This window comes from Canis lupus, chromosome 2, assembly GCF_011100685.1.
Source record: "Canis lupus familiaris isolate Mischka breed German Shepherd chromosome 2, alternate assembly UU_Cfam_GSD_1.0, whole genome shotgun sequence".
In the NCBI taxonomy this organism is placed as follows: Eukaryota; Metazoa; Chordata; class Mammalia; order Carnivora; family Canidae; genus Canis; species Canis lupus.
The window spans coordinates 80,001,953-80,123,878 of NC_049223.1; the positions used below are offsets into that span (position 1 = coordinate 80,001,953).

General features: G+C 53.8%; 1 protein-coding gene and 2 long non-coding RNA genes across 6 annotated transcripts; 1 reads left to right on the forward strand and 2 right to left on the reverse strand.

Moving 5' to 3' along the window:
• Positions 1 to 26,720: 26,720 nt before the first annotated feature.
• On the reverse strand, positions 26,721 to 31,233 carry LOC111094715. Its single transcript, XR_005355109.1, has 3 exons — positions 31,153 to 31,233; positions 27,278 to 27,647; positions 26,721 to 27,183 (listed from the first exon to the last, which is right to left on the reverse strand). It is a non-coding gene; the product is annotated as an uncharacterized LOC111094715 (long non-coding RNA).
• Positions 31,234 to 42,767: 11,534 nt separating this feature from the next.
• On the reverse strand, positions 42,768 to 107,192 carry ACTL8 (actin like 8). Of its 4 annotated transcripts, none has more exons than XM_038529652.1 (3): positions 107,017 to 107,192; positions 46,144 to 46,528; positions 42,768 to 44,056 (listed from the first exon to the last, which is right to left on the reverse strand). In XM_038529652.1, the coding sequence occupies exons 2-3, from the start codon at positions 46,489 to 46,491 to the stop codon at positions 43,304 to 43,306; spliced, it is 1,101 nt and encodes a 366-aa protein (XP_038385580.1). In that variant the 5' UTR covers positions 46,492 to 46,528; positions 107,017 to 107,192; the 3' UTR covers positions 42,768 to 43,303. The 4 variants fall into 4 exon arrangements, with proteins under 4 accessions (XP_038385580.1, XP_038385579.1, XP_038385582.1 ...); XM_038529651.1 differs by lacking the exon at positions 107,017 to 107,192 and adding an exon at positions 103,563 to 103,738; XM_038529654.1 differs by lacking the exon at positions 107,017 to 107,192 and adding an exon at positions 71,216 to 71,317.
• A 6,051-nt stretch (positions 107,193 to 113,243) lies between these two features.
• On the forward strand, positions 113,244 to 115,695 carry LOC119870062. The gene is made up of 3 exons (XR_005355110.1): positions 113,244 to 113,941; positions 114,613 to 114,804; positions 115,598 to 115,695. It is a non-coding gene; the product is annotated as an uncharacterized LOC119870062 (long non-coding RNA).
• The last annotated feature ends 6,231 nt before the right edge of the window (positions 115,696 to 121,926 follow it).

The window sequence follows — 121,926 nt, forward strand, 5'->3', positions numbered from 1 at the left end:
AATCTTGCTTTTGAGTCTCAACCCCGTCACTTCCTGACTGTGTGCTCAATGGCAGGTCATAGCTCACCTCTCTGAAACTCAGTTTCTCCATCTGTAAGATGGGTACTTATGCCCACCTGCTTCCCTCAAAGTAGGTAAGGGATACAGAAACACTTTAAGGACTGCCTGGCTGCGTGATGGGAGTGCTTTTGCTGGAACCGACGGGGGCCGGTGTGTGCGTACCTGAGTGTACCCACGTGGAATTACACTTTTGAAATGCAAGATAAACTCCCAGTGGTCAGTAAACAGAACTCAGTTAATGCCATGTGCACCTGTCTGCGCTTGGAAATACCTCACACTCAATTCAAAAGACAAAGACAAAAGACGTGGTGATGGAGGACACCAGGCAGTGCGGTTCTGCACTGGATCTGCTGCTCCCTCTGGGAGCAGAGTCATCCTCAAAGGGCATCTTGACTTGCAAACAGCCTGAGCCACAAAGGGAAGAGAAGGCCCGGGGGAAGAAGGCACATTTGGATGAGTCCCCAGGCCCCGCCACTGCCAGCTGGCCAATTTCGGTTCCTCCTGCCTCAGCTGCCATCATCAGCCATGCCAGACACAGTGCAGTAATCCCGAGATTTGTCAGAGGTGGTGCGGGATGCCTGCCAGTCAAGAAGAGGGGGAGAGAGACCCAAAAGATCAAACAAGACTCCTCTGAAACCCGCTCTGTGCGGGGAAAGCCATGGAGTGGGGGCGTCAGAGTGAGAGCTTGCAGGCTGGCTCCAGGTGGGAGGGTGGGGAGAGTGCGGGGTGCTGCAGGGGCTGGGGGTTCAGCCTGCAGAGAGGGCTTGGCAGAGGCTGGCACCACTAATCCAGGACTCAGCAGAGCATCATGCTTCGAAGCCTCTGGACCACACTGGGCAGGCCGGGCTCCGGGGCTTGGAGCAGCTGGCGGAGGCCGTGCTGCTGGCTCTGCTTAGAACCTTGTCAGGGCCTCCCTCATGGGAGCGTGACTTCACTCCTGAATCACAGTCCAAGGGAAAGACGGGCATGGTTGCTCAGACCCACAGGGGATCAGGAAAACGTCGCCCCCAGCAGGCCCAGCAGAAATCACTGGGGTGATTCAGTCTGATTCAACCACTATTTATTAAATAAACAGACAGTTGAGCGTAATGGCTAAGAGCAGGGACTCTGGAGCCAGGCAGACTGGGTTCGAATTCTAGTTCTATTGCTTGACCTGTCGCTCTGCCTCTCTGAGCTCATTTTCTCATCTGCAAAATAGGGATAACAGTAGCGCTTCCTTCATAGGGGCCATATGAGGCCGAAATGCACAAGTACTTGTCAAGCACTTTGAATCATTTAGGGCATACCGTAAGCGCCAAATAAGAGCTGCATCGAGGGACTGGTAAATGAAGCCGCGTGGAGCAGTGGGATACGCAGAGGCCCTAGACATCCCGCAGTGTCCCCACACAGATGCCTGGGACAGGAGAGAAGCAGTGCTCCGTCTACAGTGGCACAGCTCAGCTGTCGAGGCAGGATCTGAACTCAGAGCCTGAGCACAGAGACCCCACCCTAAACACTAAGTAACAGAGAACCCGGGTCCACTCGTACTGCCCCCCTCCCCACCTCTCTGCCAGCGGGATCACGGAAGACACAGACTCTGAAGGAATCACAGCGCCACGCGTGTGAATTGTCATCCTTTCTCTTCCTCTGCATGTGACCTTGGGCATGTGACACTGTCTGTCTTAAGCGTCAGTTGCTTCGTGCGTGAAAACGTGTGTCCGAAGATCCAATCCACAGAGCTGCTGGTGAGAAGCACACGCCAGCCCCGATGCAAACGCGCCCCGCGGGGTGTCGGACGGTTAGTCCATGTTAAATAAATGTCATCTTGATTCTGTTTCATGTCCTTGACTCTGCGCTCAGTTCCGCCCAAGGACCCGTGGGGAACACAAGAAAAGAGAAAATATATTCTGGTCCTGAAGGACTTTACACAAGATGGAAAAGTAAGAAACCGTTCATTTAAAGGACAGACTACAATTAGGTGCCAAAGTAGAAATCACCTGGGAGTTCAGAGAGCTCTGCATGGACAGGGGCAGTCTGGAGGGCCTCTGGGAGGCGGTGTTTGAAAGAGCCATCCACCTCATTATCTGCCACGCGAAGGGCCTCATGGACCGCGTTCCCATTAGGCGAGGCTAGACCAGCGATGCAGGCAAGGACATGAAAACGCTGCCTCTCAGGGGGAGAGACCGGCTCTGATGAATTCCTTCCCATCAAAGGGTCCAGGATGGCAGTGGAACCAACCAGAGTGCTGGCAGCGGGCGAGACGGAGCGAGTGATGTTCAAAACCACACGCTTTAGGCCTAAACATTGATGTCCTTCCAGAAAGTGCCCTGCATGGATGTGAGGAAGAACAAAAGGAGGGAGGAGATAGAACATGCTCAGCTGGGAGAGTCAACCCAGGGCCCAAAGAAGCCAATTGCACGATGGGAGGAACTTGAGCATCACCAAGTCACAGATTTCAAGGCTGAGCCGCTCTCCAGGCCTTTTCATCCCAAGGACTCCTCTACAGGACCCCCATGTCCAGCATGAACTGGAAGGACATCGAAGCCCAGGTTAGCGGTGATGGGCAATCGCTAGATTGTTGGGCGCGGCACCCAATCTCCATCCCTAAGGTCAGCCCCCACGCAATTGACTCCAGGGATGGACACGCACTGAGCTGATGACCAGTCCAAGCCCTGAAACCCCCTGAACACAGTAATTCATTCCAGGAGAATCTCACAGAGTTGAGCAATGAGATACAAGGTCTGAGACTTTGTTCATACCAATAGGAGGGCAGTACACAGCCTTTTATGGGAAGGGGAGCTCTCGAGTTGCTGGCAGCCATATTGCCATCCCATGGGGCCAACAGAGAGGAAGGCAGAGAAGGGAGCTGGAGAGAGGAGGCCCTGGTGGCATCTCCCATGGTTAGGGTAATACTAGCTGCTGTAACAAATAAACCCCCAAATCTCAGTAGCTCGGGCCAATAAAAATGTATTTCTTGCTCACATAACAGCATGACCTGGGTCTTTCAGATCATCTGGGATCCAGGAATCCTTCTACCTTGTGTCCCACCCTCCCCTAGTGCCTTGGGGTTCTCTGCATTCAGCCCTTGGGGGGAGATGGGGTGGAGGAAGCATATCTGTTTCCTAAGCTCCTTGGTCTAGAAGCCACACCTACCACTTCTACCCTCTTCCATTGGTGGTAATCGGTCACATGTCCATGCCTGCGTGCAAGTGGTGTTGGGTTCGTGGCTGGCCTGCTCCTCAGCCACAATTCTGCACTAAGGAAGAAGGAGCTTAAATCTTTAATGACTAGGGAGCCACCTCCATCTCCATATCACTGAGCGCTCAACTCAAGCAGCTCCAAAAGTTTGATCTGCCCTTGATCTTATTCACTTAAACAAGCTATTCGATTTCCTATTTCTGCTAGAGCCAGTTTGGGCTGGAATCTCTGCCATTAGTGCCCAGAGTCATGACCGTTTGATAGAGTCCTGCAGCCCATTTGTGCAGATCAGAATAAACCCAGTCTTCCTTTCCCCAGTCCAGTGCCTGTCCCATGATACCCCAGAACCTCCCCTCCCCAAAGCTCCATGGTCTAGTCCACATCCCATGGAATCAGTTAATAAAACAGTAATGCCCAAGGAAGAAGGGAGCAGGTCCACCTGGAGAGCAGAGGCCAGAGGCTGTCCATCATGCTTTCCACTACATTCCCACATGGGAGATACACATAAGAGAAGAACCAATGGACTTTTTTTTTAAGTGAACTGTTTAGGTAACTGTTCAGTTACCCAAAGAGAAATGTTAGACGTGGTCAGCTTAAGGACAAAACTCCAGAAAGAACATCAGGAACTTTCTACCCCTCTGTGTGCTATCAGCTTCCAGGCCAGGTCTGAATGTAGTGGTACTAAGATATGTCCACAAATTATTTAACATCCCTTCCTTCTAACATCCTGAGTGTGGGCCATCCTTAGCAACGTGCTTCTAATGTACAGAATATGGAAGAAATGACAGACTGTAGCCTGCAAGGAAGATTATAAAAGGCATCATGATTTCCCTCTTTTTTTCCCTTGGATCACTTGCTCTGGGGGAAGCCAGATTCCATGTTGTGAGCAAACCCAAGCAGCCCTATGAAGAGACCAATGTGAGGGGGCACTAGGTCCCCCTGCTGATAGGCACTTGAATGAACCTTCTTAGAAGCAGACCCCCAGCCCCAGTCAAGCCATCAGATGACTACAGCACTGTCCAACATCTTGACTGCAACTTCATGACAGGCTCTGAGCCAGGACCGCCCCGCTACACTGCTCCTGAATTCCAGACCAACAGAAACTGAAATAATGAATGTGTGTTGTTTTAAGTCACTAAGTTTCAGGGCCATTCGCTATAGAGCAACAGATGCAGAGTGCAGATGAGTAAGGGGATAGTTGAAAGAAGACTTCCTGTCTTGATGAGCCTTAGGAGCCCACAGACACATTGACTGAGCCTAGGTAACTGCCATGACATAGGGACTTATGGAAACGCAAGCCAAACTGACATATCCATGCCCTTCATCAAAACAGAGGCCAAGGGGTTGGTAAATCATCAGTAACAAGGTCAAACTAAAACACAATAGATGGGTTTGCTGTCATTAGATAAAGGGTAAATTATATAAACTGAACCATCTGAAACAGCCGAGAGACAGCCATTTTTTTGATGTACAAAATATTGATTCCATGTAGTGAACACGAGCCTTCACTCTCTGAGCTCAGTTTCCCTTTTTATGAAATAAGAGTAACGACATTCATGGTGATGATTGAGCTGATAACCAAATGGGCCATCCCGGAGCACACAGGATAGCCTATGAGCATTGTGTGACTTGACAACGCCACAGAAATAAAGCTGATGGGACCTAGAGAACAAAAGTGAGTAGTTGCCGGTGGACAGAAATTTGAGATCTGCCCTTGGGTCTCCTAAAGTGAGAGAGAATTGGGACCTGAATGGAAGATCCCGCCTCTGTCTTCGCTTCTGTGTAATGGAGAAGTTGCATGGTGGCCTCCTGAGCCAGACTTGCCCCTTTGGCCCATCTCTGGTCTTTGGGAGGAGGAAGCCAGAAAAGGCAGAAGGCTGTGTCCGGGCAGCCTGCCCTCCATCCCAGCCAGGGGGAGGGGGTGAGGGTCCTCATTGCTAAGGCAGGCCTCATCCCAGAGGCTGGATTTAGCCGGATTGTTCCAGCAAATGGCTCAATTCCCTCTGGTTTTTGTAGTACAAACAATCCCAGACAAGCCTTAGAGGGTGGGAAAAAAAGAGTAATTGTGTGGCATAAAACGTGAAGCATTGAGCATGGCCTTGCAAGGCATTTGCATTTCTAAACAAGAAACACTGTCGCTGAGTGTGGCTTTCTTCCTTATCTTGTTAACTCCCTCCTGACCCAGGCAGGCAAAACAGTAGGCTCCCAGCCCCCTGAGAGCCCAGGATTTAGAAGAAGAGGCAGATGAATGCCCTGAAGACCAGAGCTCAAGTCCAGCATTGCCACAAAGCCTGGAGGTGTCCTTGTGTGGTCTCCTCTTTGGCCCTCAGTTACCCTTCATTCTATAATACAAGGATGTTGGACCAGGTGAACTCTAATGGCCTTTAGAAATGACAGACCCTGGTTACAAAATCTGGGAGTCAGGAAACCTGAATTCGAATTGCGACTCTGGCACTAACTGACCAAGTGACCCTGAGCTCTGTGCTGGAAGGAATTTCTGGTGTGAACTGGTTCAGCCCTCAGCTCCTTTCAACACCTTCCCAGCATCCCTGAGAGACGACTGTCTAACTTCTGTGCCAATACCTCCAAAGGCAAGGCCCTCACTTGCCCTAATGGAGAGGAGGACACCCATTCTCTTGCTAGACAGCTCCAAAAGTTACAAAGTCCATGCTTAGACTAGTATTTAGATCAACTTTCATGAAACCTCTGCCCAAAGGGAGTCTCTGGAAAGTCGGGTGAGCAGTTGCACATGTTTACAAGTGGGTAACTCTCTGTTCTAACCCCAGCCAGGTGATCTGAAGTGACTTCAACCATCTGTGTCTTGGTTTCCTCTTCTATAAAATGGAGATAATAATTCAGCCCACCTCCTCGGGTCATTGGGAGGATTAATCAAGCTTGGCACTTAGCACAGCATTGGCCAAGTTGCTCGATGAAGCTGTCTAGAGCAGTGACAAGCATATGTCTGTGCTTCTCCACCCTTTTCCCCCTGCTGGCATGCAGAGCACATGATGTTCACAAGTGCAAAAGCACTGTTCAGACCTTCCACTTAGAAAAGATAACATGAAGCTACAGGTAACTCCCAAGAGTCCATGTGATATAAATTGGCCCTCTCTGTCCTCCTCGGAAAGCCCATCGGTACAGCTGACTGCTGAGCATGACCATCCAGGAACAACCTGGCATCCACTCTAACCCTCTTTTTTTTAAAAGACAAATCATTCACATACTTTGGTACGCGTGGTATATTGGACATTATTCACAATCCTTCTTGCCCTCCCCCTGTTAAAATTGCACATCCACACCCTTTCTCATGTGCTCCTACAGAACCACCCACCAGACAGAGCAGAGCGCATTTCCTCCCCCTTGGACGTGTGACCCCATTGGCTGATGGGTTGTGGACAGGAGCAATAGTGGAACAATTGTGGGATCAAGCTTCAATCATGTCCCATGTTTCTACTCACTCCCTGGCACTCCAATAAGCCAACTGGAAAGCTGAGCCCCAGTGGAAACACATGGGGCAGACTTGAGCCCAGCCTGGAGTGCAGCCTGGAGCCCAGCCCACTCAACCTCCAGGTGGAAACAGAGCCATCCGACCAAGCCATCCTGGATCAGCAGAACCGTGGTTCTGTGAGCTTGAGAGGAAATTCTTGCAGTTGTAACCCAGATGAGTTCTCAGATGATTTGTTATGTAGTCCTATTGGGGCAATAGCTGGTACCTTATTATTTACCAGTAGCAAGTTACTTATGAGACCCCCAGCTGAGTAAGACACCCAGTGAGTCCAACCACCACTGGTAAAACCAAGGCTTCACCTGACAGCTCTTCAGAGTCAGTCATAAGAAGGCCCCAGTATGATGGGAGAGGACAAAGTCCCCTTGACTTGAACTTAGATGACAGCCTGGCTTACTGTCATCTCCCAGTTCTGGTGCACCCCCACCCTGTCTCTGGACCCCAACTTCCCCATTTATATCACCAGAAAGATGAGAGAAGAACCTGAGGGAGTTGATGGACACCTTGGAGGGTCAGTGGTAAAGGCCCTCACTAGGCCCCATGAGCATCCGTGTCCATTGGGTTGTAGTCAGGCTCCAGGATGGCCCCTGTGATCTCCCCTCCTGGGACTCATGCCCTTGCATGGACTCCTTCCATACTGTGCCTGGGCTGGTCTGTGTGACCAAAAGAATATGGAACAATTGATGATGAGACACTTTCAAGAATAGGTCTGAAAGACATGAACATCTCCCCTAGATCCCAACAGGCCTTTTTGTTGAAATTGGTAAACCAGTTCCAAAGTCTATATGGAAATGCAATGCAAGTGGAAGAGCCAAAACAATTCTGAAAAAGAAGCACAGAGATGATGGACTTAACACCAGTCAATCTCAAAAATTACTGTGAAGTAAGACACGGTAAACAAGACAGTGTGGTCTCGTCACAAGGATCGACATATAGAGCAACAGAACAGAATTAAGAGTGCAGGAATGAATCCTTAAATTTCCAGTCAACTGATGTTCAATGAAGGATCTAAGACACCAATGGAGAAAAAAATGATCTTTTCACCAATTTGTGCTAGGACAGTTGGATGGCCACATGGGGAAAAAAAAAATCAGCTTAAACTTTGGGTTATATCATACATAAAAATTATCAACAAATGGGATCACAGATCTAAACATAAGAATTGAAACAATAAAACTCTCAGAAGAAATTATAAGAGAAAATCTTCAAGACTTCGAGTTGGACAAAGAGTTCTTATGTATCACACCAACGGCATGATTGATAACCTGGACTTTATTATAGTTCAAAACATTCACACTTTAGAAGCCACAACCAAGAGAATAAAAAGACAAACCACAGACCGGGAAGAAATATTTGCAAACCACGGATCTGATAATGGACTCGTAATCAGAATATATAAAGAACTTTTATAACTTAACAATAAGACAGAAAGCCCAATGGGCAAAAGATTGGAATAGACATTTCATCAAAGAAGATGTATGAATGGCTAACAAGCCCAAGAGAAGACGCTCAACACAATTAGTCATTAGGGAAATGCAAATGAAGACCATGACGAGAGAGCACTCCACATCCATCAGAATGGCTTTCATCAAAAAGACAGATAATACCAAGCTTTGACAAGGATGCCAAACAACTGGAACCCTGACACTTAACTGGTGGGAATTTAAAATGGCAGCGCCACCTTGGAAAACAATTTGGCAGCTTCTTGTAATAATAGATAAACGTAAATGTATCGTGACTCAGCAACTCTGCTCCTAGGAATCTACTCCAGAGAAAGGAAAACATTCATCCGGCACGAAGACATGAGCCTCAATGCTCGCGGCTGCGCAATGATTCACCCCAGGCAAAAACTGGAAACCATCCAGATGTCCATCAGCTGACGGATGGATAAACAAAAATGTGGTATATCCATACAGTGGAACGCTCCCCGGCAAAAAGGAAGAAGTGAACTCTTGGACCACGCGACCACGTGGATGAACCTTAACCACATTTTGCCAGGAGAGAGGATCCAGGTGGAAAGCACCACGTATTCTAGGAGTCCATCTCTATGAAATGACTGGCAAGGGCAAACGTATCGAAGCTAGAAAGCAGACTACTGGTTGCCTGCGACTGAGAAGAGGAGCTGGGGTGAACTGTGAATGGGCACAGGGTGACTTCTGGGGTTGATGGAAATGTTCTAGACTGGATTGTGGTGATGATCGTGGAGCTCTGTGAATTTACTGGAACCGCTGGTGGCGGGGAGACAGTGGGGCTTCCATGTGGGTGGGCCTCTTGGTCATTTGCCACACCCCTTATCTCACGGTGCCCCTCCCAGCCAAGTTTGGGGGGAGTTGCCTGCATCCCCATTACGGAGGTCCAGGGACTGAGGCTCGAGAGTCTGGCCCCAGAGTATGCAGCTATCAAGAGGGAGAGATGGCGCTTAAACCGGGCTGGCCTGACTCCAGGCCTGCGTCTTAGCATCCTGGACCAGGGACCATGGGAGACACCATGGAAGGAGGAAAAGCCAGACCCCCTGCTCTGCAGGACCTCTCGGTCTCAGGGGGGAGGCAGGGGAGCCGAGCACAAGGCCCTCTTGACCGTGTTCAGTGGCTGCCCCCACCCGCGGCTCCTCGCGGCCCACGGTTCAGCACCACAGCTGCCAAATCCATGCCGTGCAGGTCTGAAGAGAGCTCGGGGCACCCTGAGTGGGGGCTCCTGCCTCCCCCTGGAAGCAGAGAGCAGCAAAATTGGACAGTAATGTGCTGTCGTTCAAACATTTCAACTGGAGCCGGGGTGAATTATGATGCCATCCTGCTTTATTCAGTGCAGCATCTTTCATAAGAGTCTCAGAAACACTTTGGAGAAGGAAATAATAAATAATTGCCCAAAGGGACAAAACAGGAGATGAAAAGCTCCAGGCTGGTGAGGAGGGAGAGGGGGAATTCAGTCTTGAGGAGCTGGTGTGTCCAGGGAGCTCGGGCTGGGCAGCTGGGCCTTGGCGAGCAGAACTTCGGGCTTGAGTGCCAGGTTCCAGATGTTTCTGGGAGAGGAGGCTACGGGACGCTGCACATGTGCACTGCATCTCTCCACTGGAGACCACGGGTAAGGAGTCCCAGTCCTCCTTCCATGTGACACGGGGCCCTGGATGGGTGACTCTGCCTCTCCTGCATCCACGATCCCTCCACTCAGAGCCCCCCTCATGCCCCCAGGGCCACTCAGAGTCGGGCCCAGGTCCTTCTCTCACCCCGAGCCCTAATCAACCTTGCCCTCGGGGTTTCTCTTGCTCACTGCACTCCAGCCCAGCTGGTCTCCTCGCTCTGCTTTCAACACGCCAAGCACATGCCGGCCTCAGGGCCTTTGCACCGACTGTTCCCTCAGTCCAGAACGCTCTTCTCCCCAAACACCTATGCAGCCAATTCCCTCACCTCCTGCAAGTCTTTGTTAAAATGCTGCCTCCTTGGTGAGGCCCACCCTGACCTCACCATTCAAAACTATTCTTCCCTTTTCCTCACTCCCCATCTCCTCCTCGGCTCTGTGCTCCCTCAGCCTTAGACCCGTCACCTTGCATACGTTCCGTAGGGTGTGTACTATTAAAATTATAATTGTTCCCCTGCTGCTAGATCATAAGAAGCACGGCGGCAATGCCTCTGTCCCCTCGTGGTGCCCAACCACCGCGGTGCTCAGCAAACATCTGCTTCATGAGTGCAAGCATGCTCGCGCGGAGCCTGGAGCCCCCGTGTACAGGTGCACACTTCCATCCTCCTACCCGGGGACCCCTCCCCCCCGCAGTCTTGCACACACATGTGCCCTCAGTAAAGCACCTGTGTGTGCAAGAAGCCACCACGAGTTCCTCCTCTGGGAAGAATGGTCTCTGACCCGGGAGACCGTGACACACTATAGGTCAGAGCCTGGGCTCTGGGCCCCAGAATATCTGGGTTTTAATCCCAGCTCTACCACCTGCCACCACATCACCTCGGATGAGGCACATCGCCTCGTCTGCATAGAGGATTAATTGTGATTCCTGCCACTCTGCTAGGTAGGAACTATTTGTGACGTCCATTGTGTGTCCAGGGAAACTGAGGCATAGAGAGGCCAAGCGAGGATGCAATAACATACTCAGTAACAGAATAACCACCGCGGCCCGGGTGTTTGCCGAGCCTAGAAACTGAAGCTGAGAGGAGGCGAGAGGCAGAAGTCTGTAGCGGAAACCTCCAAACACAGACAGTAAGGCTGACCTGGAACCATTTTGCCCCAATCGCTTTACAATGGAAAATGAATTCGCCTGAGCAAAGCAAAGCAAGAGCCAATCCAGTCATCCCGAGTAAAAATAACCCTCAGCCATCAGAGCAGGAAGGTTCTTAGAGACAATCAACCCACATTCCCACTTTCCTGGTGAGGAAGTGGGGTTCGGAGAGGGGAGCGTCACTTACTGACAATCGCATAGCAGATAGAAGTGTGCAATCGGGATCTGAACCTGCTCTGGCTGACACCAAGGCCCCGTTCTTCTCATTGCTCAATTTCTCGTTCATTCATTCAACAGCAGCCGGCTCTGGCCCGACTCCCCGGTCAGCCAGGCACCCGGGGCCCCGCTGGGGAGCCCCCAGAAGCCGTGAGGATTCCAGGTCCTGGGTCTGCACTGAAGGTGCCAGAGGCCACGGAGCCAGGAGACGGGGTCCCTGGGGTACGGGGCAGGGGATCTGCATGCTCAGGTGTGTCTGACTCACAGCTGCAGCAGCCGGAGAGGGGGGAGAGGCCAGCGGGACCCCAGGAACATCTGGCTTGAGGCTTCTCAGAGACATTTTTTTTTCTCACTCATTCAGAAGCACAGCTTTCTAGTTGGGGGGCAAGGGACATTTCTCAGCACGGCCTGAATTTAAAATAATTAAAGATAATAAGACGTTCCTCGGGGCCTAATAGGCAGTGTGGGACTAGGTCCTAGAGTGAGCTTCTCATGCCATGGGGCAGGGGGAATGAAGCAGCCTCTGTTCTTTCATTCAGGCTCCATTCAACTGAATGGTCCCGTCCCCCACAGCAGGCAGGGTACGGGGACACCAGGCCAGGCCCTGGGGGCCCAGGGATGAACCAGATGTGGCCCGAGCTCTCACGGAGCCTGCAGTCTGTTTAGTAATAGGATGCCTTCATGTGTTGGTGTCTGATTCCAGGCAGCTGTAGGTCCCTCCAACTCCACGCTTCTCAGCTGGGGTGATTTTACCCCCCCTCCCCCACCCAGGGGACATTTGGCAACACCTGGAGACATTTTTGGCAGGGGGTGGCACGCTTACTGACATCCAGTGAGGCTAAGGATGCAGCTAACTGTCCCATGATACATTGGACAGACTACAAAAAGAATGATCCAACCCAAAACGTTGGTAGTGCCTATACTGCAAAGCTCTGCTTTTAACAAAGAGTCTTTAACCAGGAGTTCTGGGACCCCTAGAAGGCCCGTGGATGTCCTTGCAAAATTCAGGCAACTCCCTGAGATCATAAGCAAAATTTGGGACCTCTGTGTACATGGTAATTGTTCTAGCACGATCTTCCAAAATCCCATCCAGATTGAGGCCAGGTATGATGCTGAATTGTTGGACTGTTTCGTGTTCGGGACACAGCGTGGGGCACAACACATGGTAAGTGCTTGGTACATACTGTTGAGACGAATGGCAGGGGGTCCTTAATAGACCCAGAAATAGTTCTCCTCTTCTCCACCCAAGTTCTGAACACATTGGGAAATAAGACAAAAGAGTAGCAGAAGGAGGCCAACATGTCACCTTTGGTATGGATGAAGGCTAATTTGGAGAACAGAACACAGCTCTCTGTGAAAGCCAAATGGGTGTGCTCAGTGAACCCCAGAATTAAGCAGACCAACCCACCTTGTCACAGACATCTTGGGGTGAAGGCAGGCCACCCACCTCCCAGCCCTCATCACAGGAGCAAAGCCTATGTCTGGACTAGCAGCCTCCAACAGAAATAGAATACAAGCCACAAAAGTAATTTTAAATTTATTAACAGACATATTTATTTTTTTACTTTTTTGTTTTTTAGATTTTATTTATTTATTCGTGAGAGACACAGAGAGAGAGAGGCGGAGACATAGGCAGAGGGAGAAGCAGTCTCCATGCAGGGAGCCCAATGCGGGACTCGATCCCAGGACCCCGGGATCATGACCTGAGCTGAAGGCAAACACTAAACCACTGAGCCCTCTGGGCGTCCCCATCAGCCATATTTTAAAAAATAAAGAGAAGCAGGTGAAAGTACTTGTAATAACTTATTTTATCTAACCTGATATTCCCAACATACGATCATTTTAACATATTATCAGTATAAAAAATTATTAATGAGGCATTTTACATCTTTTTTTTTTCCTACTATGTCGTCAAGTTGCCAAGTGTATTTTATAGCAACAGCGCATCTCAATTCGGACTAGCCACGTTTCAAATGCTAATAGCCATATGTGGTGAGTGGCTGACATGTTGGATGAGGAAGGTCTTAGAGGATCAGGGAATGATGCTTGTCCCCTCTGGACGAGCTCCAAGTGGGGAGAAGAGGGGAAGGACCAGGCTCTATGAGCAAATCACTAAGCAGATACATCACTCTACTTCTCCTGGGACAGAGTGGGGAGAGGACACGAATTACACTAATTGAGCTACTTTCACATAGAAGGAAATATTTGAATTGGAGGTGCATTCCTCCTGGATGGATGGATGGATGGATGATCAAGGATCATCATCATGTGAAATCCAGGTAAGACATACAGCACCAGGGCAGGAAGTCAACTTCTATTTTTAAAAAGCTACAAATGTCAAGCCCATGAAAGAAAATGCTGCGGTTTTGGAAGCAATTTATCCTTGTTTTGAAAATCCAGAATCCCATCCACTGTCACCCCATCCAACCTCTGTGAGTGGAAGAAACAATAACATCTGAGTATTAAGTCTTAATAATATCAATAATAACAATAATAGGGGATCCCTGGGTGGCGCAGCGGTTTAGCGCCTGCCTTTGGCCCAGGGCGCGATCCTGGAGACCCGGGATCGAATCCCACGTCGGGCTCCCGGTGCATGGAGCCTGCTTCTCCCTCTGCCTGTGTCTCTACCTCTCTCTCTTTCTTTGTGACTATAATAAATAAAACATTTAAAAAAAACAATAATATCTAAAGAATAGTCACCATACCTACTATATGGCAGGTAATTAAATATTCTGGCAAGAACAGAAGCTATATGCAAAGGGGGGTTTTTGTCTAATTGTTTACTGCTCTATTTCTAGTATGTAGCCTACAGTAGGTACGCAATAAATAGTTGTCAAATTAACAAATTATTTGATTTATTTAAGAGGCTCAAAGAGGTTGAGTACCTTACCTGAAGTCGCACTACCATCCAATGGTAAAATTCTACCGCCCGCCCTTCTGAATGATACAGAAAATCACATTTCCCCATCTGTTCTTCATGAACATGACACCTGGTCAGCCCTGCACATTATTCACCCCAAGCACCCCAGCAAAATTTCAAAGCCAAGGTGGTTTTCTCTACTTCTCCAACTCAAACATCCATATTATACTCTTCCGGTGTCCCCAAACCTGATAGTGTTAGGGAATGTCAAATTCATTTGAACTAAAACTAGGTGGAGCTGGTTCACAATGGCCCAAGAGAGTCGAATGCTACATTTTCAAAAACGTTGTGAGCCAGTTGTTAAACACACCCATCACTAAAGAAGTAAAGTATATAAACTTAGAGTTAAATAAACTAGATAGTAAACACCCAAATTCATCACTTCCTAATTATTTTACTTTATTTGATTGCTATCTATGCTCTTTTTGCTCAGTTTTTTAAAAATTTTTATTTATTTATGATAGTCACACAGAGAGAGAGAGAGGCAGAGGCACAGGCAGAGGGAGAAGCAGGCTCCATGCACCGGGAGCCCGACGCGGGATTCGATCCCGGGTCTCCAGGATCGCGTCCTGGGCCAAAGGCAGGCGCTAAACTGCTGCGCCACCCAGGGATCCCATTGCTATCTATGCTCTTAAGGTCATTCATGTCTATCGTATCTATACGGTGGAAATGCTCCTACAATGGTGTCTGATTGAGCATCTCTTCCCAGCCCCACAGTCAATGGCACCTAACCTGAAACCAGCCACAGTGGGAGCATTTACACCACGGAAACTGGCAAATGCTGCAAACCAGGTCCATTTTTTTATTAATGCCCCAGAGAGATTGCTACTCTACGTTTACTAGCGTTCTATGGCTGGTTTACAACCTAGGATGTGATCACAAATCAAAGAACGTGGTTTCAAGATTCTCCACTACACCACTAGATAGCTACGAGAAAGCCATCTTCACTCAAAAAGGACATCTTACTTCAGAAAAGAGCACCAGCTATAGACTTTCTGAGTCTCCCTGTGGGAGGTGGGAAATTCAGTACACATTCCCTCTGGGGTCCAGCTCATCTCAGCAGGGAGCCTCCGGGACCACGGGGTTCAGTTGAGGGGCCTTCTCGCAGACACCCAGCTCCCTTTGGAAATAGCAAAGCTCAGCCCCCTGGAGTCATTACTATGCATGGCAAGCAGGTCTCTTGTCTCTAATGAGCAGTTGGCATGATGCCCATGGTTTGGTCCTGGGCCCCCTCCCGAGATAAAGTTGATTTAACCATATCCTGCTGTCCATACCACCCACCCTCTGTCTCTGCTTTTAATACCTCTGGTGGGTATATCAATGGTTGGAGTGGGAACCATGGGAAGCAGAGAACAAAAGCCTCCGGAAGCGTGTCTGCACAGCCAGGCATCTTAGCTCTACACTCGAGAGTCTAGGAGGTCTTTAATTAGTTTTACATTTCTTCCTCGGAGGAGTGAACATTGTTGAGCATCTCTTGGGTGCCACGTATGTCACTGGGCACCTTCTAGATAATCTTATTTAAAGCTTTAACCACTTTCCAAGTAGGTAACACTAACCCCTTTTACATATGAAGAAAATGAGACCTGGGGAGGTTGAGCCCCCTTCCCAAGGTCAAGCAGCTAGTGAATGGCTAAGCCAGAATTACAACAGCCATCTCTCTGGCTGCAGATTCACATGTTCGCTACTAGGCTTCGTTCGCCTGAAATAGATACCCTAGAATAAACCTTGACAAGTGGGTACAGTTTCAAAACTTGGGGCTGAGGAGGAGGACACTAATGGCTGGTGGGGAGTGTACACAAACTAATGGAAGCCCGAGATGCAGGGGTTCATCGGAGAACGCTGGGTGGGCTAACGGTCTCCATAGAAGAAGATGCAATCCATGTGGCTGGAAGGATACGTGGACAGAGGTGGTAAGAAGGAAGGGCGGATGGGTAGAAGAATAGGTGAGTGGATAGTTGTGAGAGCAAACGCGAAGAATGGAGAGATGAGGGATGCAAGGGTGGACAGTGAACAGTAGATGGGTGGGTAGTGAATGGTGGATGGTGGACAGTGAACAGGTGGTGGCAGGTATGAGAAGGAATGGATGTGCAGAGGGTGGAAGAAGGAAGAGGAGGGAAGGAGGAGGGGAAGTGGAGGGACAGACAGGAAGGGAAGGGTGGGAAGAGACACGGGTGAAGGGAGAACTGGTAGGCAGGTGGCTAGGCGGGAGGGTGCACAGTGCAGGGCGGGTGTGCGGATGGGCAGACCGAGAGACTGTGAAAACGCAGACGGGTGGAGGTGGATACACGGTGGGTGCTAGCGTGGGCAGGTGGAAGGGTCACGGATGGACGTGCGGATAGTAGAAGACTAAGGTGGGCAGCCAGGTGATGGAGGAGGGACCGTGGATGGGAGGGAGAATGGGGAAGCAGGCAATCGAGTGGGTAGGCGTGTGAGGGAGTGGACAGTGTTGGGCGGGTGGATGGATGGACGGGAAGATTGGATGGATGACAGGTTTGGGCAAGTAGGGAGCATGATGGAGATGATGAGAGAAGAAGGAAGGGACAGAGGGGGAGGGAGAGAGAAGAAAGGAGGGAAAGAAAGGAGGGAACGGCTCATCCCAGCCCATGAGCGCCACAGAGGTGACCCCTGGGGAAGGGGAGTCACCCTCACACGGAGTCCAAGAACCAACCAGAGTCGGGGCTGCCAGGGCAGCACAAGCACCTGACAGCTATGCTTCTCCCCCCCACCCTCCCACCCCCACCCCCCCGGGCAGCCCCTGGGGAGGCTCTGTACCTCTCCTTTCTCCGCCCCTTCCCGCCCCCCCACTCCCCGCCTCCCCACCCCTCCTCCCGCTCTCCTTCCTCACCCTGCAGCCTTGTCTTGGCAAGAGGCTCGCTGGAGCCCAGCAGTGGGACCAGATGCTTTGACCTTCTCTGTTCTTGGACATAATTACTGTTATCCCACATAATCGCTTTGAAATAACTCTGTGTCATTACGCACCTTCGTGCTATTTCACCCATTTATCTGCGAGCAGCCCGGTGCTGGGGAGCAGGAACATGGACAGAACAGCCTGCTGGGTTGTTTCTCCTCCTCCTCCTCTCAGGCCCCGTGCTTGACTTAACCCTCAACGTGGGGCTCAAACAATGGCACCGACAGGCCCTCCAGGCCAGCGTCCAGGCACCTCTGGAGGCATGAGGAGCCAGTGGGTCAGGCATGGCCTCGGGCACCATGGTGGGCAGGTTACGTGCTCTGAGAGGCCAGGCGTGGGTAGAGGTAGGAGGGCGAGTCTAACGCCAAAAGCAAGAGCTTTGTGTGCGTGTGTTATCTAAAGGGAAAAGCCACCATCTGGCCAAGGAGAGAACCAGGAGGCAAGTCCAAGATGAGGACCCCGGTGGGGCCTGACCCAGCGAGGCCTGGATGGTGGTTGACATGATGCACGTGCTCACAGGTTCCCGATACGAGCAGGGGGCTGGCTGTGTCGGGAGCACTGCAGGGCACGCGTCAGGGAGAGTGGACTTGAAGGAGCCCGACCAGGAAGGGACCCGTCCCGGGGGCCCAATCAGCCGGGCCTTTGAGCCAGACAAGCCCCACCTCTGGGTCTGTGGACAGGATGAAGGTGCAGGTGCAGGTAAAGCCTGCCCAGGAAGAGGACTCCAGCTTCCTGTGTCTTGGCTCCGGCTCCTGCACATCATCAATGTTCCCGGGAGGGTTTGACCCCAGCCTGCCCGCGGACTTTCCTTCCAGGTCCGGCCGGCTGGATACCCTGCCTTTGGAATTCTCCAGGCTCATACCTGGATCCCGGCTCCATCGCAGAGTGGCTGTGCGACCTGGGGAAAGGGACTGAACGTCTCTGTGCCTCAGTTTCCTCACCTGTCAAAGAGGGATGACAATGATACCTGCTCGTAGGGTGGTTGGGAGGTTTCCGTGTGATCCTGAACCGAATTGGCATGGTACCCAGAGCATAGCACTTGCTGGATAAATGAAAAAAAAAAAAAAAAAAGGAGGAAAGTACCCATGGGTGCCTCCCCAGTTCCCAGCCCCTGTTTCCGCCGAGTCTTCTCTCCTACCATACTGGATGGTGGGTCTCTGGCCCTCCCCCCCAACTTCCCATTGGAGCTCCACCAGCCCCAATAGCAACAATGCCCATCACCTCCACCTTGGGGACCCAACCCCTCAAGGACTAGGGAGTTTAAATAGACCATAGGGGATGGTGGGTCACCCAGGCCAAGGCCCAAGAAGCCAGCCAAGGAAGCCGGTCAGGCAGCGTCCAGCCGTGCAGCCTGCTGACCCAGCCACAGAGAGGGAGCTCCCAGGAGCTTTGCACCCAGTCCGGGAGCCTCCCAGCCTCCGCGGCCACCCCAGCTCAGGGTCTCAGCACTCGTCCACGGTGTGTGTGAACGCTCCCGCCTCTGTCGCTGGTGGCGACTCCCACGCCCTCTGTGTCCTCACTGGACTTTGTCACAGCAGGTGAACACGGGTTACCGATGTGGCCTTCGTGGGACGGATTCATAGGCAGGGGCAAGGGGGGCATTTGACTCAGTGGCTTTTCCAGTGTCAGCGGGCCCCTCTGGTGGGCACCTTCCAGCTCCTTTAATTACCTTCATTGCACTTTTCCTTTGCTACCCCTAAACACGTCCTCTTGCCTTGAATGCATCATCAGTCCTGAGCTGCCTGGCTTAGCTGCCTCAAAGGGGGCAAGGAGAGGCAAAGAGGCCTGGAAAGCCTGGGCGGTCCGGCAGCTGAGATCCTCCTGGGGAACTTGGAAGGGAGCCTGAGTCCTCCAATTCCAGCCTCAGAGCTCTCCTCCTGCAGGAAGCCCTCTAAGATTTAAACTTGCCCAAACAGGGCGCCTGGGTGGCTTAGTCAGTTAAGCATCAGACTCTTGATTTTGGCTCAGAGTCCTGAAATCCAGCCCCTAGTCGGCTCTGTGCTCAGCGGGGAGTCTGCTTGTCCCTCTCCCTCCCTCTCTGCCCCTCCTTCTGCTCTCTCTCTCTCTAATAAACAAATAAAATCTTTTTTAAAAAAATGAAAAATAGGGCACCTGGGTGGCTCAGTGGTTGAGCGTCTGCCTTCCACCCAGGCCATGAGCCCAGGGTCCTGAAATCGAGCCCCGCCTCGGGCTCCCCTCAGGGAGCCTGCTTCTCCCTCCACCTGTGTCTCTGCCTCTCTCTCTGTGTCTCTCATGAATAAATGGGTAGAAAATCTTTTTTAAAAAATTGAAAAATAAAAAATAAATAAAATAAAATAAGCTTGTCCAAATAAAATGAATCAGAGTAGCTACTATAATCTGAGGGCTCACGCCAAGCACAGTGCTTGGGGCTAAATGAGTATTAAGTCACTTAAATAATATCCCTGTATTTAGTGAGAACACAGGCTCAGAGAGGAACAGTAACACAATCAGGGTCGCACAGCTCGTCACTGGGTGGGCGGGGATTCCAACCAAGTCCGTGTGACCCCCACCGAGCCACGCTGTCCATCACGTCACCCCTCGATGCAGGTGCCACTCTTCATGTTTTAAAGCCGGGTTCTCGGCAACTGAAAACTGTATTAAGGTTTTCTAATATTTTTCTCTTGTCTTCTCCATACGACTGGGAGGTGTCCAGGGGCCAGTTACCCCCTCACTAGACTGGGAGCCCTTGAGGGTAGAAGTTGTGTCTCTCCTATCAGACTGGGAGCTCCAGCTCTCTCTCCCCCCAACCCCACCCGCAGGCCCCTGCCTTCCCCTGCCCTCCATCTGGCAGGCAGCTCTCCACCCTCCTTTCCCGGCGTGTGGCCCTGGCGCTGTCTCCTCCCTGGGTCCCCCTCCCCTGGCTCCTTCTCTTCAAGGCCTAAAGCACATCCATCATCTCAAAGAGAGTCCTCCCTGCCCCACGAGTACTCCTCAACAGCCCTGCGTTGAAGTCCTCCCCTCTCATCTAATTTATCAGCTGCGTGGCCTCTGGTGATTCCCCTCTTGGCCTCAGCCCTGCCTCCCCTCTCGGCCTCAGCCCTGCCCCTCCTCTCCTCGTCTGCAAGCTTACCCCTCCGTGAAATGGGAATGATGACCTCCGGCCCCTCCCTCACAGGCTGAGAACAGGCCAGGCTGAGCTTCCTGAGGCTCCGGGATGGGCCAGGTTGTGACCACGGCCCATGGGCAGCGGCTCCTGCCAGGTTAGGATGACTGCCGCCCTGCACCCCAGGCAGGATGCTCCAGGAGGGCATCCAGGGGTCATGCCGCCACCTGCTTTCCTGGGTGCTCCCTGTGCTTTGGAGTCCGGGACATATTTGAATTCAAATCCTGCCTCTGGTATCTGTGCAGTCATAAAATGTTATGACCCTTGACCCACGGTCGCACTTCTAGAATCGATCCTTAGACCTATAAACGCCGTCACCCACGGAAGTCCGTTCCAGGTCGGCTACCACGGTAGTGGAGCAGAAGCCTTGAACCGGCGAGGATGCAGATAAAGGGGGGACCGGTTAGATGCACTCTGCGGTCCGGGCCACCAGCTGCTGCAAAACTACAGACTCAGTATCTTGCACCTGCCACATTGACCCGAGACATGGCACCTGCCACATTGACCCGAGACATGGCACCTGCCACATTGACCCGAGACATGGCACCTGCCACATTGACCCGAGACGTGCAGAGCACAGCGTCAAGCATGCAATATACTGCTAAGGAAAAAGGACATTAAAGAAAACAGAGTTATGGGAGTGGCACAGGCCACAGGATGAGCACCCCTCAACCTCCCCAGCACCCCTGGGCCCCTGCCTACAGGTCAGCGCACATTCATACGTGCGGGAGGGGGATCGGTTACCTCGGGCGGGAAGCAATGGGAGGGAGGGAGACTGAAAGGAGGTTGGGAAAATCTGATCCTATTTCGGGGACTTTACTGTTGTTTACACCGTTTTGATGAGCCTGTAGTAAAAACAAAAATAAGGCAACAGGAATGTTTAAAACTCCCCTTTCTCGGTCACTGATTGACAGGGGGACTCGGGCATATCACGTCAGTGAGCCTCGGTTGTTTTGTCTGTAAAATGGAAACAACAATGTGTGTCTCACGGACCCACTGTGTGCAGGAGGCGGATCGGGGCGCCCGGTAGGTTCTCTTCCCTCACGGGGCAGGTGAGTGGAGGTGGGGAGCCTGCGCCCCAGCAGCCAGCAGCCCAGCTCTTGAGGGGCAACTGCTTTGACTCAGGTGGGGGGGTTCCTGCCTTGACCCCCAGCCCCAGGGGTGCCCCACGCTCCCCGCCTTCCAGCGGTTGTGAAAGCCAAGCAGCCTCTGTCCCTCCTGCCGAGTCACGCACCGAGGTCCGTCGTCTCTGAGCGCCCGCGGCCCCACTTGGGAAATGGCAGGTGTGTCCCCCCGAAGTCCCGGCCCAGATCCCGGGTTTTGGGGGGGCGTGACCTCCGACGTGGGCAGGCTCCTCTACGCAGCAGCTCCGAGCTCTCCCAGGGCGAGGCTCACCTGAGACGTAGCAGTGAAGAATCCCAAAGTGCTCTGCAAACACAGGCCCAGCCGGCAGCTGCCCCCTGGGAATCGGGTTCAAGTCTGGGCTTCTGCTCCGAGGAGCCCCGCGCCCTGCCGGCGTCCTCCCCTCTTCTCCCCCTCAGGAGCCCCAGCTGAGCCACAGTTCCCGGACTCCCGGAGATCGGGGAGGGGCGTGGACACCGGGGCGGTGGGGGGCAGGCCGGACACCATCCCCCCGGGCGGAGACCCCTGGGGAGGGACCCCGAGGTCGGGGCGCGGCGGGGGCCTGCCGATTCCGATTCCACGAAGGCCTGGAACTTAGCGCCCGGGGAGCAGGCGGGGAGGGCAGTCCCCAGCCCCCCAAGCGGGAGCCTGGGACAGAAATCCCTTCCCGAGAGAGAAACATGAAGTCACGCTCCCTGGCACAGCACAGTACCTGGCTTGACCACTCACCTTGCCATGCACGGGGCCCCTAGATTTGAAAATAATGAAAAGCGTCGCTGGAGCAGCCCCGGACCCACCCCCACCCCGACTCAGCCTCCCTCTAGTCCCCCAAGGAGGCTCCTGAAAGCACAGTTTGAAAACTTGGAACCAGACCAAAGAGGGGGTGGCCGCGTGCAACCCATCCCTGCCCTCCGTGCCTCCCTCTCCCCAGTGTGACTTGTCATCCCCAATCGGAGCAGCCTGGGGGGCCCGGGACCTGTCCTGGGAGCGGACTACGGGAGCACACATCCATCTGGAACCCCGGGGCCCCCCCCAGGACTGGCAGAGAAGCACTGCCCACCCCCCACCCCCCTGCAAGCTACCTGGGTGCCCCTCGGGACCTGGCTTTGGCCTCCTACCTGCCCCACCTCTGGTTCTGGAGCCACCTTCGACCCTGGGAGATGGGAACCGGGGCAGGAACCCATGGGTGTCTCCTTGTCCTTCTCCTCTGGTCCTCCCAACTCCATTTCTCAAACGTCTCCCGGATCCGGGGCTCCCTGCCAGCCCTGCACAAGTACATGCGGCCCCAATGTCGGCGGGCCTCCCGGCCTCCAGGGAGGCCAGGGGGTAGTAGGCACAAGACTATGGTAGGTTCCAAACCTAGCTTCGCTGTGACTATCAGCTGTAGGATTCTGAGCAAGTTTTCCAACCGTGTCCAAATCTTCTTATCTTTAAAATTAGCACGATGGGGTCCCTGGGTGGCTCAGTTGGGTAAGCGTCTGCCTTCGGCTCATGTCTTGATTCCGGGGTCCTCGGTTTGAGCCCCGGGTCGGGCTCCCTGCTCAGCGGGGAGCCTGCTTCTCCCTCTCCCTCTGCTGCTCCCCCTACTTGTGCACGCTTGCTCTCTCTCAAATAACTAAATTCTTTAAAAAAAAATAAAATAAAAACAAAATTAGCATGATAATAGCACCTACCTTATAGCGTTGTTCAGAGGATTAAATGAGTGAATAGTCGGAAGCACTGGAACATAATAAATGAGCCCCAAGTACCAGCTCGTATCATTCCCCCTCCATGCTCCCTGCTGCGGCTGGGCGGTCTTCCTAACCTGCACATGTGACTTCACCTCCCATTACAGGCCCCCCACTAGACCCTTCACAACTGGGGCTCTGCTAAATGACTCTTTCTTTTTTTTTTTTAAGATTTTATTTATTCATGAGAGACACAGAGAGGGAGTCAGAGACACAGGCAGAGGGAGAAGCAGGCTCCCCCGCTGAGCAGGGGAGCTCAGGGAGCCTGATGCAGGACTCGAACCCAGGACCCCGGGATCACAGCCTGAGCCGAAGGCAGAGGCTCCACCGCTGCGTCACCCAGGTGTCCCTAAATGACTCTTATTATCATTCACTATGTAATAAATTATCCCAACATGTAGTGGCTTAAAAAACAAAAGCTGTTGACCATCTACCTTAGGGTCTGCAGGTTGAGGTCGAGGGTGGCCACCCATGCAGTTGCAGTCCATGTGTCCCCTGGGCTGCAGCCACCCACTGGTTTGGCTGAGGCTGGTGGATCCCTAAGACGGCCCATTTCTGTGGCCATCGTCAGGAGGCCTCAGTTGTCCCCACCTGGGCCTCTCCACAGGACGACAGGAAGTGGCAGCTGGCCTCCCCCAAAGCAACTGAGCCAGAAGCAAGACAGAAGCCATCGACCCTGCCCGAGAGTGACATCGCATCACCCCTGCCGTGTTCCATCAGTCACACAGATCAACCCCAGGACGGCGTGGGAGGGGATACGCTAGAGCATGACCGCTTTGGAGGCTGCCTTCCACACCCCTCCAGGCCGCGTCTTTCCCCAGTCCACAACGTAGGCAACAGTCCTGGAGCACGCTGGCACTGCCCACACAGCACCTCTGTGCCTTTGCATGTGCTGTTTCCGCTTCCCTCACATCTCCACCTACTTATGTTTAAAGACTTATCTAAGTCTTTAATTTCCAGTTTTTAAGAATATTTTTAGAAATTTATTTAAGACAGAGAGAGAAAGAGAGAGAGCACAAGCAGGGGGAGGGACAGAGGGAGAGGGAGGAGCAGGTTCCCCACTGAGCAGGGAGCCCGACGTGGGGCTCGATCCCAGGACCCCAAGATCATGACCTGAGCTGAAGGCAGATGTTTAACCTCCTGAGCCACCCAGGTGCCCCGGATTTAATTTCCAGAAATGCTTTTCTGTCCTTGCTAGGCCAGGAAAGTCTTTTTCCTGTGACCGTCACAGCAATTGGCCGGCCAGTAGGGATGACCATACTACCACTTGTGGAGCACTTGCTATGTTCCAAGCACGGTACTAAACACTCCACGTGTCATCACTCGCTGGGTCCCCGACAGCTCCGGGGGCGGTGCTCCTCCACAGAGGAGGGAACTCAGGCGCAGAGAAAACAGGAAACTGTGCCCAAAGTCGCGCTGCGCGTGGGAGGTGGCGTCCAAAGTCAGGCCCGGCTGTCTGGCTCTTGCGTTATGAACACAGTGTTACGTCTCGCTCCTTGATGGACGGAATCCGGACTGACTGACCCTGTGCTTCCAGTGCCCGGCCCACCAGAGAGGAGGAAGGGTTTGAGAAGGAGGAGGGAGGGAAAGGAAGGTTAGAAGAGCAGACAGGTCTGGATCCCGGCCTGTGGGGTGGAGGTCGAGGCAGGCTCCTGAGCAGGAGGGCTTTGGCCATCCAAGTCAGTGACTCGGACGGAAGGAAGAAAAGGAAGAAAGAAAAAACGAAGAGAAGCCGAGAGAGGAGCAACAGGCCAAGCACCCCCTCAGACCGCGGCGGAGGCCGACTAAGACTCCACTCCTCTTATTTCCAACAAACCTACTCTCCTCTTTCTCCACCACCCGCCTTCACCTTCCTCATTCCTCCTTCTGCCTTACCCTCGCACCGTTTCCTCCCCCCCTTCCTCCCTCCTTTTCCTCCTCCTACTCCTCCTCCTCCTCTTCCTCCTCTGAACTGTGAGATTCCCAAGGCCCAGCCCGTTCGTCGAGCCCCTCCCCCTGGCGGGAGAGGGAAGTGCACCCTGCCTCATCCCACCTGGATCCTGCAGACTTTTGTTTCGCAGGTTCTTAATTTTTATGTGTGCTTAGCCCCTTGTCCTATTAAAGGAGTGATTTAATTAACTCCGAGAAATGTAATTAATTTTAATTGTTCACGATAATTCATTGTTTAATACTCTATTAATAATTATAAAAAATCCTAATGCCCAGTTACTGTCCTATAATAAGATAATTAAACACTTGTATGGGAGACACTTCATTTTCAAGTGCTCCCACATCACTCCAGTCTCTGGAGCAAAGCTTCCTTGATTCAACCAGCAGCATGGTCACGTGGAGTCTCCCGAAGGTGGTGACTTTACATGGACTTTGGAGAAGGACAGGGTGGCCCAGAAGTTGGTAAAGAGCTTTACAGCAGGCGGAAGAGACCGAGCACTGCTGCGTCAGAGGAGGGAAGTCCCAGGAGCGGTGTCCTGTGCACTCGCCAAAGCCAAGGCTGGCCCACCCTGACCCGGCCACACCACGTCTTTGTGATGAGCAGGTTAATGAGGCACCAGTTAACACGTGTTATGGAGCAGTTACCATGCCCACTGCCTGCCTGCCATCATTCTTGATGATGGGGCCATGCTAGTGATCAAGACAGACAAAACGATGCTCTAGTGAAGCTCAAATTCCAGAAGGGAGAGTTAGACCATAGATGGATGGATGGATGGATGGATGAAGGGATAAATAAATGAATAAGTAAATTCAAAGAATACCAGTGTTGTGAAGAAAGTAAAACAAGATACAGTCAAGCAAGACTTGGTGTGTGGGTATGTGGGATGGGGAGTGCTCTTCAGCTAGACTAGTCAGAAAAAGGTTTGCAAGGAGAGGACATTGGCCCCAACATCTGCATTATGACAGGAAGTCAGTCTTACTTAGATCTCGGGGAAGAGTATTCCAGGCAGAGGCAAAGGCCTGGGGTTGGGCTGAGCCTAGAGGATCTGAGCGGCATGAAGGACAGCGTGGGCTGGCAGAGACATTAGGAAGAGAATGGTGAGTCATGAGCGGGGCGAGGACTGGACCATGCAAGACCTTGCAGGTCAGGGGTCAGCAAACCATAGCCGGGGGGGCCAAGTTCAGTCCACCACCTGTTCTTATAAGTAAAGCTTTATTGGAACATAGCCATGCCCGTTCAATTGCGAATCACGGCCACTTTTGCGCCATAAAGGCAGTGTTGAGTAGTTGCGACAGAGACCATATGGCCCACGGAGCCGAAAATATTTACTATCTGGTCCTTTGCAGAAAAGGTTGCCAACTCCTGTTGCAGAGCATTGGATTTTATTTTAACCGTAATGGGAGCCCCTGGAGGGTTTTAAGCAGGCGAATGTCATGATCTAATTTATATTTTTAAACTATCATTCTGGCAGCTGGGTGGAGAGAAGACCGGAGGGGTGGCAGGGAGGGAGTGCAGCCAGAAGAGGCTTTCCAGCCGAGGCTCGGGCTGATGGAGGTTCACTGCTGTGCGGAAGTCAGGGTAGAGGAGGTGGAAGGGTAGGCCTCGGAGGAGGCCCAGCAGCCTCCCAGCGTGAGGTGATGGGAGCTTGGACAAGGATCAAGGTTGCCAGGAGGGAGAGAAGTCTGAACTGAGAGGTCTTCAGAAGGCCTGGTTGATGGGTCTCATTGAGGGACTGAGATGTCAGGAGTCCAGCACCCCTGCTGCCTCCCCTGTGCCCCCCCTGCGGTGCTCCCCTTCACGGGGCCTCAATCTCCCCTTTGTGGAAAATCCAGAGGTGGGACCTTCCAATTGGGCCCTCTTGGTTCGCTCAGCCTAGCCTGAAAGCTGAGTCTGGAGCAGTCACTTTACCCCGCAACCCAATGGTGTCTCCTATGGCCATGCACCTGCTACAGCTGCAGAGGAGGACAGACAGGGGGCAGTCGGGGTGGGGTGGGTGGTTGGGGCTGGCTGCGGTGGGGACTTGCTGGGGCAGCTGGGCCAGAGCCGACCTCAGAGGACCCGCCAGACTTGGCTAGGCAGAGGAGGAAGAGGAGGGGGGCACCCCAGGCCAACCAGAAGATGGGCTGTAGACTCAGGCTAGGGGTTCAGTCCAGTTTCTTGGAGTAAAAGAAGGAGGAAGTAGCAGAAATCCACCTGGACCTCTCAACTCCGAAAACATCTCAGGAGCAGTCATCCATTCATTCCAGAAATATCTGTTGAGAACCTAGAGAACCTAATGTGGATATAGCAGTTAGTAAAACAGACGAGGATCCCCCCCCTCCTCTTTGTGGGAACTTATATTGCACAAAAACCTAGCAAGCACCTACTGTGTGCCAGGAGCTGGGTGCTGGTGAATGAGACACACTCCGTGCTCATGGGGAAGCCATTGCCCTCGATCGTAAGTACCCACTTAACGCCTGAGAAGTAGAATTCGGTGAGTCCAGGAGGACGTGAGATCCCAGAGCAGGTGCCATGTCACCTGGAGACCAGGTGGGCCGATGGCTGATTTCACGTCATAACTTGGCTTGGCTATGGTGTCCAGCTGTTTGGCCAAACACCAGTCTGGGTGCTGCCGTGAAGGTATTTTTTAGATGAGATGAACGTGTAAGTCCGTAGCTTCCGAGTAAAGCAGATCGGCCTCCGTAAGTGGGTGGGTCTCATCTCATCACCTGAAGGCCTGAAGAGAAGCTGAGGTTTCTGGAGAAAGAAGCAATTCTGCCTTTAAAATGCAACACGAAAGCTCACCCGAGTTTCCAACCTGCCGGCCTGGGCCGTGGATCGCAGACTCCGCAAACCTTACCTGTACGTCTCACCTGCCCTACGAATTTCAGAGCCGTGTGTGTGTGTGTGTGTGTGTGTGTGTGTCCCCTATCAGTTCGATTTCCCCAGAGATTCCTGATTAATACAGGGTCCTGTGGTCCACCTTCACCTGAGCTGATGACCCCTAGAAGACATCTGGGCCAACGCCCCGGGATACAGGTTGAGAAACTGAGGCCCAGACCCAGTAAGGGACTTTATCAGCATCACCAGGGCAGACCGGACTTGAGCACGGGCCTCTTGGTGCCATCAATGCCCCCACACCTCCTCAGTCTGGAACAGCTCGCATTTCATCTGAGAGTCCGGGATGCCCTGGTAAGAGGGAGATCCGAGAGCCCGGAACATTCCATAAGGAGGCAGAGTCACACTTGCCCCAAGCCTGCCTGCCCCGCCTGCAACCCAGCCTGCCCAGGGTGATGGCTGCAGGGCAGGCCCTAGATTGGGGACCAGGAAAGGGCAGAGGGAGGGATTCGGTGAGGGGACAATAGGGTGACGTGAGTCACTCCCATAGGGGCTGGTGTGGCTGCAGCTGGGAGGAAGGAGGGCACAAGGGGGCTGGGCTGAGGGCTTGTTTCTGAGGCAGCCAAGTGCCCTCTGTGTGCACACCCCCTCCGGATATGGGTGCAGGGGGCATAGAGGCAGAGAGGGACGAAGGTCTCTAGACACCCAGAGGGAGACACAGAGTCAGAGAGCCCCAGAGAAGGACGTCGTGAACACGCACACATGCACGCACACGTGGGGGCCTAACAGCAGCCAACTAGCTTCCCGGAAACTATCCTCCCACGTATCTATCCCAGGCCCTGGAAAGTATGACGTACTTGCACCCTTGAAAGGGACAAGGATGGGGAGGTCTCCGGAGCCCTAGCCCCCATCCCTGCCCTCGGAACAAACCAAGACCCTACCCTTTTCAAAGCAGGCAACAGGTTGGAAAGGTGGGGCCAGGGCCACCCCAGGCAGTTGGGCCCCAGCCTCCCCGTCCCCAGGTGGAGTCAGACCTGGGGCCGGAGCTGGGGTATAGGGTGCAGGGAAGGACCTACGGTCCCCATGGCCCCCTGGGTCCAGAGTCGCCCACTCCCCACCCTGCCCCAGAGGCCACCTGGGAGACTCAGGGCTGAGAGCATCGAGGGGGCACAGGACCTACCTCCCCCTGAACCCCTACCTGTGCCAGGGGCCGGCCAGCAGTCTTACATGACCCACCTCTGTGGATCGCCTTAAAATCCCCTGAGCCAGCCTGACCTACTCCGCCTTCTCTCCATGTCCAGTCAATGTGTACTTAGTGAGCACCTGCTGTATACCTCATGAGCAAGCCAGGTGGGCCCCTGCCCTCTTGGAGTTCCACAAAGCTTGGGGATGCTGCTGTCCCCTGCAGACCCTGGGGTGGTGGGGGAGGCCGGAGCCCAGAGGAGCCCTGGGGAGACTGTCCCTTCCGGGGTCGGGGGTGGTGGAGCACAGGCCCTTGAACCCTCCACTCCTGACCCCGTCTTTGGGGTCAGACACTGCCACCTTGGGGGAGAGCCCGGGGGACCCCGTCCTGCCTCGGAAGTCAATATGGGGGAGGCCACATGCCCCTGCCCGCCCCCAGCAGAGGCTGAGCACCCCTCCCTGCCCCCGGCAGGCGCTCCAGATACAAGAGCCCAGCATCTTCCTCGGTTCCACATGGAAGCCAGTAAGTGGCTGCATCCCCACCCTAAGCACTTAAATATACAATTTGCTTGAAGGAATTATACACTGCCGGCTGCTTTTAAAATCGAGAAAAGACCCCCCACAGAACTGTTTCCTTTCCTCAAGTGGCATCATCTTCGGCAGAGAAGCTGCCCGATTCTCTAATTGCGCCATCTGTGCTGGGGAGGGCGGGGGCTGGGCTCGGAGTCTGTTCCCTCCAATTCCGTCCTCAATTCCACATCCCCACCTGCTGGGCTCTTGCTGGGTGGCCCTGGGGCTCTGACCCCCAGCTGCCGGCCGCCCCCCAGGGGCTGGACACTTCACCCCCCCAACGCTTCTCACTTTGAGATCGAGGGGGGTTAACCCCTCAGCCCCTGCGCGGAGGGATCCCCCCCGCCCAGATTGGGCTCGGTGGTGTCTCTCCTAAATTCTGCTGCTTACAGAATCTTCTGGAAGCCCAGCTGGGCATGACCCGCAGGGACCTTCTGCTGCCCTGTAACAAGACCCCAGAGTAAGGCTTTGACTCCAGAGAGCCGGCTTCTCTTTCCTCGCCCCATGTTACCTGCCTGGGACTCAGGGACCAACAGAGACCTGGGTTCAGAGCCCGGCTCTTCCCCTTCCCAGCGGGGTGACATGGGGGAAGCCGCTGGACTTCTCTGAACTGGTGTTTCTCCATGAAAACACACACACACACACAGAGACACACACACACACGCACAACCTGTCTTCTTCTATTCTCCTGACCACATTTCTCAGTTTGGGTTCCCCCCAAAGCAGACAAAGATTTGGCTACAGGTCAATTAGGAAGGAGGTGACCCCAGGACACCATGCTCACGGCAAGAGCCCCAAAGTGACAGAAGGAGGAAGGAAAGCCATAAAGGGTGGGCACTGAGCAGTTACTCCTGCAGGCAACCAGGGCCAATCCCGCTGGGACCCTCTGAGAGGCTGGGTGGGGCACAGCTCAGAACCGCCCCCCCACTCCCACCCCCACCCCCAGGTGAGGAAGCTGGGCCTGCGGAGGGTCACTCCTGGAGCACCGGCTCCCAGGCCTGCCCCAGGCGGGGACTGACCGCAGGGCAGGGCTGCAGAGCGCCTGGGGAGTGTCTGCAGGCAACCCCGGGGTGCCTGTGCCCAAACCCTCCTTGCCTTCCTGCAGGGTGGTGACTAGCGTAGCACCCAGCACATAGCAGGTACACGGCTGCCCCCTTCTCCCCTGGCTAAATGGCCTCATTTAAAATCCCGATCCCAGTAGGATTAGGACAAAGGAAGACGTCCAGTGCACGAGTCCCAGGCCCCGAGGCCCCATCCTCCACGGGAGCTGGAGCCAAGCCGGCCGAGGGAAGCTGAGACCGGGGCTGTGGCCCCTGAGAAACCAAGTCTCCATCCCTTTCTCCCAGGTCTAAGCTGGCTTCCTCCGCCACAGCTCCCCCCACCCCTGCCCCGGGGCCCCGCTGGCACCACCTCCTCCCGGCAATCCCATCCCTGGTCAGGTCAGCACCGCCCGTAGTCCAGCCTCTTGTGGCAGCTGGCTCCCCCTGGGCGAAGCTCCACCTCTCCACGCCCCTGCCCCCACCAGCCCCGCTCGCAGGGGGCTCTCCTGTCACTCCAGAGCCATCTCAGGGACCCGCATGGCCTCTGTCTGGGCAGGGGGAGTGGTCAGCAGCTCACTGTCACCTGCCCAGGTCACCTCCCTGCATCTTCCTGTCTCAATATTCACACTTACCTCCCCTGGCCCTCAGGTTCTCTCTCGAGGTCTGAGCGTCAGTCCTAGTTCAGGACCCGTCAGTGTAGGAGAGGACCCAGGGGAAGCTGGACAGGCCGGCCCATGGCGTTCTGAACAGCAAAGACCTTTGCCACCCACATCAAATAGGTGCACAGAGCTCTGCAGTGCCTGCTACCTCGGCCCCTTCCAGATGTCCTGGTGCCTTGATCGAATCCTACAGGCCCGACTGTGGACACTGTCTGCTGGGGAGGGGAAGCACATGACAGGGTGACATATGGGAGGTCATTGTGAGGCCTCAGCCATGCAGGGATCTGAGGACAAGATATTCAGACAGAGGAAGAGGGAGCAGTGTATGCAAAGGTCCTGAGGTAGGAATGCTCTAGGGATGTCTGAAGGTGAGTAGATGTGAAGATGGAACTATTTCGGCCTCAGTTTGGACGGGGCTCCAAGACAATAGACACCAATCACACCCACATTTCCAGCTGAGGCATAGAGACCTCCCAAGCATGATTTGCAAAAGAGGCGGTAAGAACTGGCCTTGCCACCCTTCACCAGTTTCCTACTTCCAGCTTAAAAGAGGCTGGAAAACCCAAGAAAGGGGCTGGAGAAGAGGGGAGTTTGGGGGCAGGGACTGTTGGGAGTTCTGAGAGCTTCCCCCCTGCCAGGGTGGAAGTACCTGCCCTTTCTTGGTGTTCAGGGTGGGGGGTGGGGGAGGGTTCTCCAGCAAGACCACTTGGAGGGGTGGATACGGCTCCCCTGGGTGCTCGGTGGCTGCGCATGCACAATGGTACACGACTCACCTGGGAACTGTTAAGATGATAACATGGGGGAAGGTCAGGGCCAAGTGTCTCCCAGGGACAGGAGGTGGGCCACAGAGGGAGGGGCGGGGAGACCTCTGTGGGTACCGGGCATGGAAGGCAGGCGGGGAAGCCCACGGGCCAGCCTGCACGGCACTGCAGGTGGGTGGGGGTGACTAAGGTAAAATGAGGTCCCTGGGGCAGGCCCTAACCCAACCTCACTGACCAGTGTCCTTGTGAAAAGAGGAGCTCAGAACACATGGGGGGCAGAGCTTGCAGAGGCCATGAGGTCTCAGGGACACGGTGTCACCTGCAAGGCAGGGAGGGAGGCCTTCCGCCGGCCTTCTGCTTGGCCCTGGACTTGCAGCCTCCAGGAGGGACAGGAACATCTGTCGTTGACGCCCCCCGGCTGTGCAGCCCGAGCGCACTAAGATACCCCAGCAAGTTGTACCGAATCCCAGAAAGGACACCCAAGGGGCTGCGGGGGCTGCTGCTGCCGAGCCACCTAAGCTCCTAGCAGCTTTGCCACCTGCTGTTCTGGGGTCAGGGACAGAGCCGCGGAAGCTCCGCCCCCTTCGAGGGAAGGCCACGCTCCCCAGTGAGGCATTCAAGGCCCCAGGCCCACCCCCACCCACCACCCACCCCCTCCTGGGTCCCTTTGGCTGTTGACAGAACTGCCCGCCAGCCTTCGGACCCCGCCAGGCTGTCCTCTGTGCCTCCACCCAGAGTGCCCTCCCTCGTCTAACACCTCCTCTCAGGCTGGGCCCAACAGCACCTCTTCCAGGCAGCCTCCCTGGGCCCTCCCCTGTGCTTCCAGGGGGCCCTGGGCTGGTCTAGTGTCACCATCAGCTTCCACTGCTGCACCTGAGAGTCTAAAGGGCAGATGCCGGGGCCTTGGGTGCAAGAGGGACGCACAGGAGGAGGAAAGCGGGGCTCCCTGGAGCGGGGGGCATCGTTGCCTGTCGGAGCTGACGGAAGCTCGGGAGACCACCTGCTCCGACCCGCTCACCTGCACACGGGGGGTGGGGGTGGCTCGAGGCCCAAGGTCACAGGGGTCAGACGCCCCAACAGGCCGTCTCCGGCCCAGCGCTCCCCGCGCGCTGGCGAGCCTTCGCCAACCCCCCTCTTGACAAGTGGAGTTTAATTATTTACGACGGTGCTTTATAGCTGCGGGTGAACCCACCAGAACATATTTTGTAAAAGTAATGAAGGCTCAGTAATGCGAGACCTCGCTACAGCTCCCGTCACTAAATCTTGGCCCAGGAGTCGGCCAGACTGCGTAGGTGCTTTTTCCCCCCCTCCTTCTCTCTTTCGGAGAATTACAGGGTTTGCAGATTAGGATTGGCTGTGGCACAAGGCGTAGCCGAGACATTTTTTCTCAATTAGGGGGGGAGAAGAGCGGGCTTGAAGGAACCAGAGTCTGAGCCCCTTAAGTGGGGATCAGGAGGGGGAGTTGGCCACGGCCCCCCTGCCATGGACACCACCGTGCCAGGTGTCATCTGGGGCAAGCGGGGACGCTGCCGCGGAGCCCCCACTCAAGCCCTGGGGGCAGAGGAGACAGGACATGAGCAGCGAGGGCAGGCCTGGGAGTCTCTGGGCCTCGGTGTCCCCGTGTGAAATTAGGAAGACACCGCCTCTTCTGTTTCCTTCTGCAACGTTCCAATCTTTCTCCCTGGCAGTGACAATGGTGAGACGACAGTTGTAATTCAGGGGGCACTTGTGCCATGGGTGAACTTGAGGAGTGCCCCCAAGCCCCCTCAGGCAGGCATTAACTCCAGTTGGCAGAGAAGGGCAAGTGACTCACCCAAGGTCACTGAGCTGAAGGGCTACAGAGGCAAGATTTGAACCCAGGCCCTCTGGCTCCAGAGAGCTTCGCACTGACCACCTACGGGACCAGGTGCTGTAATGGGCTCCTCATGTGCTATGGCTCATTACGTCTTCCTGAGAAAGATGAGGCCTGTGGTCTCCCCTCATTTATAAGTGAGAACACCAAAGCTCCTAGTGAACCCTGACTTGGAACCTGGTCGCCCACCTAACGACACACCCCGGGTCTCTCTACTCAGTGTGGCTGTGGCCCCAGCCCTCTGGGCTAAGTTCCCTGGACTCCAGGAGACATAGTGCAGCCTCCCCAAAATACCAAAGAAGCAAAGATGACGCCCCCCCAACTTGTTGTATGGGAGGGCCGGTGGGGGGGGTGGAGGGGCCCAGATTGAGCTGGCAAGTGATGCTGTTTTGAGCCAGACTGGAGAGAAAGGGAGAGAGGTGGGGGCGAGGCAGGGAGCGTTTACCTGGAGGTTGTGCCTGGAACATTCCAGCGTTTGGGAGGAAGGTTGCAGAGCCTTCAATAATAGAATTTGGGGTGAAAAACTCAGACGGTGAGGTGGAGGGTCTGGACTGTGAGTCCCGCACAGAAAGGAACCATTCACCTGGGAACCTTCGGTGTGTACGGCAGAGAAGGTGCTGATTTGGGCCTCGTTCTGCGACTAACAAGGGGCAGCCTCGAGCATAGCCTCACTTCTCTGGGTTTCCTCCTTCTCTCTCTAATCAGGCCCATCTCCCCACAACAGAAAACCGTAGCAGGCAACTACCTAAACACATCGTCGTGCAGGTGAGAGGCTTTCAAAGCTCCTTGAGAGCCAGTTCAATAAAAGTACTCACAAGACCATGCCAGGAGTTAAGGCAATGCCAGAAAATTCTGCAAGCAGCTCATCCAAGTACATACCGCTGGATATTGGAACCACATGCTTTTGCTTGGTCCTCAGGAGGGAGTGCAGAGCTAGCTGACCATTCGGGGTGTTGATTATAGACCTACTCTCAAGGAAAGAAGATCAAATCATCCGTTCATCCAACACTTACTGAGGAGGGACCATGCGCTTGCCCTGTCGCAGACACTGGGGATATATGGCAGTGAACAAAACACCAAGTCCTGCCTTCACAGAGCTTACAGTTTAGTGGAGAGACAAGCTTGTATTTTAAAAAGTGAAGCAGGGAATAAATAAATAAATAAATAAATAAATAAATAAATAAATAAATATAATAAATAATAAATAAAATAAAATAAAATAAAATAAATAAAATAAAATAAATAAAAAATGAAGCAGGGAGAGGAAAGAGGCGGGTGGGGGTCAGGGAAGTCCTCTGCAGGAAGGTGGTATTTGAGCAGAGGGGAAGCAGCCGGAGAAGGAGCCGGCGACGTCTGGGCATGTCTGGGGACGGTGCTCCAGGTGGAGGAATCAGCAAGGCCGAAGCCTGGGTGGGAGCACCCCTGGCCCGATGGAGGACTGCTGGGGAGGCCAGTGGGCAGGGACAGGGCGGGGGGTCCGAGTGTCACAGGAGCCACACCAGGCAGGGCCTCATGGGACACAGTGGGGACTCTGGCTTTCACTCTGAGCCACATGGGAACCAGTGGAGGGGCTTTCGGGCAGGGTGTGATCGGCCAGGCTGTCGCAGGCTCCCGTCGGCCCGCAGAAGCACGGAGCACAAACCGCACTGAGGCCAAGCCAGGGCGAAGCAGGTGGGAGCCACTCGCAGGAACCCAGGTGAAAGCTGCGGGCCGGGGTGGTCGCTGCGGAGTGGGTGAGAAGCAGCTGCTCAGGGATGATTTTGAAGTCAGAGACAACAGGAAGGCCATTTATGCTGCTCTGATTTACAGTCCAAGGTGAATCTGGCCACCGGGTCAAGAGCTTTGCATACAGGTGTCCTCGGCTGACACCGACATTCTCTCTTCCGATGCTAATCTCCAGAAACTAGAAGGAAAGAGGCTTTTCCACCTGAAAACGGTTACGCACCTCAAGGCAGGTGGGAGCAGGAGAGGGGCTTGCCTGGAGCAGAAGCGGGCCTGCTGTGCTGGTCTAAGATGTGCTGTCCTGGGGGACCCAGGTCTTCCCGGAGGCGTCCGTCTACCTCTGGCAAGACGCTGGCACGCGGCAGCCAACCCGCAGCCTCCGACACGGCCAGTAACCTCAGGGGAGCAACAGGGGCTGTTGGTGCCAATGACCCCCCGTTAGACTACGTGCCAGGCACTGTGCTAAGCCCTTGGCTCACAGTAGCTCACTTAGCCCTCTATACACCAGGGGGTAGGTACTGTTATTACCTTCACTTTACAGATGAGAGTTTGAGGCTCAGAGGCACTAAGTAATCAGCCTAAGGTCGCAGTTAGGACGTGACCGAGCCAGGGTTAAAACTCTGGCTTCTGGAGCTGCCCCTGCAGCCTTCGCATGCAATGCCTGGCCAACCAGCCTGTGGTTGCAGGGCAACTCCTCCCAGGGCTCACCACCCAGACCCTCTGATCACCTGATGGCCCTTGGCCCTGGATGGTCCCCCCCACTTCCTGGGCCTCAACACCCACCAGCTCCATCCACACGCACCCCCACCCCCAGATGCCCTACGGCAAAGGCTCTACAGTCCACTGTTTCCTACCTGCAGTGAGACCACCTCAACGCCAAGGCCGCACGGTTGGAAATGGGCACTATTTTTAGAGAGACGAAAGCCAGGTGGGTTGCATATTGCAAAGACAACAAACTAATACCTTAGCAAGGCCTCCGGGGGATCCTTCTTAATGAAGATGTAATGACTACGGAGTTAAATAAAATAGCACGACCAGAGGGGATCCCCTCACTGCCCCCCCACCCCGGCCGCCGCCACCTGACACTGGACGGACGGCCTCCGATGGGCCGGCCGAGCATTTTGCTGAGTGCATACCCTCAAAACCCTGCAGGAGACGGGGCCTGTGGCCCGTCAGAACTAGCTTCCCCCGGGGAACGGCCTCAGCAAGGTTGAGTAGCCTGCCCAGAGGTGCATGCAGGCAGGAGTCACGCAGAGGTTCACTGCCCCCGTGGCCCTCTCTGGACCACCGTTAGGCAGGCGGGATAGGGGGCAAGAGGCTAAGTCTTCCCTCGGCAAGTTAAACATCACACCTGCAATTTGGCTCTATTTACTTTCAAGGAACCCAGTCTTTCCTCCATAAATCACACAGCAGTCCTGCCCTTGTCAGAATCATCAAAGGTCCAATTAACCCAGAATACCGTGGCCCCTTCCCTGCAAACTCCGCGCGCCCCCCACTCTCCCGCCCCCCAACCCACGGCTTTTCAGGCTGGGAATATTACCAAGCTGGTAGAAAAGCAGCCCAGCAAGCAAGCACTTATTCTATAGCGACCCTGTGGGGGGAGGGGGGAGCCCACATGCACAAGAAAACCACCCACAGCAGCTAAATTCCAACTGCCAAGCCTTTATTAGCGGTGATAAAAGGCAGCAAAAACAGCACAGGGCTTTCGGCTCCCAGGTGGGGGCTGCAGTCCCAGGAATTAGCCATGTTTTGACTGGTAGAGTTATGGAATTTATAATGGAGGCCCTGGAGAAATTAAACACGGATTACGGCCAGCTCCCTCCCCAGCTGAATGTCTCCGGCGGGAACAGGCCTCCTCGGGCCCCCTCGCCCCCTCCAGGAGCCTGGTTTGTGGGACCAGGGGGCCGGGTGAGGACGGTGGCCGCCCTCAGCGTGGGGTCACGGAGGAGGTTAGGAGGTGGCTCTCACCTCCTTGGGGTGCTGTCCACCCCCCTGCGGTGCCCTGGGCCTAGGCATCGGGATATGCCGGGCGGTCCCGAGCACCCAGCCGCAGTCCGGCAAGGCTCACCGAAGTGATTCTGTGTCCTCCACCTTCGCAGTGTCTGCCCTTGCTGGGCTCAGCATCGTCGTCTCCCTGGAGGGAGGCAATCGTCGAGGGTCAGCAGAAGCGGCCTGAATCGGGGCAAAGCCGGCGCACTCTGTCTTAATTAACAAAAAGAACTGGACCCACCTCTCACACTCTGATTTTAGGGCCTCTTTAAGAAGCCAAAGATGCCTGGCAGGGGTTGTATATCAAGATCCTAACATCTTAGTGGAAAAGTTCATCAAAAGGACAGGATGAAAAGGAATCTTGGCGAGCAGCACGCCTAGAGCTTCCGGGCAGGCGTGCTTTGTGATGCCGGCGTGTGGCTGATTGCTCCTGGAGTCCTTGGTGTTGCCCACTCAGGGAAAAACTGAACCCTTCCCGAGCACCTACTATGTGCCAGGCACTGTGCGAAGCCACTTGATAAACATTCCTTAATTTAACAGATCCTGGAAAAGAGCTCACAGCACAGGGTAGGTGCCTAGTAAATATTGATTGGATGGGTTAAAATGACTTTAAGCCCAGTGACAGGGCGTCATAATCATCTCTTTACAGATGAGGCAATAGAACCAGAGAGGGCCAGTTCCTTGCCGCCCCCGCCCCCCAGGCAGCCCAGCACGCAGAGGGAAACAGATTCAGGCCCCTGCCTGACTCCCAAGGGGGAGATCCCTCAGGCCGGCCTGGCCTCCTCCTCTCTGGGCAGGGGTGAGGCGGGAGGGAGGAAGTGAGAAGCCGGGAGCTGTCCAGCATTTGCATTGCTGAGAGGAGAGAGCACGGGAGACCCGCCCCTGTGACAGACTCCCAGGTGAGGCAGGGCAGTCTCCTGGCCCTCCTCAGGAGTTCATCTGGGCGTCTCACCTTGGAGACTACTCTCCCCACGTCCTGCACCACAGGCCACCCCTCCTGCCACCCAGGTCGAGGTGCTCTAAAACACACAGCGACCAGACAGGTGCCAGATGATAGGACGGGAAGGTCTGCTGGTCCCTCAAACCCACGGCCACCCCAAGGGCCACCAATACTAAATCCCTAGTCTGACGCATCAGAGCGGAGCAGGGTCTGGATGGCACAGAACCGGTTTCACCTCGAGTCTAACGGGATGTGTGTTTTCCTGATGTATGTTATTGCTCCACTGGGGTCCCTCTCCAGGCCATTCTCCTGGCTCCACCCAGAGCTCTCCCATGATGTCATGACTCTGCTTACAGCTCTGCAGTCTTCACTCCTTGGTGTGACACTCGACGCCCTTCAAGAGCTGGCTTCACCGACCTCCACCTCCATCTGTCCCCGCTCCCAACGCCTTCATTGTCCAGCCATTCTAAGTGCCCCGCCTCTATTTAACCCCTGACGCCAAGTTGTCAAAGACAGCTCTGGGGCCGGTAGCAGGGACAAGCATTCCAAACAAAGGGAACAGCGTGTGCTAAGTCCTGCTCCTCTGCAAGAGTCATCGCAGGAATCCCTTCCTAAGGAAGACCCCCTCTAGCTGACCGCCTCTCCCTGGAGCCCGTCACTCACCATCCCTGTGATACCTCTGTGTACAGAACATGATTCTGCTCCGACACTCAGGCAAGAAAATACCCTGCAAACATGTCCCCCTAGAAGGTGAGCTCACACTTTGTGAGGTTTTATCCATTTTGTATCACTAGCACCTGCCTGCATGTGAGCAAGCAAAAATAAACAGAAGAGCCAGGTGTCTTTTTTTTTTTTTTTTTTTTTGCCTGGGGACTTGGTTAATAGAGCCTGGTGTATATAGAAAGAATAACAGTTATAATTATAATGTGTGCTAATAACGGCTAACCCCTCTGTGCCTGGCACCTGCGAAGTGTCATATATATGTGAACTCACCACGCCCATATGATAATCGTCAAAACCACCCCGAGGGAAGCATTGTCACCGGGTCCATTTCACAGATGAGAGAAAATGAGGCACAGCAGGTAAGTATCCCTGCCCGGAGGCAACAGAGCCAGAGAGCAGCAGAGCAGGGAGGCCAAGCCAGACAGTCTGGTTCGGAGTCTGGGCCCTTGTCCGTCTCGCCAGCTGCTTCTCTAACGAAAGGGGACCTAAAGGTGGAAGAGGTAAGGACGGTCTCCCCGAGAGCCGGGAGGATCCTGGTGTTTACTCTGTTCTCCACGTCAGCAGAACCTAAAGCGCCTACCAGGGTTATCTCAGGGAACGTGGGCATCCACACCAACCCAAGGGTGCCAAGCCCCAGCCTCGGCAGCAGAAACTGGCAGGACTGCACCCTCACAGCTGGGAACAGCCCGCCTTGGGGCCCTTCTCTTTGTCCCCTCCACCAGCCCCCCCAGCACCCCCCTACTCTCCCCAGCTGCCAAGACCCTGCCTCCCACCCCCCTGCACCTGGCTGCCCCTGGCAGGCAGCCCCAGACCCCTCATGGAGGAGAAGCTTCCCCCAGCTCCGAGCAGCTGCCAGGCCATGCCGGAGCCGGCAGGCATCTTCTGGGCACCACTTGCCGCCCCGCCAAGCCTGGCACGCCAGCGGTTCCACGTTAGGTCGATGGCCCTGCACAGCCCCACGGAGCTGCTATTTTTAATTTAATTGGAGAGTCGGAGGAGAAAGATGGTACCCAGCGAGAGAGTTTTAAAAGCTTTCGGGGTGGGGGAAGGGGGAGAGAACGCGAAGAAAAGTTCGTAATTATACACCAGGCAGCCAGATTTGATGCTTGAACAGAAAGGTTAAATGTTACATTCAGAATAAAATGAGAAAAAGTCCTGATGACAGTTGCCCAGAGCTAAATAAGGAGGAAAAAAAAAATACCCCTTGCCCGTCTCTTCTCCAGCTTCTTCTTCTCCCTCGTACTCATTGCTGAGCATCCCCCCTTCTGCCTTTGAAAGCTCGGGAGCGTACAAATAAACCAGTTTGGAGCACAAAGATCACTACTCAGCATGTCAACACTTGATTGCCACCCAAAAGCAGCTTTCACTCAATGCCTGAAAAAAATCTCACATTTTCATCTCTCAGCCCAATAGGTCTAACGGGGCCCGGAGAATTGGGATGGCCGTCTGGCACTGTGGGGAACCACATGGGCTTTAGTACGGATGCACCCAGGTTCAAATGCCTCCTCTGCCAAGGGACAGATGCGCCAAGCCATAAACAGACGACTGCTGGTTCAGACTTTCCTGTTACAAAGAGATAGACGGCACGCTCCTTTCATCCTTCCTTTTCCAGCAGGGGATATAGACGAGATGCCTGGAGCTGCTGCCGTCATTTTGTGCTCCCAAGCACCACGCTCAAAGTGCAAAAACTGAAAGACAGAAAGGGTCCTTGATGATGTAGACATGCCACTGTGCCACAGGGCTGCGGGCTTGTCGCCTGGGACAAAGAAATCCCCGTTTGTTTTAGCCACTTTTGGTCTAATTTTCTTTTTCTTTTTCTTTTTTTTAAAGATTTTATCTATTTATTCATGAGAGACACAGAGAGAGGCAGAGACACAGGCAGAGGGAGAAGCAGGCCCCCTGCGGGGACCCTGATGTAGGACTCGATCCCAGGACCTCGGGATCACACCCGGGGCCAAAGGCAGATGCTCAACCACTGAGCCACCCAGGCGTCCCTGGTCCAACTTTCTAGAAATGCTGAATCCATTCCTAACTGTGACAATCCTTTATGAACCTGAGCTTGAGTGTGAGCGTGAGCAAGAACTTCACATCCCGCAGCTTTGGATTTCCTACGTGTAAATGGGGACAAATATCACTCATAGTGTGCGTGTGAGGATTAAATGGGACTCCATTCGTAAAGCACGACGGCTCCGTTGTCATTTATACTCCTGGTTGACAGGAAAGCAATATCGAATTGTAAACTTTACAGTCCACCCCTCCTCTCTCAATCACACTTTCTAGTTTTCAGAGAGCCTTCTCTTTCTTCATCTCAGCTCACCCTCAACCCCAAATCCCCGAGAGGAAGAAGTATTATTCCCTATTTTACGCCCAGCAGATTCAATGGAGGTTAAGCAACCTGCCCAAAGTAGCTTAGCTGAGGATGAGGCCAGCCTGTAACTCAAATCTGGCTCCGAGTCCCTGGGGCCCAGGCCAGGCCGGCTCTGAACTGTTCTCCTACAGGCCCCCCTTCTCCTCCTGGGGACCACCGATGTCTCAAGTTGGGGGATAACGCTGTGGCCGAGCCAGCGTGGCTCATGTGGCAAAGACAATGTGGGCTGGACTCTGGCCTCCAAATTCCCCCTCCTGTCCCTGAAACCTCAGGGTTCCTTGGGCTCCAATCTTCTGCCCACTGCGCTCGTACCTCCACGAACATGAGGAGACCAAGAGCCCTGTTCAGAAGCAGCCGTATAACACAGTGGTTGAGAACACGCACTGGATTTGAACCCCACTTTTGCCACCGACCAGGAAAAAAAAACTTAAGTAAATTATTCTCTCTGTATTAGTCAGGGTAAGCAAAACAGCTGCTGTAACAAACAACCCCCAAATCTCAGTGGCTGAACATGGCAGATTTTTCCTCATGTCCCAGGGCAGTGCAGTGGGTGGGGTAGGGTGGGGTGGGGTGGGGGTGTCCACGTGCCACCCAGCCTCCTTCCATATGCAGCTCTGTCCCTCCCATATTAGATCCTCTACATCCTGCAAGCTGATCAGGCTATTTTAAGGGTCAGGCATTCGCTCAACTGTCCAGAACCTATGGTACGGTCACACGCCCCTACCTAACTCTCAGGGACGGGGTGTGTGCTGGGAAGTGTAACCTCATGGTGTGCCAGGGAAGAACGGGGTGGTCATCCATGGTCTCCAGTGGTCTCCTCTCAGGTGACCTCATCAGAAGTAGGCAGCCCCCACCCCCCAGATAACGTGACCTCATTCCATTTGTTTGTCACCTTAAATAGATTTCCTTCTTTACTGCCTATATACCCCCCCAGTGGACTGTGACCTCCTTGAAATGAGGAACCTCAGGTATCTTTCACCCCAGATTTCCTCCAATACTTATCAAATAGAATATGGCGCTAGTGGAAACTCAAACCTTAACAGAATATTGGGACATCTGGGGTGGAGAGAGAGAATGTAATGTGGTGGAGGAAGAACGGGAGGCTCCAGGCCCTTGTCGATCCCGCTCAGGGGGTCCCCGGAGGCTGCCCCGGCCCCACCCCGGCCCTCGTGTGCACACACTCCCTGCGTCTCCCCCAGAGACTGTCCGCCCCAGAACAGAAGCCAACACAGATTCCAAAGAAGTTGTTTATTTTCATCTGTAAAATGAGACCCTGGCCACAGAAGGGAGGGTCCTCGGGCTCACCGGTGGCAATTCCTCCCTGACCAGAGTGAATGCGTAAAACTAGAAACTTCATCTCTCCCCGTCCCACCTCATCAACTAGTCAAAAATAACTGGGACCCCAGCAGAAGGTCCCATCTCTCTCGCCCCGGTTAAAACCTACCGAACTGAGGACAGGGCGGCCCCAAGGAAGATGCCAATGAAAAGTCAGGGGCTATTACGGAGATGTTAACTGACTGCTCCCCTCCAAATGACAGGCCACCCCTGGAGAAACTGTCCCTGAGGGACTTCCAGGGATGACACCCTGTCCTCCTCTGGGCTGGATCCTACTCTTGAAACAAGATAAAACCCTAGAACCTAAAACACCCCTCATGACCTCAGAATTCCAAAGCCAGCTAACCCTACCTCTGCCTGCCCAGCCCCATCACTGAAAACTAATCCACCTGAGCCCCTGGGATGGGGACAGGGTCCCAGGAGCCGCCACCAGGTCACGGCCTCTGGCTCTCTTCGTACTCCTCTTTGCTCATCCACTCGGACTTGTAGGAAGACAGATGGGCCACAACAGATGCTCCTAGCCAGACGCTAAAGTTTCTGTTGGAACCCACCCACATGGTGGCCTTGGCGGAGGAGAAGTGATCTGCGGTCAGCTCCTTGTACAGGCGCTTGGTGAAGCCGGGGTACAGGGTGTTGCCCCCGCAGGCCATCACGTGGGAGGTGAGCAGCGGGTGCAAGGCGGCGTCGCAGCCCAGGATGGCATCCACCGCGACCTGAGAGATGCTGGGCCCCTGCAGGTCAAACACCTGGGGGCTGAAGAACATCTCGGGGGCCAGCCGCTGCATGGGGGTCAGCTCCACCGGGGTGCCGTCGGGGAGCTGGTAGGTGTTGTTCTCATCCGAGCCGCTGGGCAGACTCTGGCGGAAGTCTAGCGCCTCCCCCAAATTCTGCGGCACGTAGCACTTGCTCATCTGGGTGGTGGCCACCGTTTCCAGCTGAAACAGGTTGTGGCGATTGCAATCCTCCTTAAAGAGGCTCCTGAAGAGATAGGCCGACAGATCCTGGCCCGCGAACTCCAGCGTCTTGCGGCTGGACCGTAAGGGGCGGCCCAGGTGGAAGGGCTGCACGCGGGTCAGGCCGTAGCCCGAATCAACCACCACGCCCGTCAGGAGGCCGGAGGCGTACAGGGACATCTCCAGCTGGTCGGCCAGGAGTATGGACGGCACGTCCAGCAGCTCAAACATAATCTGTAAGAAGGGAGAAGAGCCACTAGGGTATTTTGCCCCAAACCAAAGGCCTTGATATATCTTTTAAAGATTTTATTTATTTATTCTTGACACAGAGAGACAGGCAGAGACACAGGCAGAGGGAGAAGCAGGCTCCCTGCAGGCAGCCTGATGCAAGACTCAATCCCAGGACCCCGGGATCACGACCTGAGCTGAAGGCAGATGCTCAACCCCTGACCCACCCAGGTGTCCTGGCCCACCCAGGTGTCCTGGCCCCGATGCATTTCTGTTTTCTGTTTTCTCCAAGACCCAGCTACATGCTTAGCTCTCAGAACTGCAGTCGGTGCACACCTGTGTCCCCAAGGGACTGGGGAGCTGCCCTGAGGAGATGGGGCACAGGGCTCCTGGAGCTCATGCTATGGGAACAAAGGAGGCTCTAGAGGATTAGCAGTCGGATTTGGGATTTGCCCTCGGGAGTTTGTTTGAGGACCACCACCGTCCAGAAGATTGTTTTGGTGGCAAGGTGGGAAGAGCTGTCAGCTGCATGTACGAGATGGTCCCAAGATGCCTCGTTGTGCAGGCAGTGGGGGGACCAGCGGGGGCCATGGCCAAGGGACAGACCTGCAGCCTGACCCATTTCTTTAAAAGAGGGAAGAAGAAATCAGACAAGAAACAAGTGCATCATTATCCACCACTGCCTCCAAAAGTCGGGGTGGGAGGAGGGAGGGAAGGAGGGAGGGAGCCTGGGAGGGAGAGAGGGAGGAGGGAGATACATATTCTCACCTCCTGGTAAGTGAAGCCTTTTTTTCCCCCCTACACATCAAGACAAAACTGGAATTCTGACATTTAGGTTTTGGCAAAGTCCCTAGGCTGATTTTTCTCCCACACCCATCACCCCCTCCCCCCCAGATCTTCACTGAGCACCCCCACCACCTTCCTAATTCCCCAGCTCTGACTGCATCCCCATATCTCTGACCCTATAGACACAGAAAGGCAGCACTAGTCCGCCCTTCTGTGGGGGCCACCTCTTCGGACCCCACAAGGCCCATCTTCCCCACTGAGCGGGGAAAGGAGCTCCCCATCCCCCCCCAACGCAGAATATTGTCCCACCACTAGCCATTTCCCAAATAGAAGCCAAGGCCCTCTTTTTCAAATAGGAAATGAAATATGAATCCCACTTAAAACTCTCCAGGATCTTCCGATTTATTTAGAGCAGGGGTTGGCAAGCATTTTCTACAAAAGCTAGACAGTTGGGGTGGCCAAATTTAGCAAATAAAAATACAGGCTGCCCAATTAAATTTGACTTTTTGACAAACAACAAATAACATTTTCATAAACGTGTGTCCCATGAGATACTCGGGACCTGCTTATACTAAAGTATTATTTGTTGCTTATCTGAAATTCAGCTCTAACCGGGCACCATGCGTTCTGTCAAGCAAACCTACAGTAAGTAAGTTTTTTAGCCCTTACACAGCATATACGCAGTCTCTGCCACAACCACCCAGCTCTGCTGCTGTGGTGTGAAAGTAGCCAAAGACGATATGGAAATGGGTGGACACGGCTATGTTCCAATAAAACTTTATTTATAAAAACAGATGGTGGGCCAATGTGGCCCACTGGCCGTAGTTTGCCAAACCTTGATTTAGAGTAACTTCTAAGCACTCCCACTGCCTCCGGGGCCTGCAAGACCCAACCCCCGAGACTTCACCTTCCGGTCCCCCTCTTCCCAGCCTCCCTGGCCCCTGAAACCACCTCCTCAGAGCAGCCCTCCCTAATTGCTCCCCACCAGCCAGCCACCGCCCCATTTCGCTTCTAGAACCGGTCGCTCTCTGGAATTATTCCCGGTCAAGTCTTCCCCGACAACACGAGCTCTTTAAGGTGGAATATGATCTCTGAACATTTATGGAACCTGCAAACAAAGTATCCCGTGTCCTCCCTTCTCCGTCTGTTAGAGGAAAGGCCGGGAACCCCATTCTTGCCGAGAACAGGTGCCAGGCACACACTAGGTACTCAGCAAACCTCCAGGGGGAAAATTATTTAGGAAGCAGAGTCCCCAACACTCAGTCACGTCTGAACACCAAGTGCCGGGCTATGTCCTGTGGCCTTACCTCCAGTGTCTTCTGTCGGTCTATGGGCTCTCTCATGGGGGACTCTGTGACCATCACCGGGAAGTCCTCATGCTCCCGCCTGTGTCTCTCCAGCACAAACGACCAGATGTGCTCCACGCCCTCCCAGTTGAGGATGCGGCCACGCTGGATGGGGTAGCTAAAGGTATCGGGATGGCAAATGTCAATACCCAGACTCACGCGCCTTTGGGCATAGCTGGGCCCAGGGTTTTCTCTGCACGGGATATAGTTCACGATGCTCGGGAAGACCATCTGGGGCTCATTCCACCCAGAAAAGCCAGCCTTCAGAAAGCCAGACCCATGGTCGATGATAATGGTTCTTGCGGCCATGGTGAAGACAGAGGTGGGCGAGGGCTTCTGGACTTGGCTGTGGAGGGAGAAGACGAGGCCAGTTATTTCCCATTCTCCACCCAAGAATCAAACCGCATGTTCCCCTAGAGTGTGTCCATCGCCCCCTCCCCAAGCCTTTGTGCAAGCTGTGCCTGCAGTGTTCCCCCCATCCCGAACTCCTCATCATCCTACAAGGCCCTTTGGAAGTCGTGCCAAGCCCTCCTTCCCACCGACTTCACACAGGAAGTACTTGATGGCTCTGGCTGCTCGACCTGAGAACTCGGGGACATCAGTCTCGGGAGCCACCACCCTCTGCAATAATAGCTTAGGAGCAACAGCAGCATGAGCAGTGGCAACCACAGTGACAATGATGATGACAATGAGGACCAGCGGAGCTACCATTTCCGAGGCACACGCCCTCCGTCTAGTGCTAGGAGGAACACCTTGCACGGGAGGCTGAACTATGTAACACTGCCATTCGTGCCGGCCAAAAAAAAATTGATTCAACAGCAGTTTAATATGGCTTGAGCTGGTGATCGTTTCATGTTTACCACAACCTGTAAGGCAGGTCCCACTGCTGTCCCCATGTTGCAGGTGGAGAAACTGAGGCATGGGGGGGCGGTGGCTTGAAGTTACTTTCCCAGGGCCACACAACTGACAAGCAGGGCTGACAATTATACCCAAAGTAGATTCCAAAGACTCTGAGCATCAGGCTAAGCATGAGGAGTGGGTTTTGAGCAGGTGCTAGGCAGATAGGTTATTACATAAGGGAGACTGTACGTGGGACATCTGAGCACAACCACGGTTGGTTTCAACCCCTGTAAAGTGGGTAGAATCATAACCACCATGCTGGGAAGGTAGGTGTGGTCCCTACCTGGTTTCCAGACCTTCTACAAAACTACAGTAGCCAAGACAATGGGGCATTGGTGAAAGATTAGTCACAGAGACACGGGACAGAATGAAGAGTCCAGGAGTCCAGACACAGACCCTCACAAAGTCTGACAAGGTGCAAGAACACAGAAAGGGAGGATGAACCGTCTTTACGATAAACGGTAGGGAACAACTGGTATCTACATGCAAAACAAAACAAAACAAAACAAAAAACAAAAGAACCTCAACCCATACCTCAAAAAACTCGAAATGGATCATAGATCTAAACATAAAACCTGAAAGTATGATACAGCTCTGAAAAGAAACAGAGGAGAAGTTCACTGTGACCTTAGACAAAGTAGAATCTCCGTACGTAGAATATCATTAGCCTGGTTCGCAAAATACAAAATGATAAGCTGGACTTTGCCAAAATTTAAGAAATTTGCCCTTTGAAAGACACGGTGATGGGAACAAAAAGACAAGCCACGGACTGGGTGGAAAGTATTTGCAAATCATATACCTGAGAAGCAGCTTGCGTTCGAAAAATATAACACACTCACAAGGTGCGGCATAAGAAAAACGATCCAATCGTTCCAGCGGGCAAAGATGCAAACATGTCACAAAAGAAGATATACGGATGGCACATAAACATAGGAAAAGATGCCGAACTCATGAGTCATTAGGAAAATGAACATTAAAACCACAGTGAGACGGCGCCGCACGGCTCCGAGAACACCCAAGGCCAGAGGCGGCCCCGACGCTGGCGAGGAGGAGGAGCGCCTGGAGTCCCCGCGTGCTCCCGGTGGGAAGGCAAAATAACATACTTTGGAAAACAGTTTGGCAGCTTCTTATATAAAGGTAAATATCCACCCACCGGACCTAGGATTGCCACTCCTAGGGATTCCCCAAGGGAAACGAAAACTTACGTTCACCCCCAAAACCCTTATGTCCACGTTTACAGTCGCTTTATTCATAATCGTCAAAACCTGGCAGCCACCTGAAGGCCCTCCGGCTGGAGAATGGATACACAAGTCTCCATCCGATGGCGTAATAGCCACAAACAGGAACGAACAAGTGATACCTGTAATAACATGAATAAATCTCAAATGTACCAAGGGAAAGAAGCCAGACTGACAAGGCAGCGACTGTACGATTCGATTCCCATAACGATTCTGGAAAAGGCAAACGTATAAAGACAGGAAACAGATCCGTGGGTGCCAGCGGCTGGAAGCGGAGAGATGGGGGTAGGGGTGGCCATGAGGGGTCATGGCGGGATTTGGGGTGATGACGGCTCTGTGCTAGGTCTGGGTTGTGAGGGTGAGCACGTGACTGTGTGAGCGACTATACACTAAGAAGAATGACTTTTACTCTAAGTAAAAAATGTTAAGGGGAAAAAAACCCCGTGGGTGTGGGGACACATGAAAGTTGATGAAGTCACCCTGCAGAATACGAACTGTCACACAGACAGCAGACTCGGTGCCTAGAAGGCACGTGGGCGTTTCCTGTAAGAGACATCCAGGAAGGCGGTTGGGCCTGAAGGTTATTTCTGGGGCTGTCATCCCACCGGCTCTAGACTCTGCCTCAGTCCTGGGCAGCAGCTGTACTGCACATCTCTATGGAGCAGGACGGCCACTGCCTGGCCCCCGGCCAGTGGTTCCCCACCACCACCAACCTTGGGGCAGTGACGAGGCTCCACCACCTTGAAATAGCTCTGACATCAGATGGGGGAAAGCAAAAAGGAGGAGAGATGGAGCTGGGGTGTTGGCCTCCCTGGCACGCTGGCGGGCTGAGTGACGGATTCCTCACACCGAATCACCCAGTGATGCAGAACCAGGTGCACTGACCTCCCCGTGTCACAAGAGCGGGCTAGCTGATGAAGGCTTCACTGGTCCTGAAATTCGGAGTCAGAGGACAGGCTGGTAGGATGACCTCCACTGTGGTTGTGCATCTACTGAGGGGCAACTCCAGGCTGGTAGCCCCCGTGACCTGGCCTGGGAGCAGAAGGCGGGGAGGCAGTGTACCATTCCTCTCCTGGGTCATGAAGTGGGAAGAAAGTCTGGGTGACATCCAGGAGCCCAGCTCTGAGGACAGAGATAGAACACATGTCTTCAAAAGCATTTTTACTGAGTCACCTGTTCTACGAATTTGGACAAAGTACCAAGAACGATTCTAGACTGAGAAAGATTGTCAGTAAGCGCCAGATCGACTGTCTCATGCCAGGGAAGGAGAGGGAGGATTCGTGCAGTGAAGAAAAATAAAATCAGGTGAGAGGGACAGGGAATTAGGAGCACAGAGGTGTGCTGGTGTTCTAGGTGGGGCAGTCAGGAGAGGCCTCTCTATCAGGTGACATTTGAGCAGAGAACAAGCGTGAGAGAATAAAGCATGTGATTACCTGGAAAAGTGTCTAAGCCAAAAGAAGAGCAAGTGCAAAGGCCCTGGGGAAGAAACTGGTGCATGTGTTCTAGGAATAACCAGGAGGCCAGTAGACTGGGGATGGATGCAGCGGGTGGAAAAGGGTGCTGAAGATCGTGGGCCTTCATATTATTTAGAGACATGGGAAACCACTGCAGGGGTTGAACAGAGGAATGACATGATCTGACTTGAGTTGTATACATACCACTTGGGCTGATATGAAGAATAGACTGCAGAGGTCAAGGTAGAGGCAGGGGATGGAAAGGACAGATGATGGTGGCCTGCATGACGGTGGCAGGAGGAAAGAGGGTGGGACATGGTCGAACCCTAGATGTATTTAGGAAAGACGGTTACAGTGGAGCATGAGACCAGGAGAAGAATGAAGGGGAACACCCAGATCTGAGGCCTGAAAAGTGGAAGAATGAAGCACCCTCTTACTGAGATGGAGAAGACCGGAGAATGAGCAGGTTTGGGGCAGGGAAGAAATCGGGACTTGTATGTTGGACGTGATAAAGTTTGCAATGCCTATTAGGTACGCATGACGATATCTGGAGGCAGAGTCTGCAGATGTCTGAGCTGAAGATATAATTGGAACTTACTGAGTGGATGAAATTACAAGTTTTGGGGATGGAGGAACTCATGAAGAGACTCGGGGTAGATCAAGCCCGACGGCTGTGGGTAATTTAAGGTCTAGAGGCTGGGCATTGAGAAGGAACCAGTAAAGGGGATGAAAAGGAGTGGCTAAGGGGTAGGAGGGCATCTCAGAGCCCAAGCGGAAAAATTCGTCAAGAAGAGAGAAATTAGATGAAGACTGAGAAATGTCCGTGGAATTTAGCAACACAGAAATCACCAGTAGCTTTGGCAAAAGAGTTTCTTCAGAGTGTTACTAATGGAGAAAAGCCTGAGGGATGGGAGACAGAGATTCTACAAAACTAGCCCCCACTCTGCAAAAACATCAGCAGTGTCCATAACAAAAAGGAACATTAGGTGTTCAAAATTCACAGACAGGGTCACCAACACGATGTACATTTTCTGATCCTGGATCAGAGAAATAAAATTACAAAAAAAAAAAAACGTTATTGTGGGCTTCTTCTGGTGCTGGTCAGCAGAGAGTACCGCAGCCCTGCCTCCCGCCGAATATAACTAATGATGTCAGACAAAATGCAAAAAGCAAAAGAAAAAGCAGAACAAGCAGATTAAGGAGAAGAATCAAAAACTTAGAGAAGCAACCCACAGAGGGGTGAGGTTCTCGTCTATTTCCCTTTTTCTTTTGCAGGGTAGGCCTGAGGCAGGTTCCCAGCAGACCTTCAGGAGTGGGTAGCTGAAAAATAAGAGCAAGGAAGACCTGTCTTTCTGGACAGAACATCAGGAAAGGGGGCCCTTGTAAGTCAAAGAGCATGGAAAGAAGAAAGCAGAGAAGGGGCTCCCCTCATTCTGTGTAAGAACCGGCTCAAGGCCCAGACTCGCCTGTGCCTAGGAGGGATTGACCCAAAGCAGTAAAGTGAACATTGGAACCACCACCCACGGAGGAAAACCAAGTAAGTACAGTGTGAGCTGAGCTGCTGCACGCTAAAACAGAACCAATGAAAACAAGTGTTCCCCAGAGGGATTTCGCTGCAGAATATTCAGGATATCCAGCATAGAAACCAAAATTACTAAATTACACAGAGAATCAGAGAAACCTAACTAATCCTTCAGGGAAAAAGATAAACATGCCAACCCTGAGATGACCCAGATGCTGGAATTACTGAAGACGTCTGAGCAGCTGTTGTAACGGACATAAAGGTAGACACGCTGGAAGTGAATGAAAAGACAGGTGTTCTCAGCGAGAAGTAGATACTATAAAAAGAACCAAGAGGTATGCATAATATCTGAAGTTTTTGTAAAAAATCTTTTCAGTAGTTGAATGGAGGTGGTGGAGCAATGAATAAAATAAATTAAGATAGTAACAGAAATTATCCAATCTGAAAAACAGGAAGGAAATGATAAAGAGAGCCTCAGAGACCCGTGGGACAATATTAAAATGTCTAATATTCATGCCATTGACGTCTTACAAGAAGAGAAGGAAGTATTAGCACAGTACAAGATATTTGAAGCAATAATGGTTAAAAATTTCCCAGATTTGGTGAAAGACGTAAGTCTGACAACTAAGGAGGCTCTGCACATCCCAAAGAGAATACATTTAAGAAACAAAACACACAAACACACATGAAGACAGTGTAGTCAACTATCGAATACTGAAGTTTTTTTCTCTTGCTTAATTTTGAAAGCCTTCGGAGAAAAATGAAAGCATTATAAAGATGGGGTTGAGCAGCAGGGACAAAAATCAGGCTGACTGCAGACTTTACACCAGACAGAAATATTGACCCAGAATTCTATACCCTCCAAGAGTATCCTTCAGGAATGAAGACAAAGTTGGACATTCTTAGTTGAAGGAAAATCAAAAAAATTCACCTGCAGCAGCACTGCTTTCAGAAATGCAACTGTAAGGTCTTCATGTTGAAGGACAATTATACCAGAATCTGGATCTCCAGGAGTGAAGAAACAAGAGCAGATTTAGTAAATATCTCGGTAATAATAAAAGGATTTTTTTTCCTCTTAAAAATAGATATGGCCAGTGAAAGCAAAATGTTATAACAACATATGGTGGCATTTCCAGGGTACACAGATGTAATGCATGTAAGTCCTATGAGAAAGGTGGTGGGGGAAGGGACCTATGTGGTTGCACTAAGTGAAGCATGAATATTAACTCTAACTAGATCATTAAAGGCTAGGTATGTCCGTGGCAATCCCAAGAGCAAGCAATAAAAAAAAAAGTACAAAGAGATAAACCCAAAAAATCCAATAGATAAAGTAAAACAATACCACTAAATAACTAATACTAAATAGTATTAAATAGTATTTTGTATTAAATATTAATACTAAAATTTAATATTAAAATGTAGTATTAAATACTAAAAAAAACATTCAAATAATCTGAAACATGGCAAGAAAGAAAGAACAGAGAAACAAAAGAACAGAGCAGGGAAGGAGAGACACAAATAGTAACCCTATATCATATCAACAATTATACTAAAATAACGTGTCTCAAGCCACACCAATTGAAAGACAGAGATTGTCAGTTTGGAATAACAACAAAAAGACCTAACTGTAGACTGTCTACAAGATATCCACTTTAAATACAATAAGAAAGATTAGCCAAACAGTAGAAGAATAGAAAAAAACTAAAGCAAGTAAGAATTAATCAAATAAAAGCAGGAGTAGCTACCTTAATATCAGACAAAGTTGGCTTTTGAACAAAGAATATTGCCAGGAACAAAGACAGGTGTTGCATAATGGTAAAAGGTCGGTTCACCAAAATGACATAATAGTCCTAAAATATATATGCATCGAACAGGTATTCAAACCTCTTTAAGCAAAAACTTAAAAAGGTGCATAAAGAGAAAAATCCACCATTCAAACCTGTAGGCCTTGACTCCAGTAATTGAGAGAAAAAGTAGATAAGCCAAGCTGGCTATTTAGGAATTCTATATCTTTGCTAATTTTCCAACTGACATTTATAAAGCATTCCGTTAAACAAGAGCAGAATGAACATTCTTTTTCCAAAGCGCATGGGACACTCACCAAGATAAGCCACCTTATGAGCCACAAAACAAACCTTAACAAATACAGAATTGAAATCATATAAAAAATGTTCCCTCATCACAAAGGAATTAGGCCAGAAGTCAAAAGCAGAATGATAACACGAAAATCTCCAAACTTTTGGAAATTAAATAATGCGAGTTTAGATAACTCATGAATCAAAGTAAAAAGTTGGAAAAGATTTTGAAATGAATGGAAATAAAAATACAGCTTATCAGAATGGGTGGAGTGCAGCTAAAGCAGTGCTCAGAGGGAATTTATAGCATTAAATGTTCATATTAGGAAAAGAAGAATGGTGTCAAGCCAATAATCTAACCATCCACCTCAGGAAACCAGAAAAGGAAGCATGCATTAAACCTAAAGCAAGCAGAGGGTAGAAGTGATAAGGAGCAAAATCATTGAAACTGAAAACAGGAAACCAATAGAGAAAACTCAATAAAACCAAAAGTCAGTCCTTTGAAAAGATCAATAAATTAATAAACCACCAGTCAGACCAAGAAAAAAAAAAAGAGGAAAGACACAAAGGGTTGATATCAGGAATGAGGTGACATTACTTGGAACTCAACAGACATGAAAAGAGAATATTATGAACAGCTTCCTGCCTATCAATTTGACAGCGTAGGTGAAATGAACAAAGTCCTTCAAAGACAGAAGCTACCATGGTTCACTCAAAAAGAAATATATAAGCTGAATAGCCCTAGAACCATGAAAGAGATGAATTTTCAGTTTAAGAGCCTTCCAACAAAGAAAATGACAGTCCCAAATGGCTTTGCTGGTAAATTTAACCAAACACTGAAGGAAGAAGCAAAGCTCATTACACACAATGTCTTCACGAAAACAGAAGAAAAGGGAATGCATCCCAGATTTTTTTGCGAGGGCAGCATTACCCTGATACCCAAATCAAAAATTAAAAAAAAAAAAAAAAAAAACTACAAACCAAAATCCCTCGTGAACATAAACACAAAAAAATTCTCAATAAAATATTAGCAAGCCCAGCAATATATAAAAAGGATAATTCACGTCAACTGAATGGGGTATATTTCAGAGATGTAAGGCTGGCTCAATACTTTAATGTCGATATACTTGACCTACCAACAGACCAAGAAGAAAACCATGACTATCGCAATGAAAAAAAAAAAAAAAAAAACCCCGGATAAGGTTCAGTGTCCATTCATAATAAGAAGTTTCAATAGCTAGGACTACAAGTGAATTTCCTTAACCTGATAAGGGACATCTAGGAAAAAACCTACAGATAATGGTGAAAGACTGGCACTTTCCCCCTAAGGGGGTAAGTGGAAGAGGAAGGATGTCATCTCTCACCACTCCCATTCAACAATGAACCAGACATCCTACCCACTTCAATGAGGCAAGAACAAGAAAGAAAAGACATATACAAATTGCAAAGGAAGAAATATAACTGCCCCTATTTACAGAAGGCATAATTAGCTATATAGAACATCTCAAAGAACCTACAAAAAAAAAATCCTACAACTAATAAATGAGCTTGGCCAACTTATATCATTCAAGTTCCATATTTTAGAAATCAGTTTTATTTTACATACAACAACAAATAGTTAGAAGTCAAAATTTTAAAAAACAGTGCCATTCATAATAGCATCAAAAAGCGTAAAAGACTTTGGCATAAATCTAACAAAATGTGTCATAAAATATGCTGAAAACTACAAACATCGATGCAAGAAACCAAAGAAAATCTAAGTAAATAGAGAGATGCTGTGTTCATGGATGAGAAGATGCGATATCATTAAGATGTCAATTCTCCCCAAACTGATTTATTGATTCAATCTCAATCAAAATCCCTGAAGAATTTTTTTTAAGGTATCAACAATCTGACTCTCAAAGGTATATAGGAAGACAAAGGAATGAGAATGGCCGAAAAAAAAACATTTCGAAAAAGAACAAAGTTGGAAGACTCACACTATCTAATTTCAAGACCCACTATAAATCCACAGTCATCAAGATGCTATGATATTGGTGTATGGGTGGCCACACAGACGAGTGGGAAAGAACAGGGTGAGGGAGCAGTCTCTGACAAGTATGGCCAGGGTTCTGACAAAGGGGCCACGTAGGACATTGTAGTAATGAAAAGTCGTCTTTTCAATGAACAGTGCTGGAATCAAATTAAACCTCTCCGCGGAAACCAAAACAACCTTGCTCCATTCCTCACTTGTTACACAAAAAATTAATTCAAAGTAGATCATGCAACAAATTGTAATTATAAAACCCCAAACTGGGGGTGCCTGGGTGGTGCAGGTGGTTAAGCATCTGACTCTTGATCTCCACTCAGGTCTTGATCTCAGGGATGTGAGATCAAGCCCCATGTTGGGTTCCATGCCGGGCATGGAGCCTACTTAAAAAAGCAAAACGGGATTTCTGGGCGGCTCAGCAGTTTAGTGCCTGCCTTCGGCCCATGGCGTGATCCTGGAATCCCAGGATCGAGTCCCACATCAGGGTCCCTGCATGGGGCCTGCTTCTCCCTCTGCCTGTGTCTCTGCCTCTCTCTCTCTCTCTCTCTCTCTCTGTGTCTCTCATGAATAAATAAATAAAATCTAAAACAAATAAAAATAAAAAAGCAAAACAAAACAAAACAAAAAAGAAGCAAGAGAACAAAACCCCCAAACTGGAAGGCTTATAGGAGACACTGTAAGAGAAAGTCATGTGACCTCATCAAGAACATCTAGGTGTTCTTAGATACAACACCCCAATCCATAAAAGGAAAGATTTTAAAAGAATTTATTTATTTATTTATTTTTAATCTTTTTTAAAAAAATTGTATTTATTTATTAGAGACAGACAGAGAGAGAGAGAGAGAGAGATACAGCCAGAGGGAGAAACAGGCTCCATGCAGGGAGCCTGACGTGGGACTCGATCCCGGGTCTCCAGGATCACACCCTCGGCTGAAGGCAGCGCTAAACCACTGAGCCACCGGGGCTACCCTAAAAGAATTTATTTTAAAAGAATTTTGTCAAGATTAAAAATTCTGCTCTTTAAAAGACACTACTATGGGAATGAAAAACATTAGCCACAGGACTGGTAGAAAATATCTGTAAATCACATCTCTTTTTTTAAAAAAATATTTTATTTATTTATTAATGAGAGAGAGAGGCAGAGACACAGGCAGAGGGAGAAGCAGGCACCATACAGGGAGCCCGACGTGGGACTCGATCCCAGGACTCCAGGATCACCCCCTGAGCTGAAGGCAGATGCTCAACCACTGAGCCATCCAGGCATCCCTGTAAATCACATTTCTGATATAGGACTTATATCCAGAATATATAAAGGACGATCACAAATCAATAATAAAAAAAATGAACATTTAAAAAAATGGACAAAAAAAACAAAAAAAAATAAATAAAAATAAAATTAAATTAAATTAAAAAATGGACAAAAATTTGGATGCTTCACCACAGAAGCTATATAGATGACAAATAAGCACATGAGACGATGTTAAACATCATTAGTCATTAAGGAAATGCCAAGTAAAACCACAATGACATACTACTACATATTAGAAAGGCTAAAAAAAATTTTTTTTAAAAGAAGAATACCAATCACTGGCAAGGATGTGAAAAAACTGAAACTCTCATATACCACTGATAGGAACATAAAAGTTTCAATCAGGAAAACAGCTTGGTTTCTTATAAAGTTAAACATCCACCTACCAGTCAACCCAGCAACATGACTCTTAAGAGAAATAAAAAGTTAATGTTCACACGAAAGCCTTTACCCCACAACGTAAATCACCCACGACTGGAACCAACCCTAAAGATTCTCCAACCGGGGAATGGATAAACTGTGGTATATCCATCCAACGGCGCACCACTCAGTAGTAAAAAGCCACAAACTGTGGATCCATAGTTTGTACAACAGTATGGTGACTTCCGAAATCAGCCTGCGAAGTGCCTATGGCTGTATGTTTGCATTTCTAGGACATTCTGGAAAAAGGCAAAAACTATAAACAACAGAGAACTGACCGGTGGTCGCCAGAGGCTGGAGGTGGTAGGAAGGGTTGATGACGTAGCAGCATAGGGGAATTTTGGGGGAACAACAGAACCAGATTATATCTTGGTCACGTGTAGAATCAAACATAGCAAAGGGTGATCTTATTTGCATGCAAATCTTTTGAGTGAATTCTTAAAAAGAATATTCGGGGAACTATCGGTGATATTTGAACATGGGTTGTATCCTCAACATCTAATTTCCTGCGCTCGATCACTAAATTGTGCTTTCAAAGGAGAATAGCCTGGATACTAAAGGGATGCATGAAATGGTATTTCAAGTAAAACGTCATACAATTTACCTCCAAGCAGACGGGGAAATAACCCAGCACGTGTCTATAGAAGAATCCTCAAAGCAGATGTGGTCAGAAGATACCGGCTACCGTAGGGAGGTGACGCGCTTTTGAGAGTGCATTGAACCATTCTCGCACCTTCTCTAAGTATGAACAGTTCTTAAAATTAATAGCTTTCAGGAAAAGAAAGGATGGGAGGACAGAAATCGGAGACGGTGCGTATAGACGATCCTGATGAGTTCTGCTATGAAAAGAAGCAAAGAAATACAACAATAGATGTGGAGAGATATGGGGCCCCAGGGGGCTTGGGCTTCTTTTTTTTTTTAAGAGATGAGAAATAATATGCTAAGGTTTTGTGTGCTGATGAGAATAATCCAGTGGAGAAAAAGTTGAATGAAATCAGAACAAACCACAGTTAAGTCTAGATCCTGTATTATGAAAATTTTGCCTGCGTTTCCAACATCATATCGGACCGTCTCCCTCGGCGCATGGGCCTCCGGCCTCACTGACCTTGTTCTGTTCTTTCCTTCCCTGGGCCACAGCCTACGCCGTCCTCCCCGGGAGCCTTGCATTCCCTTTGCCTTCTGTCTGGAACACCTGTTCCGACTCTTCTGGAAACGGCTGCTTCCCGTCGTGACGGGCTGAGCTCAGGGGTTGCCGCAGAAGAAGGCTTCCCTGGCCACTCGCTCGGCTCCCAGCCACTGTCAGAGCGGCGACCTCTACTAGTTCCATAGCACTTATCCCAATACACGGGGACGCCACGTGTCTTCTAGCCTGTTGTCTGTCTTCCGACTGTCACCAAAATCTAGGCTCCAAGGAGGACAAGTTTTTATCTTTCACATCCATGGTCCCACCACATAACTGGCCTGTTTTTGTTAAATCAATTTGTGTTGAATGGATACGGTTTTTAAAACACATGGGCTCGGGGCACCCGGGTGGCTCAGTGGTGGAGCATCTGCCTTTGGCTCAGGGCGTGACCCCGGGGTCCTGGAATCGAGTCCCGCATCGGGCTCCCCACAGGGAGCCTGCTTCTCCCTCTGCCTGTGTCTCTGCCTCTCTCCCTGTGTCTCTCGTGAATAAAGGAAGTTTATAAATCAATCGATCAATCAATCACATGGGCTTGCTGGCAGCGTGATGGTTCCATAGGGACTCCATTCCCATGTGCCTTAAACATTAGTTTCTTTCTGTCAGCCTCTGGTGACTTCCTGCCCCAAACCCTGCACCAGCTCCACTGTGAACAAAAGGGAGTGTGAACTCTGCTTGACCTGGGAAGGCAGCAGGCTCTGGCCGCTGGCCGGCCTCCCCTCTCCTCCCCCCTCCTCCCCTCTCCATGCACTTAAAGCGAGAGCCGCAGTGTAGTAGTTGCTTCTTGAGAAATCTGTCCGTTCCACATCTCTTCTCCACCCGATATTCCCTTTCTCGACACTTCTCTGACCTTGAAGATCCAAATCAAGCCTTTACTCCAGAAAGCTTCTAGCATCAGACAACTTCCATGTGGGACCTCATTCCTCCAGGGGATGAGCAGGACCCAGAACACCTGCTGGGGCTTACCCCAGGCCAGGCCAGGCCAGGCTCCAGGCAAGGCACTTCCCATGTATCATCTCATTTAAACGGCACAACAAGCCAATGACAAGGGCCTAGGACCATCTCCGGTGTACGGAGGCAGGGATTATGGTCTATAGAGGTGAGGGCATTGGCTTTAAGACACCCAGTCCACAGGGCTATCAGGATTCATATCCAGGCCCATGGCTTCCAGAGCCCAGGGTAACTACTGCCATGGCTAACCAGGGGGCTTGGGTTAACTAGTTCTCTAACCCTTCATTCTCAAATGAGAACAATTACCTTTCACGGATGCTGAAAGGACGAGCAATACCACTTAAAGGAAGTGGCGTGAAATGATGCTGCTTCAGCTCCCATTAGTTGGTGGAGCCTCTCACTGCTAATTGTCTACCAGGGGTCTTCGCTCCCCCTGGGTCTGCACGGCAAGTGCACACACGGGCACCCTGGCTCCCCCAGGGACCCTTACAAAATGCTTTATGTTTGGTTGCAAGCATTTTGTAAGGACCTCGGCACCTTTACCTGCATTCTCGCTGGACCCTAGGAGCCCTCGTGACATAGGGAACCTCACTCCGTGTTTGGATATTACCACTTGACCTCTGCTCACCTCCCCTGAGCGTAGGTCCCACGATCCCCACGCTACACGAGCATCTCACTCCCCATCTCATGAGCACAGCCACCCTGTGGGCTACACACCATCATTGGCCTCCGGTGTTTAGGTAAGGAAACTGAGGCACAGGTAGGAAACTTACCAAGTCCCCACAGCTGTTGAGCACTCAACTAGGATATGAACCCAAAGTCTCTGGCTCCAGAGTCCGTGCGTCTAACCCGACCGTCACATGGTTCTCAGCCTCTCGATGCTGTGATCGGCACAGTACAAAGATGTCCGTGTCCCGATCCCCAAACCTGCGAACAGGCTAGGTTATGTGGCAAAGGGGAATTAAGGTTCCAGGTGGAATTCAGGCTGCTGAACATCTGATCTTGGAATAGGGAACATATCTGGGATTATCCAGGGGAGCCCAAGGGAATCATAAGGATCCTTGAAATGCAGAGGAGAGAGGAAGAAGGCCAGAGTCAGAGAATGATCTGAAGAGGTAGCGATACTGCTGGCTCCGGGGCAGGAGACAGGGCCGCGAGCCCAGGAGCGCAGGTGGCCTGTAGAAGCTGGGACGGCAGGGAGGTGGATCCTTCTCGAGGGCATCCGAGAAGAGCGCAGCGCGTAGCCCTGCCAACACCCTGATTGGAGCCCGTGAGACTCCCTTTGTGCTTCAGACCTCCAGAACCATAAGGTACTAAATCTGCCTCATTTTAAGCACTAAGTTTGCAGTCATTTGTCACAGCCGCCGTAGGGAACCCATACAGACGCAAAAGCAGCTCGCGTTTCTTTCCTGTTCGTGGCTGACCAGGCCACGGGGCATCCCATCCCAAACATCCTCCCCTTGCCTCCTGGAGGGAGATCCCACCTGCTGGGCTACCAGGTGAGACCAGATGTGTTATCATGAGGCTCTCAGCTTCCCCGGGGAACACAAGCCAGGGGCCCTGCAACAGGCCTCATCAGCTCCCGAGACCCCTTCCTGGGGAGCAGGGAGCTGAGTAGATCCCACCTCTGGAGGCAGGTGGGCTGAACCTCATCATAGGAAGTCTAAGCTCAGGGTAGACTTGCTCCTCCCGAAGAGCAGCTGGGTTCAGGGAGCTCAGGGAGCGCCTTCCCTGAGGAGGGGGAGGGGAGGTGGAGGAGAGAGAGACAGAGACAGAGAGAGACATCAAATTTGCATGAGGGGAAGACAGGGTTTTAATTACTCCTTTTCTTAACTCCATTGTACCTTGAGGTATTTTAACATTACTCTCCCTGGCAGGGAGGATTGATTGATTGTCTCTTGGCATTCAGAAACCCTGATTAATGTAAAACTAACCAGTCGTTCTGAACTCTGGGGAATTAATCACTTAAATGTGGGAATTACTCAATAAACCATTCAAACATGCAATAAACCAAGCCATTAAAAATTAATCGCTCGACATCCTGGCCGTGTAAACAGGGCTAATAAGATCCTGGCAGCCTAGAGTGAGAGGGAAGGGAGGGGGCGAGCATTGCCTTCAACCAGGTGCCCCCAAGGACCAGAGGGGACACACGGATGTCCAGGCCGCATGTCACAGATCATCAGGGCACGTGCCATCTGGTCCCTGGGCCTCCTCCCTCCCCTCTGCCCTAGGACAAGACCGGCGAGAGAGAGAGGCGTGCTCATGGGCTGGTAAGAGGAGGTGGCAGGGTTAGAGCTACAATCTTTGACAGATAATTTATTGAGCACCTACTGTGTGCCAGGCATGGTGCTGGGCTCTTCAGACAGAGCAGTGAACTGGAAGACCACGGAGCTGTCACTGGAGGGTGCCTATGCATTAGAGGAGGTAGAAAACACTCGTTTTATAAAACACTCACTATAATGAAAAAGAAAGCAAGGGACAAGGGTAGATATGTGGGAAGAAATTCCTATTATAAACAGGCTGATCAGAAAAGGCCCCTCTGAGGAGGTGCCGTGTGACCAAGATGCGAACAGGTGGTGAGGGCACAAGGCCTACAGATGTCTGGCAAAGACGGGCGTAAAGACCCCGAGGTGTACACAGCATGGTTGGACAGGAGTGACCCAGACGTGTGGGGTGCTTTTTAGTGGGGAGCACGGGGTGCAGAGCATCGAAGGCCTTGTCGGGAAATCCTAAAGGAAGACGTTGCCACTAAGGCTTCTGAGCAGGATGAGAGGGGTCGTCCCCCTGGCACGTTAGAAGAAGAACCACGCTGGCGGTTGGCTTCAGGTTGGGTGGGAGACACGGGCAGAAGCGGAAAGGCCAGTTGGGAGGTGGCCACCGTCATCAGGGCGCCACGGTGGCCTCTCTGTTGTGTATGCATCACCCTACTTGGTCAACAGCACCTGCATCTGGCCTTGGGGCTGCCCTCTACTTAACCCTCAGCTCAGGGCTGTGTCCCGAACCGCTGACCACTGGTTCAGGGAGGAACATGCGACCCGATCTAAGCCAATGATGAGGAGACGTCAACTCAGGGCCTCTGGGAAAGAACCTTTTTTCCTCTTCTCCCAGAGGCCTCCGCCCATGTTAGCCTGAGCATGTCACATCTGAAACTCCCACGGTCCTGAGTGTGACACAGCTACCCCCTGAGGGTAAAGTGGGCCCGTGGAGAAGGCAAAGCCAAGAATGGCCCAGAGAAATGGGGCAACGAAATGAACTTTTGGATCAAACTGCTCCTGAAGCCAGACCCCCACTGGGGTTTTCAGTTCTTTGAGCCAATCCATCTCCTTGTTTTGTTTGAGCCGCTTCAGGTAGGTTAGAATCCTAACTGACACAGAGTTCTTGTGCTGTGGGAATCGTTTCACCGAGGCTTACACATACCCTATGACGTAAGGATTATATCCAACTTTCCAATTTGTAGTAAGAAAATGGGCGTCCAGAAAAATTGCCCAATGGCAGACTGCTGGAATTCAAACACAAGTCTTGTTGGCTTTAAAATCCTTGCCTTGAACTTCTAGTCTATCTCTAAAATCACAGGGACCTTCAACTGGGCCGAATGACTTAATTTGGGAACACGGAGGCAGCATACACCGCCCCCTGCTCACACCCTCAGCAGACGTCATCGCTGACGGGCATCGCTCAGCATCTGAAGGATGCTTTCCTGCAGGGTCTCGATGCAGTGTGGACTCTTTCCATCTGCTTCCAGCCACCTGGAGGCCCCACGTGGCATAATAAGTGAACACAGTCCTGACAAGATCGAGAACTAACCCTGGCTGCTGAGCCATGGCTCCCAAGCCCATAAGAGCCACCCTTTCCCCGGCCCCGTCCTGAGGAGGCCACAGAAGGACACTGACATCAATGCCGAAAACCAGGAGATGCCACCAGGAGCTGGCAGTGGCCAGGACTCTTGGGGAAACCACAGCCCTCAGGGCAACTCTGGAGCACCACTCACAGGGGAGGCCAGGGGACCACACTTGTGTCCCACGTTGCCCTGGGCAGGTCGCAAATTTGAAAACCAACAGAAGCTCCCAGAAAAATAGAAAATCCCAACATAGGTAAAAGAAGAAACAAAAAATTTGAGCAGACCAATCTATTAAATAAATCGAAATGGTAATCAAAGATACTTCCTCAAAGGGCCATCAGCGCACATGAGCACAGAGGTGAGCACGGAGGAGAGCACAGAGGTGAGCACAGAGGAGAGCACCGAGGTGAGCATGGAGGAAAGCATGGAAGTGAGCACAGAGGTGAGCACGGAGGTGAGCATGGAGGAGAGCACCGAGGTGAGCACAAAGGAGAGCACTGAGGTGAGCACAGAGGAGAGCACGGAAGTGAGCATGGAGGTGAGCACGGAGGAGAGCGCACGGAGGTGACCAGGGAGGAGAGCATGGAAGTGAGCACGGAGGTGAGCACGGAGGAGAGCATAGAAGTGAGCACGGAGGTGAGCATGGAGGAGAGCATAGAAGTGAGCACGGAGGTGAGCACGGAGGAGAGCATGGAGGTGAGCACGGAAGTGAGCATGGAGGAGAGCACGGAGGTGAGCACGGAGGAGAGCACAGAGGAGAGCACCGAGGTGAGCACAGAGGAGGGCACAGAGGTGAGCACGGAGATCATCAAAGTGAGCATGGAGGAGAGCACCGAGGTGAGCACAGAGGAGAGCACCGAGGTGAGCACAGACAAGGGCACAGAGGTGATCACGGAGAGCATCAAAGTGAGCACAGAGGTGAGCACGGAGGAGAGCACGGAGGAGAGCACAGAGGTGAGCACAGAGGAGAGCACCAAGGTGAGCATGGAGGAAAGCATGGAAGTGAGCACAGAGGTGAGCACGGAGGTGAGCATGGAGGAGAGCACGGAGGTGAGCATGGAGGAGAGCACCGAGGTGAGCACAGAGGAGAGCACCGAGGTGAGCGTGGAGGAAAGCATGGAAGTGAGCACAGAGGTGAGCACGGAGGTGAGCATGGAGGAGAGCACGGAGGAGAGCACCGAGGTGAGCACAGAGGAGAGCACGGAAGTGAGCACGGAGGAGAGCACAGAGGTGAGCACGGGGGAGGGCACGGAGGAGAGCACCAAAGTGAGCACAGAGGAGAGCACAGAGATGAGCATGGAGGAGGGCACCGAGGTGAGCACAGAGGAGAGCACGGAAGTGAGCATGGAGGAGAGCAGAGGTGAGCATGGAGGAGAGCACCGAAGTGAGCACAGAGGAGAGCACAGAGGTGAGCACGGAGGAGAGCATCGAAGTGAGCATGGAGGAGAGCACGGAAGTGAGCACGGAGGTGAGCACAGAAGAGAGCACCGAGGTGAGCACGGAGGAAAGCACAGAGGTGAGCTCTGCCAAGTGGATTATCCCTCCGTTACAGAACAGAGGAGAAAAGGAAAGCACGATCTCTTTTTATGAACTGAGTATAACCTGAATTCCACAGTGACTAAGGATACTGTGAGCAAGGGAACCCATAAGCGCATCCACTTATGAACAGAAGTGATAAAGCCCCGACATAAAGGGTCAGCGAACCAGGGTAAGAGTCGAGTTAAAGAAACCCAGTAGACCGACAGCCGGGTCAGTCAGGTGGCACAGCTTACCAACCCCTCCACTGCTTGCTACTAGCTGCGTAACTCCCTTGAACCCTGCCCAGGGCCCTGGACTCCACACCCGATGACTATGTGCCACACACGTGGGTGCGCGCGCGCACACACACACACACACACACATCCTCGGCCATTCGGCCACACGAGCCAACATCCACTCTCATGACTAAGGCCATTCGGGTCCCAGAGACGAAGCACATGCGGAAACTCCTACTTAACATCACAGACACAAGAGGCCACCGGAGTGCAAAGGCTGGGGACTCAGAGGACCCCGCGCTGAGCTGCAGGAGGCACGGGGCAGCAGAGGTACTTTGCAAAGAGGAAAGAGGAACCACTGTCTCAAACCTCCCTCCCAGCTCCCCTGCAACAGACTCTCGCAGAAGGAAGGAGCATTTATTTCCTCGCTTCCCGCAGGCTCCCATTTGCGGGAGTAGAGGCACCTGTGAATTAGCCGGACTGGAACCGCATTCCCAGCCGCCTCGGGTGGCAGCTCGGGGACATCTGAACATTGAACAATTCACATGACCTTTAACATTTATATGGACCTGGGTCTAGAGGCAATTATTTACATTGGCGACTACATGGACAGTGAATGCTAGAATCATGTCTTCAAAGGACAGGCACGTTCAGTCTTCAAATAATTTTGCATTTAAAATTTTTATTGATGCATACTTTGCCTTGTAATGTTTACAGACCATTTTGAATTTTAGATGAAAAACTTTGGAAAGCTTAAGAAATTCTTCTTATTTTCTTTTTACATTTAATTTATAGTTCATAAAAGTTTAATTTTGTATACTTCGTACGTAATTATGTTTTATTTTTTTCATCTCTTATCTCACTGCTATCAATAGAACACAAATTATGGGAAAGCCTTGATTACAACAAAATTTAGTTATTTCACTGAATCGGAGGCCAGATAAGTCAGTTTTGTGGAATAAATATGTAATTTATGAATTATGTATGACTTCATTACTCATCCCAAAACTTCTGGCTTATTAACAGAATAATGAAATGTGTGGTAATAATTAAATTCGGTGATCTTGGTATCTTGTAGATTTGATCTTTATCAAGGTAGATTTCTGAGACTGGAGGATAGAATATATTTTATTTAACAGTTTGTTAACTTGTTTTATAACTTTATTTTTAAATCGAAATGAAATTTAAGGTATAAATGGGTAGGGGATTTTTTGCTTGTTTTAGAAGAGTTTTTCAATTTTTTTATTGAAGTATAGCTAACATACAGCGTTATGTTAGTTTCAGGTGTAAAATGTAGTGACTTGACAGTTCTACACGTTTCTCAGTCCTCATCATAAATGTACTCTTAATCCTCATCACCTATTTAACATCCCTCCCACCCACCTCTCCTCTGGTAACCACCAGTTTGTCCCCCATAGTTAAGACTATTTGTTTGGCTCTTTTTTTTCTTTGTTCATTTGCTTTGTTTCTTAAATTCCACATTGAGTGAAATCATATGATAATTTGTCTTTCTCAGACTTATTTCACTTAGCATTATACTCTCTGGATCCATCCATGTTGCTGCAAGGGGCAAGATTTCATTCTTTTTTATGGTTTAGTAATATTCCATTGTCTATATATTTAGAATTGATATAGGACTATTCTTTTATACTCTTTCCCTGGCCCTACAAATGCTACAATAGGGCCTGATTAGCTGTGTGACTCTGGGCAAGTTAATTAGCCTCTCTACGTCTTCCTTTGTCTCGTCCAAGGAAGGGATAAAAAAATACTGCCTCATTCAGAGCTTTTGCAAGGATTGAGTTAATGCCTATAAGGCACCTATAACACTGGCACATAGAAACTTTATAATCACTTTTAGACAGTAGTGTTTAGCACAGAAGTGCAAGAATTTTAACAATAGACTGATAAAACGTCTTTGATCAAATTTAACATCCATTTTTAAAAACTCAACAAGGAATTGAAGAGAATTTCCTCAACTGGATCAATGCTACATCATAAAACCTACAGCAAATCCTTCCTTAGGTGAAAATCTTAGCCCTGTTCCTCTTTATATTGGGAATAAGGCAAAGAGCCTGCCGTCATTGCTAATATACTATTCAATATGGCACTAAAAGTGCTGGCCCACGCAGTCGGACAAGAATAAATAAAACATAAAATAATCGGAAGAAGAGAGAAAAAACTAACACTGTTCACATTTAAGATAATAATGTCAGCATCGACAGAAAAAATGTCAACCAGAGTGGAAACATGTTCAGAACAATGAACAGCATCCTTCTATACTGGCAATAACCAAAGAGAGACACCACTCGTGTCATCAATTAAAAGATATATCCTGTTTTAGAATCGACCCAAATGCCCAGGAATTGGATGAGGAAAAGTTTTAAGTTATCAAATGACCAAAAAGGAAAAAAATAATAATAAAGGAATTCTAAATGTCATGTGAACATTGTTAAGATGTTAACTCCCCAAATTAATCCAGAAATTTTAATGCAATGTCAGTAAAAATTACAGCCAGAATTCGATCAAGCAATTCTAAAATAATCTGGACAAAGAAAATCGCTCCATCCTGAAGAGAAGAACAAAGGCTCCATCCAGCCTCCGAGAAAGGAAGGACTCTCCCAGACGTAGGGCAATAAAAACAGCTATAATGCTCATATAAAAACAGATGAACAGCAGGACAGCTAAGAGAGATCAGACATGGGAACCTCCTTTGTGTGCCAAGGTGAAGCCTGATAAAGGTGGTCCCTAAACCGGAGGAAAAAGGATAAAATGTGGTGGTTGGGGGCAGGGGGTGGGACTGATTTATACTGGCCTGCTCGCCAGATGGAGAACACAGGACAGGATCCAGACGGATCAAAGTCCTAAATTTAAAAAGTGCCACTATAAAGCTAAGGGAGAAGTCATAGGAGAGTCTTTTTGGCCTTGGCATCGGGAAGGGCTTTTAAAACGCACACACACATACACACAATTTCTAAGGCCAACTGCAGGAAAAAAAAAAAAAAAAACAGGAGCGAGAGATGTAACAACATAAAAGTGATCGATTCCTGTTCCGTGAAAGCACAGACGCATTTAACAGATACATATCACTACACCAGAAGAACCCAGCAACGTCGAACAGTGACAAGTAAGGAAATCCTACAAACCAACAAGAGAAAAAAAGACCAACAAATGGAGGAATGGGCAAAGTGTAAGACTGGCCAGTTCAGGGGCCGGTAATCCAAACAGCCCGCAAGCATGCAGAGGTGTCCACCACACCTGGGTCCGCACCACACGTAGTAGAGCAAGGAGGTGTTCTATATGCACCAGCTTAGCGACACTAAAAATTACCGACAGGGGAAAAAAAAAAAAATTACCGACAGGGGCAGGGGAGGATACAGGGAGGCAGGGTGGGGTACCTCTCGGCCCCAGTTGTGGGAGCGAACCCAGCAGGACCACTGCTGCGACCTGGTGCCTGGGCTTCCCCACTCCTTGGTCTGCACCCCCAGAGAAACATCCCCCTCCAGGCCTCCGATGGGGCTTTACGAGGACATTCCCCGAAGCCTTGTTTGTGGAGCAAGAACTGGAGATGCCACCAATGTGGGTTCCACTCAAGGGGAGACGGAGACCCGGACGCATCCATGGAGAGCTGGCCTGTCCCTGGACATCCAGGCCACAGACATAACTTTGCAAGAGCGTTGGGTTGAAACGATTAACGAAGATAAACCGAGCTCCTCGGTAGCACGAGACCGGTGGCATAAGTTAACACAAAAGCCTACATATTTTATATGGATGCACACGTATCGCAGGACAGGCAACAGGCATGTGCGTCCCGGTGGGGAGGGGATGGCCGCAAGGTTGGGAATGAAAGATTTGCAAAAAGTGAAGCCAGAGAAGGGTCTTGACCAGACAAACGGTAGGATGATGTGAACTTGCTTTACCTGGGGAACAAAAATAGAAGATTTTTTTTTTTAAAGCTAACCTAGTTTTGGCACGTGAAAAGCGTGTGAGGAATGAGTGCAAGGCAATCACACGAGATTCAATCGTCCTGGTAGAAATTAGGGCACGACTCAGACTAACAAATCTTGAAACTAGAGCTTCAAGAAAACTCGATGGGCCTTTCAGATCTCGATCTCCCTCCCTCCCTCCCTCCCCTCCTCTCTCTCTCTCCCTCTCTCTCTCTCTCTCTCTCTGCCCCTTTTTGCTGGTTTAATGTCCTTTCCTGTGCTCGGTACCTCCCAGGTAAACTGTTAATCTTCCCCTGAGAGCCCACACCCCCACCAAGAGGCTGTCCAGTCCTGCCTCCCAGGATCAGAGCGTCCCCTTGCCCCTGCAGACCCCCCGGGGCTGCCTATCCTAACCACACACGTTCGCCGGGGCTCCCCCACCTGTCGGTGAGCTCTGTGGGCACCCCGCCTTCCCCGCAGGTGGCACGAGGGTGGAGGGACGCGGGGCCGTGGGCTCCATCCTGCAGCACCACGTCTGTGCCGCTTAGGACGAGGCGGAAGGCAGAGCCAGGGCTGATTAAGGCGGCTTAGCTCCACTGCACATTTCACAGAATTACAAACCGACAAACTGCCTTCTAGGCAGAACCGGCCTAATTAGCTAATTCTTTGAGATCCAGAGAGAACCCAGGTGCCCCTAAAGCAAAGTCGTGGTGGGGGATGAGCTGGACCGTGAATCCACTCCAGGGTTTGGCTACACAAAAAGCGTCTTTGGAGAAGGAACTGCCCCCTTTCTGTCCTCTCCTTGCTCAGATCTGATAGCATTTCGGTCTCTAAATTATTCCAGGTCCCGCCTTGTCTCCCATGGGGCCAAATCCTCGGCTTCTTGCCTCCCACCCCCCTTTCTGCTGGTAATCATAGTTCCTGTTTGCTGGGCACCCACTGTATGCTCGGAGTGTTTGTACGAACAGCTCTACCTACCATCGCAGCTACCCAGGAGCGGGGGTCCCTCTCTCACCTTCACAGGTATAAGCACGCTGAGGTTCAGAGAGGTCACAGACAACCAGCAAGAAGGGAACGCTGCTAGACCCCTGCCCAGGCCCCAGGTGTCCAGAATGTTCTCTCGGGCCATGCACCACATGGCGTTCTATGGAAGGGATGAGAGGAAGCTCCTATTCTCCAACAGGTTTGTTCCCTACCTCACCTTGTCCCTCTTGGAGACTCAAGGCTCTTTGGCATATGGAAGACCCCGGGGGAGCCTGTGTAGTGTGGCATCTCCTGCACAGGTTGGTTTCAGACCCCTCCTTTCCTGGGACACGGCCCAGGAAATGCCAGCGTGGCACTAGGTCAGTTTGGCAGCGAATGGGCCCACTCAGCTGCCAGCACACGGTCCCCAGGAGAGACAGGGGGCCCAGCACTACGCCAACGGCTACTGTACCAAGCACCTATCCCAGCAGGGCGACGGCAGGTGGCCACAGCCATCCTTGCCCATAGAGGTGCCGTAACAGGACTTGCCCTGGGCCACTGGCGAGGCAGGAGAGATGCAGGTCTCAACCCAGTCTGGTTGGAAGTTTGTTCTTTCTGCTAAACCAAGTGCTTCTTCGAGACAGGTGCCCCCGACCTGGGCTCTAAGCCTGGGTGGTGGGCATGTGGGGCCTGCAGTATGGCTACTGGGGAAGGCCCCCCTTGGCTGCAATCTGGAGAGGCCCATGCAGAGAGGCACCTGGGCAGGGGCCAAAATGGGCTCCCCTCCCCCTCTCCGCCCCCCTCCCCCACAACCTCGGTCCTCAGGGCTGGTGGGCTCCCACTGGGGTGCTGGAGACGTGCCAGTTCTCTCATTCTGGAAATTCAGCAAGGTTGGGAATGAAAGATTTGCAAAAAGTGAAACCAGAGAAGGGCCTTGACCTTGGAAACCAGCGAGCGAACTCTAAGAGCATGAGTTAATACTCCAAAAAGCGGCACCTAAACCTCCGTGCCCAGTAGGCTAAATCTAGAGCATCTTATCAGCTGCAGAAGGGTCCACCTGGAAGAATTTAGGAGACAAGGTCAAGAAGCACACCATCCGTGTGTGAAGCCAAGTGCATCTGGGATTTGAATCCTGGGCCAGCCACATGGTGGCTGTGTGCGCCTGGAGGTTGGAAAGTTCTAGCATCTCTTGTGCCAGGATCTGCGCACACACACACACACACACACACAGCCATCCCCATCAAGTTAAAGCCCACCCAGGCCACTTCTGGTTCCTCCCCCTTCACCCTCCAGGGAACCAAACCATCCACTGCTGAGTCAGTCTGGGCATGCTCAGGACCCGCGGCAGCTGGGGTCTGCAGGATGTGCTGCCCCACTGCTGACTTCATCTCCGCCCTGGTGAGAGACCCCTGGAGAGCCGCACGCCCAGCAGCCTCCCCTGCGCAGAGCCAGCTGCCTGCTGGGCTCCCGCACTCACCAGCTCAGCTCCTAAAGGCCCCGGAGGGGCTCCTGGGGGCTCAGCCCCCACAGGAAGCGGGTGTCAGGGGAATGAGAGGCTGCACAGTGCTGCACCCCGTGCCAGTTTGCATCGTAGGCAGTCCTGGCATTGCCCAAGCTCATCTCAAGGAGGAATAGAGCCACACATGCACACCCAGCCCGCCCTGCACAAGCAGTGTGCACATCGGAAAGGCAATCACAGCCGCGTTCGGGAACCAAAGGGCACGTACCACCCTTCCCAGCTCACTGGCTCCACACCCTGTGTCTACACCTATCTAACCTCTAGTGCTCAACCCGGGACCTTGGCGGTGCTTTTTTGGTTTCCACTTTACAGCCTGGCAGTGAGGAGCCAAAGGGAATCTGTTCCCCCAGCAGTTCTGGTGTGTGTTGCAACATCGTCTCCCAAAGAGTGCTCTTTTTTTTTTTTTTTTTTTTTTATTGCTCCTATATCTTTCCTGGTGTAGCTAAAGCTTCCCTCTTCCTCCCAAGTAAAGGAGGGAAGAGAAACCTAAAAATAGAAGGAAATTTACATTTGCAGAGCACCTGTTATATTTTACTACATTCTTACTTAATCCTCCTAAGAACCCTGGGAGGTGGTTGGAGTGTTTGCAGCAAAGGAAAGGAGCTCAGAGGAAGCCAGGTTGGCAGGGATGAACCCTCCCTAGAAGCTGGGCATGGCCCTAAAGCTGGTGAGCCGGGGGTGGGGTGGGGGGGGGGGGTTCTATCTGCAGCTTCTAGGTAGTGACCTTCATGGGAGGAAGGGTGCCCTTCTTCATCCTTCCTCCTCTGCTGGCTGAAATGCAGACCTGCTGGCGAGCTCCAGGAACCATCTGGGAGCATGAGCAACTTGGAGAATGGAAGCTACACACAGCAGCAACGGAGAGAAGATGGGGCCACATGCCAGGCCAGGGTGGACCCCACCTCTACACTACCTGAAGGAGGGAGTGAATCAACTTCTCTCTTGCTTAGGCCTCTACTGTGGCTTTTCTGCAACAACCTTAAGCTGACACAGGGCCCTACGTGGTAATCTTCCCTTTGCAGACCTTATCAGCGCATTGTCCTGCTGTCTCAGCATTCAAAGGGTTAAAGGGAATTTCTAGTATTGCTCACACACCAGAGTGGTTGGTTTTCAAATATGCTTTTCCCTGACTAGGCACCATCTGCAAGAACAAGTCTCTAGGATCTCTACATTGTCCTCAACGTCCCCTGTGATGGCGATATCAGTCTGTGACAACCAGGAAAATGCCCTATAACTTCATACAGTAGGTAGTAAGACACAATGACGTTTAAAAAAAAAAATTCCAGGAAAAAAAGAAAAGTAGAAAAAATAAGATGAGACCAGGAAGGCCTTACATACTGGCAGCCGTCTGATTGAGCTTCCTAGCAGCCAAAGCAATGAGGGGAACACAACTTATGGTGAGTTTTGGTTGCTTCCTATCTATTTTCTGGGCTTTGAGGCCTGAAAGCCACCTCTCCTGTGGGACCTAGAACGGCCAGTGCAGTCAGTGGACAATGCCAGCAACAGTCCTGGTGGCAAATGGAATAATGAGTCTAGGGTATAATATATCTAATCCTCCCAACAACGCTGGGTGTTGTTCACTGTCAACTGTGTTTTACCGATGAGGAAACTAGGGCAAAGGAAGTAAGTCACTCTGCCCAAGGCCACACAGCTAGGAAACGGCAGACCTGAGATCCCAGTCCAGGGAGCTGGACTCCGTAATCCAGGCTCTCAGGCAAGGGTCTCATTTTTATTTTTTAAAGATTTATTTATTAGGGAGAGAGAGAGCGAGTGAGCATGTGGTGGGGAGGGGCAGAGACAGAGGGAGAGAGAGAGAGTCAAGCTCACTCCACGCTGAGCATGGAGCCCGACACGGGGCTCCACCTCACGACCCTGAGTTCATGACCTGAGCTGAAACCAAGGCTGAGCCACCTAGGTGCCCCAGCCAGACCTGGGTTCAAATTTCATCTGCTGTCCACTGCTGAGCAGCCTTGGACAAGGGACTGCACCTCTCTGAGCTTCTGTTTCCTTACCTGAGATGGGACTAATCCCATAAACCAAATGGGGTGGTTTTGAGAAGACAACAAGAGAAATCTGCAGGTAACCAATGTGGATGAGACTTTTCCGGCTGCCCTGGGATTACACCTGCGGCCAAATGAGAGATGAGGAGGGTCAAGGACTCTCAGAGTCCATAGGGCACTGACAAGTTATGGCTCCAAATTGGGGTCAGACTACCCCCTCTTGTCCCCTGCCAGGATTTACCAGGAGGCACCAGAACCAGCCCTAAATACCGACTCTCCCCCCACATATTGTGCACAGAAGGTCGGCCTCACAGAGAACAGAGTGTTGGCCATGGAGAGGTGATGCACGCAGAGATGGGAGCTTTATCAAAAAGCAGGAACCTGGAGGTGCCATCAGAGCAGCAGGACCCCCAGAATGCACAGAGTAGAAGCCCCCCACCCTCTGCCACCTGCCCAGTCCACTCAGGAGTGAGCCCCCCACCCTCTGCCCCTCCTGAGGACCTGGGGAAGCTTGGGGGTGGTTGTTGAGTAGAGAGCTTTAGACGGGATAGAAGAGCTGAGGTCCTAATACAGATTGGACCATGTTCTATAACGGGAAGGGGCCAGAAAATACTGAAAACTGCCTGAAGACATTAAGGTCCAAGAAAGGAGAATTCCAAGAAATCCTGTTAAAGGCAACCAGTGGAAAAATCAAAACCGTTTCCGGTCTTTACCCACGTAGTAATAATACTCTACAGATAGAGACCTTTGCACAGGGTCTGTGCACACGGCAGGTGGTCACATGCGTCGCGCACACCAGGGTGAGAGAGCCCCAGTCGGCCACTGCAAGCCTCCCCCCAACTGGGGACCCCTCAGGGCCAGCCCCTCTCCAGGGAAGCTGCTGGATTTGAACATTCCTACAGCAGAAGACACGGAGTCCTCTGGTGGCACCTGTCCCTTGGGTGCGTCTCCCCTCCCCCCGCCCTCTGCTGACCTCTGTTTGACTCTCCTTGACCTTTAGGCTGCCGCCACCTAGGTGACTAGTGATGGCAGGACAGGGTCCTCAGTCCTCACTTTCTCTTCCCTGGTGTCTCCCGTCTTCTAAGGCACTGGGCGGGGACATCTGCCTACAGTAGGAGCCTAATAAGTGCTCAGGGGGCCCTTCCTTGCACTCAGACTGAGGCAGCAGCGGTCCTCGCTTGGCTGAGCCGCCCAGTCCCTGATGCAAAGAGGAGGGGGCGCTGAGGGGGCCCGCGGTGGGGGGCAGGCCCAGGGCTGGAGGTGTGGGAGTCACGCACCCCCCAGATGGCGGAGAGGAGGGCGCGGCGAACACGCATCCCAGCTCCAGTTAGGAAGAACCGGGCGGAGGGGGGAGCTCTTATTTTTTCCCCCTCTCTCCCTCGTGTGATGTGCTTCTGACACTAATCAGGGATCCATCCCCCTGGGAGCCAACAATAATGATTAATGGTGTTAAATATAGCCAGGGACCGCCAGGGCAAAATTAGGCGCCATGCATAAAACATCAGTCGCCTCGTCAGGCAGGCGGATCAGCCGGGCCTGGTGGCCGTGGACCAGCACCCGCCACCGGGTGGCCCGAGCCAGCCGCCCCCTGCCCGTGGGGTGTCTGCCGGGGGAGCCTACCGTGCGGAGAGCGGCCTTACGTGCCCCCTGTGGACGGAGCCACCACCGGGCCCCGGAGTTAACCCAGAATGAAGGGACTGGTACTGAGGCGCTGGAAAGAAACTGTGCTCAGGACCCACGTGGACCTGGGTTCAAATCCCAGCTCCTCCATCTCCTAGCTGAGTGGCCTCCGGCAAGTCCCTTGCCACTCCTGAGCCTCGGTTCGCTTTTCGCAGCCAATAGGGAGCATCGAGGTACAGGGAGTCCAGACATCTACGTGGCGGGCACTCAGAAAATGTTGGCGCCCGTACCCCACTGGCTGTGGGACTTCGAGCAAATTACTCAGCCTCTCTGAATCCAAGTTTCCCACCTACAAAACGACGTCTCCCGCCGTGGGGCCTGGAAGACACCTAGAATGTGCTCCCGCGTGCACCGACTGCGCAGGGGCCAGGTGGCAGCGCCGATCCTGTGCAGGCGCCGTCCTGGGTGCTGGGGAGAGTCCAGTGCAGGAGACGTCCAGCCCCTGCCCCCGGGGACCTTACAGTCCGAGGGCGAAACAGGCGGTAGGTTAAACAGACGAAGTAACTACACATTATTAAGTATTTTCTAAAGGGAATGAAAGAGGCTGAAATAAAAGCTAAGTGGGACCGGAAGGGGCTGCTCCACGGGGGGACGTGGGAGGAGGCCCCGGTGCGTCTAGGAGCATGGGGGCAGTCACTCCCGCCCGGCGACCACCCTGCCTGGGCCGCGCCACCCGCACCAGCGTCCCTGCCTCCCTTGACACAGGTCCTCGCCCTCCCGGGGTGGGGGGGGCTGGCATTGCTTGTGCCCTGGGATCCATGGTCTCCCAACTCCTCAGTGTGCACACGTCCCAGGAGGCGTTTGTTGATCATTATAAATGCGCGCTGCCTCCCTGACTTCGTGGTCTTCGGTGAACACACACCAAAACAGGACCTTAGCGGAGGACATGAGGTTCTGCTGCTGTCACAGGTGCTCCACAGCTTTCCACACCCTCCTGGGGACCCACGGAGCCCACTCTGGTGGCCACTGGTCGAGAGCTGCCCGCAGCCTGGAGGTGGCCCGCCGCTCGCCTCCCTTCCCCCCACAGGGGCACCGCTGCCAGGGCGCATCAGCTCTGGGGGCCCCCTGCCCCCGGCCCCCTCATCTCTCCCTATGGCCCAGGTGGGGACTCCTCAGGAGGACAAGCCTGCCGCCCCTCCCTGCAGCTGTCTGCCTCCGGGAACTCCACTGACCCGACCCCCTAGCCTCACCGGGACAAATCAGCCGGCACCCCCGACGCAGGCAGCCCCACGACTTGCAGGGGGTACGTGGGTGAGGATGCCCGTGGCCAGCAGCGACCTCCCAGGCCACATTTTTTTCTGTGCTCAGGGGTTCGGCCTTGACACCCCCGTGGCTGTGTCCTGACTAGCCCCCTGACCACGGCCACCTGCTCCCTGCCGCGCTGGTTATAATGGTCTCCTCTGAGCTCCCCGAGGGTGGGACCGCTTCTTATTGGTCCCACGTCTCGGGTGTCTGGCCCAGGGCCTGGCACAGGTCCTACGGCGCGGCAAACGTCGGTTAGACTGAGTTGTGGCAAAAGTAACGCGAACAGACAAGGGCGAGAAAGCCTTCTAACTGCGGAGACCCAGCAACCACGGAAGAAAAGGTGGGAATTTCTAACCACATCACAATTCAGAGCCACGAACAGGTAAGAGACGGCGGAGGATCTTGGGCAAGGGGACCGCTCTGCAGAGGCCAGAAGAGGCTCCGTATCTACACGGTGCAGAAGGCTGACAGGCCCACGAGGCGGGGACGAATGATGCTCCGGACAAATGAACAGGTGCACGGTTCTCAGAGCTCATTCACAGGCGACAGCGTCCAAGGAGCCAAACAGATCCAGAGCTGCTCGGACCCGCGGCTGGTCGGGGAGATGCAAGTTCAACGTTAAGGATGCGATTTCACTTGATACCTCTCAACGTGGCCAAAACTAACTGGACCAGCAATGACTCTTGCTGGCAGGGTACAGGGAAAGGACAGGTCTCACACTTCTAGGGTTTATAAACGTGACCTGTTAGGCCTCCGGGGAAATCAAGCCGGAGACGGCTATTAAAATTAAAAGCACATAAACCTTCCGGCCCATTGCAGGATTCGACTCCTGGAATCATACCCCGGAGAAATAAAATCTAAGGATTCGCCTAAGGATGTAGGTGTGCACGGAGGTTTATCCTCATGCCGCTGATGACGGTAACAAATGGACGAGGAACAACATCCGACCGGGGAATGGCTGGTCAATGACGGTACATCCGCACTCTGGAATACTATATGGTCGTTAAAAAGAATGTGCTAGAACTATAGCTCTAGCTGTTTCCATAGGGGCAGGGCTTCCGCAGGGCACGGGTGAAAGAGAGATGACTCAGGAATGGGAAAACATCAACATAGGTCTGTATGTGACTCTAAGAATGTGGGGAAAATATGAAAAGATCTACTAGAGGGTCTCAGAGTGGGGGTGGGAGGGGATGATGTCACTGAAGGAGGGTTAGGGGATAAACACACTGCAGGAAAAGTATGCTAAAATGTATAAGAGTCATGCATTTCTATAAAACTGCCTAGAAAGGCGTTGACATAGGGGCACCTGGTGGCTTCACGGGTTAAGCATCCGACTCTTGGTTTTGGCTCAGGTCGTGATCTCAGGGTCATGCGATCCACCCCTACATCAAGCTCCGTACTCGGGGGGGGTCTGCTGAAAATTCTCTCTCTCCCCCTATCTCTGCCCTTCCCCTCACCCCGCTCATGCTCCCTCTCTAGAAAGTAAATAAATAAAAGAAAAATAATAAAATAAAAAGGACACTGACAGGTATATGCAGAGGAAGCCCACATACATGTTCCTCTCCCTCCTTTATCGCCCTTGACCTCGTGCGCACTTTGAATCTTTCACTCTTCTTCCCGCCTCACATAATTCAGGCAAAAAAAAAAAAAAAAAAGAAAGAAAGAAAGAAAAAAAAAAAAGGAAAAAAAACGTTTCAAAATAAGAAGCTAAACACCTTATTTTGCTGGCACCCGTAATGCTCCAGAACACAGCCCACGACTACAAAGCAAAACAGATCTGATAGCCAAAACGGATTATATATTCTTCACTCCGAGGAGAGAAGTGCTTTGAGCTAATTACTCTTATTTTATACAATTTAAATAAGCTTATTAAGCTCATTGTGGCAGACAAGCCTGAAGGTGACCCTGACGATCTACGTCGTTGTATAATCCCCCCCACCCTTGCACGGGGGTGGGGCCCGTGGCTTGCTTCCACCCAACAAAACACTGCAAAGGTGATGGGACTCCCTACGATCCTGTTCCACTCCCTGAGACTCTGCCCTCGAAGGCTGAAGACAGAGGCCCTGCTGCCGGCCTTGAAGAAGTAATCCGCTGTGTCGCCAGCTGCCTCCAGAGAGAGCCACGAGGCAGAGGTCAGTGTGCAGCCGCTAGGAGCCGGTGGTGGCCGACAGAGCCCGAGCACAGTCCCGGCCACCAGCCAGGAGACAGCGTATGTCCTGGGTCACACAGCCACAGGGAAATGAATGCTGTCAACAGCCTGAGTGAGCCTGGAGGAGATGCTTCCCTGATGGAGCTTCCCACTGAGCACACAGCCCAGCCGACACTTTGACCGCAGCCTTGTCCGATCCTGGAGCGGAGGGCACAGCCCAGCTGTGTGGCCCCAGGCCCGCAAAAATGGTGAGATAGTAAACGTGTGCTGCTTCTGCTTCGACGTCTGTCGTAATGTGGTAAGCAGCAAGAGAAAACAAATACGCTCGTCAAATTAAGAAATAAAAGGTTTAGGGGCACCTGGGAGGCTCAGCGGTTGAGCGTCTGCCTTTGGCTCAGGGCGTGATCCCAGGGTCCTGGGATCGAGTCCCGCATCGGGCTCCCTGCATGGAGCCTGCTTCCCCCTCTGCCTGTGTCTCTGCCTCCCTCTCTCTGTGTCTCATGAATAAATAAATAAAATCTTAAGAAAAAAAAAGAAAAGAAAAGGTTGAGTTGAGAAGAACATACCAAGAACCCTAAGACGTGGCCATTGGGATAAAGAATGGAGATCCGAACCCGCAAAAGGTGTCTGGGGCCCTGGAGTATCAGGGCCAAGGACCCTGCAGGCAACCCGGCGCAGGAGGGGTCTGATATCTGAGAGCCCGAAGGACCAGGAAGGAGGTGAGGACGGGGATGTTCGAGCTCCCAACTACGCCCGTGACAACCTGCGGGATGGGTGCTTTCACCGCCCCCTGGAACGGAAGGGGCCCGTGCAGATCCTCTCATCCACAATCAACGAGACCTTTCCAGTGAGCCTGCCCGGCCCCATGTTTGCTGCACACACTGAGCCCTCAGGGCCAGTGCTGCCATGGAACGGACAGGACCCCCCACACACACACACACCCCCCGAGTGCAGGGATTACCTCCACTTCGCAGATGAGAGAACAGGTTCAGAGGTCACACAGCCAGCAGGTCGCTCACACCGGGCTGCATCCCCTCTAACTCCACAGCCCACACTCTTGTAACACACCACACGGCTCCTCTGGGCCTCAACTTTCCCGTCCATAAAATGGGAAGAAGCATGGTGCCTGTCTCCCGGGGAGTAAATCAGCTAATGTGTGCCCGGCAGGACAGGGGAGGTGCCGACTCTTTGCTATTGTTCTATACTTTGTCAAAATAATGCCGACAGAGGGGCGCTGGGGTGGCTCAGTCGGTTGAGCATCCAACTTTTGATTTTGGCTCAGGTCGTGATCTCAAGGTGATGGGATAGAGCCCCTCATTGGGCTCCATGCGCAGGGAAGAGTCTACTCGAGATTCTCTCTCTGTCTCTCTCTCTCTCTCTCTCTGCCCCTCCTCCCCCCTAAAATAAATAAATAAATCTTTTTAAAACTTCAGACAAGAACAAAAGTCTAATTTCTGAATAGTAACAACTCCTGGGGAAACAGGTTTTTAAACTCATTCTTCCAAACACATGGTACCTTTTCTTCACCCGCAGGGGTCAATAGAACCAATTTTCTAGGGTCCCTTATGAGACACGTAAGTAGGGGGCCACCTCCCCATATCAAGGACAACAGGTCCTGACACGTTCAGCGTTTGACCCGTCTGCACAGTTAGAGGCAGGCAGGCTGATTGGTGGAGGACAGACCCCTGTTCAGACCCACAGGGGGACCCGGGCCCGCCGCAGACACCCCAAGCTCCAGCCGACGGGCCAGGACATCATCTCCTTGGACCAGCCCAGGCCAAGAGCTTTGTCATTCCAGAATTCCAGGCCAGCGGGGCCTGAGAGATGCTTCCCCCAGAAAACAGGGCTCCTCTTAGAATGGAGGTGAACACTTGCCCGCCGCGGCCCCCAGATGACACCTCCGGGTCATGGCTGTGCAATTCTGGGTTCCCCTGGAGCTCACCAGAGACAGAGAGCTCATCTCTAGGACACGTCCGAGGGCCAGGGGTGCAGGGGCTGCAGAGAGCCGATGGGCAGAGGAGCAGGATTCCTTCCCCTCAATTCCAAGCCAATTCAGTCCAGGGCGCAGCATGAAGTAGTGAATGTCTTCACTAACGAGCTCCACCTTCACAGAGAGCCCCGGGCATCATCTGACACCGGGACCCAGCCAGGATCACAGGAAAGCACGAAAGCAGGTGCATCACCCTCCGCTCCAGGCGCCCCGCACCCGAGGCCCAAGCCTGGCATCAGCGGAAGGCTCTGCGCCTTAGGCTGTACGACACACTCCCCCCACGGAAGGAGGACAGCAGGTGTACAGCAGGAGCGGCAAGGATGTCCGCAGCACAATTGTTTACAAAGAAGGAAAGGAAACGGCCCTTTGTCCAAAACACAGAAGATTGGTTAAGTTAGGGAGCTTCCGCACGACCGGCCTCCGTGCAGCCAGCACAGACGCTTCGTGAGCGCTTCTGCGCACGAGAAGGTATTAAACACTTTAGGTTAAAATGTGAGCTTCACTGTTTCGTGTATGATCATCCCTTTCGTGTCAAGTAAAATACGGAGGAGAAGGTTCAGAAGGTCATAGATCGAGGCGGTCACCGTGGCCGTCTGCGTAAGGAGATTAAAGGGATTTTTCCCTTTTGCTTATCTGCATTCCTCATTTTCTCTCCCACGAACAGATACTGCTTTGTACAGTTTAATAATAATGGAAAAAAAAAAAAAAAAGACGAAGTAAGTACCTTAGCTTTCACAACCAGGGCGCACTTTCACCCGCATGATCTCTTGTAATCCTCATACCAGAAGCAGATGCAGCAGCTCTAGCCCCGCCTAAGTGCCGCATCCGAGCCAAACCTTGGGCGCCATCCACGGCGCCATCCACGGCGTTTCCAGCTATTTCTTCCCATTTGTATTTCTGAAATCCTTCTCTTCTGGCAGGGGTACCAACTGGAGCCTCTGGGGGTCCAGAGGCGGGCTTTGGGGACACAGGAGGCACATGCCCCCAGAGTTGTCCACCAAAGGTGTGTGTGTTCATAATGCACATTTTTCTGGGGAAGAATCTGGAAGATTTTATATTCTTTTTTTTTTTAAGATTTTATTTATTTATTCGTGAGAGACCCAGAGAGAGAGAGGCAGAGACACAGGCAGAGGGAGAAGCAGGTTTCATGCAGGAAGCCCGATGTGGGACTCGATCCCGGATCTCCAGGATCATGCCCAATTGGGCCAAAGGCAGGTGCTTAACCGCTGAGCCACCGGGGCTGCCCAGATTTTATATTCTTAAAGATGGCTAGGGCACCTGGGTGACTCAGTCGGTTAAGCATCTGCCTTCGGCTCAGATCATGATCCCAGGTCCTGGGATGGAGCCCCACATCGGGCTCCCCGCTCAGTGGGGAACTTGCTTCTCCCTCTCCCTCTACCCCTCCCCACTCAAAAAAAAAATGGCTGTGACCCCTGAGAGGTGCGACCCTCCAGAACAGCCCTCTGCCCACCTTCTCTTTGTTCCAGCCAGCTCCTTCATTGGTGCTCGTTTTCCAGATCCTGTCCCCCCTTCTATCTGGGCTCCCCATGACCAATCTGCTGCCCGAACAGTCCCACCTGCCAGCGATGTGTCCTGCAAGAGTGCTGTCCCTTACCTCGGGGTCTCTGACGAATCAGAGCAAGCTCTGTGTCTTTGTGGGGGGGAAATGCACAAGGTGAGTCCTGTTACAGACCTGGGTGGTGGGTGCCTACCTGAATCCCACCCAGCGGTGGCCTCTGTAGTAGCCTGAATAGGGTCCCCTAAAAATTCACATCCACCCAGAACCTCAGAATACGACCTGATTGGGACATAGGGTCTTTGTAGACATAATTCATTAAGGATCCCGAGATGAACTCATCCTGGGTTTCGGGGAGGGCCTAAATCTAATGACTTATAAGTTCCTGGTGTCCTAAGAGAAGATGCAGAGCCACATGGGAAGGATGATGGGGGCAGAGAGGGGAGGGATGGAGCCTCAGGGGGAGCCAGTACCTACATCCCCCTGCAGAGCCTTTGGCGGGAGCGTGGCCCTGCCCGCACTGATTCCACTACAGTGATACATACTTCTGGCCTCTGGAACTGTGAGAGGATACCCTCCTGTTGTTGGAGCCACCAAGTTTGTGGTCATTTGTCCAGCAACCCTGGGAAATGGACCCAGCCCCCAACCCCAGAGAGACTGGAGACGCCCGTTTAGAGCCTCTTTGGTACCAGCAATAATCCCCAGGTGTGCGTGTGCTCCCTGGACATCCTTCACCCTTCATCTTCAGGGCACCCCCACCCCTACTTTTCTCCAACATTCCGGATTCGAGACCAGTTCCATCAAGCCAGGCTCGGCAGCCAGCACCCTCCGCCACATCTCACACCCTCCACTCACCTCCCACGTCCTATTAATAAAACAAAGTAAAAATTAAATTACTTCTAACACACCCCCGGTCTGCTTTCAAGAGGGCTAGATGGCTTGAAATTCTAATTTTCTTTCCAAGGTCTTAAAATAATTTCACAAGAGCCCGGGCGATGCCACCCCCACCCCCGCCTGCATCGCACAGCGGGATTAGACAGCAGGAGTTCGGGCTGCAGCATCAGAAAGAGAAGGAAGGAAGGACGGTGCCTGGATGGTGGGAGAAGTGGGGTCCGCTTCCGGCCCCCCTGCAGACTGGGAGGTGTCTCTGGGGAGACCCAGCCCTCCCCGACCTCCGTTCTGCTGTCTGCAATACCCCCGGGAGGCATTCCAAGGTCCGTCCAGGCTGATGCCACCTCTTGGATACAGCCAGTCTCGAAACCAGAGGTTCTAGTCCTTTTTCAAAAGGTTTCAGCTCAGGTCATGATCTTAGGGTCATAAGATTGAGTCCCATGTTAGGCTCTGCGCTCAGTGGGGAGTCTGCTTGAGATTCTCTCCCTCTGCCCCTCTCAAATAAATAAATAAATAAAATCTTTTTTTTTTTTTTTAAATTAAGGGGCATCTGGGTGGCTCAGCAGTTGAGCATCTGCCTTTGGCTCAAGGTGTGATCTCGGGGTCCTGGGATCGAGTCCCACATCGGGTTCCCTGCATGGAGCCTGCTTCTCTCTCTGCCTGTGCCTCTGATTCTCTCTGTGTGTCTCTCATGAATAAATAAATAAATAAAATCTTTTAAAACAATAAAAAAATAAAAGGCATAGGGTCCATCTCCATGGGCTGCCCCTCTAGCAGTAACCATGGGGGCCCCACAGAAAGGTGGGGGAGCCACAGATCCACCCTGGAGTGGAGTCACGACGTAGAAGGGAGCCATCCTGGAGAGACGCCCCCCTCATCTCAGACTCTGCATGGGCAAGAGCTAGACTTGCCTGTTTTAAGCCACTGAGATTTCAAGACATATTCGTTAGTGCAGCACAGCCCGGCCTAGCCTGACTAGCACAGTACAATTTCCTTCTAAGGATGTGACGATGAGGAATCAGGGCAGAAGGTACATGGGATGTTCCTGAACTCACAAGTGGACTCAGCAGTCAAGCCCAGAGAGCTTGGCAAAGAATTTAATGGACACGACAGGTGCGGTGCAGGGCAGGAGGGATGGTCTGGGCCTGCCTCTGATGCCAGCCAGGTGCAGGGCACAGGGCACAGGGCAGAGACCGCTTTCCGCAGAGATCCACCCAGGCTGACGTTGAAGGAGGAGAGAGGGCAGAGGAAGGAAACGGATCCATGAGAGGGGTCAGCAGGTGCAGATGCCCAGAGGAGGAATCCCACAGGATGCCCTGCATGGAACTGTTCGGTGTGGCTGCATCTCAGGGCATGTAGGGGCTGGAGAGGCAGGGAACGGAGCACCGGGGATGGGGAGCGACTGGAGGCGCTCCTTGAGGCCACCCCACCCCTCGCACAACCAGCCCTGGGAAGAGGTGGGTCTACAGCCAGGGCCGGAAACACACCCAGCTTCTCCCGGCCCCGAGGAGGCAGCGGTCAGCAGGCCCCCTATCATCGTACACCAGCACGTCTTCTAGGGCAGCCCACGTGCCACCGCATGCACGAGCAGGACCCGGGAGGGGGGCCCCAGACGCACAGCCCTGGGGTGCCTTCGACCCTCAGACGCTCCCTGCCCAAGGCTCCTCAGACACACGGTGGCTCCCAGGACAGCCCATTTCCACAGTTAGACAAGAAAAGACCAGTCATCCCCCTTCCTTGTACCGAGAACATGGGCACGGAATAGGGAAGCAACTTGCCTAAAGCCCCACAACAAACGCACAGCACAGTTCTGTGCCCAGAATGCACACCAGGCCTCAAGCATGCTGCTCTTTCTCCCACTCCTCTGCTTTGGAAGATCCCAGGGCCCTTGGGATTTCTGTCTCACCGGAAACCGGCCCTTCCCTGAATCGGCAGGCTCACCCAACCATAAACCTCCAGCCAACCAGACGTCCCTTCTACTTTTCCTGCAGGAAGGAAGGGAAAGGACTCAGGGTCTCCCTGGGAACAGCTGTGCTTGGTACCTTTCATGGATTCTGGTGAGACCCCAGCCCTGTGTCCCTCCCCCTCCATCCCCCTCCCTCCTAGGGTACGGCCCCAAAATGCTCCAGCCTTGCAGCCCCTCAGCCCAGTGAGACTCCAATGAAGGAAGAGCGAGCCCTCTGCATCACAGCTAGAATCTCGAGGTTGGTGCCCAGATAAGCCCTCCCTGCGCATCCGCAGCCTCCCAGAGCTGCCTCAGCCCACCTTGGCGTAGGGGGCACGTCCTGGCTTGCTGTGGGCAAGGCACGTGCCCTTGGAAAAGCACATGCCTCCAGATGGAGCAGTTCTAACTGTTCCCCGGACCCGGTGGGACCACCCTGTCGCCCACTCAGCCCTCCAGGCAACCAGCGGGCACCTCCACCCACTCCGCCAGCTTCCAAGCACACGGTGCAGCAAGCGGGGGGGGGGGGGGGGGGAGGGGAGGCAAGAGGCAAGTTGGCGGCCTCAGATGGAATGTTCTAGCACAGACGCCACAACCCTGCTCCCTCGCCGTCGCAGCAGACATCACTAATCAATCACCAGATTCCTTCCCACCGAGTCCAAGCGCAGCCCGGCGCCCCACTCCGGCTGCCCACGGCTGCCTATCAGGGCTGGTGCCCGGGGCGAGAGCGCCTCCCCGCACCTGCTGTCGCCGGCCAAGGATCTCGACACGGGGCCGCCTTCCACCTCCGGGTGCGCGTTTATCTGGTGGCATCAGTGAAAGAATCAGGACACGCTGAGGAGCAGGAACGCCGCATGCCGAGGGCCCGGGGATCACGAATTTCAAGAGGCATTTTACGGAGCAAGGGATGCTGGGCACACAGAAGTCACTTGGGGGGCGGGGGGTGGGGGACTAGGATGTAAACAACCGGTCGGTGCTCTGGAGAGGCCAAGAGGTTCCTGGAGAACCAGGACGCGGTAGCTTAGATTTCCTGAAAGTTCTGACCCAGCACAACATGCACCGTATTTGCTTTTTCTTTCTTTCTTTCTTTCTTTTTTTTTTTTTAAGGAGCTGGGCTTGCTTGCTCTAAGTCAGTGAGTTCCCGACTTAGGAATAGAAAGCAAAGGAAAAGGACAGATAGGTCCCTCTGGAAGGAAAAGCCTCAAGAGTGAGGCCACCCAGGGACTGGTGCTAGAACCAATCTTATTTTAAAATCCTTTCAAGGGAGCTGAGCGGAAGAACGTAGGTGAGACTGTCAAGCTTGCAGATGGCACTGGGTGCCTGGGAGGGAATATGAGGCCGGCAGGGACATGCGGCAGGGACAGGGGCACAGGGACAGGGACAAGGGGACAAGCGGAGCGGGGAGCGTGGAAGGGAAGCCGAGTGGGCTCAGGAGAACGCAGCTGCCCAAGCCCCCAGGAGTGGGGGTTCGCAGGGAGCCTCCCTCCCACCTCCAGGAGCTGCCCGTGCACCAAGGGAAGCAGAAGGGTCCAGAACAGGAGCAAGAAGAGCTCAGAACCAGCACATGAGCCCGGCCGCCCGCTCCAGGCACCTTAGACTCCCATGCTCCTCTTCCAGTCATTCATGGAGTGACGCCTCCTCCAGGAAGCCCTCCTTGATTCTCCCTGCCCCCTGATATCTCCTCTCCTAGCTCTAAGACCTCCCCTCCGCGACCACGCTGGGTGCATGAGCCCTGGTCTGTCCACCCACCAGACTGAGGGCACCGGGCACGGGTGAGTGTCAGGAAGGAAGGAGGAAGGGAGAGGAAGGGAGAAGCCTCAGGGAGCTCCAGGCATAAACAGAGACGTGGAACCGAGGCAAGCCGGAGATGGAGGCTGTACCTTTGGTGTTGCATCAGGATGAGGGCCCAGCTGGCCCTCAGATTTAGCTCTCACTGGGGTGGGTGACCTCGGCAGCAAACAGCACATACCCCCGGTCCAGGCCTGCAGAGGTTTCCCTTTGGATGTCACCTCTGCGTCCACCTGATGGCACAGCCCTGGCCAGCGGCACCTGCAGGCCTCTGGCACCTATCAACTTCCCTCTAGAACCTCCTGCCTCCCCAGTCCAGGGCTTGTAATGACCCCCTCGGTCACTCTCATCCCCAGAGCCAACTCTTTCCTCCACCACCAGGCAGAGCTAAGTCAGGCCACGGAAGCCAATCCAAGGGGTGGACAGGGGTACACATGGGGTGGGCAGGGGTCCACAGGGTGGATGGGGGTCCATGGGTGGGAGGGGATCCCTGGGTGGGCGGGGATCCATGGGTGGACAGGGTCCCACAGGGTGGACAGGGGCCCACAAGGTGGACAGGGGCCCACAGGGTGGGCGGGGGCAGCCTCTGTCAGCTTCTCCCAGGACCCCCATTCCTGCCCCGTCCACCTGGACACCTTGGGCCCCAGACCTCCTCCCTGATGTCAGTCCCCAGTCTCTACCCTACTTGGGGGGGGCCTTGGCCGCTGCCTGCCCTTCTGGCCTCAGTGTGACCCCCGTATTTTGAGAGTCAGACTTAACTCCGCTCTGACCTGACAGGTCACCTCTGAGGAGCCAGCAGGGCCGCCCCCCCGACTTCAGAGAGAAGCACCTCCCAGGAACCTCCAGGCCTCGCACCTTACGGCCAGGCTCCCGGGCCAGGCGCCCTGCCCAGGAACAGGACCTGAGGAGGCCTACAGGCCATGTCCCAGGGGGAGGCAGATGCACCCAAATAAGTGAGAGGGGACATAGACAGTGGCACCGAGACACCAAAGACGGTCTCCCTCAGCTTCCCCCCAGCTGCCTCCATCTGGCCTAGAGCCTGGTGCCCTCAGCGGATGTCGGAACAGGGTGGCTCTGGCCTCACCCTCTATCCCCCCTGCTCAGGGACCCCAGGACCTCGAGCTCCCTGCTGTTCCTCAAACACTCCAGCCATGCACCTACCTCAGGGCCTTTGCACTTGCTGTTCCTGCTGCTGGAACACCGTCCCCTGGACAGCGGCCCGGCTTGCTCCTTCACCGCCTTAGGGTCTCTACTCGGACGGCACTTTCCCGTCCGTGGGCCTTCCTTGGCCCCTGGGGAGTTGAAATTGCAAACCTCCCTGACTATTCTGCAGTCTCCCTATCCCCATTCCTTGCTGTATTTACCCCTGTCCTGCGTAGCGCCATCTGCGTGCCACAAGCCCCCCGCGGGCAGAGGCGTTCATGTGATACTCACGGAGCACCTACTACGTGCCAGGCGCCACGTCTGGCCCTGAGGACGCAGCCGTGGACCAGGCAGCTCGCAGTACCCTCGAAGGGACCCTGCGGAGGTGGCATCAGGTCCCCCGCCTTATAAAGTAGAAAGCGGGGCCCCCTGACGTCCTGTCCACCCCACGGTAAGCAGCGTCTGTCGGCACGGGCCGGGCCCTGCCCTGTGCACTTTGCAGGGATCCCCTCAGTGAATCCTCTCGCTAACCCCACCCCCACTTTATAGACGGGGGGGGGGGGGGGGGGGGGGGTGTCGGGGGACTCGAGTGCAGAGAGGCCAAGAAGGGCGCCAAAGCCACATAGCCGTGTGACGCTTCCACAAGGAAGCAAGCGCTTCCCGGGCCTTGTCACCCCTCCGACGTGACCACAACAGGAGGGACCGGAGAGGCGAGGCGGCTTGCCCGAGCGCACGCAGCAAGGTGGGGTGGGCGCTGACCCCGGCTCCCAGCCCAGTGCTCCCCTGACTTGCAAGCCCGTGTGGGGCGCTCGGCTGGTGGCCCGGAGCCGCCCGAACAAAGAAAGCCTCCGCGTCTCCTAAACACATAAAACAAGCCCCTAATCCGTGTTATTAATGTAAATAATATTGCGGCAAAGAAAGCGCGCTCCCTGCCTCCCCGAGGGGCTCCGGGGATTACGTCTACAGTGTCCGACGCAGCAAGGACAATAACCAATTGACTCTTATTAAAACTCCAATAATGTTGGCGTGATTGCGGCTTTGATAAGAGCCCTGCTGTGAGCGGGGGTCAACCACATTAGGAAAATGTAATTAGACTAATAAATTCCAGGCAATCTTTATTTCCCCCCCTCACTCTCTCTCTTTACTCCAAGGAGGAGCCCCACACAAGACCTCATTACTCCCAGGGAGGCCCCGCCGTGGGCGCGACTGCAAAGGAAAGCGGATTCTCAGACCCCCCCAGGTCTGGCCGCACAAAGGCCCCCTGGGCTCCCGCAGCGGAGCATTTGGGACCTAAGGCCAAGGCCAAGCAGCAGACAGCCCAGGCGGCTGCAGATGCATGGGAGTGCATGGGAGCGGGGCTCATAATAGCGCCCCGGGCGGTGCCTTGAGATTCTAAAAGACCAGCTTGGGGGGCTCAGCAAGGGGGACAGGCCTCAGAGAAGGTGCAGCTTCACCCAGGCCCCAGAGGCCACCCTAGCCACCACACTGCAGGGCATAAGCCCATCTCCCAGGGTGAGGCCAACCCTACAAGAAGGAGCCCCTGTTTAGAAAGGACCCTGCCCCCCCTCCTGACCCCTGACCTTCCCCAGTGGAGTCCATCCTGCTGTCACACGGGCTTTGAAATTGCAAACACACTCTGCTGGGATCCCTTCCTCAGGGAACAGTGTGAGCACTGCAGGAACAGAAACGGCGGGTGCACAGAAAACCACAGCGGCCGGGCCGGGCCGGGCAGCCAAGGGACCCTCGAAGCACACCCGCCACCTAGGACGATGGCCCCCCCCCACCTGCACCCGCTGTCACAACGCTCCACCCTGTGTCCCAGGACTTTCCCTCCTGCCACTGCACCAGCAACCTAACCCCCCACCCTATTCCCCTCTGCCACCCCCACCTCCAGCCTATTCTATATATATATATATTTTTTTTTTTTTCTCTCCACCCACCAGACTTTTACTCTCTTTACGTCTCTTTTCTTCTTCTGGGTCACAGGGCAGCAGGTGCAGGAACCGGGCAGGCAGCCAGCAGGTAGGGGGAGCGTAACTCCCACGTGCACACTTCAGGTCTTTTTAGTAGGTGTGTATTTCTTAGCCTTAAACACAGAGAGCACTCGGCCACCCTTCAGTGTGTGTGTCCCTGACAAAGTGCGTGACTGCGGTACCTAACCCCATCTTCCCACAAGCCTGGGGGATTTTATTGAGCAATATCGACAGGCACACGTACTGTCGGGTGATAGAAGGGGCTGTTGCTCACACGCAAAAGCCTCACACACGCGAACCACACTACAAGGCAAGGGTGCTGGGAGGATCACGTCCCCATTGCACAGAAGGGAACGTCAAGTCCAGAGTGATTCCAGACTCGCCAATCCCCTCACTAAGTCACGCTGGCCCCCTGGCCTTGGATTTCCGTGTTTGTTGCACATCTGTTCTGTGTCTGATACTATGCAGAGCGCTTTGTGGTCAAGTCCGAGGCAAGAGGACAGAGTGAGAACAGGCTTCGGAGTTAAAAGTTCCCGAGTTCAGATCCTAGCTCTACAGTTTAGCTCTGTGACCTCAAGCACATTGTGTAACCTCTCTGCGCCTCGTTTTCTTGCCTGTGAAATGGGAATAGCTCATAGAGAGGTTGTAAGGATTACAAAATTTAAAAACCTAAGGGGGCACCTGCTGTTTTACACTGCGACCTGGAACAGGGCCTGGGGCGGAGTAACCACCCCCAAAATGTTGGCTACTCTCCTTATTGGGGCTTACCCCACACAGCGTGGACTCCAGTGCTGGCTGAAAGGGGGCAGGGGATGGGGATGTTGGGTTGGGGGGTGAGGCTCTTGCAGTCAGACCCAGCTTCCTCCTCTGGGGCCTCGGACAGGTGATCTGGGCTCTGAGCCTCAGGCTGCTCATCCATAAAGTGGGGTAGCAGTTGCATGCCCTCTCCTGGGGTGGCTGTGAGGATTCATGGGGTGCCCCGTGCAAGTCACTCGCACAGAGGGCCCAGCACACAGAGCAGGGGCAAGGGGGGAGGTGTGACCCTGGGCTGCCCTATTCTCCCAGTTACTGTCCCTGGCACCGTCCCTGCCCCGGGCCCCAGAGTACAGTAGCCCCACAGGTGCAGAGAGAGCTCACTCTGCTTTCTGGGCCTTCTGGACGTCATTCCCAGGGCAACGACTCCCTGACCAGCATGGATGTCTCTCTATCTCGGTGGAGAAGGTCCCCGGCCCATGGGCAGCCCAGACTCTTCCTCCCCGGAGATGCCGGCACCACGGGTTCAGGAGAGGGCTCCCCTACTGCAAACTGCCCGTGGCCAAGCCACATCGCAGAGGCCAGGCTCCTTCCTGACCCTCCTGGGCCACACACCAGCCCCGGGACGGGAGGCCGGGATCCCAGGGGACACCAATGAGCACTGCTTGAAAACCTACCTTCCACCAGGTACCACTTTATATACCTCTGCTTTACAGATGGGGAAACTGAGGCTCAGAGAGGGTAAATACCCTCTAAACCCTGGAGCACAAAAGACGAAAGCAGCAGAGCTGGGACGGGGACCAGATGCAGGACCACCGAGCACGCCTCCCCGCCTAGCCAGCAGGTGTATCCAAGTGTCCCGCTCATCCTCTCTCCCCCCAGCTCACACGCCGGGTAAATGGGGGCAATGCTGGCCCTGTGCACATCACTGGATTATTCGAGAAGGAAGAGGGCAAGGGGCTTTGAGTATGAGGAACAGGGACTGTGGGAAAATAGGAACTGCCTGCCCCCCCCCCCGCTCCCCCCACTAGCTGGAGCTGGAGGAACCCAGCTCAGACCCCAGCAGTCTGTTCCTCCAGCGAGCCGGTGTCCCCCAGCAGTGCGTCGGGGGCATCTGGCCTCTGCTCGAGCCCTTCTAGTGACAGGAGCTCACTCCGCCCGAGGCAGTCTGTTCCAACGAGCTGCAAGACCTCAGCCAAAAATCCCTCTCCCTGTCAGTTCTACCCACAAATACCGGAGGGTACCCCAGCTGGGATAAGATCTTCCCTTCTTGAGCATGGTTATTATGCACGCTCCCTCCCCCGGCCCGGCCCAAGTCATCTCTTTCTGGGCCAAATATTTTACGGCCTCCAATCCACCCTCTTAGGATGAAAAGAATCATGGCGGAGATAAAGGTAGTATCAGTGACTAACACTTAATGAACACGTAACCGGCATCATCCTCCACCAGGACTCAGCAAACCGTGGCCCAAGGGCCAAATCTGGCTCACTGCCGGCTTTTACACGGCCTACGAGCCAAGAGTGGCTTTTGCACTTTTAAAGGGTTGGCGGGGGGGGGGAGTGAAAAATCAGAAAAAGACGACTCTTTTGTGGCACATGAAAAGTATATGAAATTCAAATTGCAGGACCTATAAATAAAGTTTTATTGGCACACCGCCACGTCCATCATTTACATATTGTCTGTGGCTGCTTTCAAGTCACTGCGGCAGACTCGATGACTTTGGCAAACGACACGGCCCACAAAGCCCGAAATGTTTCCTATCTGGTCCTTTACAGAAGAAGTTTGCTGACTTACAGTCTGCACGTTCTGCACGTACCATCGCTATCCTACTAGCCTACGAGGAAGTTAGTACTACAGTCATTTCACAGACAAGGATGCAGGAGCTCAGAGATGTTAAGTAAATTGTCCGTGTCCCCCAGCCTCACCGGGTGGAATCAGGATTCGAACTCAGGCAGTTGGACTCCAATGTCTGCGCCTTACCCACTGCCCTATTCTTGTCACTGCCTGGGGCTGACAGCACCAGGGCAGTCACCCTTCTCCCCTGGGCCCTCTGGCTTCACCGTGCATGGTGGGAATGGCCAGAGCACCTGCTCGGCTATCACCGCCATAGCCCCTTCCAACCCTGTTGGCTCTTCTAGGCCTTTCCCAAGCACGCCCTAAAGAGGGCCAATAGACCCATTGCTCTCTGAAGACTACAGAACTGATCCACCAGCACCCTCCAAACCGGGAACCAGGAGCAGATGTGACGACGTCAACAGCTCTAACCAGAGGTCCCTACAAATTCCTGAGAGCCCACGGGCTTCAAAGTCCCGCCCGTGATCTTGCAAAGGTAGAAAGGAGAAGTCCCCGGGTCTGCGCCCCAGGTTAGAGAAATCTCAAGGCCACCCGCCCTCCTTTCCTCTCTCTCCGAATCTACGGGGGCAGAAGGTAGCATGCCCCGTTGCCATGGAAACTAGGCTAGGCTGTGTCTGCACCAGGAAGGATTACAGACAGACGCAAGTCGGGCGCGGGGACTCCTATTCTGTGATTAAAGTTTCTCCAAGAGGTTTCTACTCCGCTGTTATTCCTCAGCTCAGATGCACATTATAAACCTCGGGCTCATCAATAAATACAAATCAATACATCTAGAAAGCAAATATTTGACTTTTATTTATATGCATATGAAACGTAGCTCTGTCTCACCCCGGCCAGAAGAAACCCAAATGAGCCAGTCAGCCCCTGGCGTTGCCGGCAGGTGACCCATTGCCGGTTTCGGCCCAGGACGCTGCTTTCATGGGTCCGCACGACGTTTTTCCCAAAAATGTATCAATGAGTTGCTAACCTTTACACTTTGAAAGATTTTGGAGCACAGCTCAGATTTCAGGCTTTTCTTAAAATAATCCAAAAATCGGGCAATAGCAGCCCTACGTAGTGACAGCTGCTTAGCCCGAAGCAGAAACTGCCCCCGTAGGCAGGGCAGGGCCCCCCCATCCCAGTCCCCTCTACTCCCAGCATCCTCTTCCCTCCCGCACCTCACCCATTCACCCCTTTGTCTTCCCCGGAGGGTGGAGGGCCCCTGTAGGCGTCTGCATCCGTGACACCCCACCCCGAGTACCTCCACTCCCATTTTACTGATAGAAACACTGAGGCCTACGGAAAAGAAACACCTTGCCTCAGCTGCAACAGTGAATTCATGACAGGGCTGGCCTCCCAACGTCCAGGGCAGGACTCAGCTCAGACCTGTCTGGAAGGAAAGTCTAGAGCTTGGGTTAATATCTGTCAGCTACAAACGTGTCCAAGGTGAAAATTAGATTTTTCTGCTGACTCTAGTTTTGCCGGCTTTGTTCTAGCACTTCGCAGGAGGGAGGGAGGGTGGAAAAAAAGGAGAAAGTCTCCTCGGGCCGCTGCAGCCCCCTCCCCTCCCTGTAGTGGCCACGCCTGCCTGCCCACAGCCATGCTCCACGGTGCCCGAGAATACGGAGGGAGCAAACCAAGTGGGCTAAAGCGCAGAGAAGGTCAGCGGGCTGCCCGGCTTCACACCTGATGATCCTGTAACCCGGACGAGTAGAGAATGGCAGCCGGGCCTGGGACCCAGCTCCCTGTCGGCTACTTGCTGGCTGTGTGACCTTGACCAAGTCACGTAACCTCTCGGACCCCTGTCTCTTTCTCTGTGCAGGAGGGGTGAGCAGCAGTACTACCGAGTAGGATTGCTGTGCAGGTCAGATAAGACCGCAACGAAACACTCAGTGGAGCGTAGGTACACAGTGGGTGCTCCCCCCATGCACTCCTCCCACCCCTCTTCCAGCCCAGCCAGACGCAGCCACCCTCCTAAGTCTGAACCCCTCTGACCCGGGTTCAGCACCACACTCGGCCTGTGGCTCCAGCAGCACTCCCCACTCCCTACCAGTGACTCACCAGCAGCTGTCCACCTCCACGAAAGCCAGCAGGCCCGCCCCAGCCTCCCTCCGTGACTCTCCTCGAGCAGGGAGCCTCACACGGAGTAGCCCTCCCCTCCCACCTCAAGACCCCCGGCCCTCGGGGCCCAGCCGGACCGGACCTAGCGCCGCTGCAACCTCCCCTGGGCCCGGAAGCCACTCCGAACTCCGCTCTGCCAATCACTTGGAGGACTCTAACATTCTGGGTGGGTAGACTCTGCCCTTGGCACCTCGAAGGTCAGGACAGCTCACACAGCTTTGAGGTCCTTGCAGGGGACAGCCCAGCACCCGTCCCCTCCTCCTTGGACACTGGCATACCCAAATGCCTTTGCAGGACCGACCTCCCCTCCAAAATGCACTCTTGGCGGGACTCTTGATCATGAGGCCCCACACACCTCCAAACCAGGGCTGGTCAAGTGGCCAAAACCCCGTCCATTAGATGCCTTCTCTCCCAGGACCCGGACTTCCAGACCTGCAGAATCACCCCAAGCCGGCTGGGGCCACCCATCCCCATGGGGTCTCAGATGACTTTTGGTTCCTGCTCTTTCCAGGCCAGTCCCGCCGCCAAGCCTCAGATTCTGCGAGCTGCCTCCTAATCACTTCCTTCCCTGCTGATGTCGGCCTTCTCTGCATCCCTATTCCCACGGTTTGCTCCCCCACCGCCCCCCCAAAGAAACGAGCCCTCCCAGAATCTCTAAGCCTCACATCACATCCACGTGCACACCCAGCTCCCAGAACCAACCCCACAAACACCCGGTCTTGTTAGAGGGACTTTGGCACAGCCAGACACGCCACGACCCTCACGCCTTCAGGAAAAGGCCAAGCTGCCAGCTGATTAAGTAACAGGGCTTAGCTCCTCCCGGTGTCGGCCCACAGAATCCGAGTGAGCCCCCCACCCCCCCGAGAAGCCTCACGGGGCAGGGGTGGCTCTTGTCTGGGGAAAAAAAATAAAATAAAGGTAACAGATGGAACCGAGCAGATCACATAGAAAGCAGGTATTTCTGCAGATGCCAAAAATAGACAGTGAGCACCTGAGTCGGGTAAACACGGCGTGCGCGGGTCTCCATTCAACACGCCAAGAGCAGAGGGCCTCCGAAGCACCCGGGGGCTGGTGAACAAGGGCAGCGCCCCGGGGCCGGGGCACAGAAGCAGCCGAGCCCACGCCAGCACAAGCGCAGGCAAGGTCCAGCGGCCAGGGAAGGACACGCAGAAGTCAGCCGGACAAGGAAGGGTCAAGAGGAGAGATTTCCAAGAAGAGGCTCCCTACAACCACCCTGGTCGAAGCAGCCGGTATCATCTCTCCCCTAGACCACCTCGATGGCCTCTGCACTGTCCCTCTGCCTCTGCCTCACCCCAACAGCCTGTCCTCAACAGGGGGAGCCAGATCATGTCATTCCCTCGGGGAGCAGGGTGCAGGGGGAGGGATGCACTCAAATACACCCCCCACCATCACCACCACCAGCAACTCTCCATCCAGCTTTCTGACCTTACCTCCTACCACCCTCCGCACAGGTCCTCAAGCGTGCCTTACACAGACCTACCGCAGGGCCTTTGCACACGCCGCTCCCTGCGCCTGGACTCTCTTCCCCATGTTGCTCTCACGCTTCCCTCCCGTCTCTGCTTAGCCCATCCCTGACCCCACTGGCTATCACTCGGCATCCCCTTTCCGTTCATTTTCCTCCCGAGCTCTCCCAATCTGAATCTGCAGCATTTGTCTGCTTGTGATTTGTCTCCCTCAACTGGAACCGGAACTCCACGGGGGTGGGAAATTTGTTCTGTTCAGGACTGAATCCCTAACACCCAGAACAATGCTTGGCAACGACCGGGGGCCCGTAAATAAGGCTGAGTGAGCGAATGAGTGAGGAACGAATGAGTGAATGCGTGAGGGAACCAATGGGCTAATGAGCAAGAAACGCACGTCCAGGATGCTGGCTGGTTAGGAGCTCGGCGCTGCAGACCGCCTGGGCTCCAGGCTGGGCTCTATCACCTCCCGGCTCCCTGCCCCCTGGCAGCTCCCCCTCCCTGGGCTGCAGGTCCCTCGTCTGTAAGTTGGGGGCCGTGGCGGGCGGCCAGGAGGTACAATGCGCCCCCACTTACAAGGCGAGACCACAGCACCTGTAGGCCGTGAGTGCCCGAGGTCATGATTTTCCCTTTTATTACTGCTCTTGCGTGACAGGCTTGAGCCAGGTGGCAGGGTCGTCAGGAGGGCCCCTGCGGCAGGGCCGCTGAGCGGGGGGATGGGGACGGCGAGAGAACACGGGGGTCCACGCGGCACAGCCTCCCCGCACGTGCAGCCACTCCACCTGACCGGGCCGGGTCCCGGGGGGCTGCCGCGAGGCTCCAGGCCGGACCAGGGATGCGAACACAACCCCGGGGAGGACGGTGAGCAACGCGTCCCGCTCGTGAGTCCTCGCTGCGTGTGTGAGCAAGCCCAGGAGTCAAAAAGCCAGAGTTCAAAGGTGACGCCGCCGACACACGCGGCGAAGCACCAGCTCCCTTCGGAGATGTCAGCGATGCCTCCGAACCCTCAATTACAAGGGCAGGGAGCGTTCCCGCTGCTCACACTTCGGTCACAATATCACCCGAGAGCTGTGGGTTGTGCAGGGAAATTATAGTAATTACTCCGCAGGAGGGCTGGCTGCGCGAACTCGGGCGGATCTCAAACCTGGGGTGAGCTCCAGCACCCTGGGAGCTGAGGGAGCAAGCCCGGGGGGACCTCTGCCTCGCCCCGGGGCCCCGGGGAGCGACGCCCGTGTCACTTCGAGAGCTCACAACTGCTGCTAAGCCAGGCGGGCAGGAGGAGAGCCTCACGGCTGAGGACACAGGCATCATGTTGGGGGCAGCTGCACCCACCACGAGCCAGACCTCACCTAGCAGGGCAGGAGACACAGGACATTTACACATGCTGTGAGGTAAGCAGGGACGACGGGGTGCGTAGAGGTGGCCCTTGGCTCAGGGCAGAGCCTCCAAAGGGGCGAAACTAGGGCTGGTGGTGGGGAGCCGGCCACGGAGAGGGGCAGATCCATCGCGTGAGCCCTGCCTCCTGCCAGCCCCTGCCCTGGCCACTGGGAGACCACCGTGAACTAAAGGGGATGAGAACCCCCAGCCCCAGAGACCAGGACCGACCAGGACAGGCAGCTGTCACCTGTCACACCCTCTGCACAGCCCCGGGCTCGCTGCCCTTTACCTGCTGCTTTTCACAGCCGGTGCTCAAGGGAAGGTAAGTGCTTAGCAGAGCGAGTGGAGAAATATTTAACTAGATCAAAGCCCTTCTCCATCCCCAGGTCACCCATGGGCCACCGTGCTGCCACCGAGCAAGACACAGAGGTGACCTGCTCTGAACCTGGCCACCTGGGCTAAGTGGAAGAAAGGGGGAGGACCGGAGATCCAGGCACTGAAATGCCTGCTTCTGATTCCATCTCCTGTAAGGAGCAGAGAATTCAAGGCTCAAGGGATCGTGATCTGATAGGTGGAAGCCCCTCAGAGGCCTCCCAGGCCAGCCCCTCCCACCTGACAACGGTCCTCTCTGTCTACCAGAACAATGGCCATCGGCCCCTGCTTGAATACTCCCCGCAACGGGATGCTCACCACCTCACTAGAAAGGCCATCACGCCATGAGGCAGGCTGGCCCACTCCTGCTGCAAAGTTCTCACTTGGGAACCCAGTCCTGCCCTTTGACCCCACAGAATAAGGCTGATCCTTGCATCATCTGACTGAAGGGGCATCACGGGAGGAACGTCCCATCAGGTTACCGTAAGGATTAAATGAAATAAGGCGCACACAGGGGCCGTGCCCAGAGCCAGCAAACGTCAAGGGCTTGAGGCATTTAGCTGCATCAACCAGAGGCCACGGGAGTGGAGGGCAGGGCGTAGGCAGGTCACGAGGCCTTGGAAGCTGGGGGCAAGTCTGACGGTTGGTCCTCAGAACCGCCGTGGGGGGCGTCCCTCCACTTCTCTCACGGAGGTGGCAGGGCTGCGGGGTGCAGGTGGCCCCACAAATAAATGGCCACGCCCTAGAACAGACCAGAACTCAGCAGCCCCCAGCCCACCGCTCACAGCGACACCAAAGTCTCCACGGGGCGGCTCTTCCCCGGTGCGATCTGCACACCATCCAGCGCCGTCCTGGGCTGCGGACGGGGCCACAGAGCGTGAGCAGAGCGGCCACAGCCGTCCCCAGGAGCCCAAGACAAAAGCCAGGAAGGGAGAGGAGGCTGCGGGCCTCACGTGGGTGAGACAAGGAGGGGAGGCCGCCCGGGGCCTCGGGCTGGGTGCACAGGGGGCCGTCAGGAGGCCGAGCCCCTGGAAAGCCAGAGGGACCTTCAGGAAGGAGGACCTCAGGGTCACCCCCAAGGCCTGCCCCAGAGCCGCCCACCAAGGGGAGGCCCAGCCAGAGGCCTGAGCACACGTCGAGGGGCCAGTCCTTCCGCGAGCCCTGCCCTTGGCTCCCCCACCTTACGCAGCCGCACCCACGTGGCTGTTTCCATCCTCTGCCCTCTGGGTCTGGGACACGTCATCAAAAACGGTGACGGCCACGATGGGAGGCACAGAGGACCCCCTGTCTCATTTAACCCTGGTGGCCACACTGAGGTTACCCTCTGCGCTTAGCAATGGGGAAACTGAGTCTCAGACTAACCATCAGCCGGCGAGGCGTGGAGCTCGGGCTCAAAGTTCCCCAGGGCAGACACCCACCTCTGCACACACTATATGTTGTCAGCTCCAAGGCTCCCAGCCCCTCATTCTTGGTGGGGTTGGGGGACGAGGGGACATTAAGGATCATTTTGCCCTAAGCCCTCTTGTGCCCAGGGCATGCGCACGAACCCATGAGTCTTAGGAACCCTCCCGTGGAGAAGGCCTCTGGCTAATGAAGCAGGCAGAGGAAAATGTAACCAGCCCCTTAGGATACCTCTCCAGGCAGCAGAGGGATTCACGGCTCCCCCCTCCTTCCGGGAGGGAAGTCACCAGACCCCCTTCTTCGCAGGTTGGAAGCAAGAGACCCTGGAAGGCGCAGAGAGGGGTCCAGGTCCTTCATCCAGGGTTCAGCGCTAGGGAAGGGAGGGCAGCGTGGGGCACTGGTGGGGGGGCCCTCCGAGCTCCCTGGGGCTCCCCATGCCTGGGCCGGGGGGAGCCCAGGCGCACAGGACCCAAGCCTCCCTGGGTTTGAAATAGGAAAAGCATGGGATGGGGGCATAGACATGTGACCAGGAGGGAACCAGCGATGTCATCTGCTCAGGGGGCCCTCCCGAAGACCCCCGCACCCCCTCCCCAGCCCCCACATAACACCTAGTGCTTCTACGGCCCAGCCTCAGGGCGCTGAGCACTGAGAAATCTTTCTGTGCCTGGGTTTGCTTGCCGATCGTCTGTCTCCCCGCCCAAGCAGAGGCGCCAGGAGGGCTGGCTTCTGGCCGTCCTCGGGTCTCCTGCCCCTGGCACGGCATCTGGCGGGAGAGGGCACGGTTCGATGAGGAAGTGCTGACTGCGGCACAATGACAGGAAGTGTGAGCGCTGCGGCCCGACACCAGCTGGACCTGCTGCACCAGCCCAGACTCCTAAACCCGGTTCATCACGGGTAAAATCAGGACAGCTGATGGCTATGTCTCCATCCTGCCCCCCAAGGAGGTGGGACCTGGGGAAGGGTTCGGGGGAACAGAGGATCGGGGAGCACCAGTGACCGGGGGCCGTGCCCAGGCCCGCCGCCGACGTCATGCTACCCAGGCAGGAACGAAACCGGCCCAAATCCCACTGTTGTCCCAGAGCCCACAGGCACCTTTCCTGGGTACCCACCCCATCACGGGGCAGGGGAGGCTTCCAGGACCTCAGCTGGCTCCAGCCCCAAAAGCCTCCCCTCCGCAGAGGTCTCGGTCTTCAGACACAGGAGCCTGAAGCAAGGCACATGCCTCCCAGCCCTTCTCCTCTTCTGACCCGAAGAGGCGAGCGAGGGGCCAGCCCCATGCTCATTCCATTGTCGCCGGACCCTGCTAGTCAGCCTTATCAACCCCACTCACAGGGAGGGAAACTGAGTCCCCAGAGGTCAGGGTCCTGCCCAGGCCACACGGCCAGCAGCACAGCCGGAAGCCCGCTGGTCCCCTCCGCAGCTGATGGAGTGAGCAGGTTGTCAGGGAGGACCCAGAGGCCAGGGACACTCCAGGAGGCCTCCCCCAGGGTGCCACTGGGCCAGGGGGCTCAGCTCCTCGTGCAAACCTAGCCCCCCGGCTCAGCCAGCCCCCTGCCCACCTCCCCTCAGCCCCAGGCCTGTGGCTCCAGAGTCAGACACCAGGGACCTCCAGGCCCCAGTGCAAACCACCGCTGGTGGTCACGCCCGGACCTCCTGGCCGGGAGAAGGGGTCTCGGGAGCATTCCCTACCCCGGGCACAGCCATCCCAGGAAATTCGGACGGCCCCGGCCATACATGTGGGCTGTTCATTCTGGGGAATGAACGTGTGGCCAGCTGTGGGGGCCCAGGCACACGCTGTGGTTTTAAAGGGTCCGAGGGGTTGGGGGGACTGGTTTGTGTTTGCCGGGCAGGTGGACAGGGCAGCTGAGGAGGGACAGAGCAGCCATGAGAGGACCGCCCCCTCCCGCCCAGCAGCTAGGAGACTGGTGCCTCCAGGCGCTCAGGCCGCAGAGCCCCACGATCGAGGGTCTGGACCCTGAGAACCCCTCTCTCCGGGGAGGCGTAGTTCACCTCCACCCTCAGTCCTGGGAACTCAGTTATGTCTGAGTCCCTTCCAGCAAGACCGCCCACCTCACTGGCCCTCTGCAGCCCCCGGAACCCCGGGAGTCACCCCCAAAGTACAGTCTTGTGTTAAGCATCAGAAATAAGATGAAGAGGGATGCCAGGGTGGCTCAGTTGGTTGAGCATCTGCCTTCAGCTCAGGTCATGATCCCGGGGTCCTGGGATTGAGCCCTGCATGGGCTCCCTGGTCGGAGGGGAGTCTGCTTCTCCCTCTCTCTCTGCCCATCCCCGCTGCTCATGTGCTCGCGCGCTCTCGCTCTCTCTCTCCAAATAAATTTTTTTTAATCTTTTTTTTTTTAAAAAAAGAGAAAGAAGATGAAAAAGGGAGTAGACTTCTAAGTCTGTCCCTTCCACGAAAGCAGGAGTACCTGGGATCCAGGTGACCTCACATGAGCCCCTCAGCCCTGCCCCCCAAGTCCTCCTGCCCACAAGGTCACCTCCGTCCCCAGATGTTGAGGGGATTGAAACAAGCCAAGCACTAGAGGAAAGCTGTATATTGGTAGCAGAAGGATGCCAGGCCCACATTTCCAAAAATCTTCCCGCCCAGTGTTCCTCTGGGCTGGACCCCTGGTAATGAACTGTCCCATGTGAAAGACAAGCAATGGAGGCTCAGACCTTACGTGAACTGGTCCCCCCAAGACAGCAAGAACCTGGCCCAGAGCGCTCGCTGCTCTGTCCGGAAGCCTGGTTCGGCCCCCAGAGGAAGAAAGGAGAGGAGCAGAGAAAGCAGAAACGCATCCATCAAACGCCTGCAGTGTGCCAGACACCGTCCCAGGCCCTTTGCCTCCAGGATCTTCCTAAATGCCACGATGATCCCCGCGCTGCAAATACAACGCCCCTCCTCTTCCTCCCTCTGCAGAGAAGGGCCTACTCTCAGGGGCCCGACCCCCTCCCTTTCAGACCCCACGGGGCCAGGCCCACTCTGATCAGGACATCTGCAATCTTACTTAAAAGTCACCACTCCACATAATTAGAGGCACTTACCCCCTCAGATCCATCCTTCTCTTCCGATCACTTTTATAGCCAGTAATAACTCTTGAAAATTCCTCAACAGATGGAAATTTTATTTGACTAATCATGGCTGTTTGACTAGCTGAGGTGCAGTGGCTCAGGGCTCCGTCTGGTAGGGCGCCCACCGAGGTGACTGTCAGGGGGCTGGGCAGAGAGCCCCGAACCCAGGGCCACCTGGAGGGTCCACTTCTCAGAGGGAAGGCAGAGGAGGGCATCCGAAAGTGCCAGGTGCTGGGCAGCACCGGGCAGCACTGGGCAGATGGGCCCCACCCCTCTAGGCCCTCGGGCTCTAGATACATGATGGTTGGAGCCAGGGAGAAACTGGGACATCCTGGCTTAAGCACCCAATAATGCATGTCGGCTGCTACCCACCATGCACTGACTCCACGCCAGCCCTGTGCCAAGTGCCCACATGCATTATCCCACCCGGTCCTGCCAACAATCCTATGGACGCATGAGAACGTTCCCATTTCACAGATTCGCAGATGATGGAGCAAAGTCACAGGCCCAGAGTCACTAGGCTGAGCTGGCACTTCCATGTGGGGAGTTGAGAGCTGCTGCCCCTCCCCCCACTTACCCAGGGCCAAGAGATCCTTCTAGAACCCACACAGAATTTTGTCACTGCTATAATAAAAATAAAAAATAAATAATAAATAAGTAAAAATTAAAAAATAAAAAATCAGGCCCACAAAACTCCCAGTAACCCTGCAGCACCCACCAGGCAAAATGAAAGCCCCTTGGCCTGGCCTTCACAAAGAAACCCCATTCCAAGTATCTATGCAAGAAATATAAACATATTACACCGAAAGGCTGGTCCACTGGAGAATATGCAGAGCAAATTATTCATAACAGCCCCAAACTGGAAATACCATCGTGAAAATGGATGAACAAACGATGATTTATCACACGCAAGGTGATAAACCAATCGGGAAGAGAAGCCACATGGTAATTTGGTTTTTTTTTTAATTCTTTTTTTTAAATAGATCTTATTTATTTATGAAAGACACAGAGAGAGAGAGAGAGAGAGAGGCAGAGACACAGGCAGAGGGAGAAGCAGGCTCCATGCAGGGAGCCCGACGTGGGACTCGATCCCGGGTCTCCAGGATCACGCCCTGGGCTGAAGGTGGTGCTAAACCGCTGAGTCACTGGGGCTGCCCCACATGGTAATTTGAATGGGAAAAGTTCCATATAAAGAATATAGCTATAATCCAAGACTCGATTAACAAAGGACTGGCTAGGAAAAGGATTAAAGAAAAGTCTAGAGAATAGTATCAAGGAGGAATCCCTCTGGGCCTGACATGGAGCCACTAGGGAGCCACTCTTCTCCTCTCCAACCTGGGCTGAAGAGAGCCCCCCAAGGAAGCATCCCGCAGGCCCAGGCTGAGAGGAGCCCCTCAAGGCAGAGCTAGAACCCCCAAGGCAGTGCACACGCATGCACACGCACACGCACACGCACACACACTGCGGGACGGCCATCCAGACGTTGCTGAACAAGACCTGGCTGTGGCCCACCACATGGCAAGCATTTGGCCTCGTGCCACACCTGCGGAACTTGCTAGAAACCCACCCTGAGGCACTTACCAGAGATCTGCCCGTGCACCGGGGAGAGGGCGATACCACAAAAGCCGCCTCTGGTGAGACACCTCACGACAGAACCGCCTCCAGAGCGGTGCCAGGGGAGCTGCGGGCCCCGGGGAGCTGCAGGAGCCTGGGAGCAGCCCAGCCAGGAAGCAGGGCCCTGAGCTGCCGCATGGGCTCCGGGGCGCCCTCTACTGACCCAGCCCAGCAGGCTGGCGGGGGGAGGAAGCTTAAAGGGCCCAGATCCATTTCCATGCAGCAGGCAGGAAGGGTGGTCTGGAGCTCCCGCACACCACAACTCCGTGGTTCTCCCCAGGAAGACACAGCTCCCATCCGTATAGCTTCCCTTAAATGAAACTAACAGCCCCAGAAGTCACCGCTGACTGTATTTATTACTCCTCGGACCCCGTCACAGTTCCACGGGATTTTCTGTCACCTAACGACAAAATCATAAAATCCGCTTCCCAAAACTTGTGTGTAAAATAAAAATGGAAAGGGGAGAGAACGGTTCATCGTTAAATACATTTAGGTATTGTCATTACTCGTTCGGGAACTGGGGGGGGCGGTGACCTGGGAGTGGGGTCCATGGGCCGACTGGACCCCTGTGTGTCAGGCTCCACCTTCTATTATCTGACTCCCATAAACCCCAATTTGAGTCCTGGGCCAGAGTGGCACTGTGGGTCCCTGACCCGTCTGCCTATTTCCTTTGCCCCAGTCCACAGTCACTTGGATAAATGACCCCAGGTCCCTTTGGGGAGTTTGGAGGGATATTTAAACTAAGGACTTGCAACAACGATAAGGCTTCTTCCTCAAGGGGACCTGGCCTCCCAAGGGCCTCCTAAGGTCGTGAGCTGCCTTAGACGTGGAAACTGCAGGAGAGGCAGAGGCTGTCTTGGCGATGCACGTCAGGCGTTGGCTACCAGACCCAGACCTTTTTATGTCATATACATCAAGCAGCACTGCAGTGGGCTGTAATTCATTTCATTCCCGGGACACTGTGACTTACTAGCCACTATCAAAATCCCTATGGGCCCAGGCGTTCTGATTGCCCATCCATCCTTGCTGCCTTGCAGGAGACGTGCCCACCTTGCCCTTGGCAGTGACGTGCTGCCCCTTGGTCTCTGCAACTCCGGCCTGCCCTTATGCCCACTGCAATCAGGGAGCCCATCTCAGTGGAGGCAGCCTCTCAAGTCATGTCCCGCCTGCAAAAGAGAGATGCCATGGAGCGTTTCATGGATGCTCCCCTCACTCATCTCCATGCTGCCGTCTTCTGCTGCTTTTTATGGAACATAGTGGGCAGGGGGGTGGGGGGGTGCAGATCGCACATAATACGTCCAGCCCAGCAATCCTGTCTCCCCACACCTTTGGACTCCCTCTTCCCCATCATGACGTCATGGCTTCATTAACCTTAGGCCACTATTGGGTCCAAATGTCAGTTAATCAACCAAGTAAGCTGTTAGAGCCATCGCCAGCGGCACATGCTAATAACCAAATCCAAAATCTCCAGGAAGTGCATCCGTGACAATTAATTCTACCCAACACAGTGTTATTATCCTGCCCTCTTTGGTCTAAAATCCTTAAAATCCACTCCTACACGGGGCCCCCAGAATTCTGTTGACCTGTATTAGCGAAGCCCTGCAGTGCTTTGGATTCTTCCTCTCGTGTCCTAGTGTGTCACTGCCACCATGCGGAGATTTGGCCCTTGTCAGAGGTTAGTGACAATAGAGGCAGTTTTGGTTAAGTCTCGAGGAGAATGAGCAACCCCTCTCAAGATACCTGCCCCCGCTGAGGTCATCACAGGGTTTTTACACAGAGGGGAAACAGCTTCCTCAGACATGGGTGGAAAGGCCACCACCTCCAATAAGGGGGGGGGAGGTTGGCTTGGAGCCACGTGGGGTTTATGATGGTCAGTTTCACCGGGGGCCAACAGATGTCCCCGTTCTGTGTTTCAGGGTCCCTTTCTTTCCCAACCAATGCCCTAATTTTCACACGAGAGTTCTGTCAAGATGTGAATTCCATTGTGGTTGTAATTCAGCAACCAACACAATTAAATTTTATGTTTGATTTCCAGAAAATACCAGCCCTGCAGCTGTAAAAATAATAATAATAATAAGACCTGTAAAGGCTGTCATGACAGCTCTCTAGTCCTGGGACTGTGACTATGAGCTGAGCCAACGGACCTGCACTTGTCATCTCCTCTCTGCAAGCTCTAGAGCCCTCAAAAGGATCCATCTCACCCCTGCAGTCCTTATGGTCATCACCACTGCCATTAGCAGCCAAGGGAAGCATCACTCTGGCTCCCAAGGGACGTGCCTTGATGGCACTCCAGCTCAATCACCTGGGGGTGATAGCCTGGTTAATTACAGGGCCACTGCATACCTTGGGGGACGCGCACCCTGCCTCCCATCGGCAAGTCACTCAGCACCGTGTTCCAGCCCACGGAAAACCAGTCCACAAATCTCATCTCTGCAGACCAATCTCCTGGTACCACTGCTGACACCAATTCTACACTAGTTTGGGTCTAATCAAGAAAAAGGAACCACACAGTAATTCCAACAGGGAAAGTTCCACATGAAAAATTAGCTTCTAACAGGGGATTAAATGAATGTGGCCTTGGCTAATAAAGAATAAAGAGAACTGTAATTAATGTAAGAATAGCAGCTAAGGGAGCGGCTACAACCCACAGAGCTGAGGTAGAGCCCCCTGAGGAAGAGACCCCACCCAGGGCTGGGGTAGAGCCCCTAAGAATGCCACCCTTCACTCCAGGAACAGCTCCTGGGGGCTTTGGTAAGACCCTCAAAGATGAGTGAGGGTCCCCCCGCCCCAACAGAGGTGAAATATCAAGAAAGAGTCCCCTAGGGCTGAGGTAAAGACCCCAAGAAAAATCCCCCCTATTCAGGGGCCAAGAGAGACCCCCCCGCAAAGAAGAGTCTCTCAGGAAGAGACCCTCCCCCACATCAGGCTGAGATAGAGTCCTCAAGAAGGATTCCCCTACCCTGGGCTGAAATTGAGCATAAAACCACCCAAAAAGAGGTTTTATGGGGGGTGAGATAGACCCCCGTCAAAGAGGAGCTCCCCCCCCCAGAGCTGAGGAAGAGCCCCCCTCACCCAGGACTGATATAGAGCCTCAAAGAAGAGAGCCCTAGGGCCGATAGAGACCTCCACACACAAAAAGAGACCCCCCCCCCACCATGAGACTGAGCTACCTCCCCCTCAAGGAGAAACTCCCACCGGGGCTGACACAGGCCCCCACTAGAGTCCCCTCCTCAGGCTGAAGAAAACTTCGCAAGGAAAAGCCCGTGAGCTGAGGAAGGGTCCCCCAAAGTACACACACTCCCTCCAGGACGGCCATCCAGACGTTGCTGAACAAGACCTGGCTGCGGCCCACCACATGGCAAGCATTTGGCCTCGTGCCACACCTGCGGAACTTGCTAGAAACCCACCCTGAGGCACTTACCAGAGATCTGCCCGTGCACCGGGGGGAAGGCGATACCACAAAAGCCGCCTCTGGTGAGACACCTCACGACAGAACCGCCTCCAGAGCGGTGCCAGGGGAGCTGCGGGCCCCGGGGAGCTGCAGGAGCCTGGGAGCAGCCCAGCCAGGAAGCAGGGCCCTGAGCTGCCGCATGGGCTCCGGGGCGCCCTCTACTGACCCAGCCCAGCAGGCTGGCGGGGGGAGGAAGCTTAAAGGGCCCAGATCCATTTCCATGCAGCGGGCAGGAAGGGTGGTCTGGAGCCTGATGGTGATCGAGGAGAAGCAGCATCCAAAGAAATACTGCTCAGCAATGAAAAAGAAGGAACCACTGATACGTGGACTCATCTTCTAGATGATTAGGTCGAATGAAAGAAGCCGGACTCAAAACCAGCACATTCTGTAAATTCCCGCTTATGTGAAGTTCAGAACAGGCCAGCTGGTTTTTAATGACAGAAATTTTAAAACAAAGTGGTGAGGGAGGTGTTTCCGTGGAAAGGGGCACTTTCTGGGGTGAGGGACATATCTTCCATCGTGAGTGGGCCAGTGGTAACACAGGTGTAGACATTTGTCTTAATATTTAAGGTTTGGGGATGCCCGGGGGACTCAGTGGTTGAGCGTCTGCCTTCGGCTCAGGGCATGATCCCAGGGTCCTGGGATCGAGTCCTGCATCAGGCCCCCCCACAGGGAGCCTGCTTCTCCCTCTGCCTGTGTCTCTGCCTCTCTCTGTGTCTCTCATGAACAAATAAATAAATAATTTTTTAAAAATATTTAAGCTCTGTGCATCTCATGGCAGATCAATTAGAACTCAATTCTTAAAAATTAGCCCCCAAAGTTTCGGTTTCAGGTCATCACTGTGTACAATCTCCGCATAGTAGATACACAAGTACGCTTGAGTAAATAAATACAGGAGCGAATCACGCACTCTGCTTTCCTCGTGTCAAACAACTTGACGGTACCCCCAATTCACTAAGCTCAGTGGTCCCTCCGCCCACCATTTGTACTCTCACTTTGGGTGGTTCCAGTTCCCCATGGTCAGGTCCGGTCTGGAAGCAGGTGACCTTCCTTCTGACATACTGTCGGGTCACTAGGAGCCTAGCACTACACCGCGGTATCGCTGTCCTGCCCCTCGCCTCCTCTCAGGCATTTTCTCAGCTCACATCACCAAAGAGGAAGGGTGAGTTCATGGAGCACCTGGCTGGCTCAGTGGTGGAGCATCTGCCTTCGGCTCAGGATGCAACCCCGGGGTCACAGGATCGAGTCTCGCTTCAGGCTCCCCACAGGGAGCCTGCTTCTCCCTCTGCCGGTGTCTCTGCCTCTCTGTGTGTCTCTCATGAATAAATAAATAAAATCCTTAAAAAAAAAAAACAGAAGAAGAAGAAGGGTGAGTTCAGCACAACTGGGTATTTTGAGAGGAAGAGAAAGACCACTCTTAACCACTTTGTCTCTGGAGTCGGACGGTGCTCGGTCCAAATCCCGACTCGGCCACTTGAGGACCGTGGGTCTCCAGCGAGACAGCGCATCACCCTGAGCCTTGCTCCACTCATCTCTAAAACAGGGAGAACCATGGTTGCCCCTTGTTGCCGGGAGACACAGTGAGTTTACCCACAGAGAAAGTGTCGCCCCATGTCCATCCCGGAGGGAGCGCTCGCCATGAGTAAAGGACGGATGTCATCAACTCTAAAAACCAAGACATAAATAAATAAATAAATAAATAAATAAATAAATAAATAAAACATAAAAACCAAGACACATTTTCACATTTGAGTGTCTCTGAAATCAGAATCTATCAATGACATCCCACGGTCTCCTCGGACGGTGCCGGTCACGACAGGGACACCAGCGCCCGTGCGAGGGCAAACCTGGTCAAAACCGTTCATGGGGGTGTCACCTCTGTGTCTTAGCAGCAAATGGCTTTCAGCGAGAATAAAATAAAAATATGAGGCGCGGAGAAAGCCTTCCTGGCACCTCCGTTGGCAGCGGCTTGTCTCTCTTAGCGGCGCGCAAATTAGCGGAGTGTCTTACCGCCCACGGTTTCTCGGATTTGATGAGACGCCCCACGGTGGTCCTCGCTGCCCGTCCTCCCTCTGCGGACGGTCGGGTTACGTGCCCTGTTCCTCCCGTCTCGCCCTCAGACGGCTAGACAGCCCTGCCCTGTCCCGTGACTGCAGAGGCTCCCGGCAGCGTGGGGCCCGGCCACGCGAGCAGCAGGACGGGGCACCTGCTCCAAACTGAAGCCTCGAGACACGTGGCAGGTTTCGGCCCGGCCATGGCAGCCGCCCCCCTGGTGCAAGAGGAGCAGGGGACGGTATAGCCCAAGCTGCAGCCTGGAGCAGAGCCCCCCCGGCTGACCCAACCACTGTGAGCAAGGGGCCTCGGTGCTTGTGAGCCCGAGTTTTGGGGGTGCTATCGGACGTAGTAGCTAGTCCATCCACTAAACTGGGCCTCGAGGACAGGCCCCGAGCTCCGTTACCTCTGAATCTCCGTATCCCTACCGCTCCCTGGACACAGCAGGTGGAGAGGGCGCTCAGAGAGATGCTCAGAGATGGAGAAGGCCGGCCCGGGAGTCAGGCGGACCTGGCTTCAAGCCTCCGCTCTGCTACTTCCTCAGCCTCAGTGTCCTCACCTGTGAAATGGGCTCTAATCACAGGAGCAAGGGAGGGACAGCGACGGGGGTGCAGGGGCTCCGCTCGGTGCCTTGTGCTTCCGGGCGCTCAGGACACCCCTGAGTAGGTGCTTGTGAGTGAACATGTGACCGGGACCCCCGCGACCCCCTTCTGCACTCCAGAACCTGCCAGAAAACTTCCTTCCAGATGTTCCTGGCGCATGGCGGGCAGGATCTGGCGGGATAGAAGGGCTGGCAGGAGCCAGGGGAGGCCGTTGCCAAGCTGCTCCAGCGGTTCGCCCCCTCCCATGCCCAGAGGCCCCCCTTTTGCCAATTCTATTTCCATCCCACTTGGCATCCGAGTGCCTGGCTGGTGCCAGGCTCGAATTTGGAGGATTCTGTGCTCCCCCAGAATTTTCTGCCCCATTTACTCCCTGTGATAAAGGCAAGAGTGGGGAGCCCAGGGGGTGAAGGGCTGCCTGTCGGATCTGTGCGCGGGTTGGGGAGGGCCGGCTCTCCTGGCGGCAGATCGGCTAGCCACAGGGACAGGACCCCTCTGGACCAGCGTGTCCCAGGTCACCCCCCCACAGGCCCCGCCCTGGGACAGTGATCAGCGAGGAGCCCCCGATTCCTGCACTGACTCTGTCACAGCCTGCTTGTGACCCCAGGCTGACCCCTTAACCTCTCTGTATCTCCATTCATCTTGTCTCTGCAATGGATGTATCTGGAACGTCTCCACGGTTCAGGTCAGAGACCCTCCCCCTCTGGAGTCTGGGGGCTCTGGGGACCGCCTCCCAGGAGCTGTGGAGTAGCAGCGACCAGGGTCCAGGCCCTCGGAGCAGGTGCCCCTGGAGGAGCGGTCTGGTGGGTCCTGAGAGCCCCGAGAGCCCCGTGCTTCCTGACATGTGCGGTTCGGGGGCTTCCCTCCCACCCAGACCCTCCTGACAGCTCTGCACCAAAGAAGCCCCAACGGGGCCACAGCCAGGGAAGCAGACCCCAGTAGACCTTCCCCCTGAACTTGTCCTTCTGTGGCTTCAGGGGTGCCCGGGTTCCTGGCTTCCCCCAGCCCTGCTCATTAACTAGTCCCTTGTTGCCATGGTTTTCTGAGCCTTCCTCAAACAGCAAGCCCAGAAACAAGCAGCAAATCAGATAATCAACGAGTCTTGGGCTGAAGGGGCCCCAGAGGTGGCCTACACACACACACACACACACACACACTACACACATACATGTGCACACAAACGAGTATGCACACGTGTGCACTTGCAAGCACACATCCACACATGCACCCACACATGTATTGCACCTCCATGCACATGAATCACGTGTGCATGTTTGCAGAGACATATACGTGTATTGTGCATATGGACGCATGCATGCGCACTGACATACACATAGATATACATACACATATGCACACACACATGCACACACGTGTGCATACACACTGGTCCTGTGCCTCAGCCCCTCACCACCCCACGCCTGCCATGGCTGCGCCCTCCCCCGGAAGCCCAGTCACTGTCACCACCACTATCCCATTTTCTGCCCCTCCCCCCTCTGACTCTGTTTCCCTCCTGGCAAATCCTTCGGTGCCCACCAAGGTCAGCAAGGTTCAGGAGGCACAGATGGTTACGACCGGGCAGCTGGGAACCACGGGAGGATTAACCCGGTCACACCCCTGCTAGGTGACCCTGGAGGCTGTCAATGATATTCTTATTTATACTGTCACCACTTTGTCACATTTCTTGCGGCCTTCAACACGCACCATATACTATGTGGAGTGCTTCCCTGAATTCATCCTCACAGCAAACCCACAGACAGATATTGTCATCCCCAGATGTTATTTATCCACTACTGGGTACCAAGTTACCCCAAAACTTAGCGGCCCTAAATGACAACGCTTGTCATCTTGTGCAGTGTAAGAGGGTCAGGAACCCGGGAGTGGCTTAGCTGGGCAGCTCTGGGTCTCCCACAAGGTCCCAGCAGGCAGTGGCCAGGGCTGCTGTGGAAGACCCGCCTGGGGCTGGAGCATCCACTTGCAAGCTTGTCCACATGCCTGTTGGAGGCCTCCGTTCCCCACCACCTGGTCTCTCCATGGGCAGCCTGAGTGGTCTCAGGACACAGCAGCCGTCTTCCCCCAGAGCTGCCCATCAAAGGGAGGGAGAGAGAGGACAAGAGAGAGAGAGGACCCAAGACCGGAACTGCAGCATCCTATATAACCTCGTCTCCCAGCCTCACCAGGGGACGCCGTCCCTTCTGCTGTATTGTGTTGGTCACACAGTCTGAGCCCAGTACAGCCGACAAAGGCTGTAAACACCGGGCCGTGGGGACCATGGGGGGCCGTCATGGAAACCGGCTCTCACACCCCATCTTACAGATGAGAGATTCAGATGAAGTGACTGGCCCGGCGTCACACAGCTAGTGAGTGACAAGTGGGTGTCTGGAGGCAGGACGGTCCAACGCCCACATGCACATCCTTCGCTCTGTGGCTTCTCCTCCCTCTGGCATATTAACATTTCCCCAAATGTTAGAGGGGTGAGAAGTCAGACTGGATGCTCTTTAAGGGCTCGTCCATTTAGAAAGTTCAAAGCCTTCGTTAGCAAGGTACAGAGTGGGACCTGAATCTGCCTCCTGACTTCCAACCGCCAGGTCTCGTCCACGTCAACACAGCGGCCTTCGGCCCAGTCTCAGACCACATCCGGGTCTCGGTTGCCTCTTCTGGAGAATGGAAGGAAGGGGGGTAGGGAGGCACAGACAAGACCTAATGATGGTGCCAAGCAGGAAGCAGGTGAGGACAGGGATGATAAGGAGGGCGGTGGTGCCAGGGAGAAAGACAACGAGGACAAAATGATGGCAGTGGTCGTGGGAGTGATGATGAGCAGAGACACTTCCCTGGAGCACGTCCTACGGAGCTGAGAGCTTACATTTCCCTCGTCCAGCAGCAAGGGCACCACGTTCACGCCAGCTAGACATCCCGAGTCTGGCCCCCGCCCCAAGGGATGGGCATGCACAGGTGAGTCTCAGAAGCGTGCAAACTTCTCAGAACCAAGAGCTAGCACAGCCGTCCGGAAGGGGAAGGATCATCCTTGCCCCCACTTTGCAGGTAAAGAAATGGAGAACTTCCAGCCAACGGGAACTGAGCCAGAACAGAGGTCTCCATCCTCACCCCGACCCTTCCCGCTCCGGCCCCTGGGTGAGGGGAGGTTACAGCCTGAGAGCCTGGTCCCTCGCCTCCTCCATCAGGCCTGGTCCATCCCTCCTCCATCAGTCTAACCTCCTGACGCTCACAGCTTTGTCCCACCCCCACCCCCTCCCCACCCTCGCAGGGTTGTCAGCGGGTACATCAGAGGCGAGGAAGCCTGTCTGGTGAACACTGACCTTGTTCCAAATTACTCCCGGGGAAGGACACTCAGAATCAAGAGACAGCATTCGGCACAACAGCACACAAACAGTTCAGAAAGAGGGGGAAAAATTAAGTCTTTGAAATAACATTAATCATGATAATGCTTTGCTGGTTCCCTCCCTTGGTGTTTGCGGATGTTCTTTCTCGAGGTAGTTTTAACCCCGGAGGGTCCAGGCTCTCCCAGAGTCCCCAGGGCCACGTTCTCTCCCTCCCTCGGCCAAGAAGCTCTGCTGGTGCCGTCGTCGCCCACCTCCTAGCGACCTTCCTGGGTCCGGGTGTCCCTCCAAGGCAAGGTCAGAACTCAGAGGCTGTAATCGGGCCTTGGACGCCCGGATCGTCCTGGTCTGCCTCATTCTACAACTGAGAATCCGGTGTCCCGGAGGCCGCCTCTGTCCTGGGCAGACGGCACGGGGTAGCCACCCCCAGCCCGATGGCTGGCACGCGGTACTGTGGACGGGATGGTGCCCCCCACCCCATCACATGTTGAAGCCCGAACCCTGATGGGGCTGCACTGGGAGATGGGACTTTAAGCAGGTAATCAAGGTTAAATGCAGTCCTAAGGATGGGCCCTGATCCTCAGGACGGGTGTGCTCGTAAGAAGAGGAAGAGACACCAGGAGTAGAGTCCACGTGATTACAAGGGGAGAAGGTGGCCCTCTGCGAGCCCGGGAGACAGAGCTCGAGAGGCAACAACCCCGCTGGCACCTCGACCTTGGACGTCCAGCTGCCAGAACTGAGAGAAATAAGCGGTATTTTGTTACGGCTGCCTGAGCGCACGAATATACACGGAGAAAAATAGAATCGTAGCCAAAGCCGACACTTAGCAGCCCTCGCGGTGGGCCCAGCGCGGTTCTAAATCTCTACACGTGTCAGCTGATGTCATCTTCACAAAGAGCCCATGAGGTAAGTACCACGTCATCCCCACATCATAGGGAAGGAAACGGCAGTTCCGAGTTTCAGGGACTTTCCCCAAAGACTCACAGCTCAGAAAGCTCAGCTCTGGGATTTGAACCCCTGTCGGGCCCAGTGCAGAACTTGACTCTTCCCTGCGAGCCCGGGGAAATTGAAAAATTGCCCGATTTCCAAATGCTGGCTGCTAATTAAGGAAAAAATAATATTTATGGGCATGAACAAAAGTGTCTAACTCTCAGCTGCCAGCCTGTAATTGCTGCTCGCGGAGGATTTCAGCAAGTCAGAATTAAAATTTTGTCCACTGCCGCTGCCGCCGCTGCCGCCGCCACCGCCACACAACTACCTCTGCTCCCCGGTGGGAGCGTGGCTCATCCAGCAGTGGGGTCAAGAGATGTGGCCAAGCAGAGGACACGGGAGCCCTGTGGGAATTCGGAGGCTGCAGCCTCCAAGCCCTCATTTCGTAACTGGCACCGCTGTGCTCAGAGAGGTCAAATGGATCACTGAGGTCACACAGCAGGCTAATGACAGGGCCAGCGAGGCCTGCTCACTGGTCACCCGTCAAATTGAGGACAAAGGGGGCTCTTGAGCAGCTTCTCTTCGTTCATTTTCTCTATGTCTCTGAGTATGGTTTTCTTATTTCTTTTTTTTTTTTTTTTTTTGAGTATGGCTTTCCATCCATTTGCCTGGCTGTCCATCTATCCGTCCAACCATCCATCCATCCGTCCGTCCCCTCAGCCGGCCAGTCAGCCTGGTGCGAGGCCTGCCTGTGGCCTCCCTGAAATCAGGGGCTTTGCCTCACCCGTGTTTGTGTTCCTACCTGCCACCCAGCTCCAGGGTTCACAGTATCACCCCAGGTAACCCTGTCCCGGCTGTACCATTGGACAAGGCACCTCACATCTCCAGGCCGTAGATTCTCCATCTATAAAACTGAGGGCATAACAGCACCTACCTCCCAGTGTCCTGAGGAAGAGGCGAAGGGGGCACACAGCAGGGGCAGGAGAACAGCCAACTGTGACCACCAGCCAGGACCAGGGGCGGGCGCCCATGCCCACTGCCTACCTTGTGCTCCCCGAGGGATGGGGCAGTCAGGGGGGAAGCCTTGCTGCCGGGGGGCGGGGTGCTGAAGAGGGGACAGGAGGTGAGGGGTGCAGGAGAGGGGATGGGAGGGGAGGGGCTTCTGGAGAAGGGACGGGAGGTGATGGGTGCAAGAGAGGGGACGGGAGGGGAGGGGTGCAGGAGAGGGGACAGGAGGTGAGGGGTGCAGAAGTGGGGAGAGGAGGTGAGGGGCGGTGGCTGGTGGTCCTAGAGAAAGGAATGCAGAACAAAGCAGCAGGGAGCTGAGGTGAGATTGTCCCACAGGACACAGAGGGACAAGGGTCAAAGGCTGGTCCCAGAGGCCGGAGTGCTAAGGGTCGGGGAGAGGGGGTGGTGTGGACCCTCAGTGTCCTCTCGGGACCGCACAGGCTCGGGGTCGGGGCGGGGGTGGGAGGGGTAGGCCCCGGCCCAGCATCCAGAACCATGCGGGGCTGCACTGGCTTCTCCATCACCAGCTTCTACGAAAATTCAACCGTGACGTGAACTTGCGCTCCATGGTTGTTATTGGGTTTTAATTACACCTCCTTTTTATTTTTTTATTTTTTAACTAAGGACCAAATTGGACCCAGCCACCCTGAAATTCATCTGTGTCGTCACTTGGAGCAGAGAAAACCTGGCCATCTGCTCCGGGCTTCGGGGAAGGAGCAGCGTGAATGGGGGGGGCGGGGGGCAGCGGGGGGGGGGCAGCGGGGGGGTGAGGGCCCCCGCTCAGTGCTTCTGCCCCTCACACTCCCCGGGGAGAAGCCCCTCCCTGGGCACCTGCAACAGCTTCTTTTTTCCTGCGGCCGCTCCAAGCACCTCCAGGAGCTGGGCCCTGGCTGTGCACTAGGGACACAGCCCAGAACAAGTCGGTCAGGCTTCTTGTCTGGGGGGGATTGGCCATCTGTCTTACTCACTGAGAATCTTAATATTCTAGAAGAGGGAAAAAAAAAAAAAAAAAAGGATGGACTGTTTATAGCGGGGGTTTTCTCTGGGCCTATCAGCCCGAGACTTAGTGCAAGGCTGGGCCAGTGTCCCTGATTGCGTTTTATCAAAGGACAGAAAAGACAAGACCCACGGCTTTCACCAGGGGCCGGGCACTGTCTGAGGATCATCTCACGTGATCATTAGTGTGTTGATATTATACCCATTTTACAGATGAGAAAACCGAGGTTCAAAGGGATAAGAGTTGCCCGTGGTGAGGAAGTGACAAGGCTGGGACTTGAACGCAGACCTGAATGATCCCCGAGCCTGTTCTGGTCACCACCAGTCTGCTCTGCCTTGCACAGAGGACTGAGGTACCCCGGGCCCTTCCCCGCCCCCGGGTCAGACCCGAGCGTGACCCAGAATGCCGGGGCCCGGGAATGAGTGAGTGAGGGCCGGGGTGTGTGTCGGCGGCCACGGGGATCGGTGAGCCCGAGTCCGGCCTTGGTGGGGGCAGCAGCCCCCCGACTGCCAAGTGGGGGCGCACAGCTTCCCCGGTGGCACTTTGTTCTCCCTTTTCTTCTCCATCCTGCCCCTGCTGAGAAACGTTTTGTCCTCCGTGGAACTGAGGCTGAAGGAAGCTGGTGTTTGGGGACGTGGGCAGCCGTTTCAGAGCACGGATGGCATTAAGATCCCCAAGGGGAGTCAGGTTCCCTGTCCCCCCCACCCCAGGGAGCACGGGAGCCTTGGGGGACCATGGAAGCCCCTTTTAGGAGACCACACTTCCCACCCCCTTCTTTGTACTCTCTCTCTTTTTCCATTTTTGAATGCATTTTTGCTCAAGGTAAAGGGTGGGGGAGGGTAAGGATCTCGAGATTCCTCCTCCCACTGCCAAGAACCCCCGAGGTCAAGGGTGTGTGAGGGGCCCTGCTGCTCTGCTGTGTTCAGCGAGTTCTCCCTGGAGACTTCAGGCCTCTCACTGGCCAGACAGAGCTGGCCTGGCTCCCTCCCCGGACCCCCTTCCCCCACCGGCCCACCCCCATCAGCCTGGCACACAGCAGACATCCCCGAAGACACCACGTGGGTCCCAGGAGGGGACATTCCCAGGGGAAAAAAAAAAAGTCCAGGTGGTCCATTTCCTATCTCCCTGGGCTCATCTAACCAGTGGCCATCTCCAGTTTTCTCGTCAGCACGAGTCAATTTGGAACTCAAAATATCACAAACTCCGTAAATACAGTCTGCGCAAGATGACCTTTAGAAAGAATACGGCACGAAGGATAAAAATATATACAGACGCTAAACTGGGAACAGTTTTTGGGAAGGAAGGGGGTTACCGAGGACTTTCACCCTCTAATATATTATGTTATATATAAATTTTTCTCCGTAAGTAAACATTTCCTTCTGCATCAGGAAAATGAGATACAGCTGTCTCAAAAAAAAAGAAAAAAGAAAAAAAAAGGAAAAAAGAAAGAAAAAAAAAACCAGACAAGCACCAGAAACTCCTCTGTTTGACGACAGAACAGTCTAGAGAGAGAAGTCAGTAAACGATGGCAAGGGGGGCCAAATCCGGCCCACCGCCTGTTTTTATAAATAAAGTTTTATTGGGACACGACAACACCCATTCCTTTACCTGTCTCCGGTGGTCGCGTTAGCCCTACAAACCCTGGAGTTGAGCTGTTGTGACAGAAATTGTGCAGCCTGCAGAAACGAAAATATTTACTATTTGGCCCCTTCCAAAAATGGTTTGCCCTGGTCTAGAAAAACATGACTTTGTGAAGGAAAGATTGGCGTCCTGTGCCAAGGCAGGAGTCTCTAACATGTTTACCGGCTGGTAATCGGGGCAACACCGAAAAGCGGGTCTTTCAGGATTCAGAGGTCATTGAGCCCATCCTCCTCCTCTTTTCCCCATTGATAGTCTCTTCTGCTCCGACCAATCACCTAGGGAGGGCGAGTACCACGATCGCTCTCTGACAAGATGAGTCCTTTAAATTTTACCTAAATCTTGCACCCCCTAATCTTTGGCCTCACAGCTCAGACCCTTGGCTCCCCCCAGGGCACTTGGTTGGGTCTCCCATTGTTATGGGCTAAGTCTTGGACCTTCCCAGCACGCCAGCAAGACCCGAACCTGCCGCTTGGGAAGACGGTGGCCCTGTGCCCGACCAGCCTCGCTCGTCCCTTCCCTTCCTGGGCTCCAGGCCCCAGGGACGCGCGCCCGCAGGGGCCGACCAGCGGGGCCCACCGCTCCAGCATTAAGAGGCAGCTGATGGCTTCAGAAGCAGTTGTTAGCACTTCTAGAAGAACGATCACATTAACGCTGTATAAACACCCACCCAGACCCGTTCCACGGGGGTAAATGAAAGCACAAGAGCATCGGGACTGATTTATCTCAGCCAGCGGAAGCTAGAGAAATTCATTTCCCCCTCTAAACGATCTGCTCCGGGTCCTAAATATTCAATAATTTCCTAGCTGGGAAATGGATTTCCTCCCCTTCCCCATGGCAGGCGGTGTGCATTCTTATGTGCGACACCATCAAGGGACTCGGGGGGCAGACTTCAGAGCCGGGTCTGGGCGCAGCCCCTAGCCCTCTCCCAGCTTGGGGAGATGGAGCAGCACGGCGAGACCACGGACCCCGTTTCCCACGCCCCGAGCTGGGTCAGGGCAGCCCCGCCCAGGCCCTGAGCCAGGACAGCACCTCTTGTCCCCACCCAGCCACCGGGCCCACCACCCGCTCAAGAAGAGGTCTGGCCGCCCAGACCCTGAATCCAGTGATTGCTCAGAGCCCCTTAACTGTCCCCTCGCTTATCTGTCTTTCCCACAAAGCAGGGGTGGGCTGAGGGGGGCGCACCTGCAGGGCAAAGAGGGTCTCAGGTTCTTTCCTTTGTCCCCTGACATCTGTCCCGCAGGGAGCGGTCAGTAGTTAGCTGAATGAGTGAATGGAGAGGTGAATGAATGAGTGACAAAAGAACAGAAAGGAAGATGGATGGCACTTTAAACATTATTCACTTGAGTCCTTAGGGGAAGGACTGTGGTGTATTTATCTCCGTGTCTCAGCGCCTGAAACGTCATAAGCAGCCAATAAATGTTCATTGAATTAATGGATCAGAGAATGAGCCAGAAACACTGCCCTAACCCGACTGGAGGGCTGGGCCTCCTGACCCAACCACGACTGGAACCTGCTCGTGGGGACTCTGACCGCTGTGTGGTGCCCCCCGCCTCCCCCTCCCAGCACCACCTCCAGGCCTGAGCACAGGGGTAAAGGCGGGGTGGGTGCCGCAGTCTGCTCTCCGCTCCCTGGCCACAGAGGTGATTCTGCAACTACCAGCATTAGGAGGGAGACAAGCCAAGGTGCCCCAGGGGTCCTGGAGTTTGGGGCTCCAAGTACGGTCATCGAGGAAAGGGATGGAGCCAGAGAGGAGTCCAATCAGGTGAGATGTTTCTCAACCTCCTAAGGGGGTCAAGGGTCTCATCGCTCCTGGAGGGACGAGACAGGCAAACAAAGAAGAAATGCAAAGAGAACAGCAGAAAGAAGGGGTCGGGAATAAGAGGCTGAGACAGAGGGTAGAGAAAAAAAGGGAAACGAAACCAAAGAAGGAACAGAATGGGGCAGACAAGAGACAGAAGGGGCTCCCAGTCCCTTCTGGGACTGGGACAGGCCCCCAGGAAGACCGGCTGCCGCCTGGACGGCCTTGAGGCGCCTACAGTCTAGAAGCTGAACCGAGGTCCACCAGGAGGAGTCAGAACCCAGGAAACAGTTTGACCGCCCCCCTGCTTGGCCAGGTTCTGGAGAATCTACCCAGAGGGTGTGCTGGGAGCCTCCCCCACTGCCCCGTACCCCTGACCCCACTGCCCGGCCCAAATTTCAAGGCCCATCACCCTGCCAGGCGTGAGTGTGAACAGAGACGTGCAGGTGCCAGAGCACTTCTGGACCACACTTTGCAGCATCGGTGCTGTGAACTGGGACACGAGCTTCCTGAAGGCAGGGATCTGGGTCTGTTTCATCCATAGCTGGATGCCCCCAGGGGTCTAAACCAAGCCCTAAACGTGTCTATTGAATATGGGTGGATGAACAAACAGACCCCAAGCTGTGCCAGATCCAGGAGAAGTCATCCCAGGAGCTCCAAGAGGAAGGTCAGGGGCTGCCTGGGCTCTGGGTCTGGGGTGGCCTCTGGTGGGACCAGAGAATACTTGATTATTCTTGATATACTTGATAAATATGTTTATACTTGATCTCCAAGGATCTGCCCCAAAGCCCCAGGGTGTGTCTTTGTCTCCTTCATCCCAGAACATGCAGATTGCAGCTGCCGCTTACTCACTCTGTCCCAAGCTTGGCTGAGACCAGTGGTTCTCAGCTCCTGACCATGCACCAGAATCACCTAGAGACCTTTTATAATTACCTGTCCCATCCCAGATCAATTAAACCAATTTCTCAGAGTGAGGGCCCTGGACCTTGACAGCAGTTGAAATCTCTGTAGGTGATTCTAAGACGCAGCCGGAGTCAAGGACCTGGCATCTAAACTCTGGAACGCTGATGCTCACAGTGCGATCCCTGGACCAGTAACATCAGAGGCACCTGGAAACATGTTAGGAAGGTAGATTCTGGGGCCTTGAGACCTACTGGGTCTGAAATTCTGGAGGTGGGCCCAGCCACGGGCTTTAAGAGGCACCTGGGGCAATTGTGATCCAGCCCAGGGAGAGGGTCATGCTCTAGAAGTATTTCTCCAAAACCCCTCCAGGGCGGAGATGCCAGCAGCCCAGGAATGAGCTCCCGGGAAAGTCAGGATGCTGCGAGCCTGGGCGTGAGAAAGGAATATTCCTGAGGCATCAACAGCACAACGAATTCGCACGCTGGGAGCATAGGCTTTCCGGAATGGGAGTCTCGGCGGTTCCCGAATAGCGGTATTCTTGGACACCAACACGGCGACAGTCACGGTCCCCAGAGATCGGGGCTCCAGCGATCCTTAAATATCAGTATCCCCAGGCTGCTAACTTTCTGGGGTATCAATAATCCAGTATCCACAGGAGACCAGCGGGATTGGAACATCCATCTCCTGGGATGGGATTCCAGCTTCCCCCCTCAGTAGCAGGTCTGGTGGGACATCATTTATTTCCAGGATATTTGTCTCTACTTCCTGTGGGATTCCTTTCCATACTTCCCATCCCATTTGCCCAATGTTCCACAGGCCTAGCCTCGAGCCCCTGAGACTTGGGGAGAGGGTGAGGCTCCAAAAGCGCTTCCTCCTTTGTCCTTCCCACCCGCCCCTCACCACCACCCCTCCCCCCCGGGTGTTGTTGACAGGCTCCCAACGCAGCAGGGGAGGAGTGGGTGGTCACCTGGGGAAGCTGCAAGTCTCCCTCAGGGTAAGTCTACCCGTTTTATGATGATCAGATCAGAACGTTAGCTTCCAGGGGGTGGGGGGGAGGTGTCCATCCCCGCTCGGGTGGGGATGGGGAAGGAGAAGGTGAAGGCACTAGAACCCCAGCCCTGGGCATAAAGGCATGGTCTCTAACTGGCTGGGCCCGTGGGAGAGGCAAAAGGGGGCTGGAGAGGCAAGCAGCAGGAAGCCCGCAGCTGGGCTGCTCCGGGGGTGACACACCTGCCAGCCGGGGCCCACCCAGAGCTCTCAGCAGGGTGGAGGGGCACCTGGTGTCATCTCTTGGGTTCCTGCCCTGGATGGTGGACTCCTCTGGCTCTGGCTCCAACCCCAGTGCTGTGTGATTCTAGAAACGCTTGCTCTCCTCTGGGCTTCACTGACCCCAAAGAAGAGAATGAGACGGGATTGTTTCTTCCACTCTAATCCATTCCGTCCAATCCCGCCGACGGCCCTCCTGCAACAAAAGGAATATGACCATCTTAAAGATGGAGCAACTGAGACCCCAAGAGGTGAAGTGACTTGTCCAAGGTCACGGGGTGAGTCAGAGACCAAGGGGAGAGCCAGAGCCCTGGCCCCGGGCCTCCAGAGAGACAGCGCCGTACGTAC

What these genes read in the sequence shown, in the direction of transcription:
- ACTL8 (XM_038529652.1), bottom strand. Translation starts at nt 46,491, where the DNA reads ATGGCCGCAAGAACCATTATCATCGACCATGGGTCTGGCTTTCTGAAG. An exon ending in ACCGACAGAAGACACTGGAG is followed by an intron (nt 44,057 to 46,143) that starts GTAAGGCCACAG and finishes CCCTTCTTACAG; the next exon opens with ATTATGTTTGAGCTGCTGGA.